Source organism: Orbicella faveolata, unplaced genomic scaffold (genome assembly GCF_042242905.1).
Source record: "Orbicella faveolata isolate gen_17 unplaced genomic scaffold, um_ofav_v1 contig_2, whole genome shotgun sequence".
NCBI classification, from domain to species: domain Eukaryota; kingdom Metazoa; phylum Cnidaria; class Anthozoa; order Scleractinia; family Merulinidae; genus Orbicella; species Orbicella faveolata.
In genome coordinates, this window is record NW_028301547.1 from 18,825,001 (window position 1) to 18,930,000 (window position 105,000).

Consider the following 105,000-nt stretch of genomic DNA (forward strand, 5'->3'; position numbering starts at 1 on the left):
TTACAACCAGGATTGTTTTCATGTAACGACTTGATCAGGAGTGACGTGTAAAATGGCTGGACCAATAAACCAACACCAACATCAGAAACAGCAAGACTCAGGAGCAGTGTTTTTAAAGTCTCTGGCAACGATGACGTTTTTCTTATCGCGTGGATTGTTACAATGTTTAACATGATGGCAGTATAGGACAGAAAACTGTTGAAGACACAATTTGCGATGTTCGTGGAATAGTAGTCCTCAACTTCAGACACCCTTGGATAGTAATCCAGAAACATTTCACAAAATGATTTCTTCATGACCACTGACTGAAGTTTCCTCAAACCACTAAGCGTTTAAAATAAGAGAAAACTGATAACTTTGTTCCTTTCTTGCCTCCACGGATCACCTTCGTTTTAAAGTCATATGCACTTACAAAAGGGACTTTCCTTCGTAAGAAAAGGTAGTATCGAAGAACCCTCCGCTTCCAGACGTTTTGGCAAGTAAACAAGAAATTAGAAAACAAATTTATACCTGTGTCATGAACATGGTGAATTCGTTATAACTAATTAAAATGAAACCAGCTGGGACATAAACTTCACTTGTGCGTTTGTGAAACCTAAAAAGCTGTCTCAAATATCGACAGTTTCAGACGAGTTAAATCGGTAAGAATACAACCCAATGAAGATCCTAGGACTTTCCTTCGTAAGCTAAGGTAGTATTGAAGAACAATCCGCTTCCAGACCTTTTGGTGAGTAAACAAGAAATTAGAAAACAAATTTATACCTGTGTCATGAACATGATGAATTTGTTATAACTAATTAAAGTGAAACCAGCTGGGACATAAACTTCACTTGTGTCTTTGTACAAAATCAAAAAAGCTGTCTCAAATTTCGACATTTCAGACGGGTTAAATAGGAAAGAATACAAGCGAGAGACAAATGCCTTTCATAGGTCGCTTATCATGCTGATAGATGGTACACCTGCAAGCTGCTTGGAGTTTCGTGTGTCGCTTTTCACGCAGAGTGGTCGAGTAATTAACGCCAAAATTAGTGCTCCATTTTAAATGTTGCTGGTAGCTTTGCCAGTAATAGAAATGGCCAAGAAAACGGTAATCGCTTAGTGAAATAAACAAATACTCAATCTATCGAATGGTTTGATAACAGACATCATATTTTCTTAGGAAGGTAAAAATTATACTGTAATGCAAAACAGCGACAGAAAACCCCAATTGACCTTTCTGTATTAATTTATGATGAGAAGCTTTCTTTTTGGAGTATGTTAATACACTCTTTTATAACAATATTGTTTTTCTAGCCGAGGCTGAATATTCTAACTTTTTTGCCCATTTTTGGCTGAAAATATTTTTGTAAATATTCTTAGATTATAGCGTGTGACATTGCCATTATCGAATATAATTTGTGTCTGGATGGTTTTAAAGTAATTTCGGAGCCAGCCTGCGGGCATTTAAGCCTGATATCACGCACGTAAGGTCTTGCAGAAATGTTATTAGCATCGAACATACGGCTTGTGCTTTTATTGTTGCCTTTTGGCCCGTTTTGACGTTTAGAGAAGTGAAGAATTTTAGACGGTAAGGATTTTATACATTTAAATTTATCATATTTACAAATTTTCGACACACAAAATTATATTCTTTTGAAAATCTCAGCCTCGGGTCTATTCTTAACCCTCGGACGTACAAGCTAACTCATACCCCCACCGAGGTACAAGGGGGGAGGGGATAGACCCCCCTCTTGGGTTTTCTTTCTGTTAAGGCACAGCAAAATGAATTGAAATTGATTAGATAGCCTTGAGCTTGCTGTACAAGTTGATACCAGTTTTCTTGGTTATGACGTCATATGACGTCAAATGAAGCTTATCTTCCTCGTCTCCGAAAGAAGTAATACATTTTTCCGTCTGTACGAACGGACGAACGGACGGACGTTCGCTCGCTCGCCCTTATAATAATGTCATAACCAAATTTTCTCGTCTTGATGGGTTACCAATTTTTGTTAGACATGGAGCTTCGCTCGCGCGCCTTCAGCGCGCAGGAGCTCGAAAAGAAACATGTCTTGTGCGAACCCAAACGCAAATCATTTTCAGTTTCCAAAGGGATAATTTCGAGAATCATATAAAAGCGTGCGTCTACTTCTGCATCAAAACGTATCTTGTTGAACATAATTCCTAAAAAGTTAGTTGCGCCACGAAGGGGACTTATTTGCGTGTTCACCTGCCATGGGCAAATTGGTAAATACAATTAATACAAATTACAAAATCTCGCTTTGCGGCCAGTAACTAGCCCTTTTTCAGATATATATTACTATTCCCTTTTATCTAGCTTTAGGAAATCATTAGCAATGGACCTGCACAGGCATTTGACTTTTAGAGCTAAAACTAGATAGAATTTCTAGTTTGTTGCATAGTCACTAGAAAATGGGAAAAGTAAATGTGTTGCGTGTATATACACCGATTCAAAGTATTGCATACAAAGAACTCTCCTTCGAAATAGGCTTCTGATTACAAATAAAAAAGTTACAAAAAACCAAAATGAAAACATTGTATGCTAGTAAGGAAGAAAATGAAGAAATGAGCAAGAGCAAGACAAAAATAATCACGCGGATGTATTTGCTGCACGTGATCACTTTGATGTAAAGATTCGTGACATCGATCTGGGTCTATTTTTCGGTTTAATTAGTTCCTTCACTTCTTGCCTCTTTTCATTAGAAATATTCAAAAAAAAAACTCAATAGATACCCAGAGGATGCTCTATATGCAAGACACGGATCCAGGTCCCGCAAAAAATATTGCACAAGCGAGAGAAAGCTGACACTTTAATAGAAAATGCCGTAGCCGTATGAAAAGGCCGGTGGATGAGCACGGCAGCAAGACACAGGAAAATTAGCGAAGAACATCAAAATTATTTGCCTTCAAACACCCATTTGGAAGGTAAGCTGTCATAGAAGTATTATCTCAGGCTTACTGGGTAGTTTTAATGGGAAAAGGGTAGGGTTTTCAATGGTTTGCTCAGAACGCGAGCGAAGGCTAGTCGAATTGTTTACATTTCCTGATTAAACAAAATCTCTTCGAAAGGTCAAGATGGGTTAACTTGCATGGGGCCGCTGACCTCAGAAATAACGTTTGCCAAGAAAAAAAAAAACATATCACGTTCAAAAACAGCTCTTGTACTTGCTAGAATTGAATTTTGAAAGAATTCTACATAATACCGAGTATGTTTTGAGATGTTTGAAAACGGTATGAAATTTTTGATTTTCAAAGTCTAGAAATTTCGGTTCTCTTCGCTTGCTCTCCAGGAATTTGGAATTACAATTGTAAGTCTTAAATATCATCAAAGCAGCTTAGCAATACCTCCTAAATAAAATTATAAACTAAGGAAAACCATCATTTGCTTTGCGCCTTCACGCGAGTTCGATTATCTGATCGTGAAATTTGACCTCATTTCTGTGATGCTTCGGCTTCACGGGTTGTCGACGGTTTTTCGTAATTTCCTCAAAAATGTAAAAACTCTAGAACCCAAAACTTATATCACGATTCTTAGCATACCATAGGTTATCTCTGGACGAAATATCATGGGGTCCATTTTTCAGACCTTGTGCCGCACCTCACGCGGTGGTTAGGGAGAGTGGCTCTTAAGAGGCGCCCTCTGTAATTTTCAACTATGGCCATTTGGACCAGAAAAAATCAAATTCCTCAAACTTTCTCAGATGAATGGTCTAGATAAGTGATTCACAAAAATATAACTTTCAGTTCAATTCGATTCGTATTTTAGCGCTGGGGCCACCATCTTGGTTTTGCCCCTCTGAGAGGGCTTTCAGCGGCCATTTTAGGGCACATTTTTAACAATTTGCCATACAAAGAAAACGATCTAAATCCGGGTAAAAACCCTTTATTCGAGACAAGCAAATGTTTCTTGTTACATTGAGAGGCTGTTTTGGCAATTTGATCATCACCTGATTTTTCTACAGAATTTTAAATTTCTTCCCTTTCGGACTACTCATGAAGCGCCATAAAAAAGGCGAAGTTTAAAGGAAAATATCGCCAAAAGTACATCACTTGAGATCCCAAAACTACCCTCCACTTAAAGAGCAATGTCTCACCTGTAAAAACATGCAATAAAATTTTGGGGCAGTTAAAACTGTAAAATGTTAGAAGAAGAAGTTTAAGCTGTGCTTTTGTCAACAAAGATCGCCGTCCTAATTAGCATAATAACGTGAAAATAACGATGCACAGAGAAAATAATGATATATTCCACTTACCTCGCGACATGTCGACAACTGGATGTTCCACGATGCCTCATGTTATATTTCCAGTATGTTTCAGCCACATTTTCGGTGATTAGTGTACGAAATCACTCTCAGACATCGCCACGGTTAAGCAGATTTCAACTCTCCGAAGCCCGCTTCATAACATCTACCAATATTATTTGTCTTTCGCCTCATAAGCCGCCGTTTACAAGAAGTTTAACAATTTGCTGAGGTCCTAACTGGCCCAGAACTCTGTTAGCAGCCTTTAAAATCCTCCTCTTAATCGAGGATTCTCATCAAGAACTCGTTTAAGCTCAGTTCTGTTTTGATCTGTTGTGTACCCGCCATTATTCCACAGATTGCGTTACATTTGACAAATGCACATTCCCACGGGTAGGGGTAGGGTGGGTAGGAAGTGAAAATGTAACAGACATTAAAGCCATTTTACGCATTTCTGTGGCTAAACTATTGTAGTAACTGGCTTTCCCAGAATGATTTGAACATGAGCTTCTGCTTGCAGGTATTTTCTAGTTTATTTTTGCAGGGTAGGGGGGGGGGGGGGGGTCGTGTATTAGAAAAAAAAAAAAAAGGGAAAAAAGAAAACGATGGACAGTATCAAGTTAAAAGATTATGATCTGTGTATCTTGATCAGCTTTATCAGTTCATCAGTGAGGCCCTATTAGGGGTTTTCAGGATACTGGATATTTGGGGTAAAAAATTAACAGGATACAAGAAATTTAGGGGAAAAATTAATGGGGTAGATAATGTTTAGATCAGATAAAGCGGGACAGTCGTGTCTTTCGCTGCCGGAAGTGCCATCAAATTTTGCAAAAGACAACAGACTGACGAATAGTGCGCAGGAAGTAATGATAAGCGACATTTTATTGAAACTTCTTACATTTTCTTAGCCGTTTCACTTTTGCATCAGAAAAGAAAATGCTCAGAAAATTACTGAAGGGCAGTTAAGGACGGTGCCTTCCATTTTAGGCATGGTTTAAAGGCCAGGCGCGCGCTTGGGTTGGAACTAGTGACGTAATTAACTACCTTACGAAGCGTGCGACTTAAAGAAAAATCCTATTGTGGCCGAAACAAATTTCGCACTAAAATTACGAGCCTGTACTAAAACCGGGATTACCAGAAAAGCAGCATATCGCTAAGCACTAACTGTGAACGGCTTCCAGCTGAAAAGCTAGCTTTTATCGTATCCGTAGAAAAAATCATACTGAAATTCAACTGTAGATGGCATAATGCGCACGCAAAACAATTGCGAGACGTCAATGTTTAACTTACTTGGAAAGTAACAGGAAAAAATGTAACGGACACCGACAAAGTTTTCGAAAGGATGAAACAACTCATTTAACTTTTTAAAAAGGGGTAATTACAGCTACATTTTATGGTATGAATTGGAAGTGGCAAGCCTATCCGACAGTGCATTAGTTTTTGGCTGTGAGGAAAAGTTATGTAGACTGTATTTTGGCTAAGCCAGAGGAGTGCTGTTGCGACGATTCTGTTATTAAATACATATCAAAAGTGGTTTTTATGTTACCACTTACCACGTAGTTTAAAAATGTTTTTTAATATGTTTAGTTTTCTGCATGTAAAGGCGAACCTTAGGAGAATCTGTGAAGAAATATCTTTACCTTTTTTTCAGAAAAATGCTACCTTCAGCATTAGCTAATTATCTCGGAAAAATTAATGACTACCCCCAGTTTTCTTTGTGGATTCTAATAACCCTGGCTAAGATCTACTTTTTCCACGTTTGCTTAATCTGGCGGAAACACGTTTGTATTTTGTAGGCACCACTCGTTATGCGCCTGAGGCACCCCACAGCCACTAATGTCGTTCAGTTCTGTGATGGAGCACAGCTGCATGTCTGCACAAGACTAGTTTTCAACCCTAGGCAGGCCGCTTTAAAATATCCGCATCTATCAAGCGAAGCACTAATGTTGACGCTTAGCTTTTTAAAGACATTACAGATGCGTTTAAGGCACACAAGTTGAATGAGTCATAAGCAATTGGATGAGTTAAATGACACTTGTCAAAAATATCTGCAGCTTGATTCTCAGCGGTTGTTGTGTCTTGTTGGAGCCCCTTCTCCTGTCTGTTTCTGAGATTTGAAGCCATTCGCGAGAGGAAGGTTTAAACGTGGCAAGGGGTCAGGAACTCATCACAGGTGAACCGCCTAATTCTGGCCTCATCTTTTGAGCGCCTCATCTTTTGTGCTACAGTAATTGCTTCGACTTTTATGGCCGTTTCCTGACCCGAGAAAAACTTTTCTTGCGCACTGCTTGTCAGTCTGTTGCCTTTCGCAGCATTTGATGGCATTTCGGGCAGCGAAAGACACAAGTATAATGCTGAACAAAAAAAAAACAAGGAAGAGGCTTTTTATTGGAGTTCTATCCGTATTCTATTTGTAATAAATGAAAATTTTCGGCAAAAACCAATGGCTGTCAATGAGATTAGGGTAGTTGTTTACAAATATAGTGTGGAATGATGTGAAGTTTATATGAAATAAATGTTGTGTGGAATGTTGTGCCTCGATCGCTTTGCAGACACAAAAGTTGCCATGTAAGAAATTCTTGTTAAACGGTACAGAATTCGGGACACATTTCATTCTCTGTTTATTTCTCCAGCCCCGTCTTTATCTATCTATTCAGTGTAACAAGTGTGGGCTTCGAAATTACTAACAAGGAGCTGCGTTACCTAACCTTAAAACCTCTAAAATCTGATACAAAACTTTCATATTCCACCGAAATATAAGTACTAAGAGTCCAGAATAAATGCTTATAGCAGTTGACGTACATTTATTTTATCCTAAATAGCTGACCATTGTTGAGGCCCCATAGTGGGAGGGGGGAAGGGGGGGGGGGTTTCGGTGTATCCCTTATCCTATTAATTTTTGTCCTAAATATCTTGTATCCTGTTAAATCCAGCTCAACGATTCCCTACTCAATTAATGTCCTGTTTTATCTGATCTAAACATGCTCTACCCCATTAATATTTCCCCTAAATTTATTCCATCCTATTAACTTTTTACCCAAATATCCAGTATCCTGAAAACCCCTAATAGGGCCTCACTGATGAACTGATAAAACTGATCAAGATACACAGATCATAATCTTTTGACCTGATACTCTCTATCGTTTTCTTTTTTTCTTTTTTTTTTTTTAATACACGACCCCACTCCCCCACCTACCCTCCAAAAATAAACTAGAAAATACCTGCAAGCAGAAGTTCATGTTCAAATCATTCCGGGAAAGCCAGTTACTACAATAGTTTAGCCACAGAAATGCGTAAAACGGCTTTAATGTCTGTTACATTTTCACTTCCTACCCACCCTACCCCTACCCGTGGGAATGTGCATTTGTCAAATGTAACGCATTCTGTGGAATAATGGCGGGTGCACAACAGATCAAAACAGAACTGAGCTTAAACGAGTTCTTGATGAGAATCCTCGATTAAGAGGAGGATTTTAAAGGCTGCTAACAGAGTTCTGGGCCAGTTAGGACCTCAGCAAATTGTTAAACTTCTTGTAAACGGCGACTTATGAGGCGAAAGACAAATAATATTGGTAGATGTTATGAAGCGGGCTTCGGAGAGTTGAAATCTGCTTAACCGTGGCGATGTCTGAGAGTGATTTCGTACACTAATCACCGAAAATGTGGCTGAAACATACTGGAAATATAACATGAGGCATCGTGGAACATCCAGTTGTCGACATGTCGCGAGGTAAGTGGAATATATCATTATTTTCTCTGTGCATCGTTATTTTCACGTTATTATGCTAATTAGGACGGCGATCTTTGTTGACAAAAGCACAGCTTAAACTTCTTCTTCTAACATTTTACAGTTTTAACTGCCCCAAAATTTTATTGCATGTTTTTATAGGTGAGACATTGCTCTTTAAGTGGAGGGTAGTTTTGGGATCTCAAGTGATGTACTTTTGGCGATATTTTCCTTTAAACTTCGCCTTTTTTATGGCGCTTCATGAGTAGTCCGAAAGGGAAGAAATTTAAAATTCTGTAGAAAAATCAGGTGATGATCAAATTGCCAAAACAGCCTCTCAATGTAACAAGAAACATTTGCTTGTCTCGAATAAAGGGTTTTTACCCGGATTTAGATCGTTTTCTTTGTATGGCAAATTGTTAAAAATGTGCCCTAAAATGGCCGCTGAAAGCCCTCTCAGAGGGGCAAAACCAAGATGGTGGCCCCAGCGCTAAAATACGAATCGAATTGAACTGAAAGTTATATTTTTGTGAATCACTTATCTAGACCATTCATCTGAGAAAGTTTGAGGAATTTGATTTTTTCTGGTCCAAATGGCCATAGTTGAAAATTACAGAGGGCGCCTCTTAAGTCTTCAATTCCAGAAGTGGTCACTTTGTAAGTTTTCTTGAAAATACCAAAAGCACTGACAGTTACGAACGGAAGGACGCAAGCTTGTCATTTCGTATCAACGAATTTGTCTCAATGAATTCCCGCCAAAACTAGAAAACGTAACTACATTTTCTAGTTCCACAAAGAACTAACATGCACAATGGACATGAATGGCGTCTTTTTCTCAACTCAGTTCTTGGTTTATCGAAATGTGATAACCCACTATCTTTAGCGTTTGATATGTTGCATGAAACTAGGGTACAACATTAGTAAACCCGAAGATGTTATAACCGCAAGTTGCAAACAAATAATCAACCAATCAGAGCGCGTGCTGTACAACCATTCATGTTTGAATTATACTATGACACAGCTGTCGGTATGACAAAAAAAACCGTCGTCGATCCTACCAGTTTTCAAGATCGACCTAAAATAAACTCTGTCGCTTATATAAGACCATATATCCAAACCAGACCATAATTTGAAACTCAGCTGAATCATAAAACAACATTCATTTGTCTCAAATGCAAAGGAAAAATTACGTTACAGTCACTCAGATACAACAAAAATCAATTTGTTTTGTCCTTTAAGGTGGCCGAACACAGTTTTCAAGAGCCTATGCCTAATTTACCATTACTTTTAAGCTATTTATGCTTTGGCGCTCGTTTTTTGCAAGAGTCAAGGTTAACCACAGAAAAGTTTATTCTCGCATTTTGGCTAAGGTGTGTGCTGTTGCCATGGCAACGGGGCTGGTTAAAAACAAGGCTTAAAAAATGGTTTTTGTTTATTTAAAAAAACTCCAGTCGTTAGATTTTTTTCATCTTTTGCCCACTACGAATTGACATTAAATCCCTTCTGTCAACACTGTTCTAATAAAATTTTGACATAGGCGATTTTCGTAATTCGCCGTAAATCGTTTTCACCGCATGTTCTGTATTATTAAAAATTCCCAATGTCAAAATTCAGATTTTTTGCGATAGATCATTCACGTGGTTTCTGAACTATTTTTTTGCCAAATTTCTTGAAATTCTAACGACTGGATCGTCAGAAATCCGCAAGTTTCTGCAAAAGTAATCGGTCTCAATTTTTCGAGCAACTGCGCATGCGCTGCATTTAACTGGGTTCTTTCGGTAACAAAGAGAAAGTTGAGAATTGCTGGTTTCTTTGCGTCGTTACCTTTTCTAACATATCTCTGTAATAAAAGACTAAAGGCATCAATACACTGTAATTGAGCGCGCGCACAAAGATTGCAAAGAGCGATCATTTTATTTACTCAACACCCGCACTATCTGTGCTAATTTTTCTCTATTATTGAACGCAGTGTATTTATGGCTTTAGTCTTTTATTACAAAGATATGTTAGAAAAGGTATAGCTTAAAAGTAATGAAGAATTAGGCATAGGCTCTTGAAAACTGTGTTCGGCCACCTTAAACGTTTTGGTGACGGCCTAATAACGACTATAACAATTTAAAGACAGTTATGTTAATGCTCGCCTTACTCCGGGTTGGCGAAACAACTTAGTTGCTACTTCGTAATGTACGCGTTATATTTTCGTACAGAATATAATTAATTTTCAGGGCCTATTTAATAACACTCCAACCCCTAAATTTAAATCTTAATTCTAAAGGTGTAAAAGATAAGTGGTTATATAAAGCAAATAAAAGTGCGTGAGTAGTAACCATTAAAAGACTAATACATCTCACACACCAATCGGAAACAACGTTGTGCAGATAAAATAGAGTGTTTTCGCTTCTTTGTACAATGTTCCTCGATGACATCACTAGCAAAAATTTTTTATTATAATTTTAAATGATACTTGCTACCGCTTATTTTGGGTCGGCTAGCGGCTCTCGTAAGGTGTCACATGAATGGCGTGATACCCTTTGAGAGGTCAATAAAATAATCAACAGAAACAATGCCCCTAACCCAAAAACAATAACACCTGCTGACAAGCAAAAGAATTACAAGCTTACGAGAACTCCTACACTCCTGATTTTTTTCGATAAGCAAGAAGTAAACGGCCGCAAGAACTGATTCAAATTTAAAATGGTCTGTAAATTAACAAAGGGGGAACTAGCCTATCTAGATAACTGCAACTCGAACCATTTCAGTCAAACTACCTCCTTTCTTATTCACTAAAGTGTCAAATGTGTCGAATTCGTCAACTTCCCCATCTTTCAAAACGAAAACCATGTCACAGTCTTTGATGGTGCTTAAACGATGAGCTACAGTGATGACTGTGGAGTCCTTTAGTTTCTCATGCACTACGTTCCAGATTGTTTGTTCTGTTTTTGGATCCACATGTGCAGTGGGCTCATCCAAGATGACGATCTTGCTTTGCTGTAACAGCACACGAGCCAAACAAATTAACTGCCGCTCTCTTACACTGACATTTGCTCCATGTTCCAACAGCTCGTGATCTAGCTGTCCCTCTTGACTCTCTACCAACACTTTCAGTTGCACATCCTCTAAAGCTCGCCACAAATCTGCATCTTGCAACTGTTCCAAGAGATCGAGATTTTTTCTCAGCAATCCACTAAACAGGACAGGGCTTCGGCCAAAAACGGGTTAACATCGGCGAGAGGTTAAGAGACCGCTATGTCACCTATAAATAACTGCCTTTACATTACACGCAGCTCTTTGGTAATGCACGTGATTTTGTCCTGTGAGCTTTGTTGCAAGCTATAATATTATGTTTCTGCACAGTTCCATTCTCCACCTCTGCAGCACTTGCCCTTCTCTCCGTCTTCACGATACTGAAAGGGTTGTGAAAACAAGCTCAAGGATGAAAGAATTATTGACCCTGGTTATCAGATCGAGTAATTCAGAAAAAAGATAAAGCCGTCTCTTATCGCTCCAAGCCGGTCTGGCTCATGTCAGGGAGTGAAAGGCAAACCGGCGACAAACAACTGGATAGGCTGCTCTGTTTGAAACCAAAATGGTAATCCTCGCAAGTCCCTGCGATTCACCACAATAAACGATGAAATAATCAGCAAACTGATAGTTAGAAGGGGGCTACCAGGCTTGCGTGGTCTTACAATGGCAGACCCTCAGAATTGGTATCGTCTTTCTTGCCGATTTTTATTTACCTTACAAATGCCTTACCGGCATCCTGAGACACCAAAACAACTGCCAGAGAGACTGCACCTATTAACAGGGATGCGAGGAGGTCCAATCGTACACCAAGCCATCGCCCACTGGCCATCACCATAATGTACGACTGATTACAAACATCTTGATATCTAACGGAATAAAACCGCACTAAGTAAATGAGCGAATAAATGAAATTAGTAGTACATACATACAACCTTTATTTATACACGATAAAAGACGTCAAAGCTAACAAGCTTGTGGGGTCGTGCACTAATAAGATACATAAAATAACTACAAGTAGTAATCGCAAAACGTCCAGATTGACATCAGCTGAAGCACGGGAAAACTTACACGAGCAAGTCACAATTGGTCATTACCGGGTGACCTCTGATTGAATGGCAAGTGGCGCAAGACTTTTTAGAACTGACTTAACGTAGTGCGTATGCCGCGCTCTACTTTCGAAATTCAAGTGAAATAGAACTGCTCTAAAGATTGTAAAGATTAAAACAATGCAACTGTAAAACTGATCCACGAAATCCCTTCGTTTGCCTCTTGTTCGAATCGTGTCCAGTCCATTCAGTGTCTCGGAAAAGTGAGAAAAGACTGGACTGCGGCATATTGACTCTAACCTTTTCAGCTCTCTGGACGTTTTCAAGTAATACTTGGAGATGTACAAGACTAACAAAATTAACGGAACTACAACAAATAGAAGCCGAGGATTTGTAACAGTTGGTACGATCACCAAGAAGACTCGCTGGATAGATACTAGAAGAGTCTTGGGCAGAGTCAAGGCAGCTTAAATCTTTAGAAAATCGATTGAGTATTCTTCCCACGGGATTTTAGTCAAATAACAGAAACTGTGCTTTTAAAATAGCTAGCACCATTTGGTCATGAAGGTGCTCAGAACATCAGTCTTGAGGAAACCAGAAGGAATGCATAAGCTCGAATGACGGCAAAGATAAGAGACGCAGCGACAAGACAAGCATAGATAGTGAGGTTTCTGTTGTCTTTCTTATCTTCTGGAAGTTTCTGTGTTAGCGAGGAGAGCCAGACGTCAGGAGCAGCTATCATTGCTGAGAAAAGAAATAGGCCATATTGACCTATTAAACCTATTATAAACTTATTAAAAAATTATAAAAACATTCTTTGGCTATAAAAAGTTACAACTTTCGAGCTTTCGGCAGTGTCATGAGTGCAGCCTTCGATAGATAAAAAATTATAACTTCAAATATATACAAAAATAGGTGAGACTATAAAAAGAATAATCTTAAAATGAAAAAGAATACGAGTGTCAATAAACTAATTGGTCTTTTCTAAAGGATTAGAGTCCTGATTGGCGGCCTTAAATTGTTATCTGCATGATTTATCGAAGCGGTGTGCGTTGATTCTAGGGTCTTGCGAATACGGAAAGAACTCTTGTCAATCACTTGAGAATTATTAAATACAGATATCAAACAGATCCTTGGTTGTGCCATGGGCAGTCCTGTTAGTCCTGTGGTTGCCAATTTATGTATGGAAGCAGTCTAGGATATCGCCATCAACACAACTCCCTTTCAACACAACTTTCTTCCATTTATCTCCAGCTGTGAAAAAAATGCGAGCACATCTTCCGTGTGTTTTCGAGAAAACAAAAGTTTCGTGTTACATTCCTTTACATCCCAGCCTATAAAAAACCTAAGTAAAGGAAACAGGATCTATCCTTCTGTGTAGCTATTCCTACCTCCGATCAGGCGCTCTTTTTACTGCACCGCCGCGAACGAATAGAAAGAACGGTCGCAGGTTAAACTATTCTAGATTACTCGTGCTTACCTTAAACTAGACCTTTTAAGGTTCAACTTATTCCTATACCCAACAGCTCACGTCTAGAGTCGTGTTGATGCATACTGAGAGCTCTGATGACAGCATTGATACACAAAGCAAGTGTACAACAATAGATAAGATTATCTTTCTGTGGCTCAGCTGATTTTAGTATGGAAATGAAGTATCCGAATAACAGTGGTTGAAGAAGGTGAGAAAATGAATAAAAAGCATTCGTGAATACAATAGTCATGGGATCCTTTACGAGAGAACATTATGACGTTTTTCCAAAGTGTTCAGCCTCAAAAGGTCCAGAGCACAGGAGCTTTTGAGGTACCTTTTAGGATATTGAACCGAAACAAATGAGACTTGTGATATTTGATAATCAACTGATTTACCGCTAATAAAAACAATGAAAGTTTAATGTATAGATTTAGAATTGGAACCTCTAAGGGGTTAAATAGAATTCCAGCCACACCCACAAAACAAGATCTTTTTCGACGACGATTTCCGACGAGCACCCCCGTCCTTTTTATATGGGAGTCTCCCCCCGGGGGGGGGGGGGTCGGCCACGCTGCCTCCTCTCCTATTCTACACTATTCATGCTTACCTTATAATAGATTAGACCTTTTAAGGTCATTCCACTGAAATAGAACCTGCACTGAGATTTTTGTGAAGCTTTGCCTATTGATTGTTTATATTGTAGGAACTTAAATTTTGAAATAAAAATGAGGGTCTCCATGTTCGTATAGGAACAACAGCACCTTGTTTATACCCAATAAATCCTTATAATAGCACCATGATTGTAGTCACGACTGCTTGCTAAATTCACGTTTCCTACCATTGCTTTTTGTTCGACGCTGAGAATTGGTCCATATTTATTTTACACAGAGAAATTTGTTACTCAATTTTAAACAACAGAAAAAAATGATAGGTCACCATACTCGTTTGCGAGAAAATGACGATTTATCTCTATGGCGAGGTCCAGCCGTAAAGAAAAAGCCGCCATTTATTTAATGCACGCGCTAATCACGCGGACCACGCGGAAAAAGTAGATCTTTGCAAGGGCTATTGGAATCCACATAGAAAAATGGAGGTAACCACGCATTTGTTCGAGATAGTTAGCCTTGAATCTCAACAAAAATGCTGACATCAACATTTTTCTGAAAAAAGAAGGAAAGGATATTTCTTCACAGATTTCCTTAGAATTCGCCTTTACATATAGAAAAGCAAACACATTAATAAAGATCTTAAAACTACATGGTAAATGGTAACTTCAAAATCATTTTTGGTATGTTTTTTAATAACAAAATCGCTGCAACAGCTTCTTTAGCGTCTCTGACAGCCTTCCTCTGGTTCAGCTAAAATACAGTCTAAATACCTTTTGCTCACAACCAGAAACTAATCACGTGTTGAATAGGCTTACCACTTCCATTTCATAACATAAAATGTAGGGGTAACCGCGCGTTTTTTAAAGTTATTGATCTTTTTTGAAAACTTTTACGGTGCCCGCTACATTCTTTCCTGTCACCTCCCCAGTAAGTAAAGTATTTGTGTATCTCGCTCTTGTTTTGCGCGCGCACTACGCCATCAGCAGGTACATGTTTACAGTTGGATTTCAATATAATTTTCGACAAATAACAGCTAGCTAGTTTTTCAGCTGACGTTAACAGTTAGTGGTTCGCGACATGCTGATATTCTGTTGTTCCTAGTTTAAGTACAGGTACATTAAACTTGATTTGGTCACAGTAGGAAAATCTTGCTTTCATTTCAGTCGTTTACTTGGTAGCGTACTTGATTGCGTCATTGTCAACCAAGCGCGCGCGTGGCGCTTGAACCATGCCCTACGTGATGCGCAGAACGTGTGCGCAGTAACAAAAGTAGGCACCGTCCTTAATAACTCCCGATCAACCGAGAAGTCTAGTTTTGTATGTGTTTGGAGGATATCTATTCCCTGAGCCTCTAAGAAAGCAGTTCACTTCTCGCAGCAGATAATGTCTGCAGGCAAATATTCGTGCATGTTTGGAAGGAGACGTAACTATTTCAAAATATTGATGGCATTTTGACAGCTGAATATAAATACGCTCAAATGCGAAGGCGTAACGTGCAGTTTTCGTGGGGTACTCACCAAGAGAAAGTTCATGGAGCACCAAAGGCTCGAGTCGCAAGGGATGTTTTGGGGCATGCCCAGGAAATTTACTATGAGGGGCTCGGAAATGCCGTTTTCCGACCATGTTTTCCAAGCAACAGTTTCATACACCAAAACATGGAAAAACGAAGAGTTGGTAACTTATGTTCTTTACATGTTCGATTATTGATATCAGGTGTAATAGGAGAGTTCAGGAATGTCAAACCAGCCGATTTAGTTATTACAGACGCATTTCACCAGTCAATATACCGTATGTAATTATCCATTTTTTCTGGATTTCCGGAGGTACGTTCATACGGACGTGCGCACGGGGGTTAATGTGTATCCGAAGATTTATGACTTAAAAATGGTTTGATACCTAAGGTATTTTTGTTTCTGCAAATTGAAAGATTTCAAAACAAACGTTTTAGATATATTTCCAACAATTTTACAAGACGCAAATATGCAGATTTGCAAAGTTCGAGCTTGTACTGAAGCTTAGCATCAGACTCCAGTTGCTAACAATCTAATATATAGATTTAGCCAAGCCTAAAAGCGGAGCTCCAGATTGCAATAACTAGCCATAAAAAAGGAGGAATTGTTTTTCTTGGATCGGAAACTCAAAAAATGATCAATTGTGAGCATGCCATTGTTCAGCGTGTGGTTTCGCTATTATCTGACAAACTGACGAGAAGATTGTTCAAGGAATATGTCGGAAAAAGAGCCAAAAACGCGCCAGGGGTAAATTGGCGTCGAAATTTTGCCTTTGCATGTACTCTCTCCTTCTCCCCCAAAGTAATAACCTGGTTTGAACCCGCGATCCAATCGAAAAACCAGTCCCTGGTCAGCAGTGAACTTCAGAAACACGTGACCTCGATAAGCTCTAAACCTGAGCCTGCGATATGGTCACGTAATACGGGTCAGCGAATAGCTTGTTTTGATAGCTGTCAAATAACATGGATACCCAAAATCAAAGATATAGATATGGTAATCGTGCTACTCTCTTATTTTTCAAGGTATTGGCGTACGGACGTACGGACGTACGGACAGTCACGTGACAACCAAATTTTTTCAGATCGATGGGTTACTAAATTTTCTAAGGTATAAGGCTCCGCTCGCGCGCCTTTGGCGTGCAGGAGCTCCGCTAATGATGAAAAATATCCCGTAACAAAACAATCAACCGGATAGTAATTTTTTTGGGTCTGGTGTAAGATTTATAACAACTTTATTTGCGCCAAAAATATACAAATGCGTACATGCAAATAGGTGGCCAGCAGGGAAGAACTTAATGTTCATATAAAGCTGACCACCTTAATAAAAATAGGTAAACTACATATACAATTCTAAAGCATATAATTATTATCCACCCTCTGAATAAGGACCCAGGTATAAAAGGACATGAGTTAACGAATCATAAACTGTAAAATACCACAATATATTTCACTTGAGTCCACCTTTTAACTGGCGTAGAAAGGCTGTTGCTTTTAGGTATTTAAATGTGCAACTCTCTAAAACGCTTTCTTCTGTGACAGATTGGAAGACGGCAGAAGCACAGTTCTCTCACTGGAGGAAGTAAGTGATATGTAATTCTCCATTTCTTCCGAGTCCGTCTGTCGTTTTAATAGAGATTTTAGATCTACGTTTCCCGCGAACGGCAAATAAACTGGTATGGGTCTCGTGACCAGGGCCAGACGTCGCGTTTGAGGTTTTGTTTTTGTCAAAGTTGGCGTTAATTTGACAATTTCCAATGCGTTGACAAGATGATTTTTATTCGATACAATTTACCCCAATCTAAATCGACTAACGCCCGAACGGCGAATTGCAAACGTCTAACCTCAAACCGCAGTTGACGCTTGCGGCAAACGTGGATCTGAAGGTCTCTACTGCCTCTCAACCTGACGCTATTTACTTTCACAAATGTAAGTCTATGAAGATATTTACAGAGCCATTAAGAGCGACTCTCTATAGGGACCGAATGAGAGTGAAAAAATGTGGCACAAGGTCGGAAAAATGGACCCCTTGATATTCGTCCAGAGATAACCTATGGCATGCTAAGAATCGTGATATAAGTTTTAAGTTCTAGAGTTTTTCCATTTTTGAGAAAATTACGAAAAACCGTCGACAACCCGTGAAGCCGAAGAATCACAGAAATGAGGTCAAACTTCACGATCAGATAATCGAATTCGCGTGAAGGCGCAAAGCAAATGATGGTTTTCCTTAGTTTATAATTTTATTTAGGAGGTATTGCTAAGTTGCTTTGATGATAATTAAGACTTACAATTGTAATTCCGAATTCCTGGAGAGCAAGCGAAGAGAACCGAAATTTCTAGACTTTGAAAATCAAAAATTTCATACCGTTTTCAAACATCTCAAAACATACTCGGTATTAGGTAGAATTCTTTCAGACTTCAATTCTAGCAAGTACAAGAGCTGTTTTTGCACGTGATATAATTTTTTTCTTGGCAAAAGTTATTTCTGAGGTGAGCGGCCCCATGCAAGTTGACCCATTTTGACCTTTCGAAGAGATTTTGTTTAATCAGGAAATGTAAACAATTCTAGTAGCCTTAGCTCGCTTTCTGAACAAACCATTGAAAAACCCTGCCATTTCCCATTAAAACTACCCAGTAAGCCTGAGATAATACTTCGATGACCGCTTCCCTTCCAAATGGGTGTTGAAGGCAAATAATTTTGATGTTCTCAGTTAATTTTTCCATTGCTTTCTTGTTGCCGCGCTTTATAATTTAGGGTCATATCTTAACATCGAGCTTGTAAGCCGGTTCCAAGCTAAGCTTGTGCAGCATTTTTTCCGGAAAACCAATCCATATGTTGCAATATCTACCTCTCAGTGAGCAACCCCTTGATATTCATTTAGTTTCTTGTATAATAAAAAAAATTCCTAAGCGCAAGAAAGGTGCGATGACCTTAAACAGTACTGTCGCCGAAACAATATCAGAATCGTTGGAGTTCCTGAGACGGCTGAGGAGAGTACCGATGCAATCACGATGGATTTCATGAAACAGAAGCTCGGCGTGGAATTAAAAAAAAAAAAACGACAGCTGTCGAACACATCGCGTTGGTCGGAAAAAACCTGACCAGCATAGGCAAATAATTGCGCAATTCACACGCCACAACATCAAGTCAGCGATCATGCGTAAGAAGAAAGTTTTAAGAGAAGCTGGTAGCGATGTGAAGATACAAGAAGACCTCACATATGGGCGTTTAGATGCAATTAAAGAGCTCAACAAGCACAAGGAAAAAATCCACACTTTATGGACAATTGATGGGACTATAAACATTAGACTTAAGTCTAACAGAGAAGAAATAATTTCTATCCGAATGCTAAATGATCTCGGAAAAGTAATCAGTAAATTGGTAAGTGAATAGTATAAAAGATATGTTTAGCTCACGAAGCTAGTTACATTTTAATTTATTTTTTCATTCTCAATGATTTCTTAGTGTCTGGTTAAAATGATATGAAATGAAAACATTGTAATAGGTTATGACGTTTGATTCGCATATAAATAATATTGTGTTAAAATTCCCTATATATTTGGTTTGATTGTCAATTTGTGATAGTAAGCCTTATCTAATTAGAAGCCATTTTATTTTTTTTTTCCTGATATATAGATTAGACTTTATTGTTGAAAAATTAGTAATATTTTCTTATTGGCATATTACCTATGCCTGATTGTTCCTGTTCTGTTTGTTTTAAAAGAGTATTTGATAGTCAAAGGGGGATATTTTGTGACTGCTGTAAACACTGGGTGCATTTAAGTTGCACAAAGTTTTCGTATAATGAGTACATTAAGTTATCAAATGTCAATGGAGACTGGTACTGTTATCTGTGTGTCATGGACATTTTTCCATTTAACAAATTAGAAGAGTTTGAATTTCAATTGGCTCTTGCTGAATTTTCCATTGGACAGGCAAAAATTGGTTTTAAATCATTAGATGAACTCCACATAAACACAGGTAAAGTGATTGATGAAAACAATGATCCTGATTTAAATTTCTTCAACAAGACTGTAAATGAAGACAAATATGTTTTAGATAATGAGTTAAATAAATTGATTCCAGATTTAAACATCAATTATTCCAAAGATACTTTCTCTCTTATGCATATAAATGCACGTAGTATTAACAAGAATATTGAGGCAATTGATCAAATGCTAAGTTCGTTAAGGATATCTTTTGATATCATTGAAATTAGTGAGACATGGATTTCAGAACCTAATGATTTGATTCAAATGGAGAATTACAAGCTTATATGCAGTGGACGAAGAAACAGAAAAGGAGGTGGTTTAGGACAGAAATTGCAAAGTTACAAAGGATCTTAGTACTTATAATGAAGACATAATGGAATCACTTTTTATTGAAATAATTAATGAGAGAAATAAGAACATCATAGTAGGCATAATCTACAGAGCACCGGACTCAGATATGAAATGTTTTCTTAAAAGAATTACTGAAATAACGGAAAAAATAAATCTCGAAAATAAAAAATGCTATCTTCTTGGGGATTTCAACATCGATTTACTAGGTGTAAATAACTCAGACATACCGGGAGAATTTCTCGACATCATTTATTCATCTTTTTTCAAACCACTAATTGGTAAGCCTACCAGAATCACAGCAAACACAGCTACACTAATTGATATATTTTATCAATGTTTTTGATGAGAAGGCTGCTTGCATTAATGGATTACTTTATGCTGATATATCTGATCATATTCCTATCTTTCATATCCATAAGCTAAGTAATGAAAACATAAAAGAAAGTAAGAGAGTAAAACATATAAGAAAATATGATAAACATTCTATGGAAAGTTTCATCAACAATTTAGATTGTGCTGATTGGAGAAAAAGTAAAAATAATGAAGATCCTAACATATATTATAATAACTTTATCCAGAAATTTACTGAAATACACAACGACTGTTTCCCAATTAAAAAGTTAAAATCAAATCCAAAAGTATTAAGCCCTGGGTTACTAAAGGCATACTTAAATCAATTAAAAGAAAGAATTTACTTTATAAATCTTACATTAAGTCTCCTAATATTACAAACAAAAAGAAATTTTCTACATATAGAAATAAATTAAATCACCTTTTAAGACTCTCCAAAAAGCATTATATTGACAAGAAAATAAAAGAATCTGAAAACAACATGAAAGAAACATGGAAAATAATAAATTCCCTTCTTAGCAAATCTAAAGGTAAAAATAACTATCCAACACATTTTTCAGACAACAATACCAAGGATACAGATTATAATATTATAGCAAATAAGTTTTGCAGATATTTTTCAAACACAGGGTCAAAACTTGCAAAGAAAATCCCTGAAGTGGATGTTAACTATAAATCTTTCTTGCAAGGAAATTATATCAACAGTTTATTTTTCAAGGACACAACACCAGGCGAAATTGAATCTATTACAATGAAGCTTAAAAATATATCAAGTTATGGTTCAGATGAACTAAGTACAGCTCTGGTAAAAAACGTTATTTCACTAATTTCTAAACCTTTGAGTGAAATTATAAACTTGTCCCTAACAAAACGCATTGTGCCTGACAAAATGAAAATAGCTAAAGTCATACCGCTTTTTAAATCTGGAGATAATAACATTTACAAAAACTTCAGGCCAGTATCAATCTTACCTTCATTTTCAAAGATTTTAGAGAAAGTTGTATACAATCGACTTATAGATTATTTAACTAAATTTAACATCTTAAACAAAAACCAGTATGGCTTCAGGCAAAAACACTCTACTGCAATGGCAATTTTAGATTTTGTAGAAAAAATATATTCTGCAATTGACAATGGCGAATACTGTATAGGTATCTTTTTAGATCTCGCAAAAGCCTTTGATACAGTTAACCACACAACTCTATTGAACAAACTTGAACATTATGGAATCAGAGGTGTACCACACTTATGGTTTAAGAACTACTTATCTAACAGAAAACAGTATGTACAATTCAAAGGAGTAGACCCAGAAATGTCAGACATAATATGTGGGGTTCCACAGGGGTCAGTACTTGGGCCACTCCTATTCTTGATATACATCAATGACATAAGTGCTTCCTCAAATGTGTTTTCCTTCACATTATTTGCTGATGACACCAACATATTTTACAAAAATAAAAGTCTAAACCAGTTACTTACAAAAACAAATGGTGAGTTAACTAAACTTTCTCTATGGTTCAAAGCAAATAAATTATCTTTAAATATTTCTAAAGTAACTTACATGTTATTTTCAAACAGAAAAAACATGAATGAGACTATAAATTTAATGATAGACGAGAACATCATTGACAGAGTTAGGGAATGTAAGTTTCTTGGCACAGTTATAGATAAAAACCTAACATGGAAACCTCATATTAGCTTGATAACAAGTAAAATATCAAAAAATATTGAAATTATGTTTAAAGTACGGCAATTTTTAACCAAAGAAACGATCAAAACTTTATATTACACTCTTGTTTACCTTTACATACATTACTGTAATGTCATATGGGCCAACAATTATCCTACTAGACTATCTAGAACAGTAATACTTCAGAAAAGAGCAGTCAGGGCTATAGCTAAAATTCAGTATAGAGAGAGTACAGAAAATGTCTTTAAGGAACTAAAAATATTAAAAGTACAAGAGATAAATAAGGCAGAAATTTCATTTTTTATGTTCAAGTTTTATAATAATCAATTTCCAAAAAATTTGTTAGAAATCTTTTCAGCAAATTATCAAATGCATAGTTATGATACACGACATGCAGATGACTGTCATCTCCCACCTAAATCAACTACACTTGGCCAATACTCCTTGGCCTTTCAAGGTCCAAAAATATGGAATAGTATAGACATCAAAACACGAGAAATCAAATCTTTCAATATATTTAAGAATAACATAAAAAGATCTATAATAGACAAAGATAAGAGCAGTGGCAAAATACCCCTTTTATAAAATAAGCTTTTGATACTTATTGCTTCGTTGATAAGATTTTTCGAGTTGTTTCAAGTTTGATAATTATTATCAGTTAGTTGATAAATGTCAAATTAGGGATCTATAATTTCAAGCATTTTTTTTGCTTTTCTATAGACTCCCTCATCACTTGTTTTGTATCAACAAAATAGTAATATTAGGCAATTTATAGTATATATTGTAATAGGTGATGAAAGCAATAAAGTTGAAAGTTGAAAGTTGAAAATCTCGGTCTAGTGAGTGTAACGCAATCTTTCCTTCGTCACTTCCGGACCAAGTGATTAATTTTTTTCTGACGGGGGAGGGGGAAAGAAATTTTCCTATGTAGACAATTTCTTTTTCGTGTTGATGTTGCACGCAATGCATTTAACGGTTCATTACATGGCCCCTGCAACAATTTAATTAAGATTTTCCATCATGATATAAACATACACAAGACTTTTTCATGTCTTTTGTTCCAAATATACAGTAATTCACTCAATTGCTTTCGCTCAAAATACGTTTTTCTTTCAAGTTAAAACGGGACAACTTCCCGTTCTTCTCCTTAGCGCACTCAGCAATTGCCCGGCTTAGTGGGTAGTGGAAAATAGCTAAGAGGTCGTAACCCAACCTTTTCGCTCCCCCTAGTCCCCTACCCCACCCTTGAGCTAACTTTGAATTTAATGTGAGTGAAAACAAAATTAATTTGGGGTAAAGGACGGCCCATTCCATTTTTTTATTAAAGGGGGGGGGGGGGTGGGAAGGGGACTTGGAAGATTTTGAAAACAAAATTGCGCGGGCGTAAGCCGGAAAACAAATTTCCTGCAGAGCGCAAACTTATATAACTCCCCTGCAGTATCTTAGTGGGATTGATTCTAAGAAGAAAGTCTATATGACAGAGCTTTTATGGCGTGATATATCTTTGTTACGAGTTAGCAAGGGAACTAAATCTTGGACTTAAGCGCTTCGAGGGTCTTGACTAGCCACTGAAACGAGCAATTTCTCTCCATCTTCCAATTTTTCAACCGATGACGCAGAGCAAATGACTCAATTTCGGCAGAAGTAAACACATGCGTCCTAATTACTCGGGATGCCGAATTGTAAATAATGTTTGATTTCAAATTGTGTTTTTTTTTTCTGACAAAGTGAGCGCTCAAGGTTATAGAATACACTTCAAAAGATCTTAACTCATTTTCCTGCACATATCTTTGTAAAGTTGTAAAGATTTTAATCCAATGGAGTTTGTCCGCGTAATAAGGTTTGCCGAATTTAAGAAAAAGTTAGGAGCCTCGCACGTGTTAGCTTCGCTTATCGGGTGAGCGATCGAAAAGTTCGATTTTAAGAGATAACAGGTCAAACGTCGTGAGAATTTTATATTTAGAACTTTTTTAGAGGTAAACAAACCGTTTTCCACAGATCTATTTGCGTTTGGTAATTATCTGTTTTAAACTTAGATCTCTCTCGATTGCAACTCTCAAAACAGTTTTAGGTTACTAAAAAAGATTGAACACCTCAGGGTATGTCAGTGCTCTTCCTCTAAAGAAACAAAACAGGTTTTCTGCTGCATTGAAATTGATATAAGAATATTGTACAAAATTTTGTTTCTGTTTAATAGTTTTGATCCTTTCATTTGCAGATGACTAGGTTACTTTATAAATGAAGTATTCTAATTAAGGAACACTTTTGGTACAAAGCATGGATTCATGCTACTGATGCACTGAGGACATCTAAGACTGCAAATAGTCTGGCAGACTTTGTTCTATTACTAATACTTTACTTAATGTGTTCCTTTTTGTGTGTTTAATATTAACATTTATTATATAAACGCCAGTGAAACACCAGGATTTTTCCTTTTACTAAAAAATCATATCTTCATTGCGCGCAGTAAACATACCATTTTTATATTTCACACTGAAGATATTATTCCTTTTTGATAACATTTTTCTTTTGTCCCTTTAACTACACTTAAATTTGTCGAAGTATGATCGAAACATCTTCGGATCTTCTTCGGTCGTCTTCGGCAATCTTCGGTAATCTTCGAAAAATGTTCGGAAGCGTTCGTCTGGCCTTCGGAACAATTTTGGAAAATCTTCGGAAGTCTTCGGAAAGTGGTCAGAAAACTTCGGAAAATCGTCAAAAACGTCGTCATTAGTATGTTTATATAATAAACAGAATATTACATGCCCGCGTGTGGATACGAATTTATCCTCTCGTGTTCATAATGGTAATTGAACTGAGTGGAGTGCAATTTGGTCTGAAATCATACGCGTGATTTCAAAATCGAACGAGCGCGCAGGGCCGGGTTATTCAAACCCGATTAAGCTACCCCAAGGTTAGCGCGGAGAATTTTGACTTCAATTTTGTAACTTTTTCGGTGAGGTTTTCTGTTTATATTGTTGTTCTTCAGTTTTAGGTTTGAATTATTTCAGACTACACAAAACATAAGCACTGAAAAACATTTTGATTCCAGAAAAATCAGCTCTTCGGTTGACTTTTAATCCTGGATTAGCGTTAACCGGCTTTTGATCAACTCGGTTCTGTCTTCTCGCGGTCGTTGTTTCATACACAGAGGAACAACGACCACACCACAGAATCATGAGAGAGCATGGCAGGCGCTACAATAAGGATGATGCACGGTTTCTGTGCCAAGACATGTTCCGCAGTATGTTCATCACTTTCTGTCGAATGTGTCTCATCTTCCAGCAGTAAATGACTGGGTTTAAACATGAATTAAGAAATACGAGAGTACAAGAAAAAAGCAATGATCTATTCAAAGTGATATTCGGGCCAAAGGTTGCAAGTGCAGCCAAACAGATAAAGATTGGCAAATAACAACCAAAAAATCGAGAAAGACGTAAAACGTACCGATTGCAGATTTAATGAGACTGGCAAAATTTGCCATTTCGCTAGTTTGGGCTACATTCTGTACAAAACCACCATCACGTCAAAAGCCTTATACGTGTTACAGGCAGCAATGTTTTGTTGTAATCCCTTGACGAGAAGGGAGATGTAAAATGGTTGGACTAAAAAACCAACGCCAACGTCAGAGACGGCAAGACTAAGGAGCAATGTTTATAAAGTCTTTGGCAACGACGATGTTTTTCTTATCGCGTGGATTGTTACAATGTTTAACATGATGAAGGTATAGCACAGAAAACTGTTGAAGACACAATTTACGATGGACGTCGAATCGAAGTCTTCACCCTGGGAGATTGATGAATTAAAGTACAGCGCAAATACTTCACAAGATGATTTCTTCATGATATCGATTTAAGGCACTCGGCGTCTTGCAACATGTTCCAGAAAACAGTTTCCTTTCTTAAGAAGACGACCGGTGAATTAGTGAAGGTCATTGGTGAGGGGATAAATTTTCCATGAGTTGCTCTTCAAATGTGCGTTCGCCGTGAGGAAAAGTCGTGTTCTTTGCTCAAAAACCGCGAAAACGTTTTTAAAAGTGTTTTTAAAAAGCAGAACAGATTGGTAAAACCATCTGCTTGTCATTAACTAAAAACACAAGACTTGATGAGAACCGCAAAAATTGATATTAAAAACAGATCATCTGGCTGGAATTAATTAACATCTTTTTATGCTGAAGGTATGATGTTCTGCATAAAAAAGAATTAAAGTATTTCAGAACTGCTCTCCCAGACATTTAAGGTTTTTATTAGTATGAAACATTTAACAATTATTGGACGAGGTTGAGCAAAATATCTTGATTTGTTAGCGCCGAGCAGAGCGGTTATTTGCCGAAGCCGAAAACCGAGGAAATGCTATCAAACATATCATGATTTATCTTTCTCACAGATCAATCCTTGATCTGCGAGACAGATAAATCATGATATTTTTCGATAACCGCGTTCAATAATTGTTTTATCAGTCAAGCGCCAAGTTTGTTTTCACATTTTAATCACTATCTGACAGCCCAGGGAAGCGATCTCCCATTTTTCACACAAGAGCGTGATTACAATTACGAATGAGCAGAAAATTAAACACATTTAGAGAGTGAGCAGAACATTATTATTTGTAGGCAGTTATTTGCGGGTCACGTGGTGGGCTCTCGACCAATGAAAAGAAAGGAAAAAATGCATGGAATGATAAACAATTTTTTAAATGCAGTTCTTTTTTAAAACTGATAAGAATAAACTTAAGAAGTAAACGTAACTGGCGTGAGTGTCAGGTTTATTCTAAAGAGGGCGCGTATTTGTAAAAACCTAAAAGGCTGTCGTGAATTTGGAAATTTCAGACTTCATGAAAGAGTTGTCGGTGAGCATATAATATTACCGCCTTGTTGCGAGCGAGACTGAAAACATCGAGAGCGCCAGCAATAATACACTGTTCAAGTGAATTCCAGGTGGTTGTCAAGAAATTATTCGCGCTTTTTGTTCAAAAGGACCATCTACTCGTTAGGGACTGACAAACCAAGACTTTAATTAACACTTTGCTCCTATTGCTCAGTTCAAGTTGAATGAGTTTTATTAACCAATCAAAAGGCTCGTCTAACGAAATAAAGCGCTCTGATAGACTGGGGGGAAGGGGAGGGCATGGTTTACGTACTTGTACCACGTGATGCTCATAGGTGAAGGCGTACAAACGGCGGGTTTACCCGTGAAAAAAAAGGTCGTGCTCTACAATAGTTAATGGTTTGAACTCAGGGGTATCAGTAGTTCGTATAGTGTGATCGTCCGGTTGAGGGTAGTTCTGAAAAGAACTGCTGTTGGTGACTGATGTTTCGACACCCTGATGGGAAGTCATCTTCAGAGTCAAGTGAATAGTGTTTGCCAGTCGATGATGTTATAAGTCTGGTCCGTTGAAAGTGATTGGTCAGTTTGGCCATGATGGTATTAGCTGAAAGACTCGAGTAAAGTTTGTCATCAGTCATTGGTCGGTTTCGACCCGTCTATTGTTCGTAAAATTGGTCGGTTTGAGGTCCGTCTATTGTTAGTCAAATTAAGTCGGTCTGTTGGAAGTCCGTTTGTCGGTTTCGTTTCCGTCGTGGATAAGTCGTTTGCAAGGCGCCGGTAGTTGTTGACATCTGTTGAGAGGCGTTTGTTCTAGGTTAGTGTACCAGCTTTCGAGAGTCAGTCGTTGAAAATAGTTTGTACTGTAGGTTAAGCATTGAGCAGAGTCCCAGTCAATTTTGTGGTTTGTCAATTGATGATGTACAGCAATGTGGCTCTTGGCGTCACCATTTCTCGTGGCTCGTTTGTGTTCAGTCAGTCTTCAGTGTCGATTTTCTGTACACTATCGTTCGCAGTTTGTTGTTGTCGCGGCTTATCAAAAAGTCTGGAAAAGGAAGTTTTCCATTTTCTTCGATTTCTTTGGTAAACTGGATGTCGGCGTTCTGTTCGTTGAGGTGGTCGTGGAAAGCGTCAATTTCGTCTTTGTGAACGGCGGTAAATGTGTCGTCAACGTAGCGTAACCAAAGCGGTATCGTTTGTCGGCAAGTTGCAAGGGCGCGTTCCTCCATGTGTTGCATCACAATTTCTGCGACAACAACAGAAACAGGCGACCCGTGGCTGTTCCATGCAACTGTTTGTAGTGTATACCGTTGTACCTTAACACGAGACTGACAGAACACAGACATTCAACCAGGTCGTGCAGGTATCAACGAATTTTTGTTTTTCGCAGTTTCTTTAAGTTGCTCAACGTTTTTGGATTAACAAAGCAAACTGTTTTTTTTCTCTTTGGTGTTCAAATTTGGCACTTCCCCGGTGTTTCCATGGCCACTTCCGTATTGCACTCTATAACATTGTTATGCATTTGTCATTGGCCAATCAGATATTGTGTTGGGTGTATAATAAATGCCTTTATTAAATCCATTTTGAAATCACTGGTTATTCTTGCCATCTGATTGGCTCTCAGTGGTGCGATTTATTCACGAATCGCACTTTTTTTTGCTCTAAATCGCATCTTTTTCTCAGCTAATTAGAATGGGAGAGTAAAACAAAACAACCAATCAGATTTCGAGGTTAGTTTAAAGTAATCAATAAAATTTCAGGAAAATGAAAGGCAAAAAGCCATTGTGTGGAGAATTTTGCAACTACTACTGCCAAAGCTTTGTTGTTATCGTTGTTTTTTTCCAAAACAGTTGCCGAATTTAATTAATTACAGTTTCTGAATGACGATTATAAGCTCCTTCAGGCTGAAGACCTACTTTAATGGAAGTTTCTATCTTTCAGTTTTCATTTTGAAGAATATTTTGGCGATTTTTCTTCAACATCTGCTCAAGATCCGTGTAATACCGAGTCCAGCAAAACATAAACAAATGAAAACCACCCACCAGCAAATTCAGAGCCATCTCAAGAAGGCAAATGTTTCCAGGTTTCCGGTAGTTTCAAACGAAGCAACAAAAGAGCTCAACTCTGTTGCTGTGAATAAACATAGTCAAATTACGCCTGGCTCCACAAAACAGTGAATGAACGAACGTCTTCCGAAACTGGCGCAGTCCCGCCATCTTGAAAATATCTTGAAACAGATGGCGCCGTAAGAACTTGACAAGGTCCTGAGTATTGAGTCCTACGCCGAGGTCACAAAAAGAAACGGAGGTGATAACGGGCTGGACTCCTTTAAAATCATGCCATTAAATGGTATTTAAAAGAAAAAAACAAACGTACTATCCACTGGGCATCGTGCACTCGAGGGAGTTTCACAACTCAAAAGAAATCGATCGCAGAATTACACAGGATGCACCTTCAAATTCCTTCTCCACAGACAACGAAAAGTCTCAGCCTCAACCACAGAAGAAAGGAAGGCCTTCCATCATTGATTCATGCTCGAATGAGTTTTCGTCGCATGACATCGTTTCGCATACTAAATGAGACGTAAAGGCGTTTCCGGTTCCGCTATTTTCAACAAACCGCCAACTGGAACAATACACACAAATCTAAACTTTAAGGCGATAAAATTACGCGATTTCAAAATGGATGTAATAAAGCGGCGATTGAACTGAGTGGAGTGCAATTTTGGTCTAAAATCATACTTGTGATTTCAGACCAAATTGCACCGCTCCACTCAGTGTGGAGCAATCGAGCATGACAAAGAAACAAGCAGTTCTAAGTCAGAACGAAAATTCAATTCTCGTCGCCTGAATCAATGATGGAAGGCCTTCCTTTCTTCTGTGGTTGAGGCTGAGGCTTTTCGTTGTCTGTGGAGAAGGAATTTGAAGGTGCATCCTGCGTAATTCTGCGATCGATTTCTTTTGAGTTGTAAAACTCCCTCGAGTGCACGATGCCCAGTGGAGAGTACGTTTGTTTTTTTCTTTTAAATACCATTTAATGGCATGATTTAAAGGAGTCCAGCGCTAGCCCGTTATCATCTCCGTTTCTTTTTGTGACCTCGGCGTAGGACTCAATACTCAGGACCTTGTCAAGTTCTTGCCGAGCCATTTGTTTTAAGATGTTTCCAAGATAGTGGGACTGGCACCGGCTTCGTAAGACGTTCGTTCATTCACTATTTTGTGCAGTGTGGCTTAATGAGGACTATTATTCACAGCGACAGAGTTGAGCTCTTTTGTTGCTTCGTTTTAAACTACCAGAAACCTGGAAGCATCTACCTTCTTGGGATGGCTCTGAATTTGTGGTGTGGTTTTCGTTTGTTTATGTTTTACTGGACTCGGTATCATACGGATCTTGAGCAGATGTTGAAGAAAAATCACCAAAATATGGGTCAAAATGACACTGAAAGTTGGAAACTTCCATTAAAGTAGGTATTCAGCCTGAAGGAGCTCATAATCGTCATTCAGAAACTGTAATTAATTGAATTCGTCAATTTTTTTTGGAAGAAAACTACAATAAAAACAAAGTTGTGGCAGTAGTAGTTGCAAAATTCTCCACACAATGGCTTTTTGCCTTTCATTTTCCTGAAATTTTATTGATTACTTTAAACCAATCTTGAAATCTGATTGGTTGTTTTGTTTTACTGTCCCATTCTCATTGGCTGAGAAAAAGATGCGATTTAGAGCAAGAAATAGTGCGATTCGTGAATAAATCGCACTACTGACAGCCAATCAGATTGCAAGGATAATCAGTGATTTCAAAATGGATTTAATAAATAGCATAATTAAACCAGTTCTTTGAAGTACTTCATTACACATATGACCTGCTAATGCAGGTGTTTCGAGTGATGCGCGACTTCTGTGCCAAGACATGTTCCTCAATATGTTCATGACAGCGTGTCGAATGCGTCTCATTTTCCAGCAGTAAATTACAGGGTTCAGAGACGAATTAAGATATAACAGAGTTAGTGAAAAAGGAAAGAATTTTTCAGAGTGACATTCGGCCCGTTAATTTTAAAGACGGCCAAACTGATGAAATAAGACACATAACAAATCAAAAACATCAAATATACGTGAAAGTTTCCGACTGCAGAATTAATTAGACTGGCAAAATTAGATATTTCGCCAGCCTGTGCCTGTTGTTGTACTTGTAGAGCCTGAATCTGATTTTTGTGTCGTCTTACAGCTAAATCCTGATGATCGAGTGGAACCCACAACATTGAAAAAGAAGCAAAGATACTCAACACCCATATTGAGATCACCACAGCAACAACACGCTTGTAAATCACAAGTTCCTGATATTTGAGATGAAGATGAATCGCTAATAACCTGTCTACACAGCCACAACACCAAGGAACGAAGCTGAGGAAAATAAATGTGCAATAAAGTAAAAAGCCTTATAGGTGTTACAACCAGGATTGTTTTCATGTAACGACTTGATCAGAAGTGACGTGCAAACCGGCTGGACCAATAAACCAACACCAACATCAGAAACAGCAAGAATCAGGAGCAATGAGAGTGAAGAATGATCATCGCAGTTAATTTTCCAATTTAAGCAATTGGAAAGAAGAAGCCTGAAAAAAATCAGGAATGAAGCCTGAAAAAAATTAAGAATGAAGCCTGAAAAAAATCAGGGCTTCAACGGGATTCGAATTGGAAAATTAACTGCGATGATCATTCTTAACTGTCATCTACAACCGCAGTTCATATATGAATTATTTCATATAAACTTCACATCATTTCACTCCTCACGGGAAGATATGAACTCAATTAATTGACCTCGCTCCCAATGTGTAGCTTCAGAGCTCAGTTGGTAGAGCATCGCACCGGTATCGCGGAGGTCACGGGTTCGAATCCCGTTGAAGCCCTGATTTTTTTTCAGGCTTCTTCTTTCCAATTGCTTAAATTGGAAAATTAACTGCGATGATCATTCTTCACTGTCATCTACAACCGCAGTTCATATATGAATTATTTCATATAAACTTCTCATCAATCAGGAGCAATGTTTTTAAAGTCTTTGGCAACGACGGCGTTTTTCTTATCGCGTGGATTGTTACAATGTTTAACATGATGGCAGTATAGGACAGAAAACTGTTGAAGACACAATTTGCGATGTTCGTGGAATAGAGGTCCTCAACTTCAGACTCCCTTGAATAGTAATCAAGAAACATTTCACAAAATGATTTCTTCATGACCACTGACTGAAGTTTCTTCAAACCACAAAGCGTTTGAAACATGAGAAAACTGATAACTTTGTTCTTTTCTAGCCTTCGCGGATCACGTTTGTCCTTTTTAAAATCACTTCCAAAAGGGACTTTCCTTCGTAAGCAAAGGTAGTATTGAGGAACACTCCGCTTCCAGACGTTTTGGCGGGTAAACAAGAAATTAGAGTTCAAATTTATACCTGTGTCATGAACATGGTGAATCCGTTATAACTGATTAAAATGAAACCAGCTGGGACATAAACTTCACTTGCGTGTTTGCGAAACCTAAAAAGCTGTCTCAAATATCGACAGTTTCAGACGAGTTAAATCGGTAAGAATACAACCCAATGAAGATCCTTGAACACATCTCAAATAAAAAATAAGTTAGCATATTCATAGCAAAATTTCCTGGATACAAAATGAGAGACAAATGTCCTTCATAAGTCCCTTATCATGATACACATTCAAGCTGCTTGGAGTTTCGAGTGCCGTTTATCATACGGCGTGGTCGAGTAATTAACGCCAAAATTAGTGCTCCAATTTGAATGTTGCTGGTAGTTTTGCCAGTAATAGAAACGACCAAGAAAACGGTAATCACTTATTAAAATAAACAAATACTGAGTCCATCGAATGCTTTGATAACAGACATCATATTTTCTTACGAAGGCAAAAATTATACTATAATGCAAAACAGCGACAGAAAACCCCAATTGAGGTTTCTGTATTATTTTATGATGAGAAGCTTTCTTTCTGGAGTATGGCAATACACTCTTTTTTATAAGAATATTGTTTTTCAGGCAGAGGCTGAAAATTCTAACATGTTGCCACTTTTTGGCTGAAAATATTTTTGTAAGTATTCTTAGATTATAGCGTATGACATTTCTACTATCGAATGCAATTTGTGTCTGGATTTTTTTGTTTTTTGTTTTTTATTTCAGTGCACACAACTATTTACACAACTTTCATTACAATACTTTATTACTTTACTAAACATAACACAACTAATTCAAACTCACTCACGTACACACTCTTAAGAACAAGTTTACATAGCGTCACACCTATTTGGGCCTGACATATTCTAAGTTATTCAACTACTTCTAGTATTTATATTGCCCACTTCTTCCTAAACATATCTACGTTATTTTTTGTACAGATGTATTTTTCAGTCTCATACTTGAATTTGACTTTTGATTTAAAACCTCGTATACTTGGAAGTTCTTTATTTCTTCTACACGCCCATAAATAAATTTTTCCTATAAATAACAGATAATTAAGCAAGGGAAGTTCTGGTATTAGAAGACCGATAAATATATCCTTCAAATTACGATGTATCTGCTGTTTTGTCAAAGATAAGTAATATAATTCGAAATCTTTCCAGAAAAAAAGTTAAATAAGAGCAATCATAAAAGAAATGCTGCATTGTTTCTGATTCACGTTTGCAGAAAGAACATAGATAATCTGCAACGTATCCGATTTTGTGTAATTTTGAATTCGTGTAGAGTATAGAGTTCAATATTTTGAACTGAAAGGCCTTGACATATGGCTCAAAAGCAGCTGAATGGGGAAGAGAAAAAGCTTTTTTCAGTGCCTCGTCAGTTAAATTCAATTCACACTTTAATTTTCTCGCGTTATTTGGAAAGCAAGCCTTTTTACGGACAAAAAGAGAGTAATAGTTTTTTGATTTCTTTTCAGTTACATCAAAAAGGCCGCAGTCAATTTTGAAAGATGGATTTAGGGCTGTATGATCTGGATTATGATAAGCATTCCTTAAATCGAACGGTCCCGAGTGACGAAGACCGGTCTATTCCAGAAAGTTCGTCTTCTGTAGGTGTTTTGCGATTAGTTTATAAGAATCGATGTTGTTAAGATCGAAACGCAAGTCATTTCCCACCGTCTGAATTCCATAATTAAAGTACCTTTTATAAAAGACTGGTTTGTTGTTTATTCTTATTTCCTGGTTACTCCAAATTCTCTACTTGTCAAGTTCCAAAATACACTTCTTTTACCGCCCCCCCCCCCCCCCCCCCCAAAATGTGCATAGGCATTGCTTTAGATTTCTCTTGGGATATCTTTATGTATCAGGAGAAATGGCAAAAAATGTTTATGTAAAATTAAGGGGGGTAAAAGAGGTGTATTATGGGATTTGTGCAAATAGAGAATTCGGTAAAGCCAATTAGTTTCAACGGCATTATCTTTCCGAAAGTCTAGACAGTTAAACAAAACGTTCCACTCTAAAGTGTCAAATGCTTTAAGAAAATCAATAAACATCATCAAACCAGGTATATTTTCTTTTTCTGTGAAATCCATGACGTCAAGAATCGATCTTACTGTCTCACCAATATAGCGATCTTTGACGTAACCAGTTTGATTGCTGTGAATGATATAGGGTAAAACATTTTTAATTCTTGAAGCAATCACTTTCGAGATTATTTTAGCATCAATTTTCCATTAGCGTGCGATCTTTCCCTTGTTTTTCTATTAAAGTATTGACAGCTTGCTTTTGGGAATTGGACATTTCTTCCTTTACGAAGGACTCATTAATGCAATTAATGAACGGTTGACAAATAAGATTCCAACAGTTTTTGTAGAATTCAATTGGGATTCCGTCATTTCCTGGAGACTTGTTTTGAAAAGTTTCTAAAATCCTTTTGCATTCTTCTTTGGTAATCTGGCCTTCACAGGATAGTTTTTGTTCTTCAGATAATTGCGGTACACTTAAATTGTTTAAAAAAGGCTTGATAGAATTCGTGTCTACCGCTGTTGTTTTGTACAAGTTATAATACCAGTTTTTTTGTTCGGAAAGTATTTGGTATGGGTCTGTTGTTATAGCGCCGCTAATTACCAATTTTTTGATGTGTTTTTTAACATGATTTCTCTTTTCTAAGTTCAAAAAGTACTTAGTGCTTCTTTCTCCGTGCTCATACCAGCGAGCTCTTGCACGTACAATAATTCCATTTGTTTTCTCTTCATAAAATAATTCCAGTTTCTCTTTAATCTCATTTAACCGAGATCTGTTGTAATCATTTGGATCTTTTTCAAAATGCCGGGTAGCATCCTCATATTCCTGTTGAATCGTCCTTTCTGTGTCATTTCTGTGTTTAGCTTTTTCTTTAGAGTACCTTATAACGTGCATTCTAATATTATATTTAATCCAGTCCCAAACGTAGCGTTTATCTGATAATTCTTTTTTCCGCTCTGATTCCATTAGTATGTTAGCACCCAGATAATTCAAATATTCTTCATCATCTTATAACGAAACGTTTCTTTTCCACATGCCAGGTCCTTTTGCCTCTCCAATTTCGCCAAGGTTTAAACTAATTGCCGCATGATCAGTTCTTATTGCAGGAATAATATCAGTTGAATTTCAAAAATCGCAAAGATTATTCAAATAAGCCAAAAATCTAGACGACATAATATAGCAGGTGATATTTGAGTCCAAGTGTAACTCTTTGTTTGAGGATTTTTAACTCTCCAGATATCGACCAAATCTAATTCACTTTGCAAACATTCTATACTGTTCATGACCGATTTCCTTGATCCTTCCATTTACAGATGACTAGGTTACTTTATAAATGACAAGTAAATGTCAAAAATATTGTTAAAAGGACGCTTAATGGCGGAATAAATCAACTGAAATATTTTCGGCATAAATGAGGCATTCTAATTAAGAAACACTTTTGCTACAAAGCAGGGACTCACTGAGGCACTGAGGACATCCAAGACTGTAACTAGTCTGGCAAACTTTGCTCTATTACTCATATTTTACATAATGTGTTCCTTTTTGTGTGTCTAATATTAAAATATATAATTTAGGCAAAAGGAATGGGTATCCTAATAGACCTGTTGTTATTGTTGTTTTTGTTCGGTATGGTATAAGAAAAGGAAAAGTATCTTTTTCTATCAATACGTTCTCGTTTGCGCGCGTGCAGTTCGAGTCCACGGTCTGGTTGTTCAAAGCCCGCTTAAGCTAACCAAGGTTAGCGAGCGAGAATTTTGAGTTCAATTTTGTAACTTTTCGTTGAGGTTTTCTGCTAATATTGTTTGTTCTTCAGTTTTGAGTTTAAATAATCTCAAACTACACAAAACATAAGCAGTGAAAAACATTTTGATACCAGAAAAACCAACTTTTCAACGGTTGACTTCTAATCCTGGGTTAACGTTAACCGGCTTCCGAACAACTCGGCCCAGTCTTCTCGCGGTCGTTGTCTCATACACAGAGGAACAACGACCACACCACAGAATCATGAGAGAGCATGGCAGGCGCTACAATAAGGATGATGCACGGTTTCTGTGCCAAGACATGTTCCGCAGTATGTTCATCACTTTCTGTCGAATGTGTCTCATCTTCCAGCAGTAAATGACTGGGTTTAAACATGAATTAAGAAATACGAGAGTACAAGAAAAAAGCAATGATCTATTCAAAGTGATATTCGGGCCCAAGGTTGCAAGTGCAGCCAAACAGACAAAGATTGGCAAATAACAAACCAAAAAAACGAGAAAGACGTAAAACGTACCGATTGCAGATTTAATGAGACTGGCAAAATTTGCCATTTCGCTAGTTTGGGCTGCATTCTGTACTTGCAGGGCCTGTATCTGATTCTTGTGGCGTCTCACAGCTAAATAAATCCTGATGTAAATCAGTGTTGTAACAAGAAGACCAATGACAGTACCAATGGATACAAAAAGCGAGTGAATATCGTTCGGTACCCACAACGCCATCGAAGACCAAAACGCACTTAACACCCATATTGAGATCACCACAGCAACAACACGCTTGTGAGTCACAAGTTCCTGGTATCTGAGATGAAGATGAATAGCTAAGGACCTGTCTACACTTATGGCTACGACACCACAGAAGGAAGCCGTGGAAAACAAAACCACCATCACGTCAAAAGCCTTATACGTGTTACAGGCAGCAATGTTTTGTTGTAATCCCTTGACGAGAAGGGAGATGTAAAATGGTTGGACTAAAAAACCAACGCCAACGTCAGAGACAGCAAGACTAAGGAGCAATGTTTTTAAAGTCTTTGGCAACGACGATGTCTTTCTTATCGCGTGGATTGTTACAATGTTTAACATGATGACGGTATAGCACAGAAAACCGTTGAAGACACAATTTACGATGGACGTCGAATCGAGGTCTTCACGTTCGGAGATTGATGAGTTAAAGTACAGCGCAAATACTTCACAAGATGATTTCTTCATGATATCGATTTAAGGTACACTTCGTCTTAAAAAGTAGTTCCAGAATGCAGGTTCCTCTCTCAAGACGACAACAGGTGAATCCGTCGCTGGCCTGAAATAATTCGTTTGCATCAGGTGATGGTCACCGGAGAAGTCCTAAATTTCCAGAAGTCGCTGTTTCTACCGCGTGTGTTTGCCGTGAAAAATCGTATTCTTTGTTGAAAAAGACAAAAACGGTCTCTGGAAAAGTAACTGAATAAATCCAAAGAGAATAGAGTAAGAGTTGAGATAAAACCATCAGCTCGCCAAAACTGACTGACAAGCCAAGCCTTCAAAAGTGAAAATTTATTTTAGATGTTAATAATGATTATTGACAAATTAACCAAGTTCAACTGATTAACAAGTATAGCTGGCCAGCTGGCCCACTTTGGATTAATTCAGATTTTTTTTTGCCACGTTATAATACCCAGCACACACAAAAAATTAAGTATCACAGAACTTGCTCTTCCAGACTTTAAAAGTTTATGTTAACACATAAGATATGATGTGTTTAACTCAGTTATTGAATTTTCTGATAACTTGTTAAAATAAAATCAGAAGTAAATTTCACGGGCGTGCGCTGTTATTGTAAAGAAGCCGTGTTAATTTAAAAACCTAAAAGGCTGTCATGAATTTGGACATTTCAGACGTCATGGATGGGTTGTCGGTGAGAATATGATATTGCTGCCTTAGCTCGTTGCGAGCGACATAAAAACACCGAATTAAAGCGCCAATAATAATGTACTGTTCAAGTAAATTCCAGGTGTTCAGTAAAAGATGTCATTTAAAAAATAGAACGCTGAAATGAATGGCATAAAATTGAGAGAGATTGGAGTAAGAGGCGAACGTTTGTTATTTTCAAAAGCATGAAGAAGTTGAATTTGGGACCACCAAACACAAATCCATCCAGTCTTATGAAAAATGATTCGAACACGGGACTCCGGTCTACAAATACAGCGCCTTAACTACTAGGCCTCCAATTGAATGAAAATTAGATACATATTAAAATATTGGGCAAGTGTTCAGTACGAACCATGCCAAATGAAATATCGACAATCGTGTATGCAAAAGAAAACGTTTTTTTAATGTTAATTGATGATGAAACTGAAACCTACAACCTTCGATCTGACCGACAAAGTTCCTCTTAAGTGGTCTTAAGTAGGTGTCACTTCTTTTGTTTGTTCCCGAAAAGCAGAGGTGTTCTGTTCTAATGATATTTCGAACATTACACCATTTAGTCAGGAAAAACGTGTTCATCGTATCTGGACTGAAATAGAAAGAAGTCAGGTGGGAAAATCCTCATCGGTCACAGCACGTGTTGCGAGTTTTATTAACCAATCACACTACTACTTAGCTTCTTTGTGCCTCGTGAACGTTGTCGCTCATTGTGTTCAATAGACTGCTTTCATATTTTAGATCACGCCACTTCCAGCTTTCAACTCAAGATAAAGGAGGCTATCCATATTCAAAAAGAACTACCTTGCCTCAATCAGCAATTACACCATGTAAATCTAAAATTATCCTTTTAATTTACACCTTTTCACTTTCTGTTGTTACTATTTGTCTTAATTAGCATTTTTGCCTACTTATTATTCAACTTGCTTTGTAATCATTCATTCAACTGAAGATGACAGACGTTCTGTCGAAACATGTCTTTTAAACTTAAAAAAGTGGTCGTTTTCCTTAAAATCTTTACATGTCTGCTGCTATCTAGACATTCCCTTGAACTTTTTTTTTTGTAATCCGATCTATGATTTTACTGAATTTTCGGTGGCCTCTGTCCACCTTCATCAGAGTTGCGATATAAAAGTTCGTTATTGCTAGCGCTACAGCCTCGCGCTTGCTGTCGTTTTATTGATTTTCTTAAATCAACAGCAAGTAAGCGTGACGGAGCGGTTTCCTCTCGTTGATAGCGGCGCTGTCCAGAGTTGAGTGCCATGACTCCAGGAAAAGCCTCTTGTGGTAGCTGTCAACACTACGTTCGAGGATCTGGGCGTCTCGTGGGTTGATGTTGTGATCCGTCGATTCAGCGTGCTAGTTAAGGTAATTCCTCTGAAATAAAGGTGACAGTAGATTTTTGTTCAAACTTTGTCCACCGAATATTTGTCATATGATAACTTCAATTTTGAAATAAATAAGGGGGGTGCCCATGCTCATTAAGGAGCAGTGAGGCATTGAAAATGCCCCATTTTGGCATTATTTAATGCTTATCATAAGAATGCATTCCCCGTAATTGTAAAATCTTTATGAACCCAGACTCATAAGAACACGCATTTTCCTTCTCCCTCACTCCGTTCGAACGAAGGAAAATCATTTTCCTTCTCCAGAACGCTGAAGCATAACACATATACACAAGACTGTAAGGCAGGCAGAGTGAGAGCACCTGCCCGACGATGCTTTAATTCATTTCACACTAAGCTAGGCAAATAAGTACAAACAATGTGAGGAGGGAAAACTGGCTAGATCTTTACGACTCAAAAAGCCTAAGTAGGAAAATATTTAGTTAGTTGTAACCTACTTTCCAGAGAATCTTTAACATACATATTCTTAGCTTTCTCTGATTTCCATCGCCCGTGAAGCATTAATAACCTATCAGAAGCACCTGATTTCTTAAGATTGTCTGCTATAAAGGTAGCACCGCCTGATCTAAGGCTATGAGTACTATAAGGGACGGAGTTAATCCCTATAGCTGAAAGCGATTCTTTAATTAGCTTTCTACACCTAGTATAACTTAGTCTCCTAGGGCCTAGAGTATACAAATTGCCCTTCTTGACAAATTTAAGGGTTCTAAAAATGTGAGCAGATGAACTTAGATCAATACTTGCTGCTGAAAAATAACGGGTTAATAATGAATGAGGACATGCAAGACCACCACTTTTAGAAATAAACACAATATTGCCTTGCCTATATTGATCAGTTTTGCTATGCTTAACATTAATCTCTAGATGATCATCAAAAACTACAATATCCGAAGCCTGCATATCCAAAAGCTCATTAACCCTGAAGAGGCCATAAAAGCCTAAGACAAAAATTAATGCTGTACGTAAACCACTAAGATTACAGCCTTCATAAGTAAACTTAATACAAATTCGACGTATCATATCAGGAGTAATAGGCTCCTTTTTTCTGACTGGTCTGCTAAATACACGTTTACTAGCCTCCACAATGTTGCGAGATAGTGCAGAATCAACTGGATTACCTTGTATCCCGTATGGAATGAGATCATGGACCCATTTTAACGCACAAAACGCAGACAAAACAACAGCATATGATTTTTTGGTTTAGTGAAGATAAGACAGGTATTCAGATATAAGTAAACTATCACAAGGCAAAACCAATCTTAGGCCTCTGGACTTCATATAAAGACAGAAAAGCCTGTATTGAGCGACATACTTTTTAACAGAAGAATTAGCCTTAGACGATAAAACTTGCTTCAGCATTAAACGCCTTTTGGCAACACAAGTCCGTCCCCAAGAAGTGGCTTCAGTCAAATCCTAAGGAAGCAAAAATACTAAGAGATAATATAAAATAGAGGGAAGGGGATGTGCTCATGCCGATTTAGCGCCGGCGAAAAGTTTCAGAAAAATCCATAGCCAACCGGCCAAAGTCCGCTGCCATCCGGCTAGACCATAAAGGCAAACGGCTAAAAGAGTTCGCTGCCATCCGGCTAGAACCTGATGCCAACCGGCTCCAAGGACTGCCAAAAAAGGCTTGAAAAACTGTAATACAATAACACAGCGTGTATAATGTTTAAGTACGATCCAGTTGGTTTGTGATGACACTGTCAGAAAAATTAAGTTTGACAGCGATGATAAAACCATTCCAACTTGACGAGCCTAATAGCGAGTTAATGTTGTGCCCTAAACGCAACGCTAGCGCACCTTCGAAGAATGCGTAATCAACAACAAAACTCCAAAACCTATTGACCAACAGTGGCCAAAAAGGAGCAGACGGCCAATGCGGTGCAATTAACGTTCCACTGGCACGAGATCTAAACATGAAAATGAGAACTTTAGACAAAATTGGAATCGGTGGTACAAGTAGACAATTTTCGCCTCGCCAGTCCTGGAAAAACGCATCCACACCTGACGTCGCAGGGTTCCAGAATCTTGAAAAATATTTTGGAACTTTTTTGTTGTAGTGAGAGGCAAAACAATCCACAGTATATGGCCCCAAAGACCGTCTAGCTGCTGAAAAAACTCGGGGGCAAGTTCCCAATCGTCATAATCAATTATCTTGCTGAGGTAATCCGCCTTATCATTGAGAGATCGGGGCACCCACTGAATGTCCAAAACAATTCCCAATTTAAAGCATAGCGAAAAAATATCAAAAGCTAACTTGTGAAGATTAAAGTGCATACTACCAACTTGCGCAATTCTTGCGGCCCCCTGGTTATCGGTAAACCACTTGACTCTTGAATTAGGTAGAAAAGAACTGAATGAACTAAGGACGAACTGTACAGCTAATAATTCACGGTAAGTGGAACTCTCCTGACGTTCAGCCTCAGTAAACATCCTATGAGCACAAACATCTTTCCCGTCAATATGGCCAGCGCAAGCAACATCACTTGCATCTGAATAAATAGAAACAAATGGAGTGACCGAATCAGACACGCTTCTAGTGTTAACGGAACGAAGATTGTTCTTCCAAAACTCAAGTTCAACTACACAGTATCTATCAAGCAAAAATACACTATCCCAATCTTGGGCGGCAGCCACAGACATCTGACAATGCCTGGTCATAATTCGAGCGAGGTTTCCTAAAACGGGACTCATAGATATGATCTTTCCAACAATGGAAGCCAAACTTCTTGCTGATAACGCACGAGGTTGTTGGGCGCTGTCAATGTGGGACAAGGCCTTATCTATTCTTGACTCAGTAATGCTAATGTTTCCTTGAATCCCATCCCAAACAATACCAAGCCAAACAATCAATTGTACAGGAACCCAAACTGACTTGTCGTCATTAGATATGAAGCCCGCCGCGGCAAGGTCTGATCTAAGAATGTTCGAATGAATTTGGCTCAACGACTCAGTAGACTCAACGTCAAAACCATCATCGAGGTAAACAACGGCACGTATTCCCTGAGATCTCCAATGCTTTACTAAAGGTCTGAGCAACTTGGTGAAAATGTAAGGCGCCGAAGATAAACTAAACGGGAGAACTGTAAACATAAAGAAACTAGGTTCCCCATCAGACATCACCCAGCTAAAACCGAGGAATGGCTGGTGTTCTGGAAAAATATCCAAATGATGATATCCAGTTTTGAGGTCAAATTTGGTGAAGTAGCTACCTTTCTCAAAATAGTCTAGCCCACCTCTCCAGTCCTCGAACTTGAATTTTTGCATAAAAACGTGGTGATTGATGTACCTTAAATCCAAAATCAAACGTCTTTTCCCACAACTTTGAACCGAAACAGAAAGCGGATTGATAACGTTGAGGCAACTCTTCGGAACTTGACAAACTCTTCCCGAGGAAAGCAACTCAATAATAGCTGAGTGAACGAACTCGGAATGTTCTAAACCAGAACGATTATTACTAAATTCTGCTGGAGGCGGAGAAACATAAAACGGAATTTTGTAACCTTCTCTAATACAGTCGATGATAAAAGGTGGTGCGCCAATCTTCTCCCAAAACAGAACATGAGCTTTAAGTCTCCCCTTAACACCTGGCGGAACTGTACCAGGGACCAGTGAACCAGACTCTACCTCAAAAGAAGGCAAAAACAAGTCTTCTACCTTAATGATATCTTCGAAACATCCGACCGCATCATCATGTTCAAATAGTTGACTGTCGCTCGGCTGGTCAGCGGGATTGCTCTCCAGATGTACTGCCTGAGCCAAGTCTGGTTGTGTTTCTGTAATTCCCGAATCCAGGACCGTCGCTGAGCCTCCCGAAACTTGAACTCCAATGACCTCTCTTTCCGCATCTGAAGCAGATGTCTGCTGGAGAAGGCATTCTACGGCCTGAAAAACGAAAAAACAAAGAACGCACAGCAGAAAACCTTCACTAAAGAAAAAATAAAAACGTGGAAAAAATAAACAAAACAAACAAGAAAACTACAAGCACCGTCGAGTAGTCTCGCACTTGATGAATATATCAACCTATTCACTCCTTATATATATTCCAACTGGAGTCTCGAGAGACTCCACGTGCTAACACAAGATGTGTTAGCATAAATCACATGCGTGCTCACGCTGAACATCCGAAGGAAAATACATTTTCCTTCTCCCTCACTCCGTTCGTACGAAGGAAAATCATTTTCCTTCTCCAGAACGCTGAAGCATAACACAAATACACAAGACTGTAAGGCAGGCAGAGTGAGAGCACCTGCCTGCCACGTTGAAAAAACAAAGAAAGGGCAAGGAGCATACCTCGAAAAAGAGACCGGTCGTCAGCAGCGCGAGAAGTATGAGCGCTGAGGGGAGTCTTATTCTTCTCGGATTTCTTAAAAGCATTTTGCTTCTTCTTCTTCAAAGCCCTCTCCTGCGCCTTCCTGATACTCTTCTCGTCGTCCGAATCACTAGCTAACTCCTCGCCTCGTATTCCTTCACCGCAAGCCAACCTGCTTCGCTCTTGTCTGCCAGTTTTATGATCTTCTGACAATGTCGCAAACTTTTTCTTAAGTCCTCAACCTTTTCAGCAGCTTTGTCGACGTCGCGCAAGCCAAGAAAATTAGCGGCTTCGTCTACCGTCGCCTGAAGTTCGGAGTTAAACAGGAACTGGTCTTTGTTGCCTTGGAACTTAAGCTTGCCGGCCTCAGACGCTCTTTGCAATTTTACAGTTTCACTTGACGATTGCGAGCTTAATCCCGACGAGAGATTTTCAATCTTGTGGTCAAGGTACGTTTTAAAACGTTCGAAAACGTCCTCCGTAGCAGACTTTTAGGGTTCTTCGAAGTTTCGGGACTCGAGAGCATCTCAAACACGATGAAACAAACAAGAAAACTACAAGCGCCGTCGAGTAGTGTCGTACTTGATGAATATATCAACCTATTCACTCCTTATATACATTCCAACTGGAGTCTCGAGAGACTCCACGTGCTAGCACAAGATGTGTTAGCATAAATCACATGCGTGCTCACGCTGAACTTCCGAAGGAAAATACATTAACCTACAGTCAATACATTGTGTCGGACACAAATAAACATTTTAAGTTTGATTCAGGCAGAAAGCTAAATCCTTCATAAAAAATTTGAACCAAATCTCTTGACGTGGTTACCGACTGCAAAATAGAAAAGACCACAGTGTATCTGCTATTTTTCTTATTTATTCAATTTTCAGCAATAGAAATTAGATCAGTCTTTTCTAACGCAAAGCTTATGATTAGTTGATTACAATGAATGGAAAAAAAAACTTGGGTGCCCGTGCTCGTTGTTGAGCTAGAGCCATTTTTCAAGTGACAGAACTCAATATCAAGGCAAATCCGTCATGCTTCCAATATGCGCGTGCACGAGCGCGCACTAATGACGCCATAAATTATGCGCAGTAAGGATGCGCAATGCAAATGACCTTAAGGTGGCTGAACACAGTTTTTGATACCTGTGTTTCATTCACCTTTTTCTCTGAAACCCTTGATCTCTCGGTCGCCAAAAATGGCAGCAAGCAAGTTAACAACACAAACTTTGGATTTTTGTTGGTTAAGCTGACGTGGGTGCCGTTGCCATGGCAACATGAAGAAAAATAAAAAGGCCTTTGAAGTCGGTTTTGTCTAGTTGTAGAAAATCTAGTCATTAGATTTTCTTTATAATTTGCATGCAACAAAATCGCAACGATTCTCACAAGTTAACACCAGTTTGCTAATAATTTAACAGAGAGATCTTTAATTATCCCTTGTTGAAGGTTCACTGGAATATCTAGAATTTCCCATGTTAAAGTTCAATTATTTTCAATACTCCAGTTACTTATTTCCTGAAGTATTTTCCTGCCAAATTTCGTGAAATTCTAATGAGTGGTTCTCGAGTATCAGGCGTATTTCCGAGAGTGCAATTTTTCATTCAATCGCAATTTTTTGACTTACTACGCATGCGCTGCATTTAACTGGGTTCTTTCGGTAACAAAGAAAATGCTGAGAATTGCTGGGTTCTTTGCATCGTTACCTTTTCTAACATATCTTTCTGATAAAAGACTAAAGCCATCAATACACTGCGTTCAATTATAAAGAAAAATAGCTCAGATAGTGCGGATGTTGAGTAAATAAAATGATAGCTCTATTGACGGCATGTTTGTTTTTTGCAAACCTTGCGCACGCGCTGAATTGCATCAGCAAAGGCGCGCGCGAAAACTGTGTTTGGCCACCTTAAGGGCCCATTAACCGATTTATGCGCGCGCTCGCGCGCGTTGCTAAGAAAGTGGAATTTCACTTCCGGTTACTTACGTCAGCCTGAGCGCAGAAAATAAAAATAACTCAATAACTTCCAAATTCGCTCACATTTTAGATGTTTTTCTTTGCGTTTCACAGAATGCAAAGTAAAAAAAGCACAAGCAAAGACAAAATAAGAGAAAGACAGAAAAACAAGAGCAATAGAAAGAGAAAAACCAAGTCCGTGTGGCTTTGTTTGATCTTACCGAAGTGTGCTGGTAGTGTAAATTGCGCACGCGCTGATAGGGTAACTTCCAATATATATCGGGCGCACTTCCGGTTTCTTTAAATACTAAAAGAAACGCGGTTTTTCCCTAAATCTAGCCTTTTTCGACGGATTTCGATTAAAGCCAACGTTGGAAATATAACTATGCATTCCTTTTTCAAAATCATGCTTTTTTCAGAAAATTACGAACTTTTTAATAGTTTGAAATTCTCTCAAAATCTGACCTTTTAGAAATGAAACAAAATCTATGCATAGCGTAATGAGGATTTAAATTAAAATATCAAATCAATGAAAAAAATTCCGAGAAAGTAATTTGCCTGGGAGCCTTTGCGTTTTTTCAGTATTAGTCACAGACCATGGGCGTGGCCTGATGACGTCATCACTAGTGTTGCTGATCATGAAAAAGTTAAAACACATGAAATAACTCTGAAGTAACTAAAAATGACGAGGTTATATGAGAATAAATTTTCCCTAGCAACGGCTCGAAAAGATCGGTTAATGGGCCCTTAAATGCTGATTCCGTATTGCTCGCGCGGCCTGGATCATACTCGGCCACGCGCGAGTCCCACAAGCGCTTGCTTTCCGTATGACGTAGGTGAATGCACAGTCATGGCAGCTCACTTTGCAGATGATCCCTTGGACCCGGTCGATTGTTGGTCGGTTCGTTGATTACTTAAATATCTGGGCCAATGTTCATGCCGTTGATTTTAAAAAATTATTAAAATCACAGCAAATGTGGGGTTGTAGGGCGAGCAATAACGAATAACGTTCTGCTTCATGGCATTGTTCGGTACTATATTGAATCTCTTTCTCTAGCCGGCTGACTAGCTAAATTCTCGGCATTGTTCAGTACTGTTTTGCGTACTTTCTGTAGCCCTGGCCCACTCTCTTTCGCGATCTTCATCACTACTTCTCTGCCTGTTCATTCTTGCTCTCTACCGTTTTCTTTCACGTTCTGCTTCAGTTAAACGCTATCTTAAAAACGTTAGATCAACCTCCGCTATCGTTTGTTGACATAACAAATCACAGAAATGAGTTTCCTTTTCTTATATCCCGCCAAGAAAATATGGCATTCTTGTGCTACCCCGTTAGGGTTACTTTTGACTCCCCTCCCCTCTCCCCGAGAGTCTGTACAAGGACATCAATGTTTTGTTGTGATTCCTTGACGATCAGGGAGATGTAAAATGGTTGGAATAAAAAACCAACACCAACATCAGAGACAGCAAGACTAAGGAGCAACAATACCAAGACTTAAGAAGTCAAAATTTATTTTAGATGTTAATATTACTGAACAAATTAATCAAGTTCATTTAACAAGTATAGCGGGTCAGCTGGCCCAATTTGGACTAATTGAGGTCCTTTTTTACCGACGTTATGATACACAGCACAAAAAGGAGTCGAAACTATAACGGAACTTGCTCTTCCAGACTTTTAAAGCTTTAATAAAGTGTTTAACGCAGTTCTTGAATTTTCTGATTACTTGTTTAAATAAAATCAGAAGTAAATGTCACCAGCGTAAGCTGTTATTGTAAAGAACCCGCGTTAATGTAAAAACCTAAAAGGTTGTCATGAATTTGGACACCGATTTCAGACGTTATGAATGAGTTGTCGGTGAGAATGTAATATTACGGCCTTGTTGTGAGCGAAACTGAAAACACCAAAAGCGCTAACAATAATGCACTGTTCAGGTCAATTCCAGGTGTTCAGTTAAAAGATGTCATTTAAAAAAAGATAGAAAATTGAAATGAATGGCACACTGAAATAGAGAGAGTTTGGAGTTAGACGCAAAAAAACAAAAAACCTGTTAAAAATCCCAACTGGTGGGACGGCTGGAACATATGACTGTTTACAAAGTCTAGATTAGTTGAATTTGAGATAAAACAAGGAGTCCTCCGGCTTAGCTTAGACATCCAGCGCCCTAACCACTAGGCCACGCCGCCTCCAATTGTGTGAGAATAAGTTACAGATTAAAATGCTGAACAAGAGTTTAGTGCGAAACATGCTAAATGAAAAATCAAGAGCCTTGTAGGCAAAAGAAAACGTTTTCTTTTAATGTTAATTGATGGTAAACCTGAAACCTGCGACCTTCTGTCAGAGTTTCATTAATTAAAGTAGGTGCCACTTCTTTTGTTTGTTCCCGAAACTCACAAGTGTTCTGCTCTAATTATATTTCGAGCATTAAACAATAAAGTCAGGAATAACGTTATCAGCGTATCCGGAGTGAAATAGAACAAAGTCAGGAGAAAAATTCCCATTGGTTACAGCAAGTGGTACGAGTTTTATTAATCAATCACAAGGCTCGTAAGAATTGTCATATTAAAGATGGTCAAGATACAATAGACAACCTAAAGCTGTAGACGCAAGAAAGAAAAACAAAATATCTACAGACCAACATAAAATGCATCTAGACAAATTAACGAATCCACTGTCCATTTTGGTTTTTGCTCACTGATAGGAAAATTGTATTTTAAGCGATGTACCTCGGAGAGAAACGAGCCTGCAGGAATCCTTTGCTTTTTTAGTTTACAACTAGTATTAAATTCAACTCATAAGTATAAACCCTAATATCGCTTAATTTATTTAGTATTTTGAAGTGTTGCATTACTCGATTTAAATGCGGTCTCCCTTGTCTTCCTGCAGCGCGAACCGTGTCTGCAGCCGTTGTAGTATACATTAGGCTTTTGATGGCAACTTTGACACTGAATCATGGCAAATTATGACCGGATAATGGAAGAATTTCTTGTGATGCGCGACTCCTGTATCGAGACATTTTCCTCAGTATGTTCATGACAGCGTGTCGAATGTGTCTCATCTTCCGCTCAGGTCGTCGAAACGTCAGTCACCAACAACAGTTCTTTTCAGAACTACCCTTACCCGGACGATCACACTATACGAACTAATGTCAAAATACGATCATATGTTGTAAAAGACACGAATACCAATTACTAATCAATCGCATCAATAACAAATTTCGAGGTAAAGAACTCTTTGGAGTGATTAAGTGAGTGGTATATTCCATCACTTTTGCAAACAGCTCGGGCGGAAGTTGCAAGAAAGGACGCCGGTCTTCAGGTAAGATGTTATAATTTAATTAAGATAAAGACACATGTCACTGGCTCGAGTGTCAATCATGTCAGTATTTGTAAACACAACCTAAGTCCATACAGCTTTCAACATTCTACATAAAATATCGCTAAAAATACTGGTAAGATAATATATAGGTTAAGCCACCGGTAAGAGAGAGTAAGGTAAGATACTGGTAAGAATACTGTTTGCGTGTTCATAATAACTAGGTACGCGCACAGGGAGCCCTCATTCCGTATAGAACATGAATAAAAGATTAATCTACCTTTATCGCGCGTGCTTTGTGTTTTGTGGCGGCCATTTTGAATTTTTATTACGAAGTCTGCTAGTGCTAGGTCTGGAACTGAAATTACGGAAGTCTTAGGCGGGTTGGAAAATTCGCAAATTCTCGGAGGACCCAATCGCTCACCGAACATAATAGCTTCGAGCAGGCTCCGAGCGATTTGAATGTGAGGGCTCCTTGTGCACGCGCAGATAAATATATTGGCAGTCATGAAATACCGGTAACTGAACAAAGGGAAATATCGTAGTATGAGAACGGAGAGCCACTACAAACTGTTACAAGTTTCATTTACATTTCTACCACGATATGTTGGATGGTAGTTTGCCAGCAATATGAATGCTTGGTTATGATAAAGTTATAAACTATGTATGATTTCGCCATTATTTTCATCGTCATCGTCGCCTTCGTCATCGTCGTTATCATTATCACGTCTCTTCACGCTAATAAGCGTATAAGATCATCACGTTGTCAACTCAGTCTTCTCTTTCCCGGCGAGCAAACTCGACCGCCAAATTGAAAGGCTACATGCCAATTTTACAACAAGACTAGATCGAATGCACTAGAAAAGCGTCTGGCTAATGCGTTATGCAACGAAACAGGAAGACTTTCATTACAGCGTAACATTCTCAAGGCCTATGAGTTTTTGATTACATCTCGAAACACTCACTATTTGAATTTCTATAAATACGCTCTAGTTTGCGCTCGCACAGTTTACGTCTATTCTGCTCACGATCCTTGTTCGATATACAGAGGCTTATGAGAGAAACAACGACGACACTCCAGACAATCAGGGCAGACATGGCGCTACAATTAAGGTGCTGCGCTAATTCGGAGCCAAGTCATGCTCCGCAGTATGTTCATGACAGCTTGTCGAATGTGTCTCATCTTCCAGCAGTAAATTACTGGGTTCAAAGATGAATAAGAAATGAGAGAGTGCAAGAAAAAAGAAATAATCTATTCAAAGCGATATTCGGGCCGTAGATTGCAATTACCGTCAAACAGATAAAGATTGTCAAATAACAAGCCAAAAACACAAGAAAGACGGAAAACGTACCGATTGCAGATTTAATGAGACTGGCAAAATTTGCCATTTCGCTAGTTTGGGCTGCATTCTGTGCTTGTTGGACCCGAATCTGATTCTTGTGGCGTCTCACGGCCAAATAAATCCTGATGTAAGCTAGTGTTGTAAGAAGAAGACCAATGACAATACCGAGACATATAAAAAGCGAGCGAATATTTGGCGGTACCCACGACGCCATCGAAGACAAAAACGCACTATACACCCATATTGAGATCACCACAGCAACAACCCGTTTGTGAGTCACAAGTTTCTGGTATCTGAGATGAAAATGAGAGCTAAGAACCTGCCTACACTTATGGTTACGACTCCCCAGAACGAAGCGGTAGAAAACACCACCACCATTGTCTCAAAAGCCTTATCCGTGCTGCAGTCAGAAGTGTTTTGTTGTAACTCCTTGACCAGAAGTGAGATGTAAAATGGTTGAATCAGTAAACCAACACCAACGTCAGAAACAGCAAGACTCAGGAGCAATGTTTTTAAAGTCTCTGGCAACGACGAAGTTTTTCTTATTGCGTGGATTGTTACAATGTTCAACATGATGGCGGTATGGCACAGAAATCCGTCGATGACCGTCGAATAGAAGTCTTCAGCTTTGAAACCTGACGAGAAGTATTGTGCAAATACTTCACAAGACGATTTCTTAGTCATGACATCGAATTAATTGACATTGGTCTTGAGATCAACAACTGAATTGAATTGATGAGATTCGCCGAAGTTGTCATTAAAAATTTGTTTTGTTTGCTAATAATGGTTATTAACAAAAAAAGTCTAAGTGGGGCCAGCTGGGCTCACGTAGGGGCCAAACCACCCCCCTAATGTTTCATGAAGGCTATATTTGCTTGGTTTATATATTTCTGAGCCAAGTTTGGCAGATGAGCTTTCTTTGTTCTCCAGTTTATTTTAATTTGGAAGTTGTGACAAACTGTCAGATTATGACGTCATAATTGATGACGTCACCAAAACGTGCTATAATTTTTTGCAAAATCTGATAAAAAGATTATGTCATTGGAAAGGCCTTGACTTGAGGAGTAAAATGCCGGAAACCGTTTTTTGCTATGATGATTATTTTTCGAGATATGGTAAGTTAAATATTTTTTGTTGTCCCCCCCCGGAATTTGCTTAACCATACTGTCCTTCTTAAGTCAGTCTCTCTGGTTTATTTTTTCAGTTTTATTTTAGGAAGGCTAATAATCTAGAAAAATAGAAAGCTTGATGTTGTCAAAAATCGTATGGTTTTAGAAATTTGATTTTCGGCTTTGTTAGGATGGTGTTAACAGTAAAAAAAAAGGTGACGTCACAGGTTGTGGCGTAACAAAACTAATTTTAACGCAATAACACTAGAGGGATAATTTTTTATTCCGATTTTCTTCTTTATTTTTGCTTTAGTCATCTGGCACATCACATGTGCAACATAGCTGCATTTGCTGGAACAAAATTACGGCTCCAATTTGGGGATTTTTCTCAAGGGGGGGACCCCATATTTTGCAGAGTTATTTTTCATATTTAAAAATGCCATATTTCATTTAATTTTTGTGATATGGACAAAATTTTTTCAGGTTTCAACTCCCCTTGATGCGCTCCTTCGAACACATTGTAAAAAAATATGCATATTAAAAACTTCAAAAGTAGTAAAAAAATGACGTTATCACTGTGACGTCACAACTTTGACATTTACTGACATTTTTTACGTAAATATAATTGGCGATAGGTCTCCTGCTCATCTGCCAAGTTTGGTTGTGAAAGAGACAATACTTTTCAAGTAATGCGAAATAATGTGAAATACCCAAGAACTGACGAAACATTTGGGGGGTGGTTTGGCCCCTACGTGGCTACTTTGGCTTCTGTTTACTAAAACATATATATATAATGTTGAAAAGTATTCCTGAACTGTCAATTCCAGACTGTTTAGGTCTTTTCTGTTTTTAACAGAGAAATATAAAGTTACTGAAGTTCAAATTTAAACGCAAATCTTGAACTTTCTTATAACTGATTAAAAGAAGCTCACGAAATAAACGTCACGTGCGCGAGTGTCAGGAGGAAGCTGCGTGGTTGTGAAAACCTAAAAGGCTGTCTGGTCTGTTTTGAATTATGGCATGTTAGACGTAGTTAATGAGTTGTCGGTGAGAATATAGTATTACCGCCTTGTAGTGAGCGAGGCTGAAAACACTGTAAGCCATGACCAAAAATGTTTCAGCGAATTCTGGGTGCTTGGAAGAGATACTTCGTGTTATTTCCTCAAAGGACGAAGTTTTGAAAAAAGCAGTGAAATAAATAGTATGAAATTGTGATAGATTGAATCAAGACTTGTAATAAGACCTTCTGCACGTAAGTAAACTGACAAACTAGACTTAATGAAGCTCGCAATAGTTTTCTACATTTATTGGATAGTCAACCTAAGGATGACTATCATATCCATGTCCACAAGTATGGTTAACAACGTTTGTATCCAGGAAATATGCCAACTTATTTCTTAATCAAAGACGTGCGTAGGGTTCTTCTTCTAGGGGGTTGTATTCTTACTGATTCACCTCGTTTGAAATGTCGAAATTTGAGACATCTTTTTAGGATTTTACAAACACACCAGTGACGTTTACGTCCCAGGTGGTTTTATTCTATTCGGTTATAACAAATTCATGACACGTACAAATTTTAATTATGCTATATCCTGTCCACCAAAACGTCCGGGAGGAAAGCTCTTAAATACTACCTTTGTTTGCGATGGATAGCCTCTTTTGGTAGTAATTAAAGAACCAAAGTGATCCGCGGCGAGAAGAAAAGAGACTGCTTTGTGAAACAATTTTTATTTCCAGCCCTTCGTGGTTTGAAGAAACTAAAGTTAACTGTCATGAAGAAATCATTTTGTGAAATATTACGGGATAAGTATCCAAGGGAGTCCGAAGTTGAGGAGTTCTATTCCACGAATATCGCTAATTGTGTCTTCAACAGCTTTCTGTCCTATACCGCCATCATGTTAAACATTGTAACAATCCACGCGATAAGAAAAACACCGTCGTTGCCAAAGACTTTAAAAACATTGCTCCTGAGTCTTGCTGTTTCTGATGTTGGTGTTGGGTTAGTGAACCAGCCATTTTACGTGGCACTTTTGATTAAGTGGTTACATGAAAACAATCCAGGTTGCGACACGTATAAGGTTTTTTACTTTATAGCATCTTTATTTTCCTCAGCTTCGTTCTCGGGCGTTGTAGCTGCAAGTGTAGACAGGTTCTTGGCTATTCATCTTCATCTCAGATATCAGGAACTTGTGACTCACAAGCGTGTTGTTGCTGTGGTGATCTTAATATGGGTGTTAAGTGTTTTTGCCTCTTTTTCAATGTTCTGGATTCCACGCGATATTTTCTCACTTATTATAGCAATTACTGAAATTATTGGTGTCCTACTTACAACGATGATCTACATGAGGATTTATTTAACTGTAAGACGCCACAAGAATCAGATTCAGGCCCTGCAAGTACAACAAGAGGCACAGGCTGGCGAAGTAGCAAATTTTGCTAGTCGTATTTCTGCAGTCGGTATATTCTACGTATATCTCGTGTTTTTGATTTGTTATTTGCCTTATTTTATCAGTTTCGCTGCCTTTAAAATTAACGAGCCGAATGTCACTTTGAAAAGATTCTTTCATTTTTCACTAACCCTTGTAAATCTTAATTCATCTCTGAACCCGATAATTTACTGTTGGAAGATGAGACACATTCGACACGCTGTTATGAACACACTGAGGAACATGTATTGGCGAAGAAATCCTGCATCACACGAAACCCTTGCATTAGCTGGTCATACTTTGCCATGAATCAGTGTCAGCGTTGCTGTCAAACGCCTAATGTATGTAACAACGGCGTTTTAGCTCGCGTTTTAAAAACTGAGTAATGCAGTACTTAAACAAAATACTGATTTTATCATGTTGCAAAATGATTTATTTATTTATAGGTGGCGAGCTGCGTTTAATGCTTCTTTTAAAAGCAAAGGATACCTGTAGGACCGTTTCTCTCCAAGATACAACAGCTAGCACACAATTAGCAACCAAAAGGGAAAGCGAATTTGTTAATTAACTTGTCTAAATGTATTCATGATATTATTTATAGATAATTCCCATTTCTCGCTGTTCTGTTGTCTCTGTAATTTCAGGCTACCCAATTTGTCTCGTCCATCTTATGGCAATTCTTACGAGCCTTGTGACTGGTTAATAAAAATCGCACCATGTGCTCTTACCAATGAGAATTTTCCACCTGACTTTATACTTTTATTTCAGACCGGATTCGTTTATAACGTTTTTCCTGACTAAATTGTTTAATGTCCCAAATACCGTTAGAACGGGACACTTTTTAAATTTCGAGAACAAACAGGAAAAGTGGCAGCTACTTTAGAGAAACTTTGTCTGTCAGACGGTTGCAGGTTTTAGGTTTACCATCAATTAAAATCAAAAAAGACGTTTTCTTTTACATACAACTGGGTCGCAATATTTCATTTGACGTTCTTTGCAGAACATTTAAATCATTTTTGTGGCTACTGTTGCTAAGTAACGTAGCCACTATGTCACTATGTGTGTAAGTAAGTAAGTAAGTAAGTAGGGTGTCCAAGTTTCGGATTGTCGTCGGAACTATTCGGTCTTCCTAGACGGCAATTAAACGGAAGTCGGTCGGATGTTCAGAGGCAAAAACTATTCGAACGTATGATATCGATTTTCTCTCGGCTTTACGCGAACGATAATCGGACGTCCATTGGTTTAATCTCTGATTTATACGACGGTACCAAACTGTTACCGTACGACCGGCGAAGCTAAATCGCGCTTCTCTCGCCAATGATCGAGTTTTTATTGAATACTCACGTACAACGTTCTGGACGGGAGCTTGGGTTTTCAGGTCAGAGACTCTGTATTTATGTGTTTGTCCTGTTTTGGACCAGTAATCTGGCACAGCATTCAAGCAATGTGCACAGTGTTTCTTCGTAAAGAGAGTTTAGGCTTCTTGAAGGCGTGAAAAGGATTTTTTCAGAAAAACGTCTCTGGAATCGCCGATACGTGTAAGAACGCCATGACATCCGAGTGATTTGTGCAGGTCAGCATTGGGAAAACATTATGCATACATGAAAGCCCACAGAGCAAAGCCAATAACCAATATTCAGTTGACTATTTCAAAGTTTCATGTGATGATTGCCCATTAGGTCCCGGCACTGCATATTTGAATTTGTTTTCATTGCATAAGCATGCAGTGAAAAAGCTAAGAGAGTCAAATCCTGGTATTGGTGAAGACCTTTGTAGTAAAGCAAGTGTTGATGATGTTGAATGGGTTTGTAAAACATGACATAGATATGTGGTAAGGTATAAACTCCATGTGCTGTTTTTAATGGCATTTTACATCCACAGAACCAGCTCTCTTAGGCCAAGGGCAAACGTCGAATCCAAGTCGCGTCGAATAAATTAAAAACAGGTGCAACAAAGAGTCGACGTAATTCCAGGGTGGTAACAAGCGTCGAACCTGCGTCGATCCTATTTCACGAGTTGCACTTACTTCATTAACGGGAATAGACACGTGTCCCCGTGCTATTCACTCGATGCGCGGCTAGTTACTGCTAGGACTTGCTAAGGAAATCCCGAAATACAGTGCTATTCGGGCCTTACTTTGGCAGTTAATTGCGAAAAATAGAAAGAGAAGAACTCCATTATATACAGCTCTGAGAACAGTGCATCAGAGACGACAGCTATTGCTCCAAGTGGCATGCTTGACCGTGCTTTTGCTAGCGAACAACAATGGAGCAGCGGTCCTGAGTAGCGGTCTTGATAGCTCGCCATTCCCCGGTCGCAAAATTATCTTTGCACAGCGCATGCTCGTCAGGTGGAAAATAGCGTTTGGCAGATGGAGGAGTATGTATTTTTGCGACGTTTGCTCAGTCCATTACATTTGAATCAATTATTTTGTAATTTGCATGATTTATGAATTGAGTTCAGCGCGTGTTTAGAGCGGCGTTTGTGAAACGCCGAACCACTGTCGCATTATCCGACTTGGCAAGGAGAACTTATGCTAGAGTCGAACCAATTAATTTGAGTCGAACTTAATTGCTGCAAACGTCGCACCATTCATGTGCCTATTTCAAAATTAATAGGTTCGACGAATTAAGTTCGACTAAGGTTCGACGTTTGCCCCAGGCCTTAGACTTAAATGAATACGAATGCAGATTGTAGCACCAAGAAATGCATTTCAAAAGGTAATGCAGCACAGTTTAAGACACAGAATAATACAGTCAGCATGTTGTCATGACTACCATGTAAGGCTGGTGCAATCAAAGTCAATTTAAAAAGAAAGTTGCAATATGAGAGTTTTGCATTGTCATTAGATATCAACCCTCAGAATTTAGTGCAGGCTGCTGATTGGTTGACGAGTAATAGCAATCTTTACAAAGATGATGGGATTGTTTTTGATCCAGAATAAGGTATTCGATACAATGAAGGAGTTTGCAATATGAAAATGTTAACAATGTTGCATGGATAATCAATCATCAGCAACAATAAATGCTATTTTATAAATCAAGCATTCTAATTAAGAAACACTTTTGCTACAAAGCAGGGACCTACTGAGGCACTGATCGAGGTCATCTAAGACTGTAAATAGTCTGGCAGAGTTTGGTCTATTGCTAATATTTTACCACATGTATCAGTTGCATACACTGAGTGGCAGCGCCCGCAGTACGAGCAGCAGTCAAAACCGAGCTGTCCTACAGAAACGACACCATAATAGTCTTTTCTTAGCGGCTAACAAAAAAATAAGACAATAGCAAAGTTGCTTTGGCCTCTTCTAATGCTTAATTCGAGAATTCCGGGTTTAATTTGACGAGAAACAGTATGTTTTGTTCAAAATGACAAAACTATTTTCCTACCCGACGACAGCGATCGAAGAGCAAGTTGCCGATCGCGGGCAACCCATTTTTGGTGCCAGTTTTTCCGAGACTCAATAGCGCGCGGTACCATTCCCTGCCAAACCTCAGTATTAATCGCGCGTTCAAAAATGATGCAAGTAACCCTAAGAAGAAGCGAAATCACTTCAGCACTTGAAAAGCGTTAAATCACTTCGGTATAAGCAGCAATAGTTTCAAACTCCGTTCAAACATGTGTTTAAGCCTAGGGCCAAAAAAATATGACAAAAAAGCTCTATAAATAACCGGTAAAAGAGTTCTAATTTACTCTTGCTTTCTTTCACGCGAAACATGGCGTCACATGAGTGCGCGCCTAAATGAATAACCAAGCGTGACACCACGCGTGTTTTTTTGATTTTTGTGACGCAAGCGTGACCAAATAAATGCTAATTTTCTCGCGTTCCCTTCGGTGAATTGTTTTTTAATTTGGCTCAGTTCTAACCACATACAGTTCCTAAAAAAATACCCTATTTTTGTTAAAATCTGTTAGAGCTAATCTAATATATTTAGAAAAATGACAAATTACAGAATATTGGAAAAACCGTCTGAACAACCTTGACTTTTTACCAATTCAAAATGTCAGGCAATATCATTTCATGATGTGGCAAAGTATGAAAAAATTTCACCGAAGGAAAGTATAAATATTAAGGAGTTTAAGTCAAAATGAGGAATATATCTGCCGGTCATTAGAAGAGATGTTGCCATGGTAACGGCCTTAATCCAAAAATTGACAACCAAACATAAGCCGTATTTTAACAGTACCCATACTGGTAAATCTCTACGGGGAAAACTTTAAGAGAAATTTAAGAGAAAGTTTCCTTTTCTAACTCGCGCTCTATGGGGAGGGTGTTCGTAATTACTCTAGGGAGCCACCTTAAGGGCCCATTAACTAATCTTTTTAAGCCGTTGCTAGGGAAATTTATTGTCATATAACCTTGTCATTTTTTGTTATTTCAGAGTTATTTCATGTGTTTTAACTTTTTCATGATCAGCAACACTAGCGAGGACGTCATCAGGCCACGCCCATGGTCATGTGACTCATTCTGAAAAAAAATGTAAAGGCTCCCAAGCATATTACTTTGTCGGGATTTTTTCCCCTTGATTTAACATTTTAACTTTAATCTTTACTACGCTATGCATAGATTTTGTTCATTTCTAAAAGATCAGATTTTGAGAGAATTTCAAAATTTTGAAAACTTCGTAATTTTCTAAAAAAAAAAGGATGATTGTTTAAAAGAAATGCATAGCTATGTTTCCAACGTTGGCTTTAATCGTAACTCGTCGAAAAAAGCTGGATTTAATCAAAAACCACATTTCCTTTAGCATTTAAAGAAACCAGAAGTGCCCGCGATATGTATCGGAAGTTACCCTATCAGCGCGTGCGCAGTTTACCTACCAGAGGCGACCAGCGGCTCGATAAGATCAAACGAAGCTCACGAAAGCCACACAGAGATGGTTTTTCTTTTTCTCTTGCGCTTGCTCTTCTGTTTTTCTCTGTGTTTGTTTTCGCTTGTACTTTTTTACTTTAAACTTTCGTGAAACACAAAGGAAAAACCTCTAAAATGTAACCGAATTTGCAACTTGTTGAATTGTTTGAATTTTCCTCGCTCAGGCTGACTCAAGTAAAATTTCACCTCCTTAGCAACGCGCGCGAGCGTGCGTATGAATTTATTTATACACGGTATCAAAATCATACAAAATATGCTCTTCCATCCAGCCGTGTCTAACCTAGATATAAAAGTTACAATTTATAAGTAATCTACCACGAGCACTATTTCTACTAATACAACTTATACTTATCAGTACTAATACTAATACTACTCTTCAGTGAGAAAAGTTTCCCGTCTTCAATGGCTTCTTGTTAACTTTCATTTCAAGTCAGGACAGTACAGTTTTTTTCCGCCTGCTAAATTCTGATTGGTCCATTCAAATTCTAGGCCCACCGGTCGTATGCAAGGATTACTTTTTGTGTGTATGTAATATTTACACTATTTATTCAGGCAAAACGAATGGGTATGCTATTAGACGTGTTGTTATTGTAGTTCTTTGCACTCGTGCAATTCGAGGCTAGTCTGCCCGCGGTCGTTCCATATACAGATGGTTTATTAGAGCAGCAAGAACGACACCGCTGAATCATGGTATAGCATGGCCGGCTCTACCATTATGGTGATAGGCGTTTTTTGTGCCAAGACATGTTCCGCAGTATGGTCATGACAGCCTGTCGAATGTTTCTTATCTTCCAGCAGTAAATTACTGGGTTCAAAGATGAATTTACAAATACGAGAGTACAGGCAAAAAGTAATAATCTATTCAAAGTGATGTTCGGGCCGTAGATTGCAACAACGGCTAAACAGATTAACATTGGCAAATAACAAACCAAAAACACGAGATATACCCAAAACGTGCTGACTGTAGATTTAATGAGGCTGACAAAATTTGGATTCTGTACTTGCAGGGCCTGAATCTGATTCTTGTGGCGTCTCACAGCTAAATAAATCCTGATGTAGAGCAGTATTGTGACAAGAAGACAGATACCTGTGCCAATGGATATAAATGGCGAGCGAATATCCGACGGTACCCATAACACCGTTAACGACAAAAACGCACTTAACAGTCAAATTGAGATCACCACAACGGCAACGCGCTTGTGAGTCACAAGTTCCTGATATCTGAGATGAAGATGAATAGCTAAGAACCTGTCTACACTTATCGCTACGACACCTAACAACGACGCGGTACAAAACAAAAACACTATTATGATAAACGCCATTCTGCTGCACCCAATATTACTTTGTTGTATCCACTTGACCAGAAGTGAGATGTAAAATGGTTGGACAAGCAAACCAACACCAACATCAGAAACAGCAAGACTCAGGAGCAATGTTTTTAAAGTCTTTGGCAACGACGACGTTTTTTTCATGGCGTGGATTGTTACAATGTTCAGCATGATGGCGGTATAGGACAGAAAACTGTTGAAGACACAATTAGCGATGGACGCCCAATAAAAGTCTTCAACTTCGGAGAACGAGGGAAAGTATCGAGCAAATACTTCACAAGATGATTTCGTCATGATGTCGATTTACTCCACTCGGCGACTTACAACACGCTCCAGGATAAACGTTCCGGTTTTTCTCAAGATGACAACTTGTGAAGCCGTCGCTTGCCTGAAATAATTCGTTTGCAGGACGTGATGGTTATTTGAGAAGGCATAAATGTCCCAGCAGTCGCTCTTTCCACCGTGTGTTTGTTGTAAAAAAAATCGTGTTCTTTGTTGATAAAAACGAAACTGCAGTTTGGCCTTCTGAACAACATAACAAGAAAAATAGTCAAGAATAGAGTGAGACTTGTTATTAAACTATGAGCTCGTAAATAACTCGCAAAACAAATGAGAACCGCCAAAATTGTTTTAAAAAGTTCGCTTTGTATGCTAATAATGGTCATTAGCAAATTAACCAAGTTTATTTAACAAGCCTACTGTGGACCAGCTGGACTACTTTGGCTTAAATGGGTTCCTTTGTTTACAAAATTTACGATTATCAGCATAAATAAAGGTTGTAAAATATTCCAGAACCGCTCTTCCAGACATTTAAGAGTTTTGCCAATATAAAATATAAATTAGTTTTAAAAGCAATTCTTTCTTGCCTTATGTGCCTACTAGCGCGACGAGAAGAGACGCCTATAACTGATTAAAATTAAACCAACTTATAAACGTGACGGATGTGGGTGTCAGGTTTATTGTAAAGTAGCCGCGTGTTTATGGAAATCTAGAAGGCTGTCTTGTCCGTGATAGAATTTGTTACTTGAGACGTCGTAAAGGAGTTGTCGTTGAAAGTATAATATACTACCAGTTACCCAAAGACCCAGCAATAATGGCACTGATCAAAAAACCTACTGAAGAGACTGGAGTATGACGTATAACAAGGCCATCTGCCCGTCAATAACTGACAAACCAAGACTTTGTGACGACCGCATTAGCTTTTACGTTAATGGATGGTCAACTTACAAAATTCTGTTGAACTTCTGAGCCTCTGAGCTTCTAAAGTTCCTCCTTTGTTCCTCCTTTTCGTTGTGTGGAAAAATTGTCTAAAAAGAGTTATGTTGGTCGTTAAGAGAGGATGAAGAGGCAAGAGAGTTAATCCCAAATACAGGCCTTGTTCCTTACTTCCCTCTTAAATTATTGCCTTCGACAGAAAAATTCGGCAGAAAAATTCGAGATCTATGAATCTATCTATCTATCTATCTATCTATCTATCTATCTATCTATCTATCTATCTATCTATCTATCGGGGGACACCAATTTGCCCCCCCCCAAAAAAAAATTCTTCAGGGGCGAATGGCGTCATTTCCATGTTCGTCAATGAGCTTTCTTTCAAGTGTTGCGCAATATTGCGGACTTTCGAGTGTCGAGGAAGCTTATTGTGGACTGTAGCGGATATATACTGAAGTTGTTTATTTAATTAAAGTTCGAAGTCAGTGTTAATGGCTTTTAAACACCTTACAGATATGTCTTCACGAAATGTGTACGACTTTTCGAGGCAGCTTATTGAAGACTGTAGCGGATAAGTTGTTTATTTAAAGTTCGAAGTCAGTTTTAGTGGCATTTAAAAACCTTGCAGACGTGCATGTCTTCACGAAATGTGTACGACTTTTCGTACGAACAGAAAGCTGTAGTTTGGCTGCTTGTTTGTACCCTCTTCTCTTCGACCGCGAAAGCAATGCTGCTTTCTGCTGAATAAATCGAAGGAGTAAATGAGTTTCACTTCGCCTGTCGCTGGCCTAGATTTCTGTGCGCAAACTATGGTAAACCTAGCGAAAGTGTTTACATAGGAAATGGGTTGAAACTCCTACAGGGTTGCTTTGGTACACCAACATGTCCTCCGTTTCATTGTTTCGGAAGTGAAAATGCCCTATAGCTGTTACCCCAAAGTCAAGGCGATTCAAAGTCGTGTTCGTAAACAAAATAATTGTTCTAGTTTTGTTACTAAAAGCACGTCGTCTCGCATACCGACGGAAGAAACAGTTGGTGTCGATTTACACGGTCAGTATAAAACACGCACTGGGAACTGTGGACTGCGGACTACGAACTGCGAACTGTGGACTGCGGACTGCGGACTGCGGACTGCGGACTGCGGACTGCGGACTGCGGACTGCGGACTGCGGACTGCGGACTGCAGACTGCGGACTGCAAACTACGGACTACGACCTGGGTATAAAACACAGACTTATGTTTTAAACGCGGACTAAGCATTACGGACTGAGCATAAAACGCCCGTTGACTCAGGTATAAAATGGGGACTGCGGACTAAATGCGGCCTCCCGACTGCAGTCCATGTTATCAGGAGCTGATATTTTTCACTGACCGGTTGAAACTAATATTACACAATACATGCATGAACGAGAACAAACCCTCTCGTATGCACGTGGTGTTACGATCAATTCATTTTTATTTTGCTCCCGCTGAAGGGAGACCAATTTCACGTCTACCTAACAGCTCAGGCACAAAATGCTTTCCCTATAATTTTTTTTTTCAACATACCAAGCCTGCTTTGCGATCAATTCATTTGTATTCGCCCCTGCCGAAGGGAGACCAATTTCATGCCTACCTAGCAGCTCAGGCACAAAATGCGGTCCCTAGAATTTTTGTTTTTTGAAAATACCAAGCCTACCAAAACTCGAATGCACTCTTTTATCTACGATTTCTACTAGTTTTTAGATTATATTGGCTTAAGGGTCGACTGGAGGCAGCCAATTCTGTGACGCGAATAGCGAAGCGCGCGAGTGACGTCATAACTCGGACAAACTCAGACAAGCAAAACGGAATAGTGAAAGATTTGATGCTTTTTCAGGCGCGTAAACAAGTGTTCCTAAAACAATTTTTAAAGGGAAAATTTGGCTTTCAGTTTCCTCCTATTTCTCCCAGAACACGCTAATGCTGTCTGACTCTCGCGGGGTTCTAATAATTTGCGGTCTATTTTTAGACTTCGCGCGCTTCGTTATTTCTCTCACGTTGACAGCCTTACTGACTTTACATGCATTTAAATGCATTTGCAATTTTGATGATCGGACAGCAAAAATATATATTATCAAACTCACTAACGAACAAAATAATTTACTTCGGTGGAGGCAGTTGATTGAAAATAAGTTCACAGTTTAAATTGCTGTGCAAATGTTCAACGAGGAACATTCCAAATGAACTATCAATAACAATATCAATAATTGATGACAAACCTGAAACCTACAACCTTCTAACAGATATAGTTTCTCTAATGTAGGTGTAACTAACCCATTATTCTTTTTTCGCTACAATAATAAAGCATATTTTATGGAGTAATTTGCCGTGAAAATTTTTCGATTTGGTTAAATCTTTGATTTTGTATAGCTCGTCAAAGTACGTCAAAATGCCGCCATTTTGGTTCGCGACCGAGTTTAAGGGGGCATGGATTGGGGGCCTGATGTGACGTCAAATTGAGAAAACTATGAGTCTGTATGTCGCATATTTACTTGTTTTCGTGGGGTGTCTGGAAAACCCGACTAGCGAATAGCGAATAGTCGATCGGGAATAGCGAATAGCGAATAGCGAATAGTCCCGAATAGCGAATAGCGAATAGTACGAATAGTGCGAATAGTGGCGAATAGTGGCAAATAGGGCAACGTGGGATGAGATTTTCCCGCTAAAAAGCATAGACGCTCATCAGGACAAAAGGTGTTTCTCAACGTAATTTCTTCTGTTTTCACCAAAGGCGTAAATATTAGGTTATCTTTGTGTTTTCTGTTTTCTTAATGTCGGCGATGGACCACTCATGTCCAATACTGTCGAGTAGATTCCATTGGAAAAGAGAACTTTCTATTCGTTGTCGATCGGAAAATTACATCTCATTAGCTATTAGCTGGATATAAAGCCTGTCGGATCGATCCATTCGATCGATTCGTCGAATGGACACGACCCGAAACCTGGATGTTGTCGATCGGAAAATCGCATCTCATTAGTGACAACAGACCCGGCGGTCCAACGTTGTCCATTCGACCGATCCGTTCGATTCGTCGAATGGACACGACCGCGAAACGTGGATGTTGTCGATCGGAAAATCGCATCTCATTAGTGACAACAGACCCGGCGGTCCAACGTTGTCGATTTGTTCACAGGTTATTAGAAGGAAAGCACTGTGAAAGAGGACATAAACACATGAATATTCCTCGTTCTAAAAACACCAAAGGTACTAATGAGATGTAATTTTCCGATCGACAACTCCACTCGTCGGATCGTCAATAAAATTCTCCATTCGACGGATCGAACGAAACGATCGAATAGACAAAGTTTTACTGCCCTCTGCCAGAGAAGAATACCGTGAAATATTTTTTAAAGTCCCACTAATGCCCTACCACAACAATATCGTGAAATATTTTCTAAGTCCCACTAATGAGATGCAATTTTCCGATCGACAACTCCACTTGTCGGATCGTCAATAAAATTCTCCATTCGACGAATCGAACGAATCGATCGAATCGACAATGTTACACTGGGTCTCTGCCACAAGAATATCGTGAAATATTTTCTAAGTCCCGCTCATGAGATGCAATTTTCCGATCCACAACTCTACTTGTCGGATCGTCAATAAAATTCTCCATTCGACGAATCGAACGAATCGATCGAATCAACAAAGTTACACTGGGGCCCTGCTACAAGAATAACGTGAACTATTTTCGAAGTCTCGCTAATGAGATGCAATTTTCCGATCGATAACTCAACCTGTCGGATCGTCAATAATATTCTCCATTTGTCGAGTCGAACGATTCGTAAGATCCCTTTTTCCGATGGAATCTACTCGACAGTATTGGACAACCCTCCGATGGACAACCCTAGCCGGAGTCCTTAGAAGAAAAGGCAATAAATTCACTGAAATGCTGTCGCTTATTTGGATAAATTATGAACACAAGATATAGCTTAGATATAGCTTAGAGCAGCTCGTTCGTGTCTTTTTAGTTGATAAACTAATCACAGACCACTTGCCTCGTATTTGTATTTTATTGTTTTTTTTCACAGAACGTGCTTGGTCGAATCTATCAGCGTCCGCGGATAAACGTTATTGCTCCACGTGATCAATTTTAACGAATCCAGATCAGTGCTGATAAAGCGGTGACTATTGAGGGCTATTCGTCACTATTCGCGAGTGTTCGCCACCATTCGAGACTATTCGCACTATTCGTACTATTCGCTATTCGCGACTATTCGCTATTCGGGTTTTCCAGACACCCCGTTTTTGTTGGTAAGGCTGCGAAAGTAGCTCGAAAAAAATGCTAATGCTAGCCAGGTGCTTTGTAGGGGGTTGTAGCAACACAACAAACTTATAGGGGGTATTGCGCTTCGTACCATACTGTTTTATGGAGAGATGATCGTCCTGAAAAGGACAAACCTACAAAGCGATGGGTCGATTTCGTGAACGCGAAACATGCAAACTAAGAGCCGTCTAAGAGTTCGCTGATCTGTTCTAAGTATTTCAAACCAGATGATTTCGCCTGGATTTTCAGGGAGAGGAGGGGATTTTGCTGACTCCATGGCTTAAGCGAGACGAATTTGGGATAACGTTAACCGCTTTTCCATCGATTCATGCAGCCGGCAGTGTTGCATCTGATATGGGAAACAGCAGCAGTCAGTCAGCACAGCCGGCAGAGACAGAAGATTGGTGCGACTTTTTTTCTGAGCAAATGTTCTGTGCCTTGATATGTTAGTTTCCTTCCTTGTGCAATTCTTTGAAAAGAAATCTGGAAGAGTAATTTGGGCAAAATTCGAATCCTTTCAAAGTCATGTTGTGAACAAAAACACCAGTTTGAAAGAACCACCGTTCACCAAATGTGGCCATGGAGAAATTCAAGCAAGGAAATGGCAAAGAATTAATATGTTCAGAACCCTTTTTACTTGTGGGTATTGTCACTATACAGAGAACATGCTACATGTAAATGGCCAGAGAAGCCTTGGAGCAGACTGGCTTATAGCCTCCAAAGCTTATCCCGGTTTCTGTAGCATGAAGTGGCTAGAAGTATTTCTACTCCCCCCTGGACAGGATGTTAGTCCATCGCAGGTCACTCCGATCCCCCGCAATTTGTTAGGTTTCCCCAACAAATCGCCGGTACCCATTTATATTCCTGGGTGGAGAGAGGCACTGTGAGAGTTAAGTGTCTGCCCAAGAACACAACACAGTGTCCCCGGCCAGGGCTTGACCCCGGACCGCTCGATCCGACGACGAACGCACTAACCATGAGGCCACCGCGCCTCTCACATTGCCATAATAAGTGAGTAAATATTGCGTGGAACCAAGAGAATCTTGGTGGACCCCTGAACATTGAAAAAAAAGGCAAAGACACTCAACGCTCTCTCAAATGGCCAGTGAAGGGACACAAACATTAAATTTCCAGTTGACAATAAAAAAAGGGAAAAGCAGCTGCTTCCAATTTCTTAAACAGGATTATATTAAATATAAACACTTTGTGTAATGATACGCAATTCAACTATAATTCACATTTTTGAGCACAAGCAAAGAAAAAGTCGTGCTTTCGATGTTTCATGGGCCTTGTTATAATCAAGCTCAGGGTTTTCCCCATAAGGGCATTTCTTGTAATGTATGATCATGAGAGCTACATGAAGTAAGCTTGCGTCAGTTGCCAATGGTTCAGGTGGCCACTTGAATAGTTTATGTCCCTAGTGTTCTCAAGAGGACAGGTTTTCAAAATTCACTATTAAAATTTAAGCTGGTGCGTCTGTAGACTTTACTCATCAACTGTATGTGACGCACTGCATGTTAGCATAGGTAAGTGCGTTGTCCAAGTAAAATAAACAGTCTATGTCTATGAATCAATAGTTCAGTAATTATAAGTTGTTGGTCTCCAGGTGAATAAGACTGATATGTTTTCGAAAAAATGCCATATTTTTGCAGTACTTTACAGTTGTAGAACAAGCACACTCTAGTCGCGGTCGCGAACCATTGGAAACGGGGCATAGAAATTCGAGGATTTAACCAAGTAAAAAAAACACTTGCGGCAAATTACTCCACAAAATAGGCTTTATTATTTTAGCGAAATAAATTTTTGGGGTTAGGAGCACTTTAAATAGTGTTTTGTTCTAATGATCTTTGGAGCGTCAAACAATTTAAATGATTGAAATAGCATCAACTGAAGACGGAAGAAAAAAAAAATCCGTATTCCAGATGGGAGTTTAACCCACGACCCTCTATTAAACAATTTAGTCGGGAAAAACGTTATCAGCATATCCGGACTGAAGTAAAAGTGTAAAGTCAGATGGAGAAATTCTTATTAGCTAGAGCACGTGGTGCGAGTTTTATTACCCAATCACAAGGCTCGTAAAAAATTGCCATAAGATGGACAAGGACAATGGCTATACCGTAAAACTACAGAGGAACACGGGACAGCGAAAAAAAGGAAATGTCTACAGAACAGTACATTAATGCGTTTAGACAAGTTAAAGAAATCCGTTGTCCCAGTTTTGATTCTCAATCACTGCTATGAAAATTGTTTTCTGGGCGTTGTACCTCGGAGAGAAAGGACACTACTGGCATCCATAATTTGCTCCTTTTTCATACCACAACCATTAGAGTTCAATTTGGGATGTTGGGAGAACATGAGGAGAGCTTTTAAATTACCCGCTAACGGCTCGTGATTTACATCGCTAACTGTGTCTTCAACAGTTTTCTGTCCTATACCGCCATCATGTTGAACATTGTAACAATCCAAAACTTTAATTGTCGTTGCCGAGGACTCGGAAATCTTGCTGTTTCTGACTTTGATGATGGGTTAGTGATCCCATTTTACACGTCATCTCTATTCGAGTCATTACATGAAAACAATCCTGGTTGTAACACGCATAAGGCTTTTTACTTCATTGCATCTTCTTTCCTCATCCTCTTTCTTTGGTGTTGTGGTTTTAAGTGTGAACAGGTTCTCAGCTATTCATCTTCATCTCATGCAGATAGCAAGCATTTTTGACTCACAAGCGTGTTGTAGCTGTGGTGACCTCAATATGGGTGTTAAGTGTATTTTATTCTTTTTCAATGTTCTGTCTGGGTTCTATGCAACATTTACCCACCTATTATAGCAATTATTGGAAGTGTTGGTGTCCTTCTTACAAAGATGACCTACATCAGGATTTATTTAGCTGAAAGACGCCAAAAGAATCAGATTTAGGTTCTACAAGTACAAGAAGTGGCACACGCTGGCGTTGTAGCAAATTTTGCTAGTCTTATCAATTCTGCAGTCGGTATATTCTACGTATATCGCGTGTTTTTGATTTGTTATTTGCCTCATTTTATCAGTTTCGCCGCCTTTAAAATTAACGCTCCGTATGTCACTTCTAATTGACAATAATTCAGTTTACAATACAGTCAAACCTACCACAAGCGCTTACGGGAGGTGGTCGCTTACGAGAGCTTACACCACAATAGGTCAAAAAAAAAAAATTGCCTCATTAGCATATTGTAACTGAGTTTTATCCCATGTTTTAAATGTAAAATTCATGTGAAAAGTCAGGAATGCGATAATGTTAAAACACCTTATTATGCAATTTTTGCTGTATTATCTGTCAAGCGGTCGTTTACGGGAGGTTAAAAACAAAGGAAAATTTCAAACTGTTAGCTCTAAAAGTGGTCGCGCTTGCTTACGAGGGGTGGTCGCTTACAGGAGATTCCAAATATAGTGATTTGACTTTAGAACAGACAACTTTTTTTGATGGGGCGGGGTTTTTATTAAGACTTTTATTCTATTTTTTTTTTTAATTCATTATTTTCCAATCTTCTTATGTTTTTATTTGAAAATAATCGAGCAGCTTTGGTATTTTTTAACGTAAAACACGATTGTCTGTTGTTGCTTTATTTATTCACAGCAACCTCCTCGCCTCCCCCCGGGGGGGGGGGCGCAATATGTATTCCACCCCGGGGGGGAAGCCGCAATATGTATGCCTTCGCCTATGACCATCACGTAGTACATGTACGTAATCCACGCCCTCCCCTCCTCCTCAGTCTATCCGAGCACTTTCTTATGTTAGACGAGCTTTGTGATTGGTTAACAAAACTCGTGCAACGTGAACTGACCAATGGGAGGAAAATGTTAAATTAAAGTCTTGGTTTGTCAGTCACGGACGAGCAGATGGCATGGTCTTATTAGAAGTCTTGTTCCAAAATTTTTCAATTTTATGCTATCCATTTCAATATTTTCCTTTTTTTTCAAAAGACCTAAATAAATTCGTCCTCTCAACAAATTAATAGTGCGAATCATTTCTTGGCAAACGCCTAGAATTCACTTGAACAGCGCATTATTGCTGGCGCTATCGGTGTTTCAATCTCACTCGCAACAAGGCGGCAATATTAAATTCTCACCGACAACTCATTTATGACGTCTAAAATGTCCAAATTCATGACAGCCTTTTAGGTTTTTACATTAACGCGGCTTAACAACTCACGCCAGTGACGTTCTTTCCTTTTCATCGGCCGAGAGCAAAATAATAATGTTCTGCGATGGGTTATACCGCCTAAATGTGTTTTTCTGTAAATAATACTCTGCTCATGCGTAATTGTAACTACACTCTTGTGTGAAAAAAGATCTGAATTAATCCAAACTCGGCCAGCTGACCCACTATACTTGTTAAGTGAACTCGGTTGATTTGAACCATTATTAGCATGCAAAAAGAATTTTTAATAACAACTTTGGCGGTTCTCGTCAAGTCTTGGTTTTTCAGTTATGAAGAGCTGATGGTTTTATCACCGTCTGTTGTGCTTCTCAAAAGACTTAAACGTTTTCGTCGTTTTTGAGCAAAAACACGACTTTTTCTCACAGCAAACACTTGATTTAAACAGCAACTCCAGGAAATTTATCTCTTCACCAATGAATATCACGTTTTACTTAAAAAGAATATTTCAGAAAGGAGACTGATTCACCTGCCGTGGTCTTGAAAAAGGAACATGTTGTAAGTCGCCGAGTGCGTTAAACCCGGATAACATGAGGAACTCATCTTGTGAAGTATTTGCGCTGTACTTTTCCTCGTCAATCTTCGAAGATGATGACTATTCGACGGGCATCGTCAATTGTGTGTTTAACAGTTTTCTGTGCTATGCCATGATCATGTTGAACATTGTAACAATCCACGCGATGAGAAAAACATTGTCGTTGCCAAAGACTTTAAAAACATTGCTCATGAGTCTTGCCTCTTCTGATGTTGGCGTTGGTCTTCTGATTCAACCATTTTACATCTCACTTCTGATCAGGTGGTCACAACAGACCGATCCTGCATGTAGCACATATAAGGCTTTTGACATGCTTATGAATTTGTTTTCCACGGCTTCGTTCTGTGGTGTCGTAGCCATAAGTGTAGACAGGTTCTCAGCTATTCATTTTCATTTCAGATACCAGGAACTTGTGACTCACAAGCGCATTGTTGTTGTGGTGATCTCAATATGGGTGTTAAGTACGTTTTTCTCTTCGTTGGCATTGTGGGTACCTCCGAATATTCACTCACTTTTTGTATGCATCGGTACTGTCATTGGTCTTCTTGCTACAACACTGGTTTACGTCAGGATTTATTTAGCTGTGAGACGCCACAAGAATCAGATTCAGGTCCAACAAGTACGGAATGCAGTACCAACTGGCGAAATTACAAATTTTGCTAGCCTCATTAAATCTGCAATCAGCACGTTTTGCGTATATCTCGTGTTCTTGGTTTGTTATTTGCCAATCTTCATCTGTTTCGCTGCAATTGCAACCTACGGCCTGAGTATCGCTTTGAATAGATTTTACTTTTTTCTTGTACTCTCTTATTTCTTAATTCATCTTTGAATCCTGTAATTTACTGCTGGAAGATGAGACACATTAGACACTCTATCGTAGACATACTGCGGAAAATGTCAAGGCTCCGAAATCGCGCAGTACCCTAATTGTAGCGCCGGCGGGCTATACCATGATTAAGCGATGCCGTTGTTATTCTTCTGTATATGGAACGAGCACGAGCAGACTGGAGTCCAATGCAACTGCTCGAGCGCGAACGTGAGGGTATTGATAGAAAAAGATACTTTTCTTATATCATACTGAACAACAACAACAATAACAACAGGTCTGTTAGGATACCCATTCGTTTTGCCTAAGTAAAATATGAAAATAAGAGACACACAAAAAGTAACACATGAGTTGAAATATTAGTAACAGAACAAAGTCGACCAGACTATTTACAGTCTTAGATGTCCTCGGTGCCCCAGTGAGTCCTTGCTTTATAGCAGAAGTGTTTCTTAATTAGAATGCTTCATTTATAAAGTAACCTAGTCTTCTGCAAATGGAAGGATCAAAATTATTAAAAAGAAACAAATTTTGTGCAATATTCTCGTATCAATTGCAATACAGCTGAAAACGAGTTTTGTTTCTTTATCAATTTCTTTAGAGGAAGAATACTAGCTAATACTGACATATTCTAACTACCGGGTGTTCATTTTCTGTCGTGCTCAGTGTCTTCCTGATTCAGTTCTCAGGTTGTTGGATTTCCAGCTCAGTAAACTTAGTCACAGAATGTCTGCTTCAAATTTTTAATCTGTTTTAAATATTTGGATTTGCTAAAGTCAGTTCAAAAGATTTAGAAATTTAATTTCCATATTTAATCGTGTCCATTTCCATTTGATGTGCTTTCAAGTCATTAGCAGTAAGATTGTTTGTTTGTTTCCTGCATATTGTATGCTTGATTAGTTTTACATCTGTTCTACGATTGAGGGTTTTTACGTTATTTTCTCGCTAGACTGACCTCACATTCTTAAAGAATCTCGTTAAATTTAAACATAAAGGATGGATTCTTCATCGAATGCCATTTGATACAGTGCTTTACCACTCTATTTTCAGAGACTTTCTCAAGATTTATTCTCAAACTTATTAATAATTCATCAAGCTTGAGCAAAGAAAATCACGACCGTGACAATGTTTGGATATCTGATCTTAATTAGCGTAAATTTTTACGATTTTATTTTTCCATTTTCTCCCTACTTTTAGTTTCTATTAAGAAGATACATCAAACACTCAAGATAGTGTTTGACCACATTTCCAAACACCTCGAAGTTCGTCAAAGTTACTCCGCTGCGCGTCGCATTTTCAACTTTCTTTTCGGTGTTTGCAAATATGGTCAAACACGGTCTTTCATGTTTGATATATTCACCAGAAATTCATAGTTCTTAAGAGGATGTTAAGTTGTGATTAAAGTCTTTCTGTTTAGTTGAATAACACATTAACCAGACGCTTTTCTAATATAGTAGTTGTAGAATTAGGTATCTAGCCGTTCAAAATGGCGGATGAGTTGAAATAGAGCGGGAAAGAGAGGACTGAGTTGACACGTGACGGCCTTATGCTCTTGCCGGCGAAACAAAAAGACGTGATGATGATAATATCAGGGGACTTAAGATTTGTGTACGAGATCGAGTACGATAACGATTTTTCAATTCTAGTTTCCAGGCTTCATACCATCATCATCGTCTCACCCAACATGAAGAGGGAGGGCTCTGGAAACGTCCCTGGTTTAGGGCATTGGTATTAGCTTTTTCATATTACATCTCGTACGCACAAAATTCATCTTTTATCGATTTTTAATTTTTTTTTTATCGTTTCCATGGAAATGTCGATTGGATAGTACCAAACTTCAATCCCAATTGCTACTGTAATTTTGATATCGATCCGATTAAGGGAAGACTGTTAAAAAAGCTGATTGCTGATTGAAAATGATTGGTATGGTGCAGAAAAATAAGCTTTGAAGGCGGAGCTGACCTCCTCAATTTTACAAAGTCACTCGCTTAAATTGGTTACTCCAGTGATTGTAATTAAAGCTGTGATTGATAGATTTAGTTGACGGGACTTAAAATGATTGGCTCATGTAACCGTTATAAACTTGCGGATTAATTAGGGTAAAATACAGCAGTTTATGGACCAATCACATTTGAGGAAATTGTAATTGTTATGATTAGCTGGATTATGGCCATCATATTGCGCAACGCCGTCATTTTTTTCATTGTCGTCATCCTAGGACGCACGCGCCCGCGATCCATTCAGCTCTCCATGCTGATCATGAAAAAAGAGTTGCATGGTTCTCTAGTTATGTGCATGCATGTGGTTCTGTTCCTATAGTTATGGTGCTCCGCTTGGCCACCCTTCGGATCGCCGGAACTCCCCTAAAATGTTTTGTTACTCCTCTGATCATATATAATCGGCAGCTATTGATTCAACCTTTTTCTACGGCTTTTATACCAAAAGTATTCATTTGCTTATGATTCAGTTTTTCTTTACTTTTTTGGATCGTTAATGTTGTACGGAATATAAATCAATTCTTTTTTTCCAATATATTGTAAATTTAACAAATTGATGACAGTTTTTCATGCGTCTGTCCTGCTATTGATCATGAATTTCGTGATAAAACAGTCAAAGTAGCTGTGGATCCACGAGGCAATAGCCGAGTGGATCCACAGACCATTTTGACGATGTTATAACGAAATTCATTGTCAATAACAGAGCAGACGTATGAAAAACTGACGTCAATTTGTCTTTTTACGACAACAAATTGTCAAATTGCCCGCTCTCGCTCGTTGACGCATGGCATAAGTTATAAATTCATGTGTCTGTCCGCATATTGACAATGAAAATTAGCCCATGAGCGCGCGAGAATTTCTGCAGTTGTCGTAAAAAAATATTACTTCATTCAATAAACTCTAGAAAGGTGTTGCGTTCGTGACAAAACGTCTGTTTTTGTTATTGTACAGCAACCAGTACATGTATTGCCAACCTTTTTTGTACACACACAGCCATAGTTTTCTGTCCTATACCGCCATCATGTTGAACATTGTTACAATTCACGCCATAAGAAAAAAAAAGCATCGTCGTTGCCAAAGACTTTAAAAACATTGCTGCTGAGGCTTGCATTGCTTTTTCTGATGTTGGTGTTGGATAAGTAAACCAGCCATTTTACGCGCCATTTTTTATCAAGTGGTTGCAATAAAACAATCCTGGTTGTAACACGCATAAAACTTTTTACTTTATTGTATATTTATTTTCTTCAGCTTCGTTCCTTCCTTGGTGTTGTGGTTGTAGGTGTAGACAGGTTTTTAGCTATTCATCTTCATCTCAGATACCAGGAACTTGTGACTCACAAGCTTGTTGCTGTGGTGATCTCAATATGGGTGTTAAGTGCCTTTTTCAATGCGACATTTACTCACTTGTTATAGCAATTAATGGAATTGTTGGTGTCCTTCTTACAACGATGATTTACATCAGGATTTGTTTACACCCGCTTTCAGTGTTACGTGCATAGGCGACATCTTTCGACCATTTTCCAACATGCCATGTTTCGACATGCTATGTAAACGGCTGAACAACCTTTGAACTGTAAAACTAGCAATTTTTAAAATTTTTGTCATTTTTTAAAATGACAAACAAATGATAATTAATGACCTCAAATGACTGAAGAAGACTGCGGACTTTGCATGTTTCCCGATTTACGGGATAATTCAAACGATTTTAGTGTAGTCGATCGGCCCTAATAGTGATTTCCGGTAGAATTGGGCCGTTGTCGCTTTTAATATTCGCAGGTGTAAACATTGAAAGCAGTCGATTTTTTCCCAGAATGACTTCTTGATACACCTAACCTTAGTTTGATGTCAAATAAATCCATCTTACATCACTGAAGTTCGAATTCGACCATAAAGAAGTCAGTTGTGCTTTACGGCTTTATGGCGTAGGCCAGGTTACATAGCATGTCGAAAGATGGCATTTCGAAAGATGTCGCCTATGCACGTAACACTGAAAGCGGGTGAAACTGTAAGACGCCACAAGAATCAGATTCAGGTCCTGCAAGTACAACAAGAGGCACCGGCTGGCGGTGTATCAAATTTTGTTAGTCTAATTAATTCTGCAGTCGGCATATTCTACAAATAGCTCGTGTTTTGATTTGTTATTTGCCTTACTTTATCAGTTTCGCTGCCTTTAAAATTAACGGGCCGAATGCCACTTTGAGAAAAATTCTTGCATGTTTCACAAACTCTTGTATATCTTAATTCATCTTTGAAACCTGTAATTTACTGCTGGAAGATAAGACACATTCGCCATGCTGTCGTGAACATACTGAGGAAAATGTCTTGGCAAAAAAATCTCGTACAACACGAAACCCTTGTATTGGCTGGCCATACTACACCATGATTCAGTGTCGTCGTTGCTCTCAAACGCCTAATGCATGTAACAACGTTTATGGACAGTCTTCACTCGCATTTAAACTGAATAATGCAGTACTTTAAAAAATACTGGTCTTATCATGTTGCAAAATGATTTATTTATTTCTAGCTTGCGAGCTGAGTTTAATGTTTCTTTTAAAACCAAAGGATGCCGGCAGGTTCGTTTCTCTCCAAGGTGCAACAACTGCACACAATTTTCATAACAAGAACCAACAATGACAACATGTTGTTCTTTAGATCTTTCATTTTTCTCGCTAACGCTGTCCTGTTGCTTATGTAATTCTAAGCTACCCGTTTTGACTTCTTCATCTGATGGCAGTTTTTTAGCTTACGAGCTTTGCGATTGGTTAATCAGAAAACTCACACTAATTGCTCTAACCAATGAGAATTTTCCACCTGACTTTATACTTTTGTTTCAGTCCGGGTTCGTTTAAAATTATAATGTTTTTCCTGATTAAACTGTTTAATGTTCCAAATGTCATTAGAACAGAACACTATTAAGTTACGGGAACAAACAAAAAAAGTGGCATCTACTTTAGAGAAACTTTGTCGGTCAGAAGGTTGCAGCTGAGTTTTCAAATATTAACATTAAAAGTACGTTACTTTTCTTTTACATACAACTGGGACTCAATATTTCATTTGACGCGCTTTGTATTGTAGAACATTTACATCATTTTAAAACTCATTTGCAATCAAAACATAGTCATCGAGGCGTAGCCGAGATGACTGTCGCTCAAAGAAAACGAGGGCGAGTGGTGAGATTATTTTATTAGACACTCTTTAACAAATACCGAAGCCTCGACTGTGTTCTATTCTGCTGTAAAGCACGCAGGAAGCGGTAGAGCACGAAAAAGGTTTAGGGGGAAACACGAGACGTAATGTTTCTGCCTACTTCTTGAGTGCTGTACCGTTTCCACAGGTTCTACTCCTAGAGCAGGAGGGAATATCAGAGCAATCTTTCAACTGATCACTCGTCGGTTGAGTTTCGAGGTTACTTTTGAGGTTAACTTCGCTGAGATGACCGGAGATCGTTATTTAGTGAACTGGCGCCATTATTAGACACCAAAAATAGAGCTTCTCGTTATAAATACAGACAGCTTAATTGGTGTTTTCTGTTGCTGTTTTCCATAATCAGTATATGTATAATTTCTACCTTCGTAAATAAATATGACGTCTCCTATCGAAGCACTCGATAGATTGGGAATTTGTTTATTTTAATGAGTGATTACCGTTTTTTTGGCTGTTTCTATTGCTGGTAAAACTACCAGCAACATTTTAATTGGAGCGTTTTTGGGGTTTTAACCCGACCTCGCCTCATGACAAACTAAACTCCAAGCAGTTTGCAGGTGTATCATCTATCAGCATAATAAACGACGGATCAAAGACATTTATCTTTAATTTTGTATCCATGAAATCGTGACATGAATATGCTAACTAATTTTTTTCATCCTAAATGTGTCTAAGTATCTTAATTGTGTCGAAATTTGAAAAAGCTTTTAAGGTTTCAGAAACACCACTGACGTTTACGTCACAGGTGGTTTTATTCTAATCAGTTACAACAAACTCATGACACCGGTATAAATTTGAGCTACAATTTCTTGTCCACAAAAACGTCTGGAAGGGGAGTTCATAATTACTAGCTTTGTTTGCGAAGGAAAGTCCATTTTGTAAGTGATTGAAGAGCCAAAGTGATCCGCGGAAAAGAGAAAAGAAGTGAAACAATTTTTATTTCCGACGCTGAGTGGTTTAAAAAAACTTCAGTCAATTGTCATGATCATGAAGAAATCATTTTGTGAATTTCTGCTGGATTACTATCCAAGAGATTTCGAAGTTGAGGACTTCTTTTCGACGAACATCGCTAACTGTGTGTTCAACGGTTTTCTGTCCTATACCGCCATCATGTTGAACATTATAACAATCCACGCCATAAGAAAAACCCTCTCGTTGCCAAAGACTTTAAAAACATTGCTCCTAAGTCTTGCTGTTTCTGATGTTGGTGTTTGTTTACTGCTTCAACCATTTTACATCTCACTTCTGATCAAGTGGTTGCAACAAAACATTCCTGGTTGTCACACGCATAAGGCTTTTTACTGCATTGGATATTTATTTTCCTCAGCTTCGTTCCTTGGTGTTGTAGCTGTAAGTGTAGAAAGGTTCTTAGCAATTCATCTTCATCTCTGATATCAGGAACTTGTGACTCACAAGCGTGTTGTTGCTGTAGTGATCTCAATATGGGGGTTAAGTGTATTTGCTTCTTTCTCAATGTTCTGGGTTCCACCCGATATTTTCTCACTTGTTACAGCAATTATTGGAATTTTTGGTGTCCTTCTCACAACGATGGCTTACATTACGATTTATTTAGCTGTGAGACGACACAAGAGGGACAGTTCGGCGTTGTAGCAAATTTTGCTAGTCTTATCAATTCTGCAGTCGGTATATTCTACGTATATTTCGTGTTTTTGATTTGTTGCTCGCCTTATTTTATCAGTTTCCTCGCCTTTGAAATTAACGGCCCGAACACCACTCTGAAAAAATTCTTTCTCTTTTCTCTAACTCTGTTATATCTTAATTCGTCTCTAAACCCTGTAATTTACTGCTGGAAGATGAGACACATTCGACACGCTCTCATGAACATACTGAGAAACATGTCTCGATACAGGAGTCGCGTAACACATGAAACACTTGCATTATCCGGTCATACTTTGTCTGCGCCATGATTCAGTGTCGTCGTTGCTGTCAAACGTCTTATGGATATAACGACTGTGGCCAGTTTTAACTCGGTTTGCAATCGCATTGAAACTGAGTAATGATGCAGTACTTCAAGAAAACGATTTTATTATGTTATAAAAGGATTTATATAGCTGGCGAGCTGAATTTAATGCTAGTTTTAAAAGCAATATTAATGGGTGCCTGGAGGTTTGTTTCTCTCCAAGGCATATCAGCTAGGACACAATTTTTATATCAGTGAGCAAGAACTAAAACGCACAGGATATTTGTTCAGTTCACCTTCACCTGTCCCCTGGCGCCAAGGTGGTGCATAGGGCCTCAATTTGTTAAGTTATTTGTCTAAATATATTCGCGTTGTGTTGTAGATATTTCCTTTTTCTGGCTGTTCGTTTGTATCTTTAGTTTTAGGCTACCCATTTGGGATGGAAATTTTTTACGAGCCTTGTGATTGGTTAAAAAACTGAAAACTCGTACCACCTGCTCTTACCAATGAGAACTTTCCCACTTTATTTAACTTCAGTCCGGATTCGTTTATAACATTTTTCCTGGCTGAATTTATTAATGTTCGAAATGCCATTAGATCGACCAGAACATGATTTTGAAATTACTTGAGCGCTGTTCTGCATTTTTCAACTTGGAGCACGATTGTGTGTTGCTGTTTTTTCTTTCACGGCAAGCACCCGACGGAAAAGCGACGCCACAATTGCTTTCGCCTATAACCGTCACGTGGTACAAGTACGTAATCCATGCCCTCCTTTCATCCTCAGTCTATCAGAGCACTTTCTTACATTAGACGAGCCTTTCGACTGGTTAATAAAACTCGTGCAAAGTGAACTGACCAATGACAGAAAAGGGTTAAGTGAAGTCTTGGTTTGTCAGTCACTGACAAGCAGATGGTCTTATTTCAAGTCTTGTTCCAGACTTTTTCAATTTTGTGCTAAACATTTCAATATTTTTCGTTTCTTTCAAAAGACAAAAGTAAATTCATCCTTTTGAACAAATAGTGCGAGTTATATCTTGACAAAAAAACCATAGCCGTACGGACACCTTCGGACTTCGGGGGGGGGGGGGGGGGGGCGGTGACCTTCTTGCTCGAAAAAATTGCGCGATGCCCGAATGCGTTAGCGTTGAAATAGGGATGCAAACGCACTCAAAATGCGTGAAAAACAAAAACGTTCACGAAGATAGTTACTGAAAGCTTGCATCCTCTATCAACATTCTCAATCTAGTAAAATCTAAAACTCAGTAAAAGAAAAAGTTTTTCCTTTCATCGGTTTGTTCAGCGATCGGCTGATCAGCAACAGAGACATGGGATGTTTTGGACGACCGTTACAGAAGCTATCCTATATCCGAGTCGAGCGTCTCGATATACTCGAGACGTTTAAAAAACATGAGGCATTGCTAGAAGTCCTTCGAGATAGTCTTGTTTTGGCCACAGCAGACTTGCAGCGTACACTGCAAGCTTTCCATGGAAGTACTTGAGAAACACTTCCAAAGAAAAATTCAAGAAAAAAAGTTAAAACACCCCGTTCCCGTTGTTAAGACATTCCAAAAGGTTCTTTCAGAGCTTTCACAAAAACAAAAGCCTTCGTCGTTCGCTTTCATTCTTGTCGTTATTCTGTTGATGGAAAATTGGGAAAAGAAATAACATCCGTATCGTGGATTTCCACGATACACATTTAACCGACTTGTAGCTAACAGAAAACCCCAGGTCACTCATATCATTTCATTCTAAGTCCTTTTTTTGCAAGGCAAATGTCAGAGAAAGTAGCTTACAAGCCTAGAAACCTGAAAGGAAAGGCCGGAAAGCAAAGGAAACGCCGCTTTCCTGACTAATTGACATGGCCTCCTCGTTGCGCAACGATACTTCAAATCAGCAGCAGATACAAATGGTACACTTTACACGGTACTACTTAAGGTGCCAACTCTCTTAAGAAACCGCTGGGCGTCTAATAACACAGAGAGACATGAAAGGTAGGAACCTTTTTTACAAGTTTTGGAAATCACGCTAACAGCATTATTATGTAATGTTTTCTCTGAAGTGTCGTTGCCCGAATCATGAGCGTTTTGCCCGAAAAATTACGTAATTTCCGTAGCTGGGGGGGGGGGGCTGCCGCCCCCCCGACCCCCTAGCTCGTACGCCTATGCAAAAACCTCGATTCACTTGCCTAGTGCATTATTACTGGCGCTTTCGGTGTTTTCAGTCTCGCTCGTAACAAGTCGGTAATATTATATTCATAGCATCTAAAACGTCCAATTTCATGACAGCCTTTCACCTTTTTAAGTTTTTACAAACACACGGCTTCATTAGCATAAACCTGGCACTCGCGCCCGCGACAAGTACTTCTTAGGTTTATTCTAATCAGTTTAATGCTCTGCTCATGGTTTATACCGTCTAAATGTGTTTTTCTGCTAATAATAGTCTACTCACGCATACGCCATTTTAACCACGCTCTTGTGTGTAGAAGGGGATATCGCTTCCATCAGCTGCCAGATATTGATTAAAATATGAAAACAAACTTGGCGCTTGAATGATTGAACAATTATTGAGCACGTTATCGCAAAATATGATTTGTCTATGTCTCGGAGATCAATTATTTGCCTCGGCTTTCGCCTTCGACAAATAATTGATCTGCTCACCACTCACAAATAGCCTGTGACACACGCTACTCACAAATCATGATATTTTGCTCAACCATAGCAGTAAAATAATTCATGTTAACAAAACCTTAATTCTCTGGAAGAGAAGTTTTGGAATACTTTTATCTTTTTTTTTTTTTATGCTGAGCATCGTACCTTCAGCACATTAATCAGTAATGATTATTAACATATAAAACGAATTTTTAATAATAGATGTTTGCCGTTTTTTATCGAGTGTCGGTCTTTTCAGTTATTGGCGAGCTGATGGTTTTATCATAACCTGTTCTACTTTTCAAAAGACCCAAACGTTTTTGTCTTTTTGAAACAGAGAACCAGGAACTTGTGACTCACAAGCGTGTTGTTGTTGCGGTGATCTCAATATGGGTGTTAAGTAGGTTTTTGCCGTTCGATGGCGTTGTGGATCGATACCGCCAAATATTGGCTCACTTTTTGTAAGCATCAGTACTGCTATTGGTCTTCTTCTAACAACACTGGTCTACATCAGGATTTATTTAGCCGTAAGACGCCACAAGAATCAGATTCAGACCCAAGAAGTGCAGAATGCCACAACAACGGGCGAGATAGCAAATTTTTGCTTACCTTATTAAATCTGCAATCGGCACCTTTTGAGTATATCTCGTGTTTTTGGTTTGTTATTTGCGAATCTTTATCTGTTTCGCCACAATTGCAACCAGGGCACTTATACGTTGGGCGGTGAAACGAGCGGGTCCGACCAAAAAGGTGTGATGCAGTAGACTGGGGTCTACTAAGACGAGCAGATTCCGTTTACTTGCATTCGAACTTAGATTTCTAAAGAAATTCCACGAGACTCCCTTTTATATGAATTAGCAAGTTCTTTTGGTGCATATTTTGTTCTGAGGCAATGAAAAAAGCTGAGTTTTTCAGGGTTGAAAACAGGACTTCAAATTTCGCGCTGTGAATGAGTAAGATCTGCTCGCGCTGCAGCTGTAGCTGGTTGTACGCGTAAGCTTTTCAGGCTTTTGAGTTTATGCAAGAAAACTCTCTACTCTGGTATCGAGTTATTTCTCAGAACAATGTTTAATCATAAACAAAATCTGTTTCGATAGCTTCTTGTTGTTTCTGCTCGTTTCGCGAGTTTGCAGAAGCTTTTGAAAGGAAAATAAATCTGACGCGTACAAGTAGAAAATTTGCATAGTGTAGCGCGTGCACTTTCAAGTCCGAGTCGGTGTTTTCAATTGTCAATATAAAATGAATGAATCGATGAATGAATGAATGAATGAATGAATGAATGAATGAATGAATGAATGATTCTTTTCGTCATCTTTTGTGCTGAGATGCTGCAACAGTTATCGCCAACGCTATAAGGCTACTAACATCACGTGTGTTTCCTCAACATAGTGAAATTTTATACTGCGAAAATGAAGTAGACATGGAGTTTTGAGCACTCAAACAACAATATCGGAATCGTTATTCGGGTTGATCAATTAAAGCGCTAACTTGTGCTGATTGTTTCTGTTGTCTTCGCATATTTTAAGCTAAACTTTTAATGTGTTATCAAACATTAATCAGTCTTAAACTTATTTAAAGCCAGAAATATTGTTTGAGTTCGATGTAAGTTTTTACACGAAAGAGTGGAATTGAAGTCCAATTTGTCATGTTTATAGCTACAAAACACGCATCGGCGGGCGCTCTTTTTCATCGACAACCAGCGATTTATGGATTTTCACAAAAAAAAAAAAACTGCGCAGTATTTATACAGACGAAAGTTTTTGTGCCTTGATGAAACATCGCGTGTTGCTTGCAATTCAGTCGAAACTCAAACTCGCGAAATTTTATTACTTTTTGGTCTCCAGTGGCAAAATCCAAGCAAGCGTATGGCAAGAGTAGATAAACTTTGAAGTTCTGAAACGCTGCTATATCCAAATATATCCAGTTGAGTTTTTACTATGTTATGTAAAAGCTATCGATCTTCAACATATGTAAAATTTAGAGTGGAGTAATGTGAAGTAGTCGTAAAAGAAGAAGCGGATCACGGCTTGGTCATGATAACGGGAACATACCTGCATTCGACACTGTCTTACCTCACTCAAATTTGGGCAGCCTACGACGAAACTACTTAAGGTCATTCCACTGAAATAGAACCTGCACTGAAATTTTTGTGAAACTTTGCCTATTGACTGTTTATATTATAGGAACTTAAATTTTGAAATAAAAATGAGTGGTCCCCATGTTCTTTTAGGAGCAACAGCACCTTGTTTATACCCATAGAAATCCTTGTAATAGCACCATGATTGTAGTCACGATTGCTTGCTAAATTCACGTTTCCGACGATTGCTTTTTGTTCTACACTGAGAATTGGTCCATATTTATTTTACACAGAGAAATGTATTACTCAATTCAAAACAACAGAAAAAAATGATAGGTCACCATACTAGTTTGCGAGAAAATGACGATTTACCACTATGGCGAGGTCCAGCTGTAAAAAAAAAAGCCGCCATTTTTTTAATGCGCGCGCGCTAATCAAGGGTGAAATTATGCGCAGGAGGGATGCGCAATGCAATACTGGGGAGTGACCTTAAGAATCATTACAACAGACATAAACGTATTGATTTTTGGGCCTGTCAGTTCCGTAGTACCTGTCTTTATTTCCTCTCAACACAAACGTGGAAAACTCACAGTTCACAATGGACTCAAACTCAAAAGGCACACATCGACCGCACGGCCTCGGTCGATGAACAAAGTCACAACAACTTGAATAAAACTCTTCGCTTCCATCAAAGGCATACGTGTGTGAATGTATACGTAAGAGTGAGGTTTTCTGAAAATTACAAAAAGGTATCAAGTTCCAAATGTTTCTTTGAATAGCAAAGGTGAAATGTTGACTTACCGAACTGTTTGCTTCGAGCTAAACGAACGGCACAATAACAACTTTTGACAAACTCCTGGGATTCAAAACACTCGCTTACTTGAACACATGGCGACTAAAGTCCAATGGTCACATCACGTGACCGACAAAAAATCTCCCAAGGGGAGTCGGGAGTGACAGGGTCTAAAGCATCAAAAAAGCTTTTGAAAATACACCATTGGTGGCTCAGAAATAAAGAAAGAAAAGTTGGTTTCTGGTTCGTCGAGAGGAGAAATTTTTGGCAGCCATTAATCTCACCGGAAGCGGGGAAGGAGCGCTCGTGCCAGTCCTTCTCCGCATCACACATTGGATCAAGAGCGGACTGCGCGTTTCACCGCCCGTCCTTTTTCCGCCCTGATTGCAATCTACGGCCCGAGTATCAATTTGAATAGATTCTTGCTTTTTTGTTGTACTCTCGTATTTCTTAATTCATCTTTGAATCCTGTAATTTACTGCTGGAAGATGAGACACATTAGACACACTCTATCGTGAACATACCGCGGGAAATGTCAAGACTCCGAAATCGCCCAGTACCCTAACTGTAGCGCCGGCGGGCTATACCATGATTATGCGATGCCGTTGTTGTTCTTCTGTATATGGAACAACGAGCGCGAGCAGATTGGAGTCTAACTGCTCGAGCGCAAACGTGAGGGTATTGATAGAAAATGATACTTTTCTTATATCATACTGAACAACAACAACAATAACAACAGGTCTTTTAGGATACCCATTCGTTTTTCCTAAATAAAATATGCAAATAAGAGACACGAAAAGTTACACACGAGTTGAAATATTAGTAACAGAACAAAGTCTGCCAGACTATTTACAGTCTTAGAAGCTCAGTGCCTCAGTGTGTCCCTGCTTTGTAGCGCAAGTGTTTCTTGATTAGAATGCTTGATTTATAAAATAACCTAGTCCTCTGCAAACGAAAATATCAAAATTATTAGATAGAAACAAATCTTGTCCAATATTCTTATATCAATAGTAACACAGCAGAAAACAAGTTTTGTCTTGTTTTCAATTTCTTTAGAGGAAGAATACAGGAATACTCTAACTTGTTCATTCTTTTCGTGCACAGTGTCTTCAGCTCAGTAAACTTTGAACATTAAACTCAGTAAACAAATTTTTAATCTGTTCTAAATATTTGGCTTTGCTAAAGTCAGTTCAAAAGATTTAGAAATTTAATTTCCATATTTGATGGTGTCATTTCCACTTGATGTGCTTTCAATTCATTCGGCAGTAAGATTGTTTTGTTTCCCGTATATTATGTTCTCGATTAATTTTGTATCTGTTTTACGATTGAGGGTTTTTACGTTATTTTGTGGCCGGACTGATCTCGTATTCTTATAGAAGCTCGTTAAATTTAAACATAAAGGTTGGGTGTTCATCGACTGCCAGTTGATTCAGTGCTTTGCCACTATATTTTCGGAGAGTGTTTCGAGATGTATTCTGAAACTTACTGATAATTCATCAAGTTTAAACAAAAAAAATCATGACCGTGACAGTGTTTGGATATCTGATCTTAATTAGCATAGATTTTAACGATTTTATTTTCCATTTTCTTCTAGTTTTAATTTCGATTGAGAAGATATTTCAAACACTCAAGATAAACACGCATAATTTTATCTGAGTATTTTTTAAATCCAAAATGGTGTGAAATCTGCATGCTTCATCATTCGATCCTGGCAAAACAATATATTTTCTCCCGCCAAAGTAAGGGATTTCCTCCGTCATTAAAAATCTACGTCGCAAAAGTAGCCTCAATATATCAAATTGACTCGCTGCAATCGCTGAATTAAATCGTAAGCGAACTTTTCATGACGTTAAGTGGAGAAAACTTAAATCGAATAATTGCACACTTCTGGTACCCTGAGTGTTAAGATAAATATTGCTAATGTAGATAGAATATGTCGCTTTATCATTTTTCATCAACGTCATTTTCTTTATTTTCATATTTTTGATTTTCCCCATTTATTGATATTGCCGTTGCCATAACATTATATTAACTTACCATTAAATATGTTTTTCTTGTAGAAATTATAGTGTGTATGCATATGTGTAGTTACATTTACACGACGTTTGTATTTCTTGTATAAAGGCATTCATTGTATTTTAGTTGTAGTTTTTCTCCTATTTGGGAGGGGGGTTAGTATTTTTTTCTTTCTTGTTTCTTTTTTGTTTCTGCCAACATATAAAATTAAATCAATAAAAACCAATAAAATAGAAAATAAGAAATCTATAAATGATTTTTACAATATTGGTTTGTTGGAAGAGATTTTGTAGATAGCTTTTAAGTACAAGGAGAGACTTTTGTTAAGTTTAGGTTTATATCACTCGTGGGAAATAAAGTCGCCTAAATTAGAAATTAAAAACCAAAAAAACCGTGTAGGCCGTATGGACACTTTAAGTCATATAGATGACTGCAGTTCCAATATATGTTATTCATTATATTGCATTTTTCACCGTTCATCTATGGGCGCATTACAAATGAACTCACAACGTGACCAGCTCCAAGTCAGCTCCGGATAGCTCACTTGGTAGAGTACTGCACCGGTATCGCAGAGAGCATGGGTTTGAATCCCGTTCAAGCCTGTATTTATTTACTTTTTTTTCAGGCTTTAATTTCACAGCTGCTTAAGTGATGTTCAATCATCACTATAGTATACGTATTAAAGTAACTAAAGAAACTATTTTAGCCAAATATTCAGCTGGTCCTTGGCGCCGACAAAGGAAAGCTTTTTAGCTTCCTGAAGCAATTTTTAAATCAAACGCTTGATGCTTAAAGAAAACTTGAGTCGATATCATGAAGAAATCATTGTGTGAAATATTGCTGAATAGACTGTTTTCAAATTTTGGAGAGTATTAGTTTGGCGATTTGTTTTCTTTCTGGTTTTTTGTAAACGCCTGTCGGGGTAATCATACTCACGTGAGCGCGAGTAGCTCGCGTGAGCTCGCGTATACTTTAGTCATAGGGCCAAAGTAAGTCACGTGTTCCAAACATTCGCCTGGCGGCCATGTTTATTGAGAGTTGATCACAGAGAATTTTCTGTACCTTAACGTTCGATAGTAACAGTAGCGCAGTCCACGTTAAGTGTATAAGATGATGTGAATACCTGGTTTCATCAAATGTACGAAAAGGATAGATAAACATTATGCTGCAAGTTGGTTCGTCCAATTACGAAATTCAAACGTTTACAGTTGGTCGAATGTCGAAAATGCAAATGATGATTTTTGCGGGAGAAATGGCCCACTTTTGTCACTCTTTCACACTAGGTAAGTAAAGTATTTAAAGTGTAGACTCAGTTCGGTTTAATGAAATTATTGCAGTATAGTCATCTGCTATATCTTTCCACATTTAATATATTTTCTGAAAATATGTGACTTTATCTTTAGTAGCTTCACAGTGATTCTCTTTGCTTTGACATGCTCCGAATAAAACATAAAGCCAACCTCTTGTATGTAAACAAAACCAAAGGTGTGGCTCACTAGGGCCCTTTAAGGAGAGTTTTAGATGGCTCCAATGCATTGGGAACGAGTGTTAAAAAAAAAATTAAAAGTACACCTATTGAGGTTACCTCTGCTGCAGCCTTCCCCCCTGTTCCGTAACCAGTACCCATTTATACATCTGGGTGAGGAGAAGCACTATGAGAGTACGAACACAATGCAATGATCCCCAATAGGGGTCCATCGCACCAACCACTGGGTCATCGTGCCTCCTCCTCCATAGGGTTAGAGTGGAGTTTACCCTAACATGACAGTTATAAGTCTAATAACCTTCTACAGGGGCAATTTGAGTGTGTTGAAACCTTTTTAACATTGCGTAACCGATAGCAACTTAAGGCGACTTTAGGCGACCGTGACTTAGGGTGACTTAAGGCGACTTAAGGCGACTTTAGGCGACTTAAGCTCCCAGAGTAGGCCTTAATAAACGAGCACACGAGATTATCAAGGTAAGAGAGTGAATCCTATATAGGCCTTATATCCAAGGTAATCCCTCTCAAGATATTTTTAGACATTGTACCCAGTTCTTCCGCGGATATTACTCACGCGTTGCGTGGATGTTTTCGTGGAGGATCTGTTTATGTCGTTTCTTTTCGTTTCAAAGCAAAGGAAAAACTCCAACGCTGTGGGGATGCCTTTGATATCATGATTAAAAGCCAAGGAGCTTCGGCTCTAGACATGTTTTTTACATTTCGTCTATACGGTCGGAAATATCCCAAACAGAATATGTAAGACAGCGTCAAAATTCGAAAAAGAAATTTTAAAAATTGGCCGTCGTATAGTTCACGTTCTCTCGAATATGCAGAATGTAGCTATTTAACGTTGTTGTTTTGTGATCTTTTGTAAACAACGGCAAAGAAATGAACAAAGAATTATAACGCAGGCTTACAGAGCCATTGTATTCGTTGCCGCCGGTTAAAGCTTGTTGAATTAAACTCCCTAAAACCGAATAAACGCCCAAATAATGAGCAGCCAAACGAGCACAAAACAAACGAAAGCCCGGCCGAACAAAAAGACGGTTGAGAGTGCAGGCAACATCTCTGCTATGAAACGAAATCAAAACATATAAAATGACGTTGCCTGCATCATTTCGCCCCAGGTACTTTCGAGAAAGTCGTTTCGACTGTCTACGCATCGCGCGAGTAACATCCTCGGAAGGACTGGGTACTACCTATATGGGGATTCACTCTCTTACCTTGATAATCTCTTGACGAGCAGCGGTATTTTATCTGGTTTAAAATTTTAGACCCGATAAAGCACGTGACTTTGAGTTTATTGAACGTCTTCAATGACATTCCTAGAAAAGCGTGTCCCAATAGAGACGATAACAATGATGCTTTTGTGAACTTTGGAAATTAGCATACGAAAAAAATATTAGGTAGGAAATTATTATGCAAGAAAATCAAATCTCACATGTGTTTTGAACTTTTCTTCTACTGACCGAAGAGGACATGGCGTCTTGTTCCAGAGCTTTTCGGAATTCTAAAAATGCCAAACAAATTTGTCGAACAAGTTGTGCAAAGAGAATTGTGAAAGGTGTCCTCCCTGGTCGCTGTACAGCATTGTGTGTGGAATTCAGGGCATTCTGGAAGAGACAAATGGTACTGATACAGTGAGGATAATAGACGAGAATGAGTACAGGTGGTAGTTGTTTTAAATTTCGTTTGCGTTCTCCTGGACTGTTAGTAGCAGCTTTGTCTGATGTTTGTGTAATATGTTGCATGTTGAACTCATTCAGACGGGTTTTAGAGGCTGAAATGAAGGATTTGACAGTCTCGTGTAGTTACTTTATATTAGTACTCTATATATAAAGAATACCAATGAGGCAAAATACAATCAGCCCCTCTCTCCCTGGGACTGAAATCAAATGCCGCCCCCAGGCTTTTTAGTCAGACAATGTTTTGCCGAGGTATAAAACACCTGCACGTGACTGATTTTAGTGGACGTGATAGGTTGTTAGGTTCCTGAATTATTAATGAGCTTTTGAATGAAAGTTTGTGACAACGACTGTTTAACGCCAGTAAGGTGCTGGGTAGATGTAAGAAGGTCAAAGGGTGAAAGCAAGACCGCAATCTATTTGTTGAAGAACTGTCAAAGAAAGAAAAGTAGGGTGAACAAGTTGGAACTATGTTCAACGGTGGCGCGAAAGAGAGGGCCTAGTGGCGTGAAAAGAAGAGTTCACGATAATGACAACGACGTCATATATTATTCGTAAAGAGCGACTGGCAATACTTCAAAAGTAAGAGGGCGAAAGCGAAACCGCAAACCACTAGGTGAAGGACAGTCGAGAAAGAAAGGCATGGTAGCCGAGTTGGAATGCTCAGTGATCAACGGCGGCGCGGAAAAGAGAAGACTGAGTTGACAAAGAGTCGGCCTTACACGTGTATTGGTGTGGAAAGACGAGATATTGAGGAAACAAATAATGATGATGATGATGATGACGACCACGACTATGACTATGATGAAGATGACGACGACGACTATGATTATGATGAAGATGACGACTATGACATCATATACGGCTGGCAGCATTATCAACCCGTCCAATTCTTATTATTCGCAAAACCACTCACTGACCAGCATTTCTTTCGGCGTTTTCAGTCACACTCGGCACACTGCAGACGAAACTTCTAACAGCTTACAGCTGCATCCTTTATTCGCATACTAATAGACATTTAAAAGACTTATTTCGCCTTATTGTTTGTAAGTGTTAAAGGACAACCATGAAATATTTATCTGCAAGTGCTAACGTATTGTTGATCAAGCATACAGGGGCGAGGGCGTAGCTAAGGAGAGTCCTGGGTTGCCTGTGACCCCCTTTTGTAAGCCTTTTTTGAGCAAACAACCTACAACAGGTTGCGAAAACGCCACGACAATCTGGCGAGTACCCTCACATTGACACAGTATGATTGCACCCCTGCCCGGCCTTTGAAAAATCTTCATTACGCCTCCGCTAAGGATCTTCATTTAGTAGTATCTATAGTTTATCAGTATCTTACATACTTTATCTTACTGGTATTTTAACCTGTGTTATCTTAGAGCTATTCTTAGCGGCATCTCATTTGAAATTTGAAAGAGCTTTTCAGGTTGTTTACAACTACTGACATGACTGACACTAGAGCCAGTGACGTCTGTCTTGTTCTTATTTTATTTGTGACACATTTACCGAGGACCTCCGTTCTCTCTTACAACTTCCGCCCGTGTTGTGAGCAAAACTGATGGCATACGCCATTCACTTTTTCACTCAAAAAATATCTTAGTTCTAGGAGACTTCTTATCCTCGATATCTGTTATTAGTACGACTAATTAGTTATTGGACCTGGTGTAGTGACAAAGTGCGCTCATCATTTTGACTTGCCCAGGCCAATCATTAATACGAACCAATAGATCTAACCAATCTTGACGAATTCCTTGCTATTTATTTATATTTTTTTGTTCAAGTCAATGAAATAAATAAATAATGAATATTTGAATTTCCTAAGCTGCTAATAACTTATTTTCGATTAATGCCCAAAACACTTTATTTAATCGTATATGGCTGTAGTCCAATCATTACCAAGCGATCTTTTTGCTGGCAAAACCACCAGCAACAATTGAAACGGAGCACGTTTAGCGTTTTCAGCCACGCTTAGCGCACGAAACTCGAGCTTTCACCAGTTTGCAGGTGTACTACCCATCAGCAAACTAACCGGCTTGTTAAAGATAGCCTTCTTCCGTTTAATATCCATGAAATTATTATATGAATGTGCTAACTAATTTTTTATCAAACTTGTGCCTACTTCATTGTTTTTCTTCGTCTGAAATGTCGAATTAAGGTTTTTTGTTTTACAAACAGATGGTCTGATTAATAGACCTGACACTCCCTACAGAGACGTTTGCATCCTGATTTTACTCTAATCAGTTAGTAGAAGGTTAATAAGACTCGTATATAAATTTGAATTTTATATTTCATGTGAAAATTTAGCAATAATCTACGACAGAGGGACGAGTTTTGGAATGCTGTACTGTTTTCGTTTCCTTCGGATCATCTCTTCAGTTAGTAATTTGAATTTTCAAAAAGTCGTAAAAGAAACATTTTAGCCAAAGTGATCCACTTGGTCCGTGGCGCCGGGAAAGGAAATTCTCTTGGCTTCGTGAGACAATTTCTATGTCGAACGCTCGGTTCCTTAAACAGTCGTGAGTCAATTAATATCATGAAGGAATCATTTTGTGAAATATTGCTGGATTACTTCCCAAGAAACTCCGAAGTTGAGGAGCTCTATTCGACTACCACCGCTAATTGTGTCTTCAACATTTTTCTGTCCTATAACACCATCATGTTGAACATTGTAACAATCCACGCCATACGAAAAACGTCGTCGCTGCCAAAGACTTTAAAAACATTGCTCCTGAGTCTTGCTGTTTCTGATGTTAGTGTTGGTTTATTGTGTCAACCATTTTACATCTCACTTACAGTCAAGTGGTCACAGCAAAATAATCCTGATTGCAACTCGTATAAGGCTTATTCAATCATTGCATCTTTATTTTCCTTTGCTTCGTTCTTCGGTGTTTTAGCTGTAAGTGTAGACAGGTTCTTAGCTATTCATCTTCATCTCAGATACCAGGAACTTGTGACTCACAAGCGTGTTGTTGCTGTGGTGATCTCAATATGGGTGTTAAGTGCATTTCTTCCTTTTTTAATGTTTTTGGTTTCGCGCAATGTTTATTTACTTTTGCATGTAGTTATTGAGGCGATCGGTCTCATTCTCACAACAATGGTCTACATCAGGATTTATTTAGTCGTAGGAAGACACAGGAATCAGATTTAGGTCCTGCAAGTACAACAAGTAGCACATGTACAGGCAAGCGAAGTAGCAAATTTTGCTAGCCTCATTAAATGTGCAGTCGGTATATTCTATGTAGATCTCGCGTTTCTGGGTTGTTATCTGCCTTTCCTTATCTCTTTGGTCGCCACGGAAAGGAACGGCCCGAGTATCGTTTTGAAACGACTTTCTCTTTTTTCATTTACTTTTGTATTTCTTAATTCATCTTTGAATCCTGTAGTTTACTGCTGGAAGATGAGACACATTCGACATGCTGTCATCGACATACTGAGGAACAAGTCTCGGCGCAGAGGTCGTGCATCACACGAAACACGCTAATCAACCGGCCACACTGTACTCTGCCATGATTCAGTGATGTCGTTGCCGTCAAAAGCCTTATGTATATATAGCGACTGCGGACAGTTAGTACTGCAGGAGGACAAGGGAAATCGCATTTAAACTGAGTGATGCAACACCTCAAAATACTGAATAAATTATGCTATAAAAGGATTTATATGAGCTAAGTTGTGTAAGCAAAGTATTCTTGCAGGTTCGTTTCTTTCCGAAGTCCATGCCTAGAACACAAATTTCATATCAGTAAGCAAAAACCAAAGTGGACTGTGTATTGATTGGTTTATTATTCTACATGCATTTACGTTGGTCTGTAGATATTTTCGTTTTCTCTATCCCGCCTGCTGCTTTAGGCTATCCATTGTGTAGTCTTGTATCTTCACCATCTTATGGCAATTCTTACGAGCCTTGTGACTGGACAATAAAGCTCGCACCATGTGCTGTAGCCAATGAAAATTTTTCACCTGGCTTTATACTTTTATTTCAGTCCTGATTCGTCTTTAAAGTTTTTCCTGACTAAATTGTTTAATCTTCGAAATGCCATTAGAAAAAAAACACTTCTAATTTTCGTGAACAGACAAAAGAAGTGGCACCTACTTAAAAGATCGACTTTGTCGGTCAAAAGATTGTAGGTTTCAGGTTTAACATCAATTAACATTATAACGCATGTTTTCTTTTTACATACAGGGTTCTCGATAGTACATTTTGAATGTTCCGTCGTGAACATTTGCACAGCAATTTAAACTGTGAACCAGTCTTCCCATTCTCCTTATGTTTTTGCAGACTCGAATTCCTGTCGGCACATTCCAACATAGAGCACGATTTTTTTTCGCGGCAACACCCGGCGGAAAAAGCGACTCCACAACATGTATGCCTTCACCTTCTGACCATCACTTGGTCAATGGTCTCCCCTGCAGTCTTTCAGAACGCTTTCTTACATTTGACGAGCTTTATGATTGGTTGTCTAAACTCGTCCAACGTGAACTGACCCATGTAAGCAAAATTTTCAGTTAAGTCTTGGTTTGTCAGTCACTGACAGGTAGATGGTCTTATTACAAGTCTTGCTTCAATCTCTTTCAATTTTATGCCATTCAATTCAGACCTAAGTATCGTCCTTTTGAACAAATAGTGAAAATTATTTCTTGGCAAACACCTGGAATTCACCCGAACAGAGCGTTATTGCTGGCGCTCTCTGTGTTTTAAGTCTCGCAAACAACAGGTCGGTAACAATCTCACCGACAACTCATTCATGACGTCTAAAATGTTCAGTTTCATGACAGCTTTTTAGCCCTTTAGGCTTTTACAAATACGAGGCTTCTTTAGAAAAAAAACCTGACACTCACGCCCGTGACGTTTACTTCTTAGGTTTATTTTAGTCAGTTATATGAAAGAACTGCTTTTAATTTAAAACTGTTTATCATTCGATGCATCTTTTCTTCCTTTTCATTGGCCGAGCGCCCACCACACCACCTGCAAACAACTGCCTACAAATAATGTTCTGCTTATGCGAAATACCGCCCCGAAATACCGTTTGAACAGTAACGCATCTTTTGACCTACTCGAGAGCCTTATCGGGCCACCATTTTATTATCACGCAACGCATAAACTTGGAAATTCAGACGTGCTCTGTTACACAATGAGGAATCCTGGCGGGTTTAAACGTTGTAAAACGTCAATTTATTAGAGGGTCTTACATCTGACGAAGCTAAAACTTTATAAAAATTGGTAATTTCGTATTTTGGGAAATGATGACCTCACATAAAAACCGGCAATTGATGACGCAAACCTGAACAGTTAAGGATCTCATTCAGTAGTATTCTTATCAGTATCTTACCTTACTATATTTTACTGGTATCTTAACCTATGTTATCTTACCGGTATTTTTAGCGATATTTCATGTGCAATATCGAAAGCTGAAAGAGCTTATGTTGTGTTTACAAATACTGACATGATTGACACTCGAGCCAGTGACGTCTGTCTTTATCTTAATTAAATTATGACATCTTACCTGAAGACCTGCGTCCTTTCTTGCAACCTCCGCCCGAGCTGTTGGTAAAACTGATGGAATATCACTCACTTATTCCCTCCAAAGAGTTGTTAACCTCAAGATATGTTACTCAGTGATACAAATAATTAGTAATGGGACTTCGTGTCTTTTACAGCATGTGATCCTCATTTTGACATAACACATTCGTATTACATTCTAACATTTTCAAGCGTTTGAGTCCTATTACAGACAAAACTACCAGCAACAACTGAAATCAGGCGCTTTATAATTTCCATCCGCGCTCGGCGCATGACACACTTTTGGCGTTTTAGCCGTCCTCGCACACGAACCTTCCAGCAGTTTGCAGGCGCACAATCCATTAGCATGCTAAACGATCTACCGTAAAAGGCATTTTTAATTTTCGTTTGGATCTAGAAAATTTTGCTGTGAATGTTGGTTCCAATGAATGTTTCATAAAGCGTGTATACATGTCTTAAGATCTTCATTGGATTTGTCGTCGACTTACTTCGTCTGTAAGGTTTTTACAAACACATGGCCCGTTTAATTAATCAACCTGACACACTGACCAGTTGCATTTAGTTCCTGGTTTTATTTAATTAGTAATAGGCTGAATTCATGACACACGTATAAATTTGAACTATATATTTCCTGTTCAAAAAAAAAAAAAAAAAAACGCCCGAAAGGGCTACCTCTGAAATAATACCTTCGTTTGCCGAGGATTATCATTGTAGTAAGTAATATTAAGAACTCATTTTGGCCAACGTGATCTACAGTAGTTGGTGAGGCAAGTGGTCCGCAGCGACGAGAAAGAAAACAGCTGAAAACAGTTTGTATGTCAAACGCTTACTGAGTAGTTTAAGGAAACTTGAGTCAACTAAAATGAAGCAATCACTTTGTGAGTTGCTGCTGGATTACTTCCCAAGAATCTCCGAAGTTGAGGACTTCGTTTCTACTTCCATCGCTAATTGTGTCTTCAACAGTTTTCTGTCCTATACCGCCATCATGTTGAACGTTGTATCAATCCACGCAATTAGAAAAACGTCGTCGTTGCCAAAGACTTTAAAAACATTGCTCCTGAGTCTTGCTGTTTCTGATGTTAGTGTTGGTTTATTGGTCCAGCCATTTTACATCTCACTTCTGATCAAGTTGTCACAAGAAAACACCCCTGGTTGTGACACGTATAAGGCTTTTTACTTCATTGGACATTTAATTTCCTTGGCTTCCTTCTTGGGTGTTTTGGCTGTAAGTGTAGACAGGTTCTTAGCTATTCATCTTCATCTCAGATATCAGGAACTTGTGACTCACAAGCGTGTTGTTGCTGTGGTGATTTCAATATGGGTGTTAAGCGTATTTGTTTCTTTTTTATTGTTTTGGGTTCCACTCGATATTTACTCACTTATCATAGCATCTATTGCAGTTGCTGGTCTTGTTGTTACAACAATGATTTACATCAGGATTTATTTAGCCGCACTACGACACAAGAATCAGATTCAGGTCCTGCAAGTACAGCAAGTAACACAGGCTAACGAAATAGCAAATTTTGCCAGCCTCATGAAATCTGCGATCGGTATATTTTATGTATATCTTGCGTTTCTTATTTCTTATTTACCTTACGTTATCGGTTTGGCCGTTTTTGAGATAGTAGGCTCGAGTATTACTTTGAAGAAACTTTATTTTTCCTTCCTAACAATCGTCTATCTGAATTCATCTTTGAATCCTGTAATTTACTGCTGGACGATGAGACACATTCGATGCGCTGTTATAAACATATTGCAGAACATGTCGTGGTTCAGAGATCGCGCATCACTTGCACCGGCCGGCTATACTACACGATGATTCAGTGTCGTCATTGCAGTCCACAAAGGCCTTATGTACAACTGCAGACAGTGTTAACCTGGGCTGTTTTAGTCAAAGGAAATCGGATATAAACTGAGTAAATGAATATCTTAAAATACTGAAAAAATCATGTTGTTCATTATTTTATATATTTTATGAGCTGAGCTCAATGGCTGTGCGCTCGTTACTCTCCGAGGTACAACGCGTTGAACACAATTTTTATATCGGTGAGAGATACATGTTATCTTTATGTATTCCCTTATTTCTCCTCGTCCGTTTACCTATACAGCTTGAGGCTGCAGCTGTCCATTTTCCATTATAATATCAGGACAGTTTCTTACGAGCCTTGTGATTGGTTAATAAAACTCGCACCACGTGCTCTGACTATAGCTAATGTGAATGTTCCCATTTGACTTTATACTTCAGTCTGTCAGAACATGGCAGGTTTCAGGTTTACCGCGACAGGAGCCATAATCGGGGTCGGAGACCGTAAGTCTCGGGATTCGCGCGCACCTATGATATGGGACAATTTTTCTATTTTTAGAACAAATTGCGCCATCCTGACGTCATATATCCGCGCGGATTCACGCACGCGTCGGAGGCTCTCGCGTGGATGTTGTCACGTTGGGCGATCAAATGGTGAGAGTTAAGAGATTCTCTTGCGTATGTTTCACAGCGATGGCAGGGAATAAGGCAGGGAATACGAACCAGGGCGCTTATATGTAGTTTTACGCTCTGAGCTAACGGAAAAGGTGGGTTTTTCAGGGTCGAAAACAAGACTTCAATCTCGCGCTGGGAATGAATAATAAGATCTGATCACGCTAGTTGTAAGCTTACGCGTATGTTTTTGCGTTTGTTCTGACTTAAGAATATAGCAAGAAAACTCTCTACTCTGGTATCGAGTTAATTTGTGAGTTTCTCAGAAAATGGTTAATCATAACCAAAACCTGTTTTGATGGTTTCTTATTGTTTCTGCTTGTTTGGTAAGTTTGCAAAAGTTTTTGAAAGGAAAATCTGACGCGTACCATTAGCTCATTTGCATAGTGCAGCTCGTGCACTTTCAAGTCCGAGTACGAGTCGGTGTTTTCAATTGTCAACAAATCTTGACAAAGATTTCTTTCGTTATCTTTTGTGTTGAGATGCTGTAACAAATTTCACGAACGCAATAAAGGCTACTAACATCATGTGTGTTTCTTCAACATAAGCATAGTGAAGTTTTACACTGCGAAAATGAAAATAGACAAGGAGTATTGATAACTCGATCAACAAAATTGAAATCGTTATTCCAAGTTGATTAAAGAAAGCGTCATCTTAACTTTGCTGATTGTTTCTGCTTTATTCACATATTTTCAATATAGCTTTTAAGAGGCTATCTCTGTAAGAACCGACTACTGATTTTACTTCGAAAATTCGATTTTTCTCATAAGCTGGGATTTCGAAGCCCTTACCTAGTCAATCGCTAAAATGAGTTTTATTTCATTAAAAATTCCAAATGTAGTTTTCTAGGATTGATTGAAGTTCGGTCCGCTCGACACAAGTTTCATGCCCGCCGAAACTGGAAAAATAGCACATATTGCCGGCGCTCTAAAAAAAATAATATTCGCTCAAAAGTCCCAATTTCTTTTTTCAACTATAGATATATCATAGCCGTTTGCTTAGCCATGTTGCAATTATAATTCAATGTTGTTCCTTCAACGGTTAAAAGAAGATTTTCTACCCGTTAAATCGAGTTTTGAACCAAACGCGAAAATAGCTCTACTTTGCAGGCACGTTTTAAAAATGTGGCACCTGTTTGAAACTGCTGAACTACATGAATAGAAAGTATAAATGTCCCATCCGCAAAAATCCTCGCAGCATGTACGCGCGTCTGCCACAGGTGATGGCGCAATTTGTTCTAAAAATAGAATTATTGTCCCATATCATGGGGACAACCCCAATACTAGAAATGGCGCGCGCTTACGGTCTCCGTCTCCGATTATGGCTCCTGCCGTCGATTAATATTCAAAAACTAAAAAACCTTTTCTTTTGCGTACAGGTTTCTCGATATTTCATTTTCAATGAGTCCTGCAGGATTTACACAGAATTTCAACCTTCGCACTTATGTCCAATCAATTGCCCTAACCCAGGTAACAGATCTTTATTCATTAGAACAGTCTAACTGGAAATATATATTTTTGCTGTCCGATCATCAAAAATGCAGATTCATGTCTTGCTTTTCCCAGTTCTTGACAGGCGGGACGGTGCTGTTGTTAAGATTTTTATTCTGTTTTCGTTTGATTTTATTCTTTTTAATTCTTCTCGTGTTTTTGAAAAGGAACGAGCGCTCTCTGTTATCTTATCAACAAAATGGACTGTTTGTTTTCACGCCAAAACATCCGGAAAGAGCGACTCCTCGAATATTTATTCTTCGCTTATGACCATCACGTGGTACAAGTACGTAATCCTTCCCCACCCTTATATATAATGGTAATTGAACTGAGTAGAGTGCAATTTGGTCTGAAATCATACGAGTGATTTCAAAATCGAACGAGCGCGCAGCGCGAGTTCGATTTGAAATCACAAGTATGATTTCAGACCAAAATTGCACGACCCGAAATTCAATTGCCACTTTATTAAATCCATTTTGAAATCGCACAATTTTATCGCCTTAAATTTAGATTTTTGGTGTATTGTTCCAGTAGCCGGTTTGTTAAAAAAAAAAGCGGAACCGGAAACGCCTTTACGTCTCATTTAGTATGCAAAACGATGTCATGTGACGAAAACTCATTCGAGCATGACAAAGAAACAAGCAGTTCTGAAGTCAGAACGAAAATAGTGTACTTCAGGGATAAAGTTCAATTCTCGTCGCCTGAATCAATTATGGAAGGCCTTCCTTTCTTCTGTGGTTGAGGCTGAGACTTTTCATTGTCTTTGGAGAAGGAATTTAAAGGTGCATATCCTGTGTAATTCTGCGATCGATTTCTTTTGGGTTGTGAAACTCCCGCGAGTGCACGATGCCCAGTGGATAGTACGTTTTTTTTCCCTTTTAAATACCGTTCAATGGCATGATTTTAAGGGAGTTCAGCTCGTTATCATCTCCGTTTCTTTTTGTGACCTCGGCGTAGGACTCAATACTCAGGACCTTGTCAAGTTCTTGCGGCGCCATTTGTTTCGAGATATTTCCAAGATGGCGGGACTGGCACGGGCTTCGTAAGACGTTCGTTCATTCACTATTTTGTGCAGTGTGATGTATTTTGACTATGTTTATTCACAGCGACAGAGTTGAGCTCTTTTGTTGCTTCGTTTGAAACTACCGGAAACCTGGAAACATCTACCTTCTTGAGGTGGCTCTGAATTTGTTGTTGTGTGGTTGTCGTTTGTTTATGTTTTACTGGACTCGGTATCATACGGATCTTGAGCAGACGTTGAAGAAAAATCGCCAAAATATTCGTCAAAATGGACACTGAAAGTTGGAAACTTCCATTAAAGTACTTCTTCATCCTGAAGGAGCTCATAATCGTCATTTAGAAACTGTAATTAATTAAATTCGTTAATTTTTTTGGAAAAAAAACTACAATAACAACAAAGTTTTGGCAATAGACTAGTAGTTGCTAAATTCTCCACACAATGGCCTTTTGTCTTTCATTTTCCTGAAATTTTATTGACTACTTTAAATTAATCTTGAAATCTGATTGGTTGTTTTGTTTTACTGTTCCATTCTCATTGGCTGATGCGATTTAGAGCAAAGAATAGTGCGATTCGTGAATAAATCGCACCACTGAGAGCCAATCAGATTGCAACGATAACCAGTGATTTCAAAATGGATTTAATAAAGCTGTATATGTTCTCTTTAGCATCATTTCACTTAATACACTTTTCCCTCACTCAGTTTTACTATGGGATAAAATAAATCTAAGTTTAGAGTGATTTAACCCAAACGCTTATCTTAGTAGTGAACAAACCCGGGTATTAGAGGCTAAACTCGCGAAACCGAGCTAGACGGCTTGATATGTTGGCCCGCTTCACGCCACCAGAAACAACAGCACGTCATTCTCGCTTCAATGGTGTGGAGTTTACAGGGTGCCAGTGCATAAACTGTGTTTTGTAACTCAAATTTTTAATATTAGGACTAGTTGCTCTTAGGAGTATTTTATATTTTAAATTCTGATTTTATCTTAGCGAATATAGTAATTGTAAGTAGTAATGTTATTGTAAATAGTCGTGCTCTTAGGAATATTGTTAGTTTTAATTCTGAATTTTTTCTTAGCGAATATAGTAATTGTAAGTAGTTATATTATTGTAAATAGTCGTGCGCTTTTTGTCATGAGCCCCTGGCTCGGGAGATTGGGCAACCACATCCCACGTTTGCGACTTAAAATAAAGTCACCTTTCCTTACCTTACCTCACCTCACCTCACCGCGCCACCGCCGCGCCGCGCCGCGCCTGGCCTGGCCTTGCCTTGCCTTACCTTACCATACCTTTAGATCTGATTACGTGAGTGTCATGGCGGCCTAGATTGACAAACTGCACGAGACCAATGGTATTATAATTTGGTCGTCATGACAACAAAATGGGTATTTTAAGGAAAAACTGTCCCTGGTGTAGCTCCGTGTGCAACGTGAACTGACCAATGAGAGCAAGGTCTTGGTTTGCCAGTCCCCACGTTTGCGACTTAAAATAAAGTCACCTTACCTTACCTTACCTCACCTCACCTCACCTCACCTCACCTCACCTCACCGCGCCGCCGCCGCGCCGCGTCTCGCCTGGCCTGGCCTGGCCTGGCCTTGCCTTGCCTTGCCTTACCTTACCTTACCATACCTTTAGATCTGATTACGTAAGTGTCATGGCGGCCTAGATTGACAAACTGCACGAGACCAATGGTATTATAATTTGGTCGTCATGACAACAAAATGGGTATTTTAAGGAAAAACTGTCCCTGGTGTAGCTCCGTGTGCAACGTGAACTGACCAATGAGAGCAAGGTCTTGGTTTGCCAGTTATTGATCGTCACGTGGAACAAGTACGTAATCGGTGTTCTCCCTAGCTGTCAGGGTACTTTCTTGCGTTAAACTAGCTGGCCTTGTGATTGTTTAATTAAACTCGTGCAACGTGAATCAACCAATCAGAGCAAAGTGTTATCAAATCTATGTCAACAAATGCAGTCCTTGAACTCTCCCTTCCCCACTCTACCCCTACATGGAACGAGCAAGATTAACTTCAGGGACGGTACTAGCCCTTAACCTAATGGAAACCCGAAGTACTCGTGTCACCGCCTACTTCATAGTCGTTTGTTACATTTCATCCGAATAGATTTTCTTGAACGCTCGAGGATATCTGATGACAAGAGAGAGCATGAAGGTAACAGAGTTAATCCCTCATATAGGCCTTAAGGTAATCCTTCTCAGGTTATTTTTAGCTATGATATCCAGTTTTCCCACGGATAGTGTAACCGCTGGCATTGGGTGGATATTTTCGTGGAGAATGAAAATGTGAGTAAAGCCGCTAGAGCAGTCCACGTGACTTAAATTCGCTTTACAGGATTGGGTACCTCTAGACCCTCATGGGAACAGCTAAGCCAAGAGTAGTCTAAAAATAGCTTATAAGGTATAACCTTAGGAACAAGCCTCATATTTGAGATTAAAGCTCTTTCCCTTCATCCTCTCTTACCGACGAACATGACTCTTGTAATTTTCAGACGCAGCGAAAAAGAGGAACTGATGAGAAACTTAAGAAGCTGAGAAGTTAAGAAGTCCAAGGGAACATTGCAAGTTGACCATCCATTAACGTAAAAAGCTAATGCGGTCTTCACAAAGTCTTGGTTTGTCAGTTAATTATTGACGGGCAGATGGCCTTGTTAAATGTCTTACGCCAACTTCTCTCAATTTTATGTTATTCATTTCAGCGTTTTTTGAAAAAATCTTAGGCAGTTATAACGTTTTACTGGAACATCCAGAATTCACTTAAACTGTACATTATTACCAGTGCTGGCGCCGTTTTCAGTCTCACTAGCTGACAGCTCATTTACGACGTCTTTTAAAACTGTCCAAATTAATGACAGACGAGACAGCCTTTTAGCTTTTAAAAAATAGGCGACTTCTCTAGGATAAACCAGGCAGCCTTGTTCGTGATGGTTAATTTAAACAGTTATAAGAAAGTTAATACATTCATTTAAACTTAAAAAACACATTGAAAGTCTTAAAGAGCAGGATCCTTCTTTTAATGCTGAGCATCGTACCCTTAGTGAAAAAGGATCTAAAGTAATCCAAACTGAGCCAGCTGGTGTGCTATTCTTATTAAATGAACTTGGTTAATTTGTTGATAACCATTATTGACATCTAAAACGAATTTTTACTTTCTCGGTTTTGTAAGTTATTGATGAGCTGATGGTTTCATCGGAACCCTTTTACTCTATTCTCGTTTAATTTGTTCAATTATGTTTTTTAAAGCACACACAGGAAATACGCGTTGAAAGTGTGACGCCTGGGATATTTATGCCTTCTTTAGCAAACATCACTTAGCGCAAACAATTTATTTCAGGCCGATTCAGTTGTTGTCGTCTTGCGAAAGGAAACTGTCTCCAGGAGCAAGTTGTACTGAAGACTTCGAGCGCTTTAAATCAATGTCACGAAGAAATCATCATTTTGCGCTGTTGAATGCTTTTATTCGACGAACATCATTAATTTGCCGAGGATAATCGCTTTAGTAAGCAAGTAAACGTAGATTTTCTGGTGCGAAGTGATCCAGCTGGTACTTGGCACTGAGAAAGGAAACTTTTCACAGCGTGAAATAATTTTTGTCAAAGCTTCGTGCTTTAAAGAAACCTGAGCCACTATTATGAAGAAATCATTTTGTGAATTAGTGCTCGATTACTTCCCAAGAATCTCTCAAGTTGGGAACCTATATGCGACGAATATCGCTAATTGTATCTTCAACAGTTTTCTGTCCTATACCGCCATCATGTTGAACATTGTAACAATCCACGCCATAGGAAAAACGCCGTCGTTGCCGAGGACTTTAAAAACATTGCTACTGAGTCTTGCTGTTTCTGATGTTGGTGTTGGCTTTCTGGTCCAACCATTTTACTCCTCACTTCTAGTCAAGTGGTTACAAAAAATGATTCCCAACTGCGGCACGTTTAAAACTTTGGCGATCATTGGAAATCTTTTCGCTACAGCTTCGTTCCTTGGCGTTGTAGCTGTAAGTGTAGACAGGTTCTTAGCTATTCATTTCCATCTCAGATATCGGGAACTTGTGACTCACAAGCGTGTTGTTGCTGTGGTGATCTCAATATGGGTGTCAAGTGTATTTGTTTCTTTTTTACTGTTTTGGGTTCCACTCGATATTTACTCACTTATCATGGCATTCATTGCAGTTGTTGGTCTTGTTCTTACAGCGGTGATCTACCTAAGAATCTTTTTCACCGTAAAACAACACAAGAATCAGATTCAGGTCCAGCAAGTGCAACAAGTAGCTCCCGTGGGCGAAATCATAATTTTAACCCGCCTTACAAAATCAGCAGTCGGAATTTTCTATGTATATCTCGTGTTCTTGGTTTGTTATTTGCCTTACTTGATCTGTTTGGTCGCCCCTCAAATGAACGGCCCGAGTATCGTTTTGAAACGATTTTCTCTTTTCTCATATACTCGTCTATATCTTAATTCATCTTTGAACCCTGTGATTTACTGTTGGAAGATGAGACACATTCGACAGGCTGTCTTGAGGATACTGAGGAACATGTCTTGGCACAAAAGTGACGCTTCACGCGAGACCCTTGCATTGGCTGGCCATGCTATGCCATGATTCAGTGTCGTCGTTGTTGTCAAACGCTTTCTGTAGAAATTATAACAACGACTGCGGACAGTTTCAACTTGGGCTGCAAGCGCATTGAAACTGAATAATGCAGCACTTCAAAACACTGAAAAAATAAAGTATATTTGAAAAGGATTTTTCCAGCTTATGAGCTGAGTTTGATGACCTTTGATGGTAGTTGCATGATAACGAAAAGCAAAGGGCATCATCCAGGTTCGTTTCTCTACGAGATACAACGTCCAGGACACAGTTATCATGTCAGTGAGCAAGAACCAAAATGGGCAATGTATTCTTTAACTTGTCTAAATTCAAGCACATAAGCAGACTCTTTTTGGTGTACTGTTCACAATAACTTCAACTTCAACTTCACTTTATTTCGCACTTACAGTTTTGAAATTACAATATTGGCATAAAAAAGAAAAAAGATACATATAGAACAATTAAAGGTGACAATGGTCTATAGTTTGTGCATGGAGGCTAATAGTAGGCTAATAGTATTCTAGTAGTTCAGCCAATCAGATTATAAATAAATAAATGAAAAATAATTATAGTATACTATATAGTGTGTATTGTAAATATAATATCATTGTAATTAGATTTAGAATTGTAATTAAGTAATGACACGGTATTGTAACTAATGTGCTAAGCAATTAGATTTCTCCGGCCTCGTCAACTATCACCTCATAGAATTTGAGAGCGGATAATCTAATTGTTTTGGTAGAATTCTAACTGAAATTTACTTCAAATAACGGCTTCCAATTACTTCTCGACGTATTATTAAACTTTGTGCCTTAGAAAGATCGCTCGTATTGAATTGTCATTTGAAATTGAACTTGTGTGTGCGCGCCATCATCTTTTTCAATAATTTGAGGATTTTTCAAGAAACCAAACTCTTACCTGTCACGCTCTATAAATTTCAATGTTTCAGGATTGATAATTAAAAAAATTCTAAAAGAATTGGATTATTTTCGTTTCC

General features: G+C 38.7%; 5 protein-coding genes and 7 pseudogenes across 5 annotated transcripts in view; 6 read left to right on the forward strand and 6 right to left on the reverse strand.

The window, feature by feature from the left end:
- Positions 1-453, reverse strand: part of LOC149112278 (adenosine receptor A2a-like) — a 1,408-nt gene extending 955 nt beyond the window's left edge. The window contains exon 1 of the mRNA XM_089290104.1: positions 1-453. This exon is cut by the window's left edge and continues 955 nt beyond it. Coding sequence (XP_089146230.1) covers positions 1-296 — 296 coding nt within the window. The 5' untranslated portion in view covers positions 297-453.
- Positions 454-10,276: 9,823 nt separating this feature from the next.
- LOC149112279 (ATP-binding cassette sub-family C member 4-like) lies at positions 10,277-12,776 on the reverse strand (annotated as a pseudogene).
- A 23,139-nt stretch (positions 12,777-35,915) lies between these two features.
- LOC110058834 (alpha-1B adrenergic receptor-like) lies at positions 35,916-37,272 on the reverse strand. Its single transcript, XM_089289400.1, has one exon. It carries the CDS (start codon positions 37,267-37,269, stop codon positions 36,328-36,330), a length of 942 nt encoding a protein of 313 aa, XP_089145526.1. The 5' UTR covers positions 37,270-37,272; the 3' UTR covers positions 35,916-36,327.
- A 5,642-nt stretch (positions 37,273-42,914) lies between these two features.
- LOC149112280 (uncharacterized) lies at positions 42,915-44,245 on the reverse strand (annotated as a pseudogene).
- A 5,753-nt stretch (positions 44,246-49,998) lies between these two features.
- On the reverse strand, positions 49,999-50,970 carry LOC149112281 (adenosine receptor A2a-like; annotated as a pseudogene).
- Positions 50,971-52,974: 2,004 nt separating this feature from the next.
- On the forward strand, positions 52,975-54,558 carry LOC149112282 (uncharacterized). The gene has a single exon (XM_089290106.1). The coding sequence runs from the start codon at positions 53,168-53,170 to the stop codon at positions 54,128-54,130; it is 963 nt and encodes a 320-aa protein (XP_089146232.1). The 5' UTR covers positions 52,975-53,167; the 3' UTR covers positions 54,131-54,558.
- Positions 54,559-58,884: 4,326 nt separating this feature from the next.
- On the reverse strand, positions 58,885-60,708 carry LOC149112283 (adenosine receptor A3-like; annotated as a pseudogene).
- Positions 60,709-69,562: 8,854 nt separating this feature from the next.
- Positions 69,563-72,424, forward strand: LOC149112284 (histamine H2 receptor-like; annotated as a pseudogene).
- Positions 72,425-77,087: 4,663 nt separating this feature from the next.
- LOC149112285 (melanocyte-stimulating hormone receptor-like) lies at positions 77,088-78,578 on the forward strand (annotated as a pseudogene).
- A 12,836-nt stretch (positions 78,579-91,414) lies between these two features.
- LOC149112286 (histamine H2 receptor-like) lies at positions 91,415-92,566 on the forward strand (annotated as a pseudogene).
- Positions 92,567-94,627: 2,061 nt separating this feature from the next.
- Positions 94,628-96,605, forward strand: LOC149112287 (octopamine receptor beta-1R-like). Its single transcript, XM_089290267.1, has one exon. It carries the CDS (start codon positions 95,281-95,283, stop codon positions 96,235-96,237), a length of 957 nt encoding a protein of 318 aa, XP_089146393.1. The 5' UTR covers positions 94,628-95,280; the 3' UTR covers positions 96,238-96,605.
- Positions 96,606-102,758: 6,153 nt separating this feature from the next.
- On the forward strand, positions 102,759-104,015 carry LOC149112288 (dopamine receptor D2.L-like). The gene has a single exon (XM_089289940.1). It carries the CDS (start codon positions 103,050-103,052, stop codon positions 104,013-104,015), a length of 966 nt encoding a protein of 321 aa, XP_089146066.1. The 5' UTR covers positions 102,759-103,049.
- The last annotated feature ends 985 nt before the right edge of the window (positions 104,016-105,000 follow it).

Coding starts and splice junctions, on each gene's coding strand:
- LOC110058834 (XM_089289400.1), bottom strand. CDS start 37,269: ATGAAGAAATCATCTTGTGAAGTATTTGCGCTGTACTTTAACTCATCA.
- LOC149112282 (XM_089290106.1), top strand. CDS start 53,168: ATGAAGAAATCATTTTGTGAAATATTACGGGATAAGTATCCAAGGGAG.
- LOC149112287 (XM_089290267.1), top strand. CDS start 95,281: ATGAAGCAATCACTTTGTGAGTTGCTGCTGGATTACTTCCCAAGAATC.
- LOC149112288 (XM_089289940.1), top strand. CDS start 103,050: ATGAAGAAATCATTTTGTGAATTAGTGCTCGATTACTTCCCAAGAATC.